The 144,179-nt window shown below is 44.9% G+C and overlaps 1 protein-coding gene across 1 annotated transcript; it reads left to right on the plus strand.

Moving 5' to 3' along the window:
* Positions 1 to 8,707: 8,707 nt before the first annotated feature.
* NEK8 (NIMA related kinase 8) lies at positions 8,708 to 120,749 on the plus strand. The gene is made up of 15 exons (XM_044287123.1): positions 8,708 to 8,837; positions 14,923 to 15,128; positions 28,297 to 28,529; positions 37,801 to 37,932; positions 40,341 to 40,546; positions 68,544 to 68,623; positions 70,522 to 70,709; positions 75,238 to 75,385; positions 76,205 to 76,281; positions 101,286 to 101,403; positions 109,664 to 109,814; positions 112,041 to 112,204; positions 112,443 to 112,601; positions 118,523 to 118,681; positions 120,216 to 120,749. Exons 1-15 carry the CDS (start codon positions 8,791 to 8,793, stop codon positions 120,239 to 120,241), a joined length of 2,094 nt encoding a protein of 697 aa, XP_044143058.1. The 5' UTR covers positions 8,708 to 8,790; the 3' UTR covers positions 120,242 to 120,749.
* Positions 120,750 to 144,179: the final 23,430 nt, after the last annotated feature.

A 144,179-nucleotide genomic window follows, 5' to 3' on the forward strand; every position in this document is an offset into this window, starting at 1 on the left:
CCGGTACGTCACCAGATCTTCAAAAAATGCATTTGCCCTGCGCGATTTAGCGCAGGGCAAAGGAGAGCATTGGAGCATGAACTGCTCCGATGCTCAAGTCAGAAGGCCTGCCTGGGTGAAAATGGAGGTATGTCCGGGTTCAGCTCTGAACCCGAACAACCCCTTTAATTTATACTCAGATATAGTCCTCCTGTAAGTACCTGGCCTTCCCCCTCTGTCCTCCTCTTCCTCACCCCCTTCCCCTTCTGTCCCCCTTGAATGTATGTCAGCAGCAGCACCAGGAGAAGGACTGGAGCTGCAGGCTGCACAGGGACGAGTGAGTGACTGGCAACCCCTTCCTGCTGTCACAGAGTTGCTGGGTTCTCCTGGAAAAGTTGTTGAAGTGCAGCTGCCTGGAGGTGGTGGGCTCCAAGCTTCTCACAGCCACTCTGACCATCATGCATGGAGTTTCAGCTGCCTGGAAGTGACCTCCAGGCTTCTATGTAGGAAGGCACAGTAGACTGCTGGGAGCTGCCTGTGTGGAGGCTGAGCAGCCTGCTGGATGCAGAGAGCTGTGTGATCACTGTCCCCTCCTGTACAGAGAGCAGCAAGGGACTCTCCAGGAGTGGCATCGGCTGGGCAGATCCGCTTCTAGGATGTGGGCTCCATGGGCACTCTGTAACCCTCACATGCTTCTTTATACATCACAGCAAGGAGATTGGGGCAGTTGACAGCAGGGCTCTGGCTGGAGGTAGCACTTTGTGAAAGGTTGTCACACAGGTTGTCAGGGGCTGAGAGTGGAGAACATCTTGGTGTGTAACCTGGTGTCACTGTGCTGTACAAAGGATCTGCTGGGCATGGTGCCTCCACAGAGGGCAGATAATCAGATTGACTGAGGAGGGCTTGTACTTTGGAGAAGAATATGTGGCTTCATGTGACAGAGCAGAGGACTCGCACAGAAGAGTGTGTGGATGAGGATACGTCGTGTCTCCAGGAGCTCTGCCGCTGACATCTCCAAGTGACAGACACTGCTGGACCCCCCTGGCACCCTGCACACAGAGCCTTCCTGTATGCATGGCTGGTGCCAACTTGTGATCAGATCTGACAGTCTGAAGCCAGGAAGCACTGCCACCCTGTCCCCAGGTCTGCTCTGTGCATGCACCCAGAGCCCTCTGTGCCCACGCCGGTGATGCCATGTCCCGCAACCATAGTGGAGGTGATGTGGGAGGCTCTGGGCTCTGGATAAAAAACAGCTCTGGAGGTAAAGGCAGGGGCAGGGAACGTTACTACGGCACGAAAGTAGTGGAGTCGGGGCAACAGGGTGCTGTTGAACTCCAGTAGAGGGGATGGGCTGCTTCTCCTGGGCACCGGTGACACTGGCAGGGGCAGCGGTGTGGGACCAGGAGGGGACTTGCAGGAGAGCCGCCGGGGGAAGCAGGGAGCTCGCATGAGCTTATTGGGGAAGCCGCTGTCGTACAACAGCAGCCAGAGCTGCCGGAGGAACGTGAAGTACCGGAGGCTGCATAACTACCTGTGCAACGTGCTGGAGAGACCCCAGGGCTGGTCATTTGTCTACCACGTCTTTGTGTGAGTACCGGACACCGTGCTGCTGTGTATAATGCACCGCCACTCGCCACATGTGGGCATGGCCCTGACATCAAATACATATCAGGGAAAGCTATACTGTGCATTTGTAATGTGTGCAGGGTGCCAGGGGGTCCAGCAGTGTCTGTCACTTGGAGATGTCAGCGGCAGAGCTCCTGGAGACACGACGTATCCTCATCCACACACTCTTCTGTGCGATTCCTCTGCTCTGTCACATGAAGCCACATATTCTTCTCCAAAGTACAAGCCCTCCTCAGTCAATCTGATTCCCTGCCCTCTGTGGAGGCACCATGCCCAGCAGGTCCTTTGTACAGCACAGTGACACCAGGTTACACACCAAGATGTTCTCCACTCCCAGCCCCTGACAACCTGTGTGACAACCTTTCACAAAGTGCTACCTCCAGCCAGAGCCCTGCTGTCAATGCCCCAATCTCCTTGCTGTGATGCATAAAGAAGCATGTGAGGGTACAGAGTGCCCATGGAGCCCACATCCTAGAAGCTGATTTGCCCAGCCGATGCCACTCCTGGAGATTACTGTAAACTGGAGACTGTATGTAAACTAATAGTATACACTACATAACCCTGGCAGCCTGCACAGTCACATGTGGGCACAGCCCTGGCATCCAATACATATCACAGAGAGCTATACTGTGCATTATAAGCTACACTGCACAGTATAGCTCTCTGTGATATATATTGGATGCCAGGGATGTGCCCACATGTGACTGTGCAGGCTGCCAGGGTTATGTAGTGTATATTAGTGTACATACAGTCTTATAATTTATAGGACTGTATGTAAATAATATACACTACATAACCCTGACAGCCTGCACAGTCACATGTAGGCACAGCCTGGCCCCTTCTTACCCCCAGTATTTGCGGCTCCTCAAGTCCTCTCAGGGCTGTTTGCATCAGTCATGACGGCGGGCGGCAGACACAGGGGTCGGGCTCTGCTTCCGGTCTGCGGCCTGGGCCCGGCATATTGAATCTGGAGGTGAGGCCACTTGCAGGAAGAGAGGGGCAGCCACACACAGGACAGCCAGCCAGGAGGATCACGGGCTGCTGCTCACAGAGACACCAGGTGGTCGGAGGGAGCAGTGCCGCTCCCACGGAGGCCGGCTGCCGGCCTGCTCAGCTCCACCCACCAGCCACCACTACAGAGCTTTCAGATTCGGCCTGCCGGCCGCCGAAAAGGTGCAGACACATCTTAAAGCGGCCCCAGGGCCGGCGGCCTACCGGGGAATTTCCCGGTATCCCGGTGGGCCAGTCTGGCCCTGCTGCCATAGACCCTACCAGTGGGCTGACGTTCTCCTCATGGCCATCAGCCAGTTACATCACTGCTTGTTGCTCCTTGCCTTAATCAACTCTGCTTCTAGGGAGGTATTTTGTACTGCTCTGTGGTATTTTGTTCTGCTGGAGCAGTATATTGTGCTGCTCTGTGGTATTTTGTTCTGCTGGAGCAGTATATTGTGCTGCACTGTGGTATTTGGTTCTGCTGAGGCAGTATATTGTGTTACACTGTGGTATTTGGTTCTGCTGAGGCAGTATATTGTGCTGCACTGTGGTATTTGGTTCTGCTAAGGCAGTATATTGTGTTACACTGTGGTATTTGGTTCTGCTGAGGCAGTATATTGTGCTGCACTGTGGTATTTGGTTCTGCTGAGGCAGTATATTGTGCTTCACTGTGGTATTTGGTTCTGCTGAGGCAGTATATTGTGCTGATCTGGTTCTGCTGGAGCAGTATATTGTGCTGCACTGTGGTATTTGGTTCTGCTGAGGCAGTATATTGTGCTGCACTGTGGTATTTGGTTCTGCTGAGGCAGTATAATGTGCTGTACTGTGGTATTTGGTTCTGCTGAGGCAGTATATTGTGCTGCACTGTGGTATTTGGTTCTGCTGAGGCAGTATATTGTGCTTCACTGTGGTATTTGGTTCTGCTGGGGCAGTATATTGTGCTGATCTGGTTCTGCTGGAGCAGTATATTGTGCTGCACTGTGGTATTTGGTTCTGCTGAGGCAGTATATTGTGCTGATCTGGTTCTGCTGGAGCAGTATATTGTGCTGCACTGTGGTATTTGGTTCTGCTGAGGCAGTATATTGTGCTGATCTGGTTCTGCTGGAGCAGTATATTGTGCTGCACTGTGGTATTTGGTTCTGCTGAGGCAGTATATTGTGCTGATCTGGTTCTGCTGGGGCAGTATTTTGTGCTGCACTGTGGTATTTGGTTCTGCTGGTAAAGTATTTTGTACTGCTCTGTGGTATAATAAGATGACTCTGCTGACTCTGCCCCAGTCTAAACAGTGAAAAGTGAGCTCCAGAAAAGAGACAATATCAGCCTATTGTCTCTGCCGCAGTGACCTGTGTGAAAACTGGAATATTTCAGTAATTTTATATAAAAACACAAAGAATTTAATGTTATATCTCTAAGGGACATTATATATATATATATTTTATATTAGCCAATGAAAATTACTGCAGAAGAGTATGAAGATAAAACCGGTCCATCTTAAAGGGGTTGTTTGGCAGTGTACATTTTTAAAATTTTTAAAAAAACGTAAAGAATGGATTAAAGCGGGGGATTACACTCTTTTCTTTAGGACTTATGCACATGATCATTGGTGTTTTGAGGTCCACAAATTGTGCATCTGCAAAACACGGATACGGGCCATGGTCATTCCGCATTTTGTGGAACAGAACGGCCGGCCCCTAAAAGAACAGTTCTATCCTTGTCCATAATGCAGACAATAATAGGACATAATTTTTTTGCAGAATGGCCATGCGGACATACGGACACGGAGTCATTTCCATTTTTTCTTTGCGGCCTCATTAAAGTGAATGGTTCCGCGTATAGGCTGCAAAAAAAAATAAAAAATCGTAACGGACACAGGCAAAAAATACTTTTGTGTACATAAGCCCTTCAACTATTCTGCCCCTTTTCTTTTATCCCACCAGACAACATGAGATCAAGAAAAGATTGCAGAAGTCTGTTGTATAATTACATAAGTTCAATGGATTTGCTATCATGGATTTTGGTGCAGCTCCGTAATGAATCCACATAAACTGACCTGTGGATTTGAAATCTTCAGCATGTCTATGTCAGCTAAGGATCTCCACCGTGGATTTTACCCTTTGCAATGCAGATGAAATCCACAGCCATTTCAGCAAAAATGCATGTAAAGCCCCATTCAGACGAACATATGGCCGCCATGTCCGTGCTGGGGACCACACACAGTTCACCGGCTGTGTGAACTCCGTGCTGCGGTGCGGACCCATTGACTTGAATGGCTTGAATGGGTTTTGCGGTGCAGAAGCACGGACCCGCAAGCTCACGGAAGGGCTTCCGAGTGTTTCCATGGGTTTCCAATCCGTGCATCCACACATGTCCGATCTTTTGTCATATCTTGCAGATCGCGGTCCCAATCCAGTCAACATGGGCACAGCGGCCATATAGTCGTGTGAATGAAGCCTAATTCATGAATTTTTATGCATTTTTATTTTTTTTGCTGATCTGCTGCAAAATCTACAGCTGACTTCTTCCGACCATTTTATGTCCCATCTGGACATACCCTAAGCTGTTCCTGGAGGACCTATTCCCGGCCCTACGTTGATTTTAGGACACGTGACGTGTTCTATTAGGCCTGCTTCACATAGTTCTGACAAGCTATTCGACAGAATCCCGTCACATATACCAGGTAAGTGACGGATCTCCGCCGGACCCCACTATAGTAAATAATGATAGCTCTGCCGGAACAGCGTCGCTGAACTATGCCGGCAGTGTGAAACAAGCCTTAAATGATAGCAGGACTCCGTTCAATTAACCTTTTGTGTTCACATCTGAGTATTGTATGCACGAAGAGACCGCAGTCTTCCTCTACCTGGGAGGTGTTATTGTAATAACAGACTTGGTTTCTGCCAAGCCAAATATTTTATGTTATAAGTCGTTCAGGTGTAATATGACAGATACAAAGCTGCGCAGACTATTGTGAGGTTAAAGGGATTCTGTCACCAGGTTTTGTGCTATAGAGCTGCAGACATGCACGGCTAGATCGCCGCTAGCATGTCCGCAATATATCTGTCCTATAGGGCTGTGTGGTTTTAATTTCTTTAAAAAAGGATTTTATAGATATGTAAATGAGTCTTGTATCTGTCCAAGGGGCTGTACTAACCTTCCTGGAGCCCAGCCGTGCCCAGCCACGTCCGCCTGTGAAGGAGCCCAACACCGCCTATGTCCTCCGAATTTCCTCCTTTCATCAACGATAGATAGCCGTAATCTCGCGATGTGCGAGCTCGCGCATGCGCAGTGTCGGTATAGTGTTCCTTCCCTGTGCTGGCATCAGCCTCAGGGAAAGAACGGCGCATACGCGAGCTCGTGCATCGCGAGATTACGGCAATCTATAGTTGATGAAAGGAGGAGATTCGGAGGACATAGGCGGTGCTGGGCTCCTTCACAGGCGGACTTGGCTGGGCACGGCTGGGCTCCAGGAAGGTTAGTACAGCCCCTTGGACACATACAAGACTCATTTACATATCTATAAAATCCTGTTTTAAAGAAATTAAAACCACACAGCCCTATAGGACAGATATATTGCGGACATGCTAGCGGCGATCTAGCCGTGCATGTCCGCAGCTCTGTAGCCCAAAACCTGGTGACAGAATCCCTTTAACTAAGGCTACCATATAATGATTCACTGGATGTGGAATTTACCTCCTGTAATACTATTATAAATACCATTATGCTGGGGGTAAGCACTGTCATTGGGCACTGTCCATTCTATGTCATCTGGGAGGACAGGTCAAAGTGGCAGTGATCTTGTTACTGCTTTGATGATGTGCTGGAATGAAGGGTGACCACTTCTGCCCGCTGGCCAGCGTCTCCTGTTTGATGTATCAGGGTCTCCAGCAGGCTAACTGGCTCTACATACAGGATCAGGCATCAAGCAGCGCCTGTTAAAAAAGTACAAAGAGAGACTATTTGCATTGTGTAAGACTCAGGGCTGCCCCTCCGGGGCATACATGTATTGTGAATGTCTGTAAACACCCTTGTGGCAGAAGCTAATTACTAAAAACTAGTCAAGGCAATTAAAAGGTAGCCACATGTCGTCACACTGTGCAGCCTTTCACGGGTAATAAAATTGGTATTTAACAAGTTTAGGAATGAATAGATAAGGAATCCGCATTGTGCTCTGGCTTGCTCAACTTACCCCCTGCATGGCAATATTTGGGGAAATCCTGCCTTTCACAATCACTGGTTCATAATGGCGGGTGCCCGCAGTTCAGCTTAACCCCAAATCCTTTTAGCACTTACTGATAAACTGCCATGAAAGGACTAGTATTATGGTAGCCCTGTCAGATGAGACACGTCTTGTTAGGACTAATTAAGGTGGATTTACACGGCCTGATTTTCAGGCAGATTATCGGGAATGAACGTTCCTACGAAGCGCTCGTTTCCGATAATCTGGCCAACTATGTGCCACTGATCACCCAATGAAGGAGCAAAATCCCGTCGTTCGTGCAGGCACATCAATCATCGTTTCTGGGTAGCAGATCGTGTGGTCGAAAAAAGAGCAATCTGCTGCTCAGAAACCACGATTCTGTATGAGGACGAGGGATTGATATTGCGATCCCTCGTTCTCATACTGTGGAGATGATCGCTACATGTAAATGCAATGGTCTCCTTCACTGAACGAGCAGCCGACTGTCGGGAAGGAATGCTGTACAATCGCTTGAACAATCGACTGTTGGATCGGAGCGTCTAAACCCGCCTTTAAGGCCCCTTTACACGAGCCAATGATTGTGGCACTTATCAGGACCAGCTTTCCTAGCAATGCTCCTTCCCCCTAATTGCCCTGTGTAAAGGTGCCAATGATCACATGACGAACTCATGCAGACATCTAAATCATCATCTATGGGCATCAGATTAAACTGTGTAAGCAGTGATCTGCTGCGCAAAAGTAATGATTCTCCATGGGGATGAGCGATCTCAGTGGTGATCACTCGTCCCCATACAGAGGAGATGATTGTGGCATGTAAATGCCACTCTCACCTCCTCTATTGAGCAGGCAATGGTCAGGAGTGAAGGGTTAGTTCCAATAATTGCCTGATGTGTCTGTAAAAGGGCATTTAGTGACAAGCTTATTTTGGGTCTATATTCTCCTTAAGATTATTTTACCACAAATGGATTCCATTTCCACCTGGTATCGGTTCCGGAGGATTGTAAATGTAGTCCTTCTGACTACCTAGGAATATAAGGAGAATTATCAACTACTATGGCACATTTCACACATGCACTAAAACATCCGTCAGAGGAACAACCTGCCAGAATTATCCGGTCCCAGCCTAGCTAGATATGGCTGTTCACCGCACAAGCCCATTGACTATAATAGGAAGTGGCAGGGATCCGGCCTCTCCTCAGCATTTATGCCAGGATTCGGCAGGACAAAAACTGTTCCTCCGTATCCTTTCCCTGCACTTATAAATCGTTTTTTCCATTTTTTTTCTCACAATGAGGTTTTTTCCTATTACTGTCCCTAGTGCCTTCTCACGTCTGTCCCTGCACTCAGAACGCTGGAAAATGCCTGAATCTAAGATGGCCGCCGTATTTATAGGGCTGTAACATCACAGGGCTGGCTGCTGATTGGCTGCATCATGCCTTCCCATACTTACTTTCTCCATGTCCTAACACATGCAGCAGCCATTTTAGGAAAAATGTGATTCGTTACCGCGAAGAGCGAGTAAATTCGCCTTCGGTGCGAATCAAATTTTTCCTGAAATTCGTATCGAATTTTACTTCGGCCGCTTTGATTCGCTCATCTCTAGTTGGGAGGTATGCCCTGTATTAACTTTCTCTACATTTTAAATGCCACCTGCTGAAGTGAGCAAAAAATGTTGGAGATTGAACAAAGAATAAATTTGGAGTGAGCTGGAGGGGCCGATAAGTTTGAATAGTGAGAGGGGGGCAGTTCATGTACAGGGTGAATTCCTCTCTTAATATTCCCTAAGCATTCTGTGCATTCAGGACCACGACTGTGGACATCAGGCTCTTCCCTCACACAGCACTGCGCAGCCGCACAACTTCTCCTCAACATTCCATTCACTACTAGACAATCGCGTTGCCGCTTCTAAACTTTGTCCCCCCCAAGCTACCGTACGGTATTCCCGGAAGTGTTACCATGGAGACGGTGGGGCGTTTGTGCCGGGGGGCTTCAAGATGGAGAAATACCAGAAAATCCGGGTGGTCGGCCGAGGAGCCTTCGGGTGAGATTTATGGGATGCAGAAGGGATTAGGATTATCTGTGCTTGTAATACTGGCGTGGTGCTGCGGCTCATATGACAAGCGCTGCCTGCTGGGGTGTGACCCGTTATCCTGGAGACCCGAAGTGGAGGGGTGTCCATTCTATGCTCATGTCACACCACGACCTCCATATTCAGAGGCAGGTCACTAGTCTGTGGTCTCAGAGCCTTCCACTCCATCTAGCACACAGAAGAGATGAACCTCTGAGCTTCCAGGGTCTCCTCTCCAGCACCAAGTAGGGGACAGATAGAGGTCTGTAGGCCTTCACCAAATTGGTTTGTCATTTGTTACCATGGAGACACATCCCAGTACCTGACCACCACCAGCAGCAGTACAGGACTGTTTTGCTCTTTAGGTGTCCAGAACTGTCCTTTACTGTCCAAACAGATACCTCATTTTGCCAAAAATCACAGCTCGCGCCATCTGCAGATGACTTGAGGTCAAGGAGGTGGAGACGTTGAGAAGTCAAGTTTGCTGCACCCAAATCCTGTCCCCTCCGTCTTGAGAGGCAGGGGCGAACTGGAAATTTAACCACCTCAGGACCGCCGTACGCAGGATTGCGTCCTGGCGGCGGCCCTGCTCTTCTGGGTGGACGCATATACGCGTCCTCCCGCGAGAGCCGAGATTTCCTGTGAACGCGCGCACACAGGCGCGCACGCTCACAGGAACGGAAGGTAAGCGAGTGGATCTCCAGCCTGCCAGCGGCGATCGCTCGCTGGCAGGCTGGAGATGTGATTTTTTTAACCCCTAACAGGTATATTAGATGCTGTTTTGATAACAGCGTCTAATATACCTGCTACCTGGTCCTCTGGTGGTCCCTTTTGTTTGGATCGACCACCAGAGGACTCAGGCAGCTCAGTAAAGTAGCACCAAACACCACTACACTACACTACACCCCCCCCTGTCACTTATTAACCCTTTATGAACCACTGATCACCCCTGATCACCCCATACAGACTCCCTGATCACCCCCCTGTCATTGATCACCCCCCTGTAAGGCTCCATTCAGACGTCCGTATGATTTTTACGGATCCACGGATCGGATCCGCAAAACACATGCGGACGTCTGAATGGAGCCTTACAGGGGGGTGATCAATGACAAGGGGGTGATCACGCATATAGACTTCCTGATCACTTCCCTGTCATTGATCACTCCCCTGTCATTGATCACCCCCCTGTAAGGCTCCATTCAGACGTCCGTATGATTTTTACGGATCCATGGATACATGGATCGGATCCGCAAAACACATGCGGACGTCTGAATGGAGCCTTACAGGGGGTGATCAATGACAGAGGGGTGATCACCCATATACACTCCCTGATCACCCCCCTGTCATTGATCACCCCCCTGTCATTGATCACCCCCCTGTAAGGCTCTATTCAGACGTCCGTATGATTTTTACAGATCCATGGATACATGGATCCGATCCGCAAAACACATGCGGACGTCTGAATGGAGCCTTACAGGGGGGTGATCAATGACCGGGGGTGATCAGGGAGTGTATATGGGTGATCACCCCTCTGTCATTGATCACGCCCCCTGTAAGGCTCCATTCAGACGTCCGCATGTGTTTTGCGGATCCGATCCATGTATCCATGGATCCGTAAAAATCATACGGACGTCTGAATGGAGCCTTACAGGGGGGTGATCAATGACAGGGGGGTGATCAATGACAGGGAAGTGATCAGGAAGTCTATATGCGTGATCACCCCCCTGTCATTGATCACCCCCCTGTCATTGATCACCCCCCTGTAAGGCTCTATTCAGACGTCCGTATGATTTTTACAGATCCATGGATACATGGATCCGATCCGCAAAACACATGCGGACGTCTGAATGGAGCCTTACAGGGGGGTGATCAGGGAGTGTATATGGGTGATCACCCCTCTGTCATTGATCACGCCCCCTGTAAGGCTCCATTCAGACGTCCGCATGTGTTTTGCGGATCCGATCCATGTATCCATGGATCCGTAAAAATCATACGGACGTCTGAATGGAGCCTTACAGGGGGGTGATCAATGACAGGGGGGTGATCAATGACAGGGGGGTGATCAATGACAGGGAAGTGATCAGGAAGTCTATATGCGTGATCACCCCCTTGTCATTGATCACCCCCCTGTAAGGCTCCATTCAGACATTTTTTTGGCCCAAGTTAGCGGAAATATTTTATTTTTATTTTTTTATTACAAAGTCTCATATTCCACTAACTTGTGTCAAAAAATAAAATCTCACATGAACTCACCATAACCCTCACGGAATCCAAATGCGTAATTTTTTTTTGACATTTATATTCCAGACTTCTTCTCACGCTTTAGGGCCCCTAAAAAGCCAGGGCAGTATAAATACCCCACATGTGACCCCATTTCGGAAAGAAGACACCCCAAGGTATTCCGTGAGGGGCATATTGAGTCCATGAAAGATTGACATTTTTGTCCCAAGTTAACGGAATGTGAGACTTTGTGAGAAAAAAAAACAAAAACAATTTCCGCTAACTTATGCAAAAAAAAAAAATTCTATGAACTCGCCATGCCCCTCATTGAATACCTTGGGGTGTCTTCTTTCCAAAATGGGGTCACGTGGGGTATTTATACTGCCCTGGCTTTTTAGGGGCCCTAAAGCGTGAGAAGAAGTCTGGGATCCAAATGTCTAAAAATGCCCTCCTAAAAGGAATTTGGGCCGCTTTGCGCATCTAGTCTGCAAAAAAGTGTCACACATCTGGTATCGCCGTACTCAGGAGAAGTTGGGGAATATGTTTTGGGGTGTCATTTTACATATACCCATGCTGGGTGAGATAAATATCTTGGTCAAATGCCAACTTTGTATAAAAAAATTGGAAAAGTTGTCTTTTGCCGAGATTTTTATCTCACCCAGCATGGGTATATGTAAAATGACACCCCAAAACACATTCCCCAACTTCTCCTGAGTATGGAGATACCCCATGTGTGACACTTTTTTGCAGCCAAGGTGGGCAAAGGGGCACATATTCCAAAGTGCACCTTTCGGATTTCGCAGGCCATTTTTTACACATTTTGATTGCAAGGTACTTCTCACGCATTTGGGCCCCTAGAATGCCAGGGCAGTATAACTACCCCACAAGTGACCCCATTTTGGAAAGAAGACACCCCAAGGTATTTTGTGATGGGCATAGTGAGTTCATGGAAGTTTTTATTTTTTGTCACAAGTTAGTGGAATATGAGACTTTGTAAGAAAAAAAAAAAAAAATCATCATTTTCTGCTAACTTGTGACAAAAAATAAAAAATTCTAGGAACTCGCCATGCCCCTCATGGAATACCTTGGGGTGTCTTCTTTCCAAAATGGGGTCACTTGTGGCGTAGTTATACTGCCCTGGCATTCTAGGGGCCCAAATGCGTGAGAAGTACCTTGCAATCAAAATGTGTAAAAAATGGCCTGCGAAATCCGAAAGGTGCACTTTGGAATATGTGCCCCTTTGCCCACCTTGGCTGCAAAAAAGTGTCACACATCTGGTATCGCCGTACTCAGGAGAAGTTGGGGAATGTGTTTTGGGGTGTCATTTTACATATACCCATGCTGGGTGAGAGAAATATCTCGGCAAAAGACAACTTTTCCCATTTTTTTATACAAAGTTGGCATTTGACCAAGATATTTATCTCACCCAGCATGGGTATATGTAAAATGACACCCCAAAACACATTCCCCAACTTCTCCTGAGTACGGCGATACCAGATGTGTGACACTTTTTTGCAGCCTAGGTGGGCAAAGGGGCACACATTCCAAAGTGCACCTTTCGGATTTCACCGGTCATTTTTTACAGATTTTGATTGCAAACTTCTTTTCACACATCTGGGCCCCTAGAATGCCAGGACAGTATAACTACCCCACAAGTGACCCCATTTTGGAAAGAAGACACCCCAAGGTATTTTGTGATGGGCATAGTGATTTCATGGAAGTTTTTATTTTTTGTCACAAGTTAGTGGAATATGAGACTTTGTAAGAAAAAAATAAAATAAAAAAATCATCATTTTCCGCTAACTTGTGACAAAAAATAAAAAGTTCTATGAACTCACTATGCCCATCAGCGAATACCTTAGGGTGTCTACTTTCCGAAATGGGGTCATTTGTGGGGTTTTCTTCTGTCTGGGCATTGTAGAACCTCAGGAAACATGACAGGTGCTCAGAAACAGAGCTGCTTCAAAAAGCGGAAATTCACATTTTTGTACCATAGTTTGTAAATGCTATAACTTTTACCCAAACCATTTTTTTTTTTTTTACCCAAACATATTTTTTTTTATCAAAGACATGTAGAACAATAAATTTAGCGAAAAATTTATATATGGATGTAGTTTTTTTTTGCAAAATTTTACAACCGAAAGTGAAAAATGTCATTTTTTTGCAAAAAATCGTTAAATTTTGATTAATAACAAAAAAAGTAAAAATGTCAGCAGCAATGAAATACCACAAAATGAAAGCTCTATTAGTGAGAAGAAAAGGAGGTAAAATTCATTTGGGTGGCAAGTTGCATGACCGAGCAATAAACGGTGAAAGTAGTGTAGTGCAGAAGTGTAAAAAGTGCTCTGGTCATGAAGGGGGTTTTAGCTAGCGGGGTTGAAGTGGTTAAAGTGGCCCTGGAAAAAATACTAAAAGTGGCCCTGTTTTGTAGTGGGGTCCAAACTGATGGAAGGCAGGACCTGGAATACCATATTGTGGGACATTATACCGCCCCAACAGAGCCAAATACCACAGTCCATCACAAAATACAACTCCAAAAACTTCTACTGGCTGACCGTGAGGAGGGCACAGGCAGCCCCCTGGGCATCGGCCCAACGGGAAATTTCCCTGTAAGGTTTATGGCCAGTCCACCCCTGTTGACAGGAAATGTTAGCAGCAGCTTTCCCGAGATCTCACTCATGCGCCGTTGTGTTGTAATCTCGGCGCATACGCAGTGCAGCAGTGAGTGTTTGCTCTGACGGGATGCTCTCGGTGCACGCACAGAGCACCACTGAAGCCGGGGACACTTGAAACACATGGCATGTTTAGATCCATTTTGAAAGGCAGGCAGCACACATACCCTTCATTCTCAGGATCAGCAGGAATCCCAGGGGTTGGGTTTGAGCCGCCACCCAACATATACTAGCTCTGTGTCATCAGAGCTAGTATATGTCATCACTTTAAAGGGCATGTGTCAGCAGTTTTGGGCCTATGACACTGGCTGACCTGTTACATGTGCGCTTGGCAGCTGAAGGCACCTGTGTTGGTCCCATGTTCATATGAAATCAGATTAATATGACCCCTAATAGCCTGTGGATAGGCATTCTGTGGCTCATATTTTATTTACATATAGTCCTGCTAGTAGAATTAAAACGTAACTTTTATTATTTTCTATCTTAATATATCTTCTTGATGAGGAGATATTTAAAAGTATCAGTAGGAGGCAGATTCCACCTTTCATTTTCAAAAGGACCTTTGAAAAACGGAAGGTGGGATCTGATTGGGCAACTAAGCCAATTTTGATAAATGTCTTTGTAACTGTTCAGGTGGATGCTTTCATTTTCCACAGAGCTTCTGGAAAATGATTGATGAAATAGCACTGGTTGTTATGGACAACTACTCCACTAATCCGTTACATTAGATGCGATAAATCTCCCGGAATACGTTTATCATTATTTTCACTCAATTGCCCAGATTTATTAATGTGTCTGCACCTAGAATCTGCCTAAAAAGTGGCCTAAATTGGTGCATCTAGAGTTCTTGTAATTTTTCTTGCTTAAAAAAGGGGGTGGGTCTTTGTTGAAATGGGCGGGGCCTAAGATTTTTCTGCCACAATTCTGTCGTAAAAAAATTTCTGAAAAAAAACCACCCAATAGTTGGTGTACAGTCAGACGAGAGTCTCTAGCTATGGGCCAGATTTATTATCCAGCCTGCGCCCCCCGTGATAAATCTGGCGCAGGTGTAGGCAGCCTAAAATGACGCCATCTTCGGTTTATGCCATTCCTGTTGAATCAGGCCAGCCCCCCTATATTATGTGTGAATGAGCATTTGTACGTGACGTGTTCTTGTCTGTCCACAGCATCGTTCACCTGTGCTGGAGAAAGGCAGACCAAAAATTAGTGATCATCAAGCAAGTCCCCGTGGAGCAGATGACTAAAGATGAGCGCCTTGCAGCACAAAATGAATGTCAAGTACTAAAACTGTTGAATCACCCGAACATCATTGAATACTATGAGAATTTTCTGGAAGACAAGGCCCTTATGATTGCCATGGAGTATGCTCCAGGTGAGTACCACAGGACCTCAGTAGTAACAGTAGTACTGTTCTACAGGTATTGCTGAACAACCCCTAGCGATGGAGCCAGTTGTGTGGCATGTCAGAGTTTGCAGTATTGAGGAATGGGCAGAGGACATTTCCTATACCTGCTGTAGTCTATCATGTTTGTACCACGGATGGAGAACCAAGGCAGCAGATGCCATTCAGAAGCCTTGAAATGGTGCAAAAAAATGATTCTACAAGTGCTTTGTAGTAGTGATAAGGAGGGATGAGCGAACTTGTGTTTCAATTCCGTTATGGATTCCGCTACAACGGACCTATAAGGCAGTGTTTCCCAACCAGTGTGCCTCCAGCTGTTGCAAAACTATAACTCCCAGCATGCCCGGACAGCATTTGGCTGTGCTGGCATGCTGGGAGTTGTAGTTTTGTAACAGCTGGAGGCACACTGGTTGGGAAACACTGCTATAAGGAACTCTTAAATAATTCTTAGATAACCCGAACCTTGTACGCCGAACTTGAAACAAAAGTTCGCTTGACACTAGTGTTAAGTGAATCAATTTGTGCAAATTGAATTACTCGTCAAAAAGAGTTCTTCTCCTGCGGGTGGCTTTCCCCTCTGCTGACAGAGCTCCCCCACCACTTGATTGACAGGGTTAGACATCTCGCCCCAGCTCTGAAAATCTCACGACTGCGCTGCTGCCCTAACTAGATCCCCCAGCGCACTGTGCATGTGCTGCTATACTTCCAGCTAGGGTAGTGATGGCTAACCTCCGGCACCCCAGCTGTGGTGAAACTATGACTCCCAGCATGCTCTATTCATTTCTATGGAGTGTTGAGAACAGCCAAGCAAGTGTGCATCTTGGGAGTTGTAGTTTTAGCACAGCTGGGGTGCCGTAGCTTAGCCATCACAGAGTATATAAACAGTTGCTGATCTGGACATAGAGCCAGGGGAGATTTCTGTCCCTGTCAGACAAGTGGCAAGGGGGAGCTTCGGGAATCACCCATTGCAGGTAAACCCCCCCCCCCCTATTGATGAATAAATCAATTCATATGAATCAATTCTCATCTCTACTATGTAGACCAGGAATCTAAAACCTTCGGTACTCTAGTTGCCGTGAAACTACAGCTTCCATTGTGCACACTTACTCCATAGCAGTGAAAGGAGGATTCTGGGAGTTGTAGTTTTAGAACAGCTGGAGTGCCGGAGGTTGCTGATCCCTGCTGTAGACCTTAGTATTCGTGAGCTGCAGGCCCCATCCTCCCACTCTCCTCAGAGTGACCTAGCCTATCAGAATTACTGACTGGCTTCCCCGATCGCTGAACGGGTTATCAGGTTTTTCACCCTTTAGATCCCGTGATCACACTTGATCACAGCATCACAGTTTCTCCCTGTACTGTGTATAGGGAGTAAGATGTCAGCCAGCTACAGGTGGGCTAAAGGGAGCGAGCATCTCATGAACGTCATGGACTACAAAGCATGCACATAGCATTGTGAGGACTACAGCCTCAGACTGTACTGCATCAGATGAACACGATTCTAAGAAAAGTACGGCATATACTCAGATAGGGCCGCATAAACCTGGTGAATAGTTCCTTTTATGTCTATGTGGGAAATTTTGAGCTCGGACTAAACTAAAATTATATTAAGAAATTAACACTCAAGGTGGACCCAAAAATGACAAGGTTAAAAGAGGAACATTTTCTTTAATGGTCTAGACATTAGGGGTGCAGAGGATGCAGCTGCACCCGAGTCCTGGTGTCCTCTGTTATAGACGGGTGTATTCACACATGGTAGATTTGTTTCAAAAGTTTAGAACTAATTTCCTGTTGTAGACATTTCTGCAACAAATCCACCATGTGTGAATACGTTATAATGGGAAAGCAAATGAAATGGCTCATGGGAAATCGCCGATCCGCATAATGGATGACGGCCGAGTGCATGCCGCCAATGTTTTTTTTTTTTTTACTCCAGCAGAAATTAAATGAATGGATCTGCATCCCATCCGCTAAAAATGCGGAACGGGTGCGGACTGAAACGACGGCGGTGTGCATGAGCCCTAAAGGAGGGGGACTAGTCGTATTTTGTATCCTGGCTCCTTTAGGTTCCACGAAAGCGGTTTTAATGCTTCATTTAACCCTTTCACGAGTTTTCTGCAAGCAGACGGCATCATGCTTCTTTCTATTTTGTCTGGTTATTACATTGCAATCTGATAAAAGGACCGAAACTAGTGGCTTATGTAACTCCAGGTCAGAAACCAGAATGACTCAGATTGTTGACATAAGGAAGGTCATTGTATCGGAGGAGAGATGCCGCAGTAATTACTGGAATGTGGCTTCATCTTTTCTCATAATGACAGCTCTGTGTAAGTGATGTCCTTCCTGTAACCAGTAAAAGCCTAGTATCTTATATAAACTGGGTTATAATTACCATGTCCTCCAGTAATAATACATATGAGAGTTTCTGAATTTTATTGTGAAATGTTTAGCAGGTTTTTGACATGGGGAACACATAGGGGGGTGTTGAGATTTGTCAAAGCTGGTGTAAAAGAAAACTGACTTAATTGCTCATAGCAACCAATCAGATTCCACCTTTTTATTTTTCAAAGCTCCTTTGAAAAATGAAAGGTGGAATCTGATTGAATTCTATGGGAAACTAAGCCCATTTTCCTTTACACTAGTTTGATAAATCTGCCTCATAGTGATGGTTATTACTACTTTTCCATGCGTTGCCAGTGCACAAGTTAATGAAAATTATTGCAATGAAGCTGGTGTCCCGTGCCTGCGAGCGGGGACAGAAGAGCAGGCACAGAGCATTTGGCTATTACCAGTCAAGCATGCACATTTATGGGAGACTATGTAGAGATACAGTGAGGAACAGAAGTATTTGAACACCCTGCAATTTTGCAAGTTCTCCCACTTAGAAATCATGGAGGGGTCTGAAATTCACATTGTAGGTGCATTCCCACTCTGACAGACAGAATAAAAAAATGAAATTCAGGAAATCTCATTGTATGATTTTTAAAGAATGTATTTGTATTGCACTGCTGACTTAAAAAGTCCTGACACTGACTTAAAAAGTCCACCTCTACTCCACTCATTAATCTAACTTAGTAACACCTGTCTGAGCTCCTTAAAGACCCCTGTCCACTCCACAGTCAGTCAGACACCAACTACTACCATGGGCAAGACCAAAGAGCTGTCAAAAGACACCAGAGACAAAATTGTGGACCTCCACAAGACTGGAAAGGGCTACAGGGCAATTGCCAAGCAGCTTGGTGAAAATAGATCAACTGTTGGAGCAATTGTTAGAAAATGAATGAGGCTAAAGACGACTGTCAGTCTCCCTCGGACTAGGTCTCCATGCAAGATCTCACCTCGTGGGGTATCACTGATGATAAGAAAGGTGAGGAATCAGCCTTGAACTACAAGGGAGGAGCTGGTCAATGACATGAAGAGAGCTGGGACCACAGTTTCAAAGGTCATGGTTTCAAATCATGCATTGCCCGGAAGGTTCCCCTGCTCAGGTCATCACATGTCCAGGTCTGTCTGAAGTTTTCCAATGACCACCTGTATGATCCAGAGGAGGCATGGGAGAAAATCATGTGGTCAGATGAGCTTTTTGGTCTAAACTTCACTCGTCATGTTTGGAGGAAAAAGAAGGATGAGTTGCATGCCAAGAACACCATCCCTACTGTGAAGCATGTGGGTGGTAACATGATACTTTGGGGGTTCTTTTCTGCGAAGAGGACAGGACGACTGCGCTGTATTAAGGAGAGGATGAATGGGGCCATTTATTGTGAGATTTTGAGCAACAACCTTCTTCCCTCAGAGCATTGAAGATGGGTCGTGGCTGGGTCTTCCAACATGACAACGACCCACAGCCAGGATAACCAAGGAGTGGCTCCGTAAGAAGCATATCAAGGTTCTTGAGTGGCCTAGCCAGTCTCCAGACCTAAATCCAATAGAACATCTTTGGAGGGAGCTGAAACTCTGTGTTGCTCAGCGACAGCCCCGAAACCTGACAGATCTAGAGGAGATCTGTGTGGAGGAGTTGGCCAAAATCCCTGTTGCAGTGTGTGCAAACCTGGTCAAGAACTACAGGAAACGTTTCACCTCTGTAATTGCAAACAAAGGCTTCTGTGCCAAATATTAACACTGATTTTCTCAGGTGTTCAAATACGTATGTTCAGCAGTGCAAGACAAATAAATTCTTTAAAAATCATACAATGTAATTTCTTGATTTATTTTTTTTATTCTGTCTCTCAGAGTGGGAATGCATCTACAATGTGAATTTCAGATCCCTCCATGATTTCTAAGTGGGAGAACTTGCAAAATCGCAGGGTGTTCAAATACTTCTGTTCCTCGCTGTAGCTGTCTTGTATGAATTTTGCATGATGTCCTGAGCATTGCTGACTAGGAGCATTTAATGCTGAAGGCGAGAGAAGGGCGGCTATGCCATTGATTTGTTCAAAATGTTGCCAGCTATAGCTAGAAATGATAGAACTATAGGAACATAAAAAAGTACTTTATGCAATATAAATGGTGCAAAATAAAAAAGAAAGTACAGGAAAGGAGTGTTTTAGGTTATGGCTACAGAAGGTTGTGTTGTGACATGTTTTCTATATGCAAAGTGAATGAACCACGATCATGGAAAATAAAAATGTGCTAAATTTTTGGTCGGAATTCATAAGGGACTTACTTGTAATAGGTCAGTGTTTTATTTTTGTGTATACAGTTGCCTAGGTTGAAAAAAAGACACAGATCCATCAAGTCCAGCCTTTCTCAGATGAATCATATGACATTAATTATTAGCTTAATTATAACCCTCAATGCTGTTTGCTATTACATAAGCGTCTCGCCCTTTTCTAATTGCTGACATAGTATCTGCCATGACTTCCTCTTGCGGTAGGACATTCCATAGTCTGACTGCTCTAACTGTAAAAAATCCTTTCCTGCATTGATGTCAAATTCATCTTTCCGACACACGTAATGAATAGGTCCTGGTCCTTTGTAAAGTCTTTGGAATGAATAAATCACATGCCAGTTCTTTTGTATTGGTCACACATGTTTGCACTATATACCAGTGCTCCAGACAAAAAAAAATGACCAGGAGCCATTGGCTCCTAAACAAAAACATTTAGGAGCCAAATTACATTTTTTAGTCGCCAAATTTAAAATGCATATAATAAAAAAAAAAAGGACTTTGAGAAGATGAGACGCAGGTCACAGTAGTGAGCCAGCACTACATATAGGAGAAAACCACAGAGCTCTCACATCCAGGGACATCTTCTGGGGGACAAGGTGACTAAAAATGGCGGATTGCGTGGTTTAGAGTTTTTTTGTTTTTTTTTCTATTACGGCCTTCACCGAGCGGAAATATTTTTTTATATTTAAATAGCTCACACTTTTTGGGACGTGGCGATATGTAATATGTTTATTCTTTATTGTTTCTAAATTTTATATGTAAAACTGGGTAGGGGGCCATTTAAACTTTTAGTATTTTGGTGTTTTTTTTTTTAAATTTTTTAAACTTTTTATTAAATAACAATTTCTTCCCTTAGGGACTAGAACCTGGATCTTTTCATCCCTTGTGCTATTCACCCTGATAGAGATCTATCAGGGTGAATAGGATCTCACACATCTCCCTGCTGCCCTGTGCTTTGTGCACACATCAGCAGGGAGCTGAACATGGCAGCCAGGGCTTCAGTAGCGTCCTGGCTGCCATGGTAACGATCTGAGCCCCAGCAGTGTAATCTGCCACTGCCACCAATGGAGGGGATGGGACCCTGTGGCCACCATAATACAATGGGGGGGGGGGGGTAGGGGGGCACGGGACTTGTGGCCAGTGATAATGGGGGGTGATGAGGCTTTGGGAGGGGCGCACTGCATCAGCAATTAATGTAATTAAAGAGGACCTTTCGTGGGTCCAAAGAATATGAACTTAGTAGCAGGCTACATAGAGCGGCACCCAGGGATCTAAGTACACTTACTATTAGTCCTGGGCGCCGCTCCGTTCGCCCGCTGTGGCCCCTGGTATTTTCAACATTCAGAGCAAGGAGGAGGAGACGCTCAGAGCCAGGGAGAAAAAAAAAACTCCCTCGCTCTGCGCTGTGATTGGTCAGCGCTGCTGTCAGGGAGAAGGAGAGACACTGGCGTCTCCTCCTCCTTGCTCTGAATGTCGAAAATACCGGGGGCCACAGCGGGCGAACGGAGCGGTGCCCAGGACTAATAGTAAGTGCACTTAGATCCCTGGGCGCCGCTCTATGCAGCCTACTACTAAGTTCATATTCTTTGGACCCATGAAAGGTCCTCTTTAACTCCTTTATACAATTGTCTGCAGCGGTATCACAGACCCGGCCTCAATAACAGGGCATGCGATCTGTGGCACCTGAGGGGTTAATTGCCGCGGATTGCATGCCCTGTTATTGAGGCCGGGTGCCGGGTCTGTAATACCGCTGCCTATACCTATGTTTTACATTCATTGGTGGCGCAGTGGCGACAGCTCCTCCCCTCCTCCTCCCCTGCTATCTCCCCATTGGTGGTAGTGACGGCCGCGTCACAGTGGAGAGGGAGCACTCCTTCCTTCTCCACTGTGCTACTGAAGAGAACTTAGGCTGCGCAGGATCGCGGCGGTACAGTCGCAAATGGCGACAAGACTAAAAAGTCTTGTCGCCATCTGCAAATTTTAAGGCGCATTGGCGACCAAAACTGTATACGTGTAAGTAAGATCACCTCTTACGCTGGGTTCACACCTGAGCGTACTCTGTATGTGCTCTGTATGCGCGATTTTATCGGGCGTTTACATACGCGGCTCCGGAAACAAGAAAATGCCCATTGTTGCGCGTTCCCGGAAGTCTATGTGCGGGAACACGTGACATTGCGCCCCAAAGAAGCTCCTGTACTTCTTGGGGCGTCTGGCAGTTTACAGCGCGATTGTACGCGATGTAAAACGCTCAGGTGAGAACCATGCCGATAGGGAAGCATTGGTTGTAAATTTTTGTTTTATTGAGAAATATAACAAAGGCATTACAAGCTTTAAACAGTGCAAATTAGGGTATCAATCACCATTATAATTGCATGAGTACATAAGCGATGTCAATCAATGATAAAATAACATGAATATGATGTATTTCCTAAAAAGATATGATTGGTATGTCTAATGTTATTATACTGATTGGTTTTTGCTTGTTGAGCGTTTTACAGCGAGTAGGAACCCGCTGTAAAACACTCAGGTGTGAACCCAGCCTTAGGGTACTTTCACACTTGCAGCAGAGTGATCCGGCAAGCAGTTCCGTCGCCGGAACTGCCTGACGAATCAGGCAATCTGCATGCAAACGGACAGCATTTGTAGACTGATCTGGATGCGGATCCGTCTCACAAATGCATTGCAAGAACAGATCCGTGTGTCCGTTTGTCATACATAGAAACATAGAATGTGTCGGCAGATAAGAACCATTTGGCCCATCTAGTCTGCCCAATATACTGAATCCTATGAATAGCCCCGGCCCTATCTTATATGAAGGATGGCCTTATGCCTATCCCATGCATGCTTAAACTCCTTCACTGTATTTGCCGCTACCACTTCTGCAGGAAGGCTATTCCATGCATCCACTACTCTCTCAGTAAAGTAATACTTCCTGATATTACTTTTAAACCTTTGTCCTCTAATTGAAAACTATGTCCTCTTGTAGCAGTTTTTCTTCTTTTAAAAATTCTCTCCTCTTTTACCTTGTTGATTCCCTTTATGTATTTAAAAGATTCTATCATATCCCCTCTGTCTCTTCTTTCTTCCAAGCTATACATGTTGAGGTCCTTTAATCTTTCCTGGTAAGTTTTATCCTGCAATCCATGTACCAGTTTAGTAGCTCTTCTCTGAACTCTCTCCAAAGTATCAATATCCTTCTGGAGATATGGTCTCCAGTACTGCGCACAATACTCCAAATGAGGTCTCACTAGTGCTCTGTAGAGCGGCATGAGCACCTCCCTCTTTCTACTGGTAATGCCTCTCCCTATACACCCAAGCATTCTGCTAGCATCTGATCGGCGGGGGTCCGACACCCGGGACCCCTGCCGATCAGCTGTTTGAGAAGGTAGTGGCGCTCCAGCAGCACCGCGTCCTTCTCACTGTTTACGGCCGTCCCAGTGACGTCACGACAAGTATCAACTGGCCTGGGTGGCGCTAAGCTCCATTCAAGTGAACAGAGCTTAGCCGCGCCCAGGCAAGTTGTGGAGCTCCAAACTTAGAGGTTTTCCGCTATCCCATTCCCTGTCACCGCCTCTCCTCAATATGCCTACAGAATCGATCACGCGGAATCTCAACTGATTAATCAAATGTCCACTCTCCACAAAATGTTTGGCAACTGATTTATCCAACATCCTCTTTCTGATGGTACATTTATGTTTATTTATTCTCTCTCGCTCATTTCTCGCATGATACAAGGACATTGGATCATGTATACCACATCACGTGATCTGCATGTGTAGTGGCCTCTGATCTTATAAACTTGTCCCGTATAGGGATGTACAAACGTATCACCTTTAATCATATTACCACAGTTGCAGCATCCAAGACATGGAAAATTACCCAATTTACGTGGAGCTAAATACCGCTGTCTACCCACTTGTGTGCTACCTACATCTGTTTTAACCAGTCTGTCACGTAGATTAATTTGTCTTTTATATGCCATAATAGGCTGTACTGGAAATTCTTTCACTTAGGGTAAACCTTTTTGTAAAATGTGCCACTCCTTCTTTAAGATTCGTGATATTTGACCACTATGTCTACCGTAGGTGGAAACAAATGGAATCCTCCGTGTCTCACTCATTTTGGAATTCACTTGTAGGGTCGTTTCCCTCTCTGTTATAAGTATCTTATCCAAAGATCTCTGTAGCAATCTACGGGGGTACCCTTTATTCTTAAATTCATTGCACATTTCTCCCACCGTCAAAGTAAATCTCTGCTCATCCGATACTATCTTCTCACCCTAAGTAATTGGCTCCATGGGAGTGATTCAATCATACGCCGAGGATGACTGCTGTCATACCTCAATAATAAAGTTGTTTCTATCCGTGGGTTTCGGATATAAATCAGTTCCAATGCAGCCATCCTCCACATATACCCTGACATCCAAAAACGGCAATTCTTTTTCTGACGTAATCTTTATAAATTGCAGACCCGGGACTCCTTCATTCAGATGTTGATGAAAATTTTCTAACTCATCAAGTGTGCCACACCAAATCAGGAAGATGTCATTGGTTTCTCTTCAAGAATGGCGATCGTTACACTAGTTTGTCCTCCACCTCCGCCATGTAGATGTTAGCGTAAGTTGGGGCCACATTGGACCCCATACCTGTACCCCGCTTCTGTTGGTAAAAGGTGTCCCCAAAGAGGAAATAATTCCTCCAGAGGACAACCTCCAAGAGCTGGAGGACAAACAGTGCACCACTCGGAGAGAATCCTGCGTCGGCTAGCGCCACACCGACAGCCCTCAGACCTCTACCAGGGAGGTCGATCAAACTCTTATGAATTTTAGGAAGTATATATAGTAGGGGCGTAATGGGGTACTCTACCTTCAAATATTCCCCTAACTCCTTATCTATAATGCCATCATCGATAGCCTTATTGATAATTACACTAATACAATTCATTATATTACTCTTTGGATCTCGATTCAGCACTTCATAGACATCTCCATCAGCCAACTGCCTACGTATTTCACCAACATATTTTTGGGTATGCATTATAACTACCGCATCCCCCTTATCAGCGGGTTTCACTGTTATTTCTTTATTTTGTTCAAGTGCTTTTAGTTGGTTCACACCTGAGCGTTTTACAGCGCGTTCCTACGTGCTGTAAAACGCTCAACAGGCGAAAACCCATGTTTCCCTATGGGGATGGTTCTCACCTGCGCGTTTTACAGCGTGTACGAATGCGCTGTAAAACACCCTATGCCCAAAGAAGTACAGGAACTTCTTTGGGGCGTATTGTCGCGCGTTCGCGCCCACAGACTTCATTGGACGCCTCTGTGGTCAATCGCAAGAACGCGCGTACGACGCGCGTTTACCATTTCCAAAAACGCGCTGTAATACGCCCTGAAAACGTCTGACAAAAAAGCGCGTAAAACGCACATATCAAATACGCTCAAGTGTGAACCAGGCCTTAAAGCCATTGTCTCGTGTTTAGACATACGGTATTCTGTGTACAATAATCTGATGGGCATCAATATATAACTAAGCTGAGCAAGTTTTATGCAAATCAAATATATATATATTTCCTCATTTCCCTGGTTCTTTTCCGGCCCTTTGTTTACATGCAATAAAAACAACCTCTGCCCCTCCCCCTGCTCTGCTAAGGGAGTGAATACAAGAGCTGCCCTGAGTGACATGTCTGCCTGCTGGGAGACTCAGCAGCATGTTGTATGTGTAGGACTACAAGTCCCAGCTGTATAATGACACTGCTAAGGGAGTGGATACAAGAGCTGCCCTGAGTGCTGGGAGAATCAACAGCAACTTGTAAGTGTAGAACTACAAGTCCCAGCTGTATAATGACACTGCTAATACACACAGGACCTTCCCCCTACCTTCTTGTGCAATGCTCTCTCTAGTCTGTCAGCTCCTGTGCCCAGAATTGTCACTGCTGCAGCTACCCAGTCTGTGCAGCTGAAGGGGTTAAGAATCCTAGGAGAGAGTAGACGGTAGTGAAGGGGGCGTGGCCAGCACAGTGACATCTCGTTTAGTTTACAGGCTTGTAAACAAACTTTATCAGAGCAGGGAGAGAAGCTGACATCACAGGTCATGTGACCCTCAGTGAAATCTGAGAAACCAGCCACTGGAGATAAAGTGAGTGAATTGGAAAGCTGTTACATTTGCCTAGTTAGGAACATAGAACAAAAAAATAACTCGGACAACCCCTTTAATTGTAACATTACTCATTGTATCTGTAGCAAAAAAAACTTTTAATCTTCTAAAAAAATCGCTGCAAATCAAGTTCAATGTCAAACCATTTGCCTGTTGCTTTAGGGAAAAATGTAAGTCTACTGGTGAATATATAGAAGTAGGTGTTTTATATGTTTTAATTATGTATTTTATTGGCATATTGGTATTAAGGGAGGTGCTAAATACACTTTATATACTCCTGAATACCACTTCATATTTAGCTTGAGAAACGCTACCATGTAGCCGAAACGTCGCACCATTTTTTGTACTGTCTCATTGACCCAATGTGATTATACTGTTCTGGATCGGAGATGCTGCCACCATCCTTTTTTTCTTCACTGTTGTGGTGACCACCGTGGATCCGGGGTCGTGGATTGGCTGATACATTCCTAAAGAATCCGTGAGGTACTATTGTGCTGCTCCATCTATACACTTTATCCTCAGGATTGGTCATCAATATCAGATCGTCGGAGGGCCGACTGTAGACACCCCTGCCGATCAGCTGTATGGAGAGAACGCGGCTCTTGTACAAGCGCTGTTTTCTCTTCATTGTTTAACTGCTCACCATTAACATTGCAACGGTAAGCAGTATAAATACAGGGCCACCGTCCCATTCACTTCTATGGGATGATCCCATCTTATTCACTTGAATAGGACAGAGCCTTACTTTAAAGTAAACAGTGAAGAGAACACAATGCTTGAAAGAGCGCTGCGTTCTCGTAAACAACCGATCGGCGATCTGATAGAGGATCTAATATTGATGACCCATCCTGAGACTAAATCATCAATATAGGATAAGAGGATAACCCCTTCAATCCCATGTTCAAGATATCTAATGGTGCAAATACTAAATTGCTTGTGGCTCGCAGTCACATATGCACCTAACTAGGGCTGAAACGATTACTCGATTGAATCGAGTAATTCGACACAAAAAAATCATCGATGCAAATTTCTTGCATCGAGGATTCATTTGTGTCATGTGACCATGGAGCGGGAGTGAAGCGCTTGCTATTACTTACCGCTCCGTGGTCACCCGCCAGACCGCACTGCGCTGCACTGGATCCTGACACATCGTCAGGTCATAGTGCACGTAAGCGTGCACTATGACCCGACGCTGTGTGACGTCAGGATCCAGTGCAGTGCGCGGAGAAGAAGAGGAAGTAGCCGTGGAGCGGAGCCCCTACAGGAAAGGTAAGTATTTTATTTCACTGGTGCTGGGGACATGGCACTGAAGGGGGACAGCCAGCAATGGATGACATGGAGGGGCTGACTGATGGCAGTGGGGGGACATGAAGGGGCTAATCTGATGGCACTGGGGGACATGGAGGGGCTAATCTGATGGCACTGGGGGACATGGAGGGGCTGATCTGATGGCACTGGGGGACATGGAGAGGCTGATCTGATGGCACTGGGTGACATGGAGAGGCTGATCTGATGGCACTGGGTGACATGAAGGGGCTAATCTGATGGCACTGGGTGACATGAAGGGGCTGATCTGATGGCACTGGGGGACATGGAGGGGCTGATCTGATGGCACTGGGGGACATGGAGGGGCTAATGTGATGGCACTGGGTGACATGAAGGGGCTGATCTGATGGCACTGGGGGACATGGAGGGGCTGATCTGATGGCACTGGGGGACATGGAGGGGCTGATCTGATGGCACTGGGGGACATGGAGGGGCTGATCTGATGGCACTGGGGGACATGGAGGGGTTGATCTGATGGCACTGGGTGATATGGAGGGGCTGATCTGATGGCACTGGGGGACATGGAAATGGATGGCATGGAGGGGCTGATGGCACTGGGGCAGTGTAGCTGAAGGCACTGGGGGAACTGATGCACTTGGGCTGATCGCACAGGGGGGAACAAAGGGTCCTGGGGACTGATGGCAGGGGTTCTGATGAGTTTTTATAAAGGAAAACAGTCTATTCATTCATTTTTTCTTATTAGATTACTCGATTAATCTTAAAAAATAATCAATAGAATACTCGATTACTGAAATAATCGTTTACTGCAGCCCTACACTTAACATAGTTGTGCAACAGCAAGGCATAGACAAATCGCATACATTGTTTGGCATCTTGTATGCAACCTAAGCTGCTTCGTAGCTCTAGTTTACAATGTGACTATATAAGTATCTGGTCCACTTTTGTAGGACAGTGTAGTCATGATCTGGTCCTGATGGTTCTAAGGTCTATTTCCGGCATATTTTTTATGTATGGTTCTTCTTGTTCCCGGTAGGTGGCACATTAGCTGAATACATCCAGAAGCGCTGTAATTCTCTGTTGGATGAAGATACCATCCTACACTTCTTTGTCCAAATCCTCCTGGCTCTGCATCATGTGCATAACAAACTCATCCTCCACCGAGACTTGAAAACACAGAACATCCTGCTGGACAAACACCAGATGATTGTAAAGGTTGGCGACTTTGGAATCTCAAAAATTCTCAGTAGTAAGAGTAAAGCCTACACGGTGAGTGTGACAAACATAGCACTTTATAAGAAGAGGAAGACTAGCAATGCAGATATTCAGTATAGTAGACGAAGTCCATCATGCCTAAAGGAATTGTACAACTTTAAGAGGGTTTGGCAACCGCCCTCTTCTTGGGCAAAGATGGGAAGGGAAGCATACTTACCTGCTTCCCAGTGCTGGATCCCTGCTCCTTCTTTCCCTGGCCTCAGCTGCTTTGCTGCTCTCTCAGGATGTAAACTTCCATTTTGACGCCACTGCAGCCAATTGCTAGCTGCAGCAGTGACTTGCTCCTCTTGCATCATGTCAAATGGTCACGTGATGCAAGGAGGGAAAGTCACCGCTTAAGCAGAAATAGTGCTTAGGTGAATATACAGTTCCTTTTGGTTTTACAACCTGGATTTTAAATTGATTTTTGGGGGGTTTGTACCATTTTAGGTACACAACATGCTGAGCACTTTGAAGGTGCAAAATATTTTTTACTGGGACACATACAACAAATAAGCCAAAAACTAAGAAATGTAAAGATTTAAATTTTAAATTTAAATCTTTAGGATACGTCATCAGTATCAGATCGGCGTGGGTCCGATTCTAGACTTTTCTACTGCGAGTTCTGCTTCCTCTTCCAAATTACCTTTGTGCTGTCATTTGCAGCAGCTGTGTAATTACTATTTTTCATCCCGTTCACACCATTAAGCAGAAAAGATCCTTGGCAATCACAGTCCAGTGTACTGCTTAATCTGTATGTTACTGAAGCATAATTACCCAGGCAGTGAGGAGTATGTAGTATTAGTACAGCCACTTTGTTAGCACCAGATATATGGTCCACTTGGACCTTTCTCAGTGGTAGTTTGTGTGGCAGAATCAATACCAGTCTTTCCATTCATATGTAATGCTTCCGCTAGACATAATTGCCATCAAGGGTAGTTTCAGACAAGTGTGTTCGCTGAGCGAAACATGCTCCGTGCGGGAGCTATATTTTCCACTATGGACACTGCTCATATGGAGTGGATTCACATAGGGGGTCATTTCCGATCAGAAATACGCCTATATTAGGCGTATTTCTGTGGCAGAATCTTCGACTTTTCCCCGCTCACGCCAGATCTAAAAAATTGGGTGTGGCGGGGAAGCAAACAGGCCAGAAGGCCCGTCTCATTCATCCTTTACTACGCCTGTTTTAGGCGTAGTAAATGGTCTAAAAGCAAGGAAGCTGGCTTAAATTTAGACCGGTGCTGGATGTTATGTAGAGGCAGAACCAGCGCAGGGGCTTATTAAGACATCTAAAACGCTGGTCTTAATAAATGATCCCCATAATGCCTTGACTACAGTTTAGTAGACTCACGGTCAGGGAAGAATTCACAACTTCATAAATCATTATGATGCTACAAATCCACCCCAATAACCAGTGTCCATAATGGGAAATACAGCTCCCACATGGCGCGTCTTTCCCACAGTGAACACACTCGTCTTAAACGACCCTAAGAAAGGTACAAGTGGATCGAAACTGCTAGCACTAATCAAGTGGCTATGCTAATACTACTTACTTTTCATTACCTGTATAACTGTGTTTCTGTAAAGATGGATCTCTTACCCTGGGAGATATTTATTTGCATATGATTTTGCCATGGAGCATTGCCACAAAGTCTCCATACACAGCTAATCTCTTTAAAGGGGTTTTCCAGACCTCTAAGACTAGTGAGACCCGCGTTGATGATCATACTTACCCGATCCCCGGTGCTGGGTCCTGGCTCGTTTGCTCCCTGGCCTCCGCTGCTTGTCTCGGTTCTAGCCATGTAAGCCTCCTGGTCAATCACTGGCAGCTGCTCCCCTTTTGTTATGTCAAATGGTCACATGACGCAAGGGGAGAAGATCACCACTGCGGCCAGTGATTGGCTGCATTGGCGTCAAACAAGAAATTTCCATGAAGGGACCCATGACTATCAGCAGTGGCCGGGGAGTGAATGAGCCAGGTCCCAGCGCCGGGGATCAGGTAAGTATGATCGCTAACGCAGCTCCAGCCAGTCTGAGAGGTCTGGAAATTAGTGCACAACCCCTTTAAAGAGAGACAGTACCCTGCCTAAGCTATTTTTCAATAACATATAGATTAAAGGAGCTTTCTATATGTGACAAGTTATCCTCTAAGAATAGGGGATAACTGTGCAAAGGGTTGTCTGGGTCCAGAGCTGAACCTGGACATATCCTCCTCTTCACCCCTCCAGCCCCACTGAAGGGGCGCAGGGCAAAGGCAATTTTTGGAGATCAAGTGACTTCCTGGGCTCTCCATGGGGAAAGCTAGGCAGAGGCTTCCATCTAGTGATGAGCCTGGTGACATCACTGGCACTAATGGGCAGGCTTTAGCACTACCCTAGCACTGTAATAATATAAACAAAATAGCCATAGCCCGATGCTCAAATCAGGGGGGCCGGAGGGATGATGGGGTATGTCCGCGTTCAGCTCTGAACCCTGACAACCGCTTGTCCCCCATCGATCCCAAGAACAGGGATCCAATAACCCGTGAGACCCTCTGAAATGAACAGAGAGACAGGTCTGGCATGCGCTCGGCTACCTTTGCCACTCGGTTCCCCTTTATACTCGATAAAGGAAAAGCACTGGATTTGCTGGCGGTGCTGCTAGAGATGACAGCCAAGGAATCAAGGAACGCTTTATTGGTGAAAGCGAAGGGTTCAGTATCACCCGAAACACGTTGTTTTATTCACCAATAAAACTTTTCTTGAACACAATCCATCTCTAGAAGCGCCTCCAGCAAGTCCTGTGCTTTTCCTCTTTTCAGTATCCAGTGTGTATTCCGGAGGGACGGCGAGCAGCAGCACAGATAACCTTACCTACGCGCACTACAGGCTGCTGTGTCCTGTGAGCGGCCAGTCACTTTTCTTTGCTGTACTATTTCGCGAAGCGGCCCTACGTATGATGATGATGGGAGTTCTGAAGACAGCACTCTGTTTCTGGAACTCTCATAGAGCGGAGTGGCAGCCGCTGTGTTCATTTCGGGGGACCCTGAGGGGTACAGGCTCCCTATTCACATAATTGATGGAGGGCCCAGTGTTAGGACCCCCACTGATCTAGTCATTGTCCCCTGTCCTGTGGATAGAGGATAACATGTCACAACTGCAATACCCCTTTAAGCATTACAATTTACTGTGATTGCAAAGGTTCTTTTCTTCTCTATGTCTCTATGCATGTCCAACATTTACCCACTCCGACTGAAAGTACCTATGCTGGACACATCGTGGGCACCATGTCTCTTACTCAGGTCAGCGCCAAGTGAATTATATTCACCTCAGCAAATGCCTTCAGAGTAACATGGCTTTCATGCGCTTCTTTTACACTATATAATGCATTTATACGACCTGATGGCTTAAAGGGGTATTCTATTTTTGTGAAATTGATGACCTATCCTCAGAATAGGTCCTCACTATCTGTTGGGCGTCTGACTCCTGACATCTCTGCTAATCAGCTATTTGAAGGTGCCACGGCACTCGTGCGATTGCTGCATTCTCTTTAAAAGGGTATTGCCATCTTAGATAGTGGGGCATATTACTGGGATATGCCCCAATGTGTGATAGGTGCGAGTACACACCTATACTTAGAATGGAGCCTGCAAAGTTCCAGATAGGAGCACCGCATGCGCGGCCTCCCCCTATTCATTCCTATGGGAGCGCAGAAAATAGTTGAGCGCTGGCTCAGCAATTTCCAGAAGCTCCATAGATGTGACTGGAGTGGTGGCTGCTCTTGCCATTGATTTTCAGTGCTCCTATAGGAATGAATGGAGGGTGGCTGCGTGTGCATGGTGTGCCAATGAAAATGACAGCGTCCTCTGCCAGTCACTTTCATGAGAAGAATTACACCACACTATCACTACAGTGTAGACAGCCAGCAGGTAAGGCTGGGTTCACATCACATTTTTGCCATCCCCTTGAAATAGCTAATCTGTAGGGGACCCCCACCAATCTGAAATTGATGACCTATTCTGAGCATAGATCATCAATTTCATGAAGCCGGAATACCCTTTTAAGTTTGATAGAATTTTTGTTTGTGTCTTTTTAGAGTTTGCAGGTAGACTAATGGGGTCATTTATCAAACTGGTGTAAAGTAGAACTGGCTTAGTTGCCCCTAGCAACCAATCCGATTCCACCTTTCATTTTTGACAGCTCCTTTGGAAAATGAAAGGTGGAATCTAATTGGTTGCTATGGGCAACTAAGCCTGTTCTACTTTACATCAGTTTGATAAATGTCCCCATAAGTGCTATAAATGGGGATTTTGATTCCTAAAAAATATCCTCCATCAGCTTCCAAACAGGTTAACAAATAGTAATATTCTTCTTGTCTTGATTCTGGTTCACATTGACATCCTGAGCACAGTGATGTGCCATGCACACCATATGACGGTGCAATGACGTTTCGTATAAAACATGTCTGCAGCAGTTGCCGGCCGCAGTTGTGAAGTGCCGTCCATAACAAAGGCCAGCAATGACCCATCATCAGGCAGAGGGGGACCATTCTACCTGGAACCGGGCGGGATCGAATAATAAATATATTTTTGTTGGAGCCTGTAAAGGGTTGCAGCGTATTTTATCTTCTTGAATAACGCCACTGCCAGAATCCAGTTCCTGATAACAGGGAACAATATATTAAGCCCTGGTCACATCTCGGTGAAGGGGTTGTGTCACTTCAGCAAATGGCATTTATCATGTAGAGAAAGTTAATACAAGGCACTTACTAATGTATTATGATTGTCCATATTGCCTCCTTTGCTGGCTGGATTCATTTTTCCATCACATTATACACTGCTCGTATCTATGGTTACGTCCACCCTGCACACTATACTTGCACACTATAGGAAAAAGTGCCGGCCTCTCTGGTTTCCGGGACCAATGGGAGCGCACATAGGCTGGTACTTTTTCCTATAGTGTGCAAGTACGACCACCACTGATGGATGCAGGTGGTCGTAACCATAGAAATAAGCAGTGTATAATGTGATGGAGAAACAAATCAAGCCAGCAAAGGAGGCAAGGTGGACAATCACAATACATTGGTAAGTGCCTCTTATTAAGGCCCCATTCACACGTCTGCAATTTCGTTCCGTATTTTGGGGAACGGAATTGTGGACCCATTCATTTCTATGGAATGCTCCGGAAATGCGGACCTGAACTTCCGGGTCCGCATTTCCGTTCCCCCCAAAAATAGAACATGTCCTATTCTTGTCCGCAATTGCGGACAAGAATAGGCATATTCTATTAGTGCCGGCAATGTGCGGTCCGCAAAATGCGGAACGCACATTGCCTCTGTCCATGTTTTGCGGATCCGCTAAACCCATTACGGACGTGTGAATGGAGCCTAACGTGTATTGATGATGATAAATGCCATTTGCTGAACCCCTTCAAGCCCTGTTTCTAGTGTTGCTCCTGAAATATAGTGTAAACCTATCCACAGAGGCCATGAGTGATGAGTGTGTGCTTTTGGCCCCTGTTTGGCTGGTTTATCTTTTTTTATTTTTTGCTGTATGGAGTATACTGTAGTTGTGCCTTTCTATGCAAAGACCTCTCACAAGCAGAAGGTGGGACAGCACCGTATACTGTTCTTTTCCATCAGAGTCTATGGGCGATGTCTGCCAGTGTTTGCCTGTACATTATCATACAGTGACGCTTCCTGTTGGAGGTATTTTACTCCCTAATGTGATGGAAACAAGCTGAACTCATACATCACAATGCATCATTTTTAGATGAAATAGGCCTGTCCCTTTTTTTGCAGGCTTTGGTAAATCTTATAGATCACTTACTGCCAGTAGTCCATGGCCGATCACAAGGAATTTAGCTTTTAGCGACCTTTTCTTTCTGCCTGCCTGGCACATGCCCCCGTGCCCACATACAGAATGAATAGAAGTCAGGGCCGCACACCCAGTTGGGAAGGTAAAGACATTGCCTACGACTCCAGTCTCCTCGTCTAAATGCAGAGTTTGATTTTTCCACTGGTGCTGAGCTGGATGTTGGAGCTATATTAGGCCGACCAGTCACCAGTAACCGTCACAGTGGGCTGTCCGCATCCCTATGTCCGTTCCGTAGCCCAACAAAAAATATAGAGCATGTCCTATTTTTGTCCGTTTTGCGTACAAGGATAGGCATGTTTATGATGGATCTACAAAAAAAAAAAAAAAAAACTGATGCAATATGGATGCCTAAAGGAGGTCATCCGTATTTTTTGCGGATCAGTGTTTTGTGGTCCTCTAACACACTTATAGTATATGTGAAGAACATGGCTGCTTCCTTCCAGAAGTAGTGTCGCCCTCTCCATGGGCTCTGACTGCTATTTCAGTTCTCACGTGAATGGGCTGAGTCCATTGAGAGCCGCTGTTTATGGGGAAAAAAGGGGGAACATTTACTAAGACCAGTTTTTAGGCGCCTGTCTTAATAAAGGCCCATAGCTAGCGGTGGATCCGCTGCAGTTATGAAGAGGCTCCGGCCTGTCCATAACTTCGGCGCATCCAGAGCCAGTTCTAAGTATAAGACAGCTTCCGAATTGTCTTATATTTAGACCTTCTTCTACGCCTAAACCAGGCATAGAAAATAATGATTGAGACAGCCTGCCGTCCCCTCCCCTTCCATCCCCAGGGCACACCCACTTTTTTACACCTGCCGTGAGTGGGGAAGAAGTCGCAGATTGCGTACACCGTCTGTGCCTGAAATATGCCTAATTTCAGATTAGTAAATGACCCCCAAAGTCTTTTGTTCTAGTCTGATACAATCATATTGACCCCAAATCACAAGCATCATTGTGCTCCCCCTCATAACCGCATCTGTCCTTAGAATGGGGAACCCCATCTGCATTCCCAGCACCTGGTGAGGCCGATGCTACATACCGGAGGGGAATGAATAGAGAGATGGCGGAGAATGTGCAGCTCTTTCCTTTCATACCTAGGGGAGTTATGAAATGATGATCATCGTAAATGATGGGAATACACCTTTTAAGCTAATTGGGGGTGATTGTTTGCAAATGTTTATCTGACTGTATGTCTCAGTGCCACATCTCTAATAATTTGATCCTGAATTTTTAACAGGTTAAGGGTGCATTCACACGACCGTATAAATGGATCCGCATCCATTCCGAAGCCCCGCAAAAAATATGGAGCATGTCCTATTCTTGTCCGCAGACAAGAATAGGCATTCTCTATATAGCGCCGGCCATGTGCGGTCCGCAAAATGCGGAACGCACACGGCCGTTATCTGTGTTTTGCAGAACCGCAATTTGCATGTGAATGCACCCTAAAGGGGTTATTCAGGAATTTGATATTGATGGCTTATTTTCAGGATAGGTCCTCAATATCAGATCAGCGGAGCTCCCACTCCTGTCACCTGCGCTGAACAGCTGTTTGACGAGAGCACTGCACTCACCGGAGCTCTGGTAAGCACTGCGGTCTCTTTACAGCGCCGTACATTGTATAGTGGCTGTGAGTGGTATTGCAGCTTAGCCCTATTCACTAGAATGGGGCTGAGCTGCGCCTAGGCCATATGACTGATGAATGTGATGTCACTGGCCTGTGCAATCGGGCAGCTCCGTGGCCTCTTCAAACAGCTGGTCGGCGGGGGTCTCAGGAGTTGGACTTCTGCTCACCTGATATTGATGACCTGAGGATAAGCCAGCAATATCAAAATGCTTATATTCCTCAAGAAGTTACAATTCCAGAGGTAGTTTTTTTTAGAATTCTGCATTATCCCATTCCTCTGTTATTCCTCCTAGAAATGTATGAATAAACTGACAGCTGGGTGTTCCTATTTGGAAGCTTGTCCCTGCACACCATGGCTCTGTCCAATCAGTCTTGCTAAAGTCCTAATATGTAGGGAGCTGCCTCTTTCAGTAGTAGAATAGTAACATCCAGATGTCAATGTATTCATACATTTCCAAGAGGAATAGCAGAGGATTAGGACTATGCAAACATGTCTTTTTAAGTAAACACTGTAATTGTATTCCTTATGCCATAACCATTCTGTGGAATCCATTCTAAGAGAATTCTTGTTATTTCTCCTAGAAATGTATGTGCTCCGTTCCTCTATCGTTGCTCCTGAAAATTTGTATGAATGAATTGACAACTGTGTGTTACCGGGTTTGTGTGGATGCGGGTGTCACTGCACGCTCTCACGCCATCCAATCAGCGCTACCAGTGTCAGACTGTGTAGGAAAGGGAAATGGTAACACCCAGTTGCCATTTATTCATCATTTTTTTTAGGAGGAACAACAGAGGAATCGCACAAAAGAGAATTTTAAGAAAATATGTTATTTTATGGAGAATATAAATTTTTAGTAGGACAGACATGTCAGGGGACGCGCTCTACGTGGTCTGTCATTATAGAGGTATTCATATGAATTTCGGTCTCCATCTTTGAATAGTGCAGGAGGACAGGCTTCCTGGCTCGGTGTACAGTATAGCGTGAGGGATATACCCGCACCATGTCTCAATGTCACGTCAGACGGTAGACGGCAGTATACTGTATGCTGGTAACTTGATCTGCAGCTTCTGTCTGACAGCTTCCTTTTATGCATTTAGCGTCTTATGCTACATAGTTTTCATATGATTTGTCTCTCTACATTTCTTAAATTTCGATTCCTGGAATTTCTCGTGGTTTCACCCAATACTGAGGAAACCTAACACTGCCGAGATACATGACATGTCATCTGCAAACCGAGAAGGTCATAATGATTTCCTTATAGTCACTGTATGTGAGCAGTAAATGCAGTTAATACCTCTCATAATACGCGGTCGAAAAAACCATTAGTTAGTTCACATCGCAGTTTCCGCAGAATATGGGTTACAAAATAGTGGAGCATGCTGGGCTACCTTGTCCGATAAAACGTCTGGCTGCATAACGGAAACCTGCCGGGCACCATCTTGTGGGCATCCTTCACGCCCGTCAGGTGACAGGTCCGTCGCTTCCTTTATTTAACATAAGGTTCTTAGATATAGATATACTCTAAGTGCCCAGGAGGCGGAGCTTCGCTGTGGAGTACTCTCTGCATTGAGCTGTGTCACAGCCCCTCCCCTTTGCTCTGAGTGACATCTGTAGCATCCAACCAGGAGACCAGTTCCGCTGTCACTCCGAGCAGAGAGGTGAACACTGCTGGCAGATTGCTTTTCATTCTTGCACTTTTTTAACCGTCCGTTGAGTATTATTTGATGAGCATGCACAGAATCCGCCATTGTGGCCTGTGGTCGTCAGTGGTTATGTAGGGGGAACTAATCCTATTTATCTTGTGTATTTCCCAGGTTGTGGGAACCCCCTGTTACATCTCTCCAGAACTGTGTGAGGGGAAGCCCTATAACCAGAAGAGTGACATATGGGCGCTGGGCTGTGTCCTCTACGAACTTGCAAGCCTTAAGAGGGCATTTGAAGCTGCGGTAAGAATCCTCTTTATTAACCCTTGACATTAGTGGAAATGCTTGGAAACGCCAGCACCGCTGAAATCTTGCACATGAGTGCTATACGCAATTTCCCACTCATGCCCACACGAGATTTCGCTAGAAGGATGTCAATCAAAGTAAGATGGGTGGGTTTGCAGTGGTCTGTTTTCTTTGAATCCCCTCATCAGACAGCTCATGTGTAGCTCCTATCGCTAATCTCCTGACCTCATAAACACTTATTATAGCTCAATCCTTATCAAACTGATAAGAATAAGGCCTAATTAAGTCAGGAGATCAGAAATAAGAGCGACACATGAGCCGTCCAATGACTGGATTCAAAGAAAACAGAACATTTTTAATAAAGACCAATTGGAATTTTTTTTTGTTTTGGTCTAAAATTAGTAAAATGCCCCAAGGGTGTCCATAGCCTTTAAACTCAGAGTAGTTGATGATTTGACATCTATCCCGTTGATGACGAATTAAAGAAATTCTATGATATTGGGGAAACTCCTTTCAAAGTTATATCCTCATTCATAATATCCTAATTTGCATTGGCCGCTATGTTCCATGTACCCGTATGAGCCAGTAGCTGCAATATTCTGAAATTTCCAGGACTGCCGATCCACATAGACCTCAGCTTCCCAACCTGTCATACATGTGCTCCTTGCCATCTTTTACGGGGTATTTGCACTCTATAAGGACTATAGACTCCTATGCATTTTGCAGCCTCCCCTCTGAGCGCCATTAGCTGAAGGGGACACTGGGAGGGGGTGCTGTCGTCAGTTGGTCAGTTTTCCCATCATAGTAACCTATAACACATCACTATCCCTGGTCCCTCAGGCCAGGGATATGTAAGAGGCACAGCTCAGTCAGCTCGTATTTAGCTGAATGGGGCTGTTCACGTGAGCAGAGCCTGACACCACGCTGCGGCCTTCATCGCTTTGTCGCTATTCCTGACCTGGAATTCAACTTTTTTTTTTTTTTTTGCATGTGACATGAAACCAAAAACATGTTTGTGGACTGTGTGATAGTTTCATGTCAATACAGCCAAACAGCCCCGTGGCTTACACAGGGAATACCTCACCTGGAAAGAACCACATACCTGATGTCTGAGCCTTTTTCCCCTTAAGAAATGTTTTTTTTCTGTAAGAGATGCTATCTGCCATGAAACCGTCTCAGGAGTAGGAGATCATAAATCTACACTGTGAATCAGCGCTGCCATCATGGATACATGCCAGTTAAGCCATTTTTGCTGTACATGCATATTGTAGCGTGCCTGCCTATTGTCGATGACTGGTTCATGCAGCGGTCTTCTATTATGTAGAGCTCTTGAATCCATTCACAAGTGCTCATGCAGAGCAAGGCTGTACGTTGGCCTGTAGGACCCTCAGCAAGCTGGTAAGGTCTAGGTCACAGCGATGGCGAACCTCCAGCACTCCAGCTGCGGTAAAACTACGACTCCCAGCATTTCTAAGAAAATTCTGCTGGTGAGACAGAAGTCCCCGCTAGATCCTTCACCCAACTCATTCCAAAACTGCACCGTAAAAATTATATGGAAAAATTAAAGGGATTACAGACATCACATAGTCCATGACAATCTCTTTCTAACAAAGCTAGAACCAGCCCTGTACCTCACATGGATCCAGAGATCTCCCCATTAATTACTCCAGTTGTTCTGCTATTTTAATTTTAGACTGGCAGCTCAGGGACGTGTCCTTTCTGCTGCAGCTGTCTTTCTGTAACTGCCACAGCTTCTAACAGAAGATATGGCTGGTGAAATGGGTTACATGAGGAATAATACTATTTCTGGCCATTATATGACATATCCAGCATTTTTAGCAATCTGTCAGTAATTCCGTTTTTTTAGCTGGTGGGCAGAGACTAGCTGGAATCATGTCTGCCCATACACTACACATGGACAAACATTAACTATCTGTAGCACAACATTAGAGGCATAAGCAGTAATGGACATTATACAGTACAACTAAGCAGTAAATCACTTATAAACCAGCTGCAGTCTCTCTGTGTCTCATTCTGTCTGCATCTTCCTGTCTGCACATGCCTCTCCTCTTCTCCTCTCCGTAGACTTCTATGTAATCTGATCCTTCAGTGAGCAGGCAGATCATCTTAACTGAAGATGGATGTGAGCAGTGAATTGAGAGTTAGTGAAGAGGAGGAGTGAGCACGAGAGGAGCCTGATAAGATGAGAACCAAGCAGCTTTCACTGATTAAATATATTACAAAGTTTTTTATATTTACCTGTAATATTCATTTATGAAAAAATAAAAAGACAGTTACTCTTTTAGTCACCATTGAATGTTTTGGCCTTCAGTTAGTTGTGACCACAGTTTTCTGTGTCCGTGTTCTCCAATGTCTATTATAATGCATCAAATACTCTGTCACAGAATCTACCTGCTTTGGTGCTGAAGATCATGAGTGGAACGTTTGCTCCAATATCAGACCAGTATAGTCCTGAACTTCGACAACTTATTCTTAGCATGCTCAACTTGGACCCTTCCAAAAGACCGCAGCTGAATGAGATCATGGCTCATCCTATCTGTATACCCTCCCTTCTAAACTTGTACACTGACATCGGCAGTGTAAAAATGAGGTAGGTACATTACACTGCAATTCAGATGGGCACTTCAAGTTTTATTAACAGTATAGCAAAATATAGGAAATTCAGATTTCAAATCATTTGAACTTATGGACTATACGGCAGCCTGGGAGAATTTATTGTATGCCATTTTTCTGGCATAGAAAAGTCACAGATCTTTGCATCACACTGCAACTTACAGGACTTCTAGATTACTTAGCAGAAGGACCCGGCTTCGCACAGGTATATTGCATCTATTTCATTTCATGTTTCTGTGTGTCGTAAAAAGATATCAACAGTTTGTCCCATAACAGTGAATTCTATAGTTTCCGCCCCTTTAACATTGACCTCCACAGTGCCTGACCCTTTAACATTGACCTCCACATTGCCCTCCCCTTTAACAATGACTTTCACAGTGCCCGCCCCTTTAACAGTGACCTCCACAGTGACTGCCCCTTTAGCATTGACCACCCCTTTAACAGTGACCTTCATAGTGGCCGCCCCTTTAACCCCTTAAGGACCAGGCTCATTTTCACCTTAAGGACCAGGCCATTTTTTGCAAATCTGACCAGTGTCACTTTAAGTGGTGATAACTTTAAAACGCTTTGACTTACCCAGGCCGTTCTGAGATTGTTTTTTCGTCACATATTGTACTTCATGACACTGCTAAAATTGGGTCCAAAAAGTAAACTTTTTTGCATAAACAAAATAAAATTTTTACCAAAAATTTTGAAAAATTAGCAAATTTCAAAGTTTCTGTTCCTCTACTTCTGTAATACATAGTAATACCCCCAACAATTGTGATGACTTTACATTCCCCATATGTCTACTTCATGTTTGTAGCATTTTGGGAATGATATTTTATTTTTTGGGGATGTTACAAGGCTTAGAAGTTTAGAAGCAAATTTTGAAATTTTTCAGAAATCTTCAAAATCCCACTTTTTATGGACCAGTTCAGGTTTGAAGTCATATTGTGAGGCTTAGATAATAGAAACCTCCCAAAAAACCTCCCAAAAAACACCCCTCAAGGTATTCAAAACAGTTTTTTCAAACTTTATTAACCCTTTAGGTGTTCCACAAGAGTTAATGGCAGATGGAGAAACAATTTAGAAATTTCTATTTTTTGGAAAATTTTCCAATATAATCAATTTTTTCCAGGAGTAAAACAAGGGTTAACTGCCAAACAACACTTAAAATGGGTTGCCCTGATTCTGTAGTTTGCAGAAACACCCCATATGTGGTCGTAAACTACTGTTTGGCTGAACGGCAGGACATAGAAGGAGGGGAACACCATATGGGTTTTGGAAGGCAGATTTTGCAGGACTGGTTTTGTTTATACCATGTCCCATTTGAAGCCCCCTGTTGCACCCCTAGAATAGAAATTTCAAAAAAGGGACTCCATCTAAGAAAGTACACCCCTCAAGGTATTCAAAACGGGGTTTGCAAACTTTGTTAACCCTTTAGGTGTTCCACAAGAGTTAATGGCAGATGGAGAAACAATTTTGAAATTTCTATTTTTGGGAAAATTTTCCAATATAATCAATTTTTTCCAGGAGTAAAACAAGAGTTAACTGCCAAACAACACTCAAAATGGGTTGCCCTGATTCTGTAGTTTGCAGAAACACCCCATATGTGGTCGTAAACTACTATTTGGCTAAACGGCAGGACATAGAAGAAGGGGAACGTCATATGGTTTTTGGAAGGCAGATTTTGCTGGATTGGTTTATTTACACCATGTACCCTTTCAAGCCCCCTGATGCACCCCTAGAGTAGAAACTCCATAAAAGTGACCCCATCTAGGAAACTACGGGATAAGGTGGTTGTTGTTTTGGGACTATTTTTGGGGTAAATTAGATTTTTGGTTGCTCTATATTACTCTTTTTTGAGGCAATGTAACAAAAAAATGTAATTCTAAAATTGTTTCTACATTCACTATTTAGTTTTGTGGAACACCTAAAGGGTTAACATAGTTTGTAAAGTAACTTTTGAATACCTTGAAGGGTGTAGTTTCTTAGATGGGGTCACTTTTTTGGAGTTTCTAGTCTAGGCTACATCAGGGGGGGCTTCTATATAGCAATTTACGACCACATATGGGGTGTTTCTGCAAACTACAGAATCGGGGCAATAAATATTTAGTTTTGTTTGGCTGTTAACCCTTGCTTTATTACCGGCAAAATTGATTCAAATTGAAATTTTGCCCAAAAATGGGTGTTTTGGCACAGTTTTTATTTTATATTTTTAACACCGTTCATCCGAGGCGTTTGGTGAAAAGTTATTTTTATAGTGACGACTTTTACGCACGCGACGATGCCCAATATGTATGGCTCTCAGACTTTGGAGACACTAAGCAGGCATCCTAAAACTGCGGCCCTCCAGATGTTGTAAAACTACAATTCCCACCATGCCCTGCTGATGGCTGTAGGTTGTCTGGGCATGCTGGGAGTTATAGTTTTACAACATCTGGAGGGCCGCAGTTTGAGGATGCCTGCACTAAAACTAATATTTTTGGGGGAAAGAAAAATTGTTTCCGTGTCTCAAGTCTGAGAGCCATAGTGTTTTATGTTCTCTAGTGGACTGTTGGGGATTATAAAAATTTAGTACTCCATGGAAGTGTGATACTCCCTGAAGCAATCGATAATGCAGAGGCCCGGATGATCGGGGCACGTGCCACATTGAGTAGTGGTGTCCTTCCGTATCCCCCTCTTGTGACACACTCTGCGCTTTTTTTGGGTTCATCCCTTCTTTCCAGTATGGGGGACCACACCTGGAAAGTGTTGGCCAGGGACGATCCGGGCGCCTCCAGTTCCCGAGGTACTCCGGCCTGCTCTTTCCCGGTCCGAAAAGATCAGGTCCTTGAGGACTGCCTCATAGAATTGGAGGAATGTCCCTGTGCTGCCAGCGCTTCGGGATAGTACAAAAGAGTTGTACATGGCAACCTGCACCAAGTAGACCGCAACTTTTTTGTACCATGCCCGGGTTTTGCGCATGGCGTGAGGACTTGATCAGAGAGATCAACTCCTCCCATATACCGATTGCAGTCGACGATACAATCGGGCTTGAGGACCATTGCCGTGGTTCCTCGCACAGAGACTGGGGTGGTGCTGTTACCGTGGATTGTGGACAGCATAAGGACATCCCTCTTGTCCTTATACCTGACCAGCAACAGGTTTCCACTTAAGTGCACGGGTCTCACCTGGGGATAGGTACCTGGAGGGGGTAGGCAGGGAGGCCGCGTTTATTTTTCCGCACGGTCCCACAAGCGAACGTGGATCTGGCGGCAAGGGACCTGAACAAGAGAATGCTGGTATAAAAGTTATCCACGTACAAGTGGTAACCATTATCCAGCAGTGGGTACATAAGGTCCCACACGAGTTTCCCGCTAACACCCAGAGTGGGGGGACATTCTGGGGGTTGGTGGGGGGGGGGGGCAAGTGGCAGGGGGAGGTCTGGGGTAGGGTTAGATGGAAGTTTGGAATAAAAGTACTTTTTCTTTTTTTTTTCCTAACTTACTTTTCCCTTCTTTCCCTGCCTAACGGTGCCTCTCCCTCACTGACCCTAACCTACCTGGGTGGCGATTAGGGGGACACAGGAGCTGGTGCTGGACGATGCTGCACGGTCAGGGTGCTGGACAGGAAGAGGAGGGGAGAGAGGAGCGCAGGAAGTTTGAATCTCGCGCCTCTCTCCCCTGCACCAATCAGCACCCTGAACAGCAGGCATCAGCACCAGGGCCAGCACCGCCTCTCCAAATCCTCGGACTGCGATTGGTGGTGTATAATTACGCCACCGATCGCAGTCTTTTTCCGGTTCATCGGGTCACAGGACACCCGAATGGACCGGAAACGCAGAAAACCGCAGGTCTGAATTGACCTGCGGTTTTCTGCGATCGCCGTTACGGGGGGGTCAAATGACCCCCCCCTGCCTTGTTACGGGATGCCGGCTGAATGATTTCAGCCGGCGTCCCGTTCCGATTAACCCCCGTGGCGCCGGAATACCGATTTTAAGTCAGGACGTACCGGTACGTCCTGTGTCCTTAAGGACTCGGGAAATAGGGCGTACCGGTACGTCCTGTGTCCTTAAGGGGTTAACAGAGACCTCCACAGTGCCCACCCCTTTAAAAGTGACTTTCACAGTGACCTGCCCTTTAACAGTGACTTTCACAGTGACTTTCACAGTGACCGGCCCTTTAACAGTGACTTTCACAGTGACCGGCCCTTTAACAGTGACTTTCACAGTGACCGGCCCTTTAACAGTGACTTTCACAGTGACCGGCCCTTTAACAGTGACTTTCACAGTGACCGGCCCTTTAACAGTGACTTTCACAGTGACCGGCCCTTTAACAGTGACTTTCACAGTGGCCGCCCCATTAACAGTGACTTTCACAGTGACAGCCCCATTAACAGTGACTTTCACAGTGGCCGCCCCATTAACAGTGACTTTCACAGTGACCGCCCCTTTAACAGTGACTTTCAAAGTGACCGTCCCCTTAACAGTGACTTTCAAAGTGACCGCCCCCTTAACAGTGACTTTCACAATGACCGCCCCTTTAACAGTGACTTTCCCAATGACTGCCCCTTTAACAGTAACTTTCACAGTGACTTTCACAGTGACCGCCCCTTTAACAGTGACTTTCACAGTGACCGCCCCTTTAACAGTGACTTTCACAGTGACCGCCCCTTTAACAGTGACTTTCACAGTGACCGCCCCTTTAACAGTGACTGCCCCTTTATCAGTGACTTTCACAGTGACCGCCCCTTTATCAGTGACAATCACAGTGACCGTCCCTTTAACAGTGACTTTCAGAGTGACTGCCCCTTTAACAGTAACTTTCACAGTGACCGCCCCTTTAACAGTGACTTTCACAGTGACCGGCCCTTTAACAGTAACTTTCACAGTGACCGCCCCTTTAACAGTGACTTTCACAGTGACCGCCCCTTTAACAGTGACTTTCACAGTGACCGCCCCTTTAACAGTGACTTTCACAATGACCGCCCCTTTAACAGTGACTTTCCCAATGACTGCCCCTTTAACAGTAACTTTCACAGTGACTTTCACAGTGACCGCCCCTTTAACAGTGACTTTCACAGTGACCGCCCCTTTAACAGTGACTTTCACAGTGACCGCCCCTTTAACAGTGACTTTCACAGTGACCGCCCCTTTAACAGTGACTTTCACAGTGACTGCCCCTTTATCAGTGACTTTCACAGTGACCGCCCCTTTATCAGTGACAATCACAGTGACCGTCCCTTTAACAGTGACTTTCAGAGTGACTGCCCCTTTAACAGTAACTTTCACAGTGACCGCCCCTTTAACAGTGACTTTCACAGTGACCGGCCCTTTAACAGTAACTTTCACAGTGACCGCCCCTTTAACAGTGACTTTCACAGTGACCGCCCCTTTAACAGTGACTTTCACAGTGACCGCCCCTTTAACAGTGACTTTCACAGTGACCGCCCCTTTAACAGTGACTTTCACAGTGACTGCCCCTTTATCAGTGACTTTCACAGTGACCGCCCCTTTATCAGTGACAATCACAGTGACCGTCCCTTTAACAGTGACTTTCAGAGTGACTGCCCCTTTAACAGTAACTTTCACAGTGACTGCCCCTTTAACAGTAACTTTCACAGTGACCGCCCCTTTAACAGTGACTTTCACAATTAGTGCCCTTTTAACTGTGACTTTCACAGTCACCGCCCCTTTAAAAGTGACTTTCAGTGACCGCCCCTTAAACAGTGACTTTCACAGTGACCGCCCCTTTAACAGTGACTTTCACAGTGACCACCCCTTTAACAGTGACTTTCACAGTGACCGCCCCTTTAACAGGGACCTTAATAGCGCCCAGGCCCTTTAATAACAGTGACCTCCACAGTGCCCACCCATTTAATAACAGTGACCACCACAGTGCCCCACAATTTAATAACAGTGACCTTCACAGTGCCCGCTCCTTTAATAACTGACCTCCACTGTGCAGTAAAGAAAAATGGCTGGGTTCTTATGGAAACCTGGAGTAAAACTGTGTTTATAGCAGTTGGGATTTGAAGAGAAAGACTTGCAGGCTTGTATTTGGGGGGGGCTCATTTTTTGGGAATATCTCAAGAACGGTACGTCCTAGAGAGCTGAGACTAAAACAGTCTAAAACATTCCTGGACACCTGATGTACCTGTGTGCCAAATTTGGTGAAGATCGGTTTAGTCGTTTGGTCGCGCATAAAGAACGTCTAGACAGACAGACAGAAACTCATTTTTATATATATAAGAGACTAGCAGAAGGACTCGGCTTCGCACGGGTATATTTAATCTATTTCATTTTATGTATACGTGTGTTGTAAAAAGATATTCACAGTTTCCCCATAACTCTACAGTACCCGCCCCTTTAACAATGACCTCCACAGTGGCTGCCCCTTTAACATTGACCGCCCCTTTAACATTGACCTTCAGAGTGTCCGCCCCTTTAACAGTGCCTGCCCCTTTAGCATTGACCACTCCTTTAACAGTGACCTTCATAGTTGCTGCCTCTTTAACAGCGACCTTCACAGTGCCCGCCCCTTTAAAAGTGACTTTCCCAGTGACTGCCCCCTTTAACAGTGACTTTCACAGTGACCGCCCCTTTAACAGTGACTTTCACAGTGACCGCCCCTTTAACAGTGACTTTCACAGTGACCGCCCCTTTAACAGCGACCTTCACAGTGCCCGCCCCTTTAACAGTGACTTTCACAGTGTCGTCCCTTTAACAAAGACCTCCACAGTGCCCGCCCCTTTAAAAGTGACTTTCCCAGTGACTGCCCCTTTAACAGTGACTTTCACATTGACCTCCCCTTTAACTCCTTAAGGACCAGGCCATTTTTTGCAAATCTGACCAGTGTCACTTTAAGTGGTGATAACTTTAAAACGCTTTGATTTATCCAGGCCATTCTGAGATAGTTTTTTCGTCACATATTGTACTTCATGACACTGGTAAAATGGAGTAAAAAAAAATCATTTTTATTTATAAAAAAATACCAAATTTGCCAAAAATTTTGAAAAAGTAGCAAATTTCCAAGTTTCAGTTTCTCTACTTCTATAATACATAGTAATACCTACAAAAATGGTTATTACTTTACATTCCCCATATGTCTACTTCATGTTAGGATCATTTTGGGAATGACATTTTATTTTTGGGGGACGTTACAAGGCTTAAAAGTTTAGAAGTAAATCTTTAAATTTCTCAGAAATTTTCAAAAACCAACTTTTTTAACCACTTAAGGACCACAGGCTTATACCCCCCTAGTGACCAGGCCCTTTTTTACAAATCGGCACTCCACAACTTTAGCGGTTTATTGCTCGGTCATGCAACTTACCACCCAAATTAATTTTACCTCCTTTTCTTCTCACTAATAGAGCTTTCATTTGGTGGTATTTCATTGCTGCTGACATTTTTACTTTTTTTGTTATTAATCGAAATTTAATGATTTTTTTGCACAAAAATGACATTTTTCACTTTCAGTTGTAAAATTTAGCAAAAAAAAACGACATCCATATATAAATTTTGCGCTAAATTTATTGTTCTACATGTCTTTGATTAAAAAAAAAATGTTTGGGTAAAAAAAAAATGGTTTGGGTAAAAGTTATAGCGTTTACAAACTATGGTACAAAAATGTGAATTTCCGCTTTTTGAAGCAGCTCTGACTTTCTGAGCACCTGTCATGTTTCCTGAGGTTCTACAATGCCCAAACAGTAGAAAAACCCCACAAATGACCCCATTTCGGAAAGTAGACACCCTAAGGTATTCGCTGATGGGCATAGTGAGTTCATAGAACTTTTTATTTTTTGTCAAAAGTTAGCGGAAAATGATGATTTATTATTATTATTTTTTTTTTCTTACAAAGTCTCATATTCCACTAACTTGTGACAAAAAATAAAAACTTCCATGAACTCACTATGCCCATCACGAAATACCTTGGGGTGTCTTCTTTCCAAAATGGGGTCACTTGTGGGGTAGTTATACTGCCCTGGCATTCTAGGGGCCCTAATGTGTGGTTAGTAGTTTGAAATCAAAATGTGTAAAAAATGGCCTGTGAAATCCGAAAGGTCCTCTTTGGAATGTGTGCCTCTTTGCCCACCTAGGCGGCAAAAAAGTGACACACATCTGGTATCGCCGTACTCAGGAGAAGTTGGGGAATGTGTTTTGGGGTGTCATTTTACATATACCCATGCTGGGTGAGAGAAATATCTTGGCAAAAGACAACTTTTCCCATTTTTTTATACACAGTTGGCATTTGACCAAGATATTTCTCTCACCCAGCATGGGTATATGTAAAATGACACCCCAAAACACATTGCCCAACTTCTCCTGAGTACGGCGATACCAGATGTGTGACACTTTTTTGCAGCCAAGGTGGGCAAAGGGGCCCACATTCCAAAGAGCACCTTTAGGATTTCACCGGCCATTTTTTACAGATTTTGATTTCAAACTACTAACCACACATTAGGGCCGCTAAATTGCCAGGGCAGTATAACTACCCCACAAGTGACCCCATTTTGGAAAGAAGACACCCCAAGGTATTCCGTGAGGGGCATGGCGAGTTCCTGGAATTTTTTATTTTTTGTCACAAGTTAGTGGAATATGAGACTTTGTAAGGAAAAAAATAAAATAAAAAAAATCATCATTTTCCGCTAACTTGTGACAAAAAATAAAAAATTCTAGGAACTCGCCGTGCCCCTCACGGAATACCTTGGGGTGTCTTCTTTCCAAAATGGGGTCACTTGTGGGGTAGTTATACTGCCCTGGCATTCTAGGGGCCCTAATGTGTGGTAAGTAGTTTGAAATCAAAATGTGTAAAAAAGGACCTGTGAAATCCGAAAGGTGCACTTTGGAATGTGTGCCCCTTTGCCCACCTAGGCGGCAAAAAAGTGACACACATCTGGTATCGCCGTACTCAGGAGAAGTTGGGGAATGTGTTTTGGGGTGTCATTTTACATATACCCATGCTGGGTGAGAGAAATATCTCTGCAAAAGACAATTTTTCCCATTTTTTTATACAAAGTTGGCATTTGACCAAGATATTTCTCTCACCCAGCATGGGTATATGTAAAATGACACCCCAAAACACATTCCCCAACTTCTCCTGAGTACGGCGATACCACATGTGTGACACTTTTTTGCAGCCTAGATGCGCAAAGCGGCCCAAATTCCTTTTAGGAGGGCATTTTTAGACATTTGGATCCCAGACTTCTTCTCACGCTTTCGGGCCCCTAACATGCCAGGGCAGTATAAATACCCCACATGTGACCCCACTTTGGAAAGAAGACACCCTAAGGTATTCAATGAGGGGCCTGGCGAGTTCATCGAATTTTTTTTTTTTTTGGCACAAGTTAGCGGAAATTGATTTTTTTTGTATTTTCTCACAAAGTCTCCCTTTCCGCTAACTTGGGACAAAAATTTCAATCTTTCATGGACTCAATATGCCCCTCAGCGAATACCTTGGGGTGTCTTCTTTCCGGAATGGGGTCACATGTGGGGTACTTATACTGCCCTGGCATTTTAGCGGCCCTACAGCGTCAGAAGAAGTCTGGAATATAAATGTCTAAAAAAATTTACGCATTTGGATTCCGTGAGGGGTATGGTGAGTTCATGTGAGATTTTATTTTTTGACACAAGTTAGTGGAATATGAGACTTAGTAAGAAAAAACAAAAACAAACAAAAACTTTCCGCTAACTTGGGCCCAAAAAAATGTCTAAATGGTGCCTTACAGGGGGTGATCAATGACAGGGGGGTGATCAGGGAATCTATATGGGGTGATCACCCCCCTGTCATTGATCACACCCCTGTCATTGATCACCCCCCTGTAAGGCTCCATTCAGACGTCCGTATGATTTTTTACGGATCCACGGATACATGGATCGGATCCGCAAAACACATGCGGACGTCTGAATGGAGCCTTACAGGGGGGTGATCAATGACAGAGGGGTGATCACCCATATAGACTCCCTGATCACCTTCGTCATTGATCACCCCCCTGTAAGGCTCCATTCAGACGTCCGTATGATTTTTTACGGATCCACGGATACATGGATCGGATCCGCAAAACACATGCGGACGTCTGAATGGAGCCTTACAGAGGGGTGATCAATGACAGAGGGGTAATCATCCATATAGACTCCCTGATCACCTCCGTCATTGATCACCCCCCTGTAAGGCTCCATTCAGACGTCCGTATGATTTTTTACGGATCCACGGATACATGGATCGGATCCGCAAAACACATGCGGACGTCTGAATGGAGCCTTACAGGGGGGTGATCAATGACAGAGGGGTGATCACCCATATAGACTCCCTGATCACCTCCGTCATTGATCACCCCCCTGTAAGGTTCCATTCAGACGTCCGTATGATTTTTTACGGATCCACGGATACATGGATCGGATCCGCAAAACACATGCGGACGTCTGAATGGAGCCTTACAGGGGGGTGATCAATGACGGAGGTGATCAGGGAGTCTATATGGGTGATCACCCCTCTGTCATTGATCACCCCCCTGTAAGGCTCCATTCAGACGTCCGCATGTGTTTTGCGGATCCGATCCAAGTATCCGTGGATCCGTAAAAAATCATACGGACGTCTGAATGGAGCCTTACAGGGGGGTGATCAATGACAGGGGGGTGATCAATGACAGGGGGTGATCAGGGAGTGTATATGGGGTGATCACCCCCCTGTCACTGATCACCCCCCTGTAAGGCTCCATTCAGACGTCTGTATGCGTTTTGCGGATCCGATCCATGTATCCGTGGATCCGTAAAAATCATACGGACGTCTGAATGGAGCCTTACAGGGGGGTGATCAATGACGGAGGTGATCAGGGAGTCTATATGGGTGATCACTCCTCTGTCATTGATCACCCCCCTGTAAGGCTCCATTCAGACGTCCGCATGTGTTTTGCGGATCCGATCCATGTATCAGTGGATCCGTAAAAATCATACGGACGTCTGAATGGAGCCTTACAGGGGGGTGATCAATGACAGGGGGGTGATCAATGACAGGGAAGTGATCAGGAAGTCTATATGCGTGATCACCCCCTTGTCATTGATCACCCCCCTGTAAGGCTCCATTCAGACGTCCGTATGCGTTTTGCGGATCCGATCCATGTATCCGTGGATCCGTAAAAATCATACGGACCTCTGAATGGAGCCTTACAGGGGGGTGATCAATGACAGGGGGGTGATCAATGACAGGGGGGTGATCAGGGAGTCTATATGGGCTGATCAGTGGTTTATAAAGGGTTAATAAGTGACAGGGGGGGTGTAGTGTAGTGTAGTGGTGTTTGGTGCTACTTTAGTGAGCTGCCTGAGTCCTCTGGTGGTCGATCCTAACAAAAGGGACCACCAGAGGACCAGGTAGCAGGTATATTAGACGCTGTTATCAAAACAGCGTCTAATATACCTGTTAGGGGTTAAAAAAATCACATCTCCAGCCTGCCAGCGAGCGATCGCTGCTGGCAGGCTGGAGATCCACTCGCTTACCTTCCGTTCCTGTGAGCGCGCGCGCCTGCGTGCGCGCGTTCACAGGAAATCTCGGCTCACGCGAGATGACGCCTATTGGCGTTAGTGTGACCTGGGAGAGCCGCCGCGATGACGCCTTTCGGCGTTAGCGTGGCGGCAAGCGGTTAAGGACCAGTTCAGGTCTGAAGTCACTATGTGAGGCTTACATAATAGAAACCACCCAAAAAATGACCCCATTCTAGAAACTACACCCCTCAAGGTATTCAAAACTGATTTTACAAACGTTGTTTACCCCTGATTCTGTAGTTTACAGAAACACCCCATATGTGGTCGTAAACTGCTGTACGGGCACACGGCAGGGCGCAGAAGGAAAGGAATGCCATACGGTTTTTGGAAGGCAGATTTTGCTGGACTGTTTTTTGACACCATGTCCCATTTGAAGCCCCCCTGATGCACCCCTAGAGTAGAAACTCCAAAAAAGTTATCCCATTTTAGAAACTACGGGATAGGGTTGAAGTTTTGTTTGTACTAGTTTAGGGTACATATGATTTTTGGTTGCTCTATATTACACTTTTTGTGAGGCAAGGTAACAAGAAATAGCTGTTTTGGCACAGTTTTTTTTTGTTATTTACAACATTCATCTGACAGGTTAAATGTGGTATTTTTATAGAGCAGGTTGTCACGGATGCGGCGATACCTAATATGTATACATTTTTTTTATTTATGTAAGTTTTACACAATGATTTCATTTTTGAAACAAAAAAAATCATGTTTTAGTGTTTCCATAATCTGAGATCCATAGTTTTTTCATTTTTTGGGCGATTATCTTGGGTAGGGTATGATTTTTGCGGGATGAGATGACGGTTTGATTGGCACTATTTTGGGGTGCATATGACTTTTTGATTGCTTGCTATTACACTTTTTGTGATGTAAGGTGACAAAAAATTGTTTATTTAGCACAGTTTTTATTTTAAATTTTTTACAGTGTTCATCTGAGGGGTTAGGTCATTTGATATTTTTATAGAGCCGGTCGATACGGATGCGGCGATACCTAATATGTCTATTTTTTATTTGTCCCTTATTTTTATCAAATTTTTTTATCTTTATTTGGGGAATATTAAGTTTTTGTTTATTTTTACTTGAAACTTTTAATTTTTTGGGGGAAAACTTTATTTTTTAAACTTTAATTTTTGTAACTTTTTTTTTCTTTTTTACTTTTTTTTGTCCCACTTTGGGACTTCAACTTTTGGGGGTTTAATCCTTTACTACAATGCATTCCAATACTTCTGTATTGGAATGCATTGGCTGTATGAGTAATACTGTGTGTACTGAGTCGAATGCCTTTTCATTATCAAGGGATGTGATCACTTGAGATCCTGCATTATCGTGTGAGACCTGTAAGTTGGTAAACAATCTCCTAAGAATAATATCAGTTGTCTTACCCGGCATATAACCCGATTGGTCGGGATCGATCACAGACAAGATTACATCCCTGAGTCGTCTAGCGAGATGTTTAGCTAGGATTTTCGCATCCACATTCAAAAGGGAAATTGGTCTATAGGAGCTGCACTGGTCAGGAGGTTTCCAAGGTTTGTGAATAACCACAATGGTCACCTTCATGAATGACAGGGGCAGTCTGTTACACTTAGACGCATAGTTGAAGAGTTTCAACAATCGCTTGCTTTGCCTATCCACATCCGCCTTGTACTATTCTAACGGGAAACCATCCGGACTAGGAGACTTCCCAACCATCATACTATCTATTGCTGCCCTAACTTCCCCCTCCTCAATGGGCGCGTCCAGAAAGGATCTGTCCGAGTGGGAAAGAGGCGTAAGCTGGACGCTCTTCAGAAACCCCTTAATGTCACTAGCTGTATACGGTGTTTTAGAGGTATATAGGTCAGAGTAGTAACCGGCGAATAGAGCACAAATATCCTCCGGCTGGGAAAACTGGACACCCTCCGTGTTAGTAATAAGGGAGACCACTGTCTGAGGATTTTCTGTTTTTGGTAAATACGCCAGAGCCATATATTCCAATAAATGAAGGTGATATCTCCTCTAGGCCTCCTCCCACATCTCACAAGATTCTGGGCCAGGGTTCCGAATATATTCACCCTCCTTATTGGCTACCGTACTTCTTCTTCTAATTTAGTCCTAGTACTCACTAATTCTTTCCTATGCGATGCAATGGCATGTATAAGAGTACCGTGTTGCACCGCTTTAAAAGCCTCCCATTCAATAGCAGGATTAGCTGACCCCTCATTTGAAGCCCACTAATTCGCTGCCCCCTCCAAAGCTGCACAAGCCACAGGTAAGACCTCCAAGCATCTAGCATTGAGACGCCACCGCCTATCCGGGGGTGCCAGCGGCATTGTTAAATACACAAGTAACGGGGCATGATCCGAGATACCCCTTGGGAGGTATTCCACCCTAGACAGCTACGGCAATAGCTCCCTATTAACAAACACTAAATCTATACGGGACAAGGCATCAAAAGAAGCCGAGTGACAGGAGTATTGACGGTCATGTGGGTGAAGAAATCTCTAGCCTTCAGTCAGGTCATGCGCATCAGCCCAATTTACAAGTGACCTATTATGCGAGACCTGAGGACAAAGTCTATCTGCAATTGGATCCAGCACTGCATTATAATCTCCCATCATAATTAGTGGGTCAGTCGGTAAAGTTGATACCTTCCCCATTATGTCTTCTAGTACTCCTCTTTGAAAGGGGGGGGATGTATATGTCTACCACTATGTAGTCCCTTCCCCGTATAGCAGCGTGTACAATTACATAACGCCCAGACAAGTCTGTCTGCACAGAGTGCAACTGAAAAGGGATTGATTTGGACACCAGCACAGAGACCCCCCTAGCGTAGTTACTATATACAGCGTGAAATGATGATCCTACCCAAGGACACTTCAACGCCAGCAACTTTTGGCCTTTCAAGTAGGTCTCCTGCAGTAGAACCACATCCGGGGAGAATTTCTTCAAGTAATTAAATACAAGAGATCTTTTCACTTTGTCATTAAGCCCCCTGACGTTCCAGGAGATAAAATTACAGGTTGCCCTCATGTTACAAAGCCGACCACATAAGTAGCAAAAATCCCAGGACATCCAGGCCAGACACACCCACACTCACACCACAAGACAAGACACCAACACATAAAACAAATATGAAACAGGTGAAACATATCCCGTAGATACCTCCCCCCTCCCTGCCCAGACCACCCAACCTATCTGAGCCCAGTAACCCGAACTAAGACTAATAGCTATCCAGCCAGATAAGGGATCAGGAAAAGTTAACGGTTCCCAACTTTAACACGTTGGTCATAGCAATGCAGGGATAGTGAAGAAGTTCAGTGCAACTTCAGCCCCCGCAGATACAACGGACATCCGTGGAATATGAAGAGGTCCTGTGACCTAGGGACCCACATAGACTCAGCCTCTCCTGTCGAGCCAGTCCGCAGCCTCCTACGGAGTGGAAAAGAACCTAGCAGTCTCTCCATCTTAAACCCGAAGACGTGCAGGGTACAACATTGCATAACGGAGGACCTTCTCGCGTAGGCGGGCCCTCACAGCTGTAAACTGGTGTCTTTGCTTTTGAACCTCCGAAGAGAAATCCGGATAAAATGAGATCTTTGAGTTCCCAAACTTAATCTCCTGTATCTGCCGAGCTGCCGCCAGAATAGTATCACGGTCCCGGTAATTCAGGACTTTCAGTATAAATGGGCGTGCAGGTGCCCCCGGCGGTAGGGGTTTAGTAAGTATCCTGTGCGCTCTCTCAACAACAAAGGTAGTGGAAAGGCTAATGGGATCCAAACATTCTTTGATAAGCTGTTCTGCAAAAACTTCCTCAGGAAGGCCCATGATACGTATATTATTCCGCCTGTTACGGTTTTCAGCATCATCAACTTTCGCCTGCAGGAGTTTTACTTGTTGCTGTAGAGCCCTTACCTGGTTTCCCCCCTGAGTGGGCTACATCCTCCACCTCTCCCAGTCTTCTCTCCACTTCAGTGGTCCTCTCACAAATTTTATCAATGTCATGCCTGAGACAGGTGAGGTCAGACTGCAGGTGGTCTATTTTGACTGTAAGCGCAGATTGGCATTTTGTAATTGCTGACATTATTTTACTCAAATCTACCCCTTCCGGATCAGAGGGGTCACCAACCTCCTTATCTTCAGTTTGACTCATGGCGTTGACAACCAATTTGGAGGGAACTGGGCCACCGGAACCTACTGTTTTGCGGCCCATGTATATAGGAGCAGCATCTGGACACCAGAGCAGACAGATAGTCCAGGGGAAACCACTGAGGACCAGTAACTCTTACCCCAGCGGAGGAGATGGCTGCAGCAGACACCAAATTTGTAGGGAGGCGCTACAAGCACCTGAAGAGGAGCTGCACCCTGATCCAGGCACGTGGATCTTCAGGGGAAGAGACAGAAGACCATCAAGAGCGGGTCCAGTCCAGCAGGTGGCCAGATATCAGGGCAAACTGTCACTCTGCCGCACCGCCCTAGCGCCGGCAGGACGTCAGGTCAGGGAGCCGCAATGAAGAAGCGCCGGCCTCCCCACAGAAGAAGGCCCAAGTGATGACGCCTCCTCCCTCCGCGGTGTGTGTGCAGCCGCACACTACAGATGAGCGCTGCCGGCCCGAGACACAGGAGGGCCGCGAGGAGAAAGCAGGAGGAATCGGCTCTCACCAGACAGCTCCCAGGCCGAACCCCGCACACACCGTGGACCAGGTGGAGGTGAGTAGAGTCGGGCGCCAAGATGGCGACCGGCGGCTCAGGCACCAGGTATGTAGTAGGCCGCACTGGAACACAATTGCCGATACTGAGGATGAGGGTCCCAAAAGGAGCCAGACCAGTGTAGACGGTCCCACAGCCTGCACCCTCTGTTCTGGAGCGAGAAATCCCGCAGATGTCCAGGATAAGGACAGGATAGTAGAGGAGCTGCAGCAGAGAGCGTCCTCACTCCATGATAGCCCATGACTGCCCTTTTAACAGTGACTGCCCCTTTAACAGTAACTTTCACAGTGACCGCCCCTTTAACATTGACTTTCACAGTGACTGCCCATTTAACAGTGGCCGCCCCTTTAATAATTACTTTCACAGTGACCGCCTCTTTAACAGTGACTTTCACAGTGACTGCCCCTTTCATAGTGACTGCCCCTTTAACAGTGACTTTCACAGTGACTGCCCCTTTAACAGTGACTTTCACAGTGACTGCCCCTTTAACAGTAACTTTCACAGTAACCACCCCTTAAGGACTTTTGACATACCGGTACGGCATGTTTCCCGAGTCCTTAAGGACCCATGATGTACCAGTATGTCATGTGTATTTGCGATCACCGCCGCAAATAAAATCTGCCAAAAAAGTGAAATTTTGAAATTGTATCTCTATTTTCTATTAATTCTTGTGGAACACCTAAAGGGTTAACAATGTTTGTAAAATCAGATTTGAATATCTTGAGGGGTGTAGTTTCTTAGATGGGGTCACTTTTATGGAGTTTCTACTCTAGGGGTGCATCAGGGGGGCTTCAAATGGGACATGGTGTCAAAAAAAACAGTCCAGCAAAATCTGAGTCCAAAAACCGTATGGCATTCCTTTCCTTCTACGCCCTGCCGTGTGCCTATACAGCGGTTTACGACCACATATGGGGTGTTTCTGTAAACTACAGAATCAGGGCCATAAATATTGAGTTTGGTTTGGCTGTTAACCCTTGCTTTGTAACTGGAAAAAAATTATTAAAATGGAAAATCTGCCCAAAAAGTGAAATTTTGAAATGGTATCTCTATTTTTCATTAATTTTGGTGGAACACTTAAAGGGTTAAAGACGTTTGTAAAATCAGTTTTGAATACCTTGAGGGGTGTAGTTTCTTAGATGGGGTCACTTTTACGGAGTTTCTACTCTAGGGGTGCATCAAGGGGGGCTTCAAATGGGACATGGTGTAAAAAAAACAGTCCAGCAAAACCTGCCTTCCAAAAACCGTATGGCATTCCTTTCCTTCTGCACCCTGCCGTGTGCCTGTACAGCGGTTTACGACCACATATGGGGTGTTTCTGTAAACTACAGAATCAGGGCCATAAATAGAGTTTGGTTTGGCTGTTAACCCTTGCTTTGTAACTATTTTCCATTAATTCTAGTGGAACAAATAATGATTTTTTTTACTTCATTTTACCAGTGTCATGAAGTACAATATGTGACGAAAAAACAATCTCAGAATGGCCTGCATAAGTCAAAGCGTTTTAAAGTTATCAGCACTTAAAGTGACACTGGTCAGATTTGCAAAAAATCCTTAAAGGGAACCTGTCACCGGGATTTTGTGTATAGAGCTGAGGACATGGGTTGCTAGATGGCCGCTAGTACATCCGCAATACCCAGTCCCCATAGCTCTGTGTGCTTTTATTGTGTAAAAAAACAACGATTTGATATATATGCAAATTAGCCTGAGATGAGTCCTGTCCCTGACTCATCTCACGTACAGGACTCGTCTCAGACTAATTTGCATATGTATCAAATCGTGTTTTTTACACAATAAAAGCCCACAGAGCTATGGGGACAGGGTATTGCGGAAGTGCTAGCACCCATCTAGCAAGCCATTTCCTCAGCTCCATACACAAAATCCCAGTGACAGGTTCCCTTTAAGGTGAAATAGGGCTGAGTCCTTAAGGGGCTAAACATTGACTTTCACAGTGATCTTCCCTTTAACATTGACTTTCACAGTGACCGCCCCTTTAACAGTGACTTTCACAGTGACCGCCTATTTAACAGTGACTGCCCCTTTAACAGTGACCGCCCCTTTAACAGTGACTTTCATAGTGACCACCCCTTTAACAGTGACTTTCACAGTGCCAACCCTTTAACAGTGACCGCCCCTTTAACAGTGATATTTTACAGTGGCCGTCCCTTTAACAGTGACTTTTACAATGACCGCCCCTTTAACAGTGACTTTTACATTGGCCGCCCCTTTAACAGTGACTTTCACAGTGGCCACCCCTTTAACAGTGACTTTCACAGTGGCCACCCCTTTAACAGTGACTTTCACAGTGACTACCCCTTTAACAGTGACTTTCACAGTGACCGCCCCTTTAACAGTGGCGCCCCTTTAACAGTGACTTTTACAGTGACCGCCCCTTTAACATTGACTATTATAGTGACCGCCCCTTTAACAGTGACTATTACAGTGACCGCCCCTTTAACAGTGACTATTACAGTGACAGCCTCTTTAACAGTGACTTTCACAGTGACCGCCCCTTTAACAGTGACTTTCACAGTGGCTGCCCCTTTAACAGTGACTGCCTCTTTAACAGTGACTTTCAAAGTGACCGCCCCTTTAACAGGGACCTTCATAGCGCCCGCCCCTTTAAAAGTGACTTTCACAGTGGCCGCCCTTTTAACAGTGACCGCCCCTTTAACAGTGACCTACACATTGCCCGCCCCTTTAATCAGTAAAGAAAAATAGCTGGGTTGTTATGGGAAAACTGTGTTTATAGCAGTTGGTATTTGAAGAGAAAGACTTGCAGGCTTGTATTGGGGGGCTCATTTTTTTGGGAATATCTCAGGAACGGTACGTGACAGTGACCGCCCCTCTAACAGTGACTTTCATAGTGACCACCCCTTTAACAGTGACTTTTACAGTGCCACCCCTTTAACAGTGACCGCCCCTTTAACAGTGATATTTTACAGTGGCCGTCCCTTTAACAGTGACTTTTACAGTGACCGCCCCTTTAACAGTGACTTTTACATTGGCCGCCCCTTTAACAGTGACTTTTACAGTGACTTTCACAGTGGCCACCCCTTTAACAGTGACCACCCCTTTAACAGTGACTTTCACAGTGGCCACCCCTTTAACAGTGACTTTCACAGTGGCCACCCCTTTAACAGTGACTTTCACAGTGGCCACCCCTTTAACAGTGACTTTCACAGTGGCCACCCCTTTAACAGTGACTTTCACAGTGACTACCCCTTTAACAGTGACTTTCACAGTGGCCGCCCCTTTAACAGTGACTTTTACAGTGACCGCCCCTTTAACATTGACTATTATAGTGACCGCCCCTTTAACATTGACTATTATAGTGACCGCCCCTTTAACAGTGACTATTACAGTGACCGCCCCTTTAACAGTGACTATTACAGTGCCCGCCTCTTTAACAGTGACTTTCACAGTGACCGCCCCTTTAACAGTGACTTTCACAGTGGCTGCCCCTTTAACAGTGACTGCCTCTTTAACAGTGACTTTCAAAGTGACCGCCCCTTTAACAGGGACCTTCATAGCGCCCGTCCCTTTAAAAGTGACTTTCACAGTGGCCGCCCTTTTAACAGTGACCGCTCCTTTAACAGTGACCTACACATTGCCCGCCCCTTTAATCAGTAAAGAAAAATAGCTGGGTTGTTATGGGAAAACTGTGTTTATAGCAGTTGGTATTTGAAGAGAAAGACTTGCAGGCTTGTATTGGAGGGGCTCATTTTTTGGGGAATATCTCAGGAACGGTACGTCCTAGAGAGTTGAGACCCGGTCTAAAACCTTCCCGGACACCTGATGTACCTGTGTGCCAAATTTGGTGAAGATCAGTCCAGTCGTTTGGTCGCGCATAAAGAACGTCTAGACAGACAGACAGAAACTCATTTTTATATATATGAGATGATGACCTTTGGGGAATTTTTTATTAATACATTCTACTTAGCTTGGGCTTAAAGTTTTTGTAATTGGTCTTTATTAAAAATTGTCAATAGTTTGTCTTCTGAAGCTTTCAGTCTCACAGCATCTGCAAACTGTTCCATTACCTTCTCAATGAAACCCATCAGAGACTGTTTAATGTGTAGCCCTTAGTTCGAGTGCCCTGACAGCTCATAATGTAGTTCAGCATTTATAGAAGTGAAAAAGTTTCCATAAAATTCCGATCTGACTGAGACTCTAATTGCATTCTCCCACCATTTAGTGTGTGGGGAGTGAGTTGTGTGGGCGCTGATTCACAACTTCTGATGCCAAGGCTATTAGAGCTGTCGTGCTGATTTTTCCTAGTAAGAAATCCTCCACCTGGTTACATAACATTACGTTTTTCTGACTGATGTGACATGACATTTACTTAAACAGCCTGCATTTATTATATGATGGACATTATTATCTAAAGTGAGGCTTCAGAATTTATGACCACAGATCCTCCTACCCTAAGGTAATCTCAGTTCTAGTCACAGAGATTATTTAAAGGAATTCCCCACGATTGAACAACTTCCTAAAATTTTGTTCAGTTCTACAGATATCTTACGAACTACACTTTTTATACCTGATGTTTTGGTAGAATTTTCAGAATAAGCCAACATGAGGAATAAGACTGTTTAACCAGTACATGACTGCATATGAATGCATATTATGCAGTATCAGGTTCCAGTTGTTAGTTTTCCCTGGAGACTAGCCGCTATGATGTCTCCCATACACAGCACATGTAGAGGAGCGGAGGTCCTGCTCCTCTGTCTTTCTCTTACACACACAGAAGCATGTGCAACACGCCAAACCTGCAGGGTATGACGAAGTGAGGTCACGGTTATGGGCAATCGAGGGTTACTCACTATATTGGAGAACCCTGGGCAGGCGCGTGGCAGTGAAGGAGAGGTAGACACAGTTCCTCTGGGGCACACTCTGTATATAGGGACCAGGCCTGATGGTGGATGAGGTGCCCTGGATGTTACGGGTATTTTGAGTGCCTGGGGCAAGGTCCCTGTTGTATTCGTGACGCCAGTGCCTTTGGACGGTGGCACGCCGGTTGGTAGTTGGAATGATGGAGGTACACAAGTAGAATAGTGAACCAAACGTAACTTTACTGAACAATCCAACTTTGTACAGCAGGTAGTAGTACAGTCTTTCAATCACAGTTCCACAAGTAGGCTTATTCACAAAATGGCAGGCAATATTTATGCAAGATACGCAGAGGGTAACTTCACAAGCACTCAGCAGCAGGTTGTACCTTTCCTCAGAATCAATGTACACTGTCCTTTCTAGAACTCCTGCTCTGGCTTTATCTCCCAAGGCCCGGATGCCTAAAGGGTGGCTTAAATCCTTGGTTACTATCTTCCTCAGGTATTAGATTCTTGCTGCACTTTCTAGTTTCATCTGCCCATCAGGGTCACTTAGCTTACCCTGGATCGCCCTCTCTTGTAAAGTGGATGACTGTGGGTTTCTCCCAGGAGGTTGGGTCCTGCAACTGGGGTGTCTTCAGAGCTAACTAAGGCTCTCTTGTTCTCAGGCAGGCTGGAGCTTCTCACTAGCCTCCTGGACATCACTAGCAGCCAGGGCTATCCAGCTGCATGTCAGGAGCAGGCTTCTTAACCTCTGTCTTCTCAGACTCCTGACTCTGCACTTCCACTCCCTGTCTAGGCCTGGACATTTATACTAGGGGCTCCCTATCTCCCTCTAGTGTCTGGGATGTCCAACTACACCCAACTAGGCCTGCTGTTGCATCATACAGGGGTACATTGCATATAAACACATTAAACATACATTAAATGCACAATTAAATATGACATTTCTGTTCCTTGTGAGTAGGAGTAACGCGCACACCAATTGACCCTTGTGTAGTGCCCACCCCTACCTAGTGGGACACTACATACCCCCACGCTATAACGTTGCCCGTCCTCGGCGCAACATGGAGGGTCCCTGCACAGCTGGATACTGCACCTGTAATAGGGAAGATAAAGCAAAGCAGGAAAACACATCTACATTTGCAAGAATACATTATATGTATACATCAGGCAGTTCCACTGGATTAGGAGCAAGTAATGGTGAAAAGGGGCGTCGTTCTCTTCTCTCAGGATAACACAATGGGAACAGGGGCGCTGACCTGGCACAGCGTAACAATAAATACCAGGATAGTCCATAATAATACTTTTAAGTGCAAATTGTCCATGATAGAACAGTTGTAGTCCATGGAAAATGTAAAACATTAAATAACAATTCTTGGAGGCTCAAAGCATATAAAATGAGTCCGTACCCAGGTTCTTCTTTTTTTGTTCAATCCACAGCCAAGTAAGGATATCGCAGATGCAAATAGAGAGGAAGATAGAATCACAGAGGCTCGCACAAGGTGGAGTCCATCTCTGGGCACATTTCTTTAAAATAATAGCAAAATCTCAGAGGCTCATGTGCATTTGAGTCTATCCCTGGGCCCAATTCTTGAAATTCAAGTTGCATAATAAAATAGCAGCACATAAAATAGTCCACATTATTCAAATGGCATATATAAAAACAAGTGCTGTAATACCCTTAATCAACCTGAAAAGGGGGTTAAAAGGTGCAACATGAAAACAGGCACAACTGGGTTTTCACTCTGAGAAAAAGCAGGCAGGAGGTCCTGTAAACAAGATGGCCTTGCCGCACGTGGTATTTCAGTGGCTTGCCGCCTCCACTGAGCCGTGGGTAACTGGCAGCAGCAACAGAGGGCCAAAACAACGAAGGACTCCTGTCCTGGAAGGGTTAAGTCTTCTTTAGGATCCCTTGGTAAATAAAGCAAACATCAAGGGCCTAGCAGGCCAATTCACAGGGGCAAGTCATATCCACTTTGCATTTCAGTGGTGCTCCCTGGCTCCATTTGTATATCGGGCCTGTACTGAGGTTCAATAGACGGATGTGCCCACAACACTGTATTGGGGGGCAACTGCAACATAAACGGACCCCTAATAGGTATAGGCCCCATAGGCCTAGGGGTGATCAAAGTCGCTGACCGCACCGGAGCAGGCATAACAATCGTGGGCTGCTGCACTGGCCTGGGTACCGCTGCTGCAAGCGGTCCGGTGGGTTCTTGGACGACTGGCTCTGTGTGCCGGTGCACATCGTAAGAGGATCCCACCGCAGGTGCCAGTACTAAGGAGGGACGACTGGCAGGGACAGGTACTCTCACCTTAGACCCGGAGACGTCCGAGTCCTTACGTCCTCTTTCTTGTAGGTCAGGTGGAGTCCGGATCCTGGCGGAGGCAATCTGGCGTAGCTCCCATAGCTTTAACTCCAGCCGCACAATCTGGTCGTCCAGGCTTTCGGAGTCGGGATCGCTGGTCTCCGCTGTCGCCGTCGGCACTTGGAAGGTGGGTGGTTCGTCCTGCGCAGCCGCTGCAGGCTCAGGTGAGGCGTCCGCTTTCCTCCCTCTGCGGATATTTTCCAGGGTAGCTCGGAATCTCTCGGCATCCTGAAGCTCACGGACAGTTTTCTCCCTGCGAGGCAACTCAGGTGAGGGCCATGGGCTAACCCTCTTCTCCACCACTGTCGGCTGCCAAAATACATTCGGGCCAATGAAGGAGCCCCTTTCTTGAAAGGCATGATGGGCCGGTTCTGGAGAGCACACAGGTTCGCGCTCGCAGCCAGGGTGGTCCTCATCAAGGTCCCAGTCCTCCGATTTCTTTTTAGGACGGGACACGGCAGTGGCGTAGGGGCCTCGCAGGCCCTCAGCAGGGGTGAATTCAACCTCCTCTCCCTCGCGGAGGTTATGTAAATGTTCTGGGAGGTAGCTCCGCTTGACGGACCTCCGATTGACATACAAGTCTCTTCCAGTCAGGTAGTCTTTTATGAAACCGAAGCCTCGGTCCTTGTCAAAGGCCACAACCAACCCCATTCTCCTTTCCAGGCGGGGTTGTGTGTCGTGTGGCACTCGTGAACGGTCTTTGCCAGTTCTTCATAGTATATTTTGGTTTTAGTTGTCTTCTTTATTGCGGCCTCCCGAATCTCTGCCATCAACGCTGACCACTTAAACGAGGGCTGGAAGAAGTCTCTCCAGGAGCCATAGTAGATCTCCGGTTGCGTCCTCGGTGGCGGGCAGGCGGGTCTCTCCGGTCCCGGAGAGTAGGCCGGTGGAGCGTCCTCTTGCTCTACACCAGTCACATTCATGGTTAACAAATCAGGCGCGACATCTCAGCAGAACAGTCCTCACTCCTCAACATGCTCGATCCTTCTCTGGAGAGCGACAGGGTGGCGCCAACAAGTTCAGACAGATCCTCCCATTGCACTGGGAGGCCGCCCCCCAGGTACTCCAGTATGGGGAGGCGGAGTCCATTACAGCAGACATGCAAATGTCCAGACAGGGCGGTGGCGCCAGCATACAGCCTTCCCGCACTTTTCAGCAGAAGGCGCCAATTTTTACCGCCAATTCAGGATGAAGATGACGCAGCAAACAATTTCAATCAAGCTAAGCGGCCATCTTTGAGCAAAATAGCTGTCTATTCATTGACAGCAAGCGGTGGCTTAAATAAGTAGAAAACAGTCCACACAATGCTATTTTCACACCGCAATTATTACAGTTCACTTTGGCCCAGCAATTTTCAATAAAACAATTGGGGCATGTCACTTTAAGACAATTTACAGCACACAGTTTTTAAATCCGCAATGGCGCAGGAATATTCGGATCCTGTTCGTGACGCCAATTTATGCAACACGCCAGACCTGCAGGGTATGACGAAGTGAGGTCACGGTTATGGGCAATCGAGGGTTACTCACTATATTGGAGAACCCTGGGCAGGCGCGTGGCAGTGAAGGAGAGGTAGACACGGTTCCTCTGGGGCACACTCTGTATATAGGGACCAGGCCTGATGGTGGATGAGGTGCCCTGGATGTTACGGGTATTTTGAGTGCCTGGGGCAAGGTCCCTGTTGTATTCGTGACGCCAGTGCCTTTGGACGGTGGCACGCCGGTTGGTAGTTGGAATGATGGAGGTACACAAGTAGAATAGTGAACCAAACGTAACTTTACTGAACAATCCAACTTTGTACAGCAGGTAGTAGTACAGTCTTTCAATCACAGTTCCACAAGTAGGCTTATTCACAAAATGGCAGGCAATATTATGCAAGATACGCAGAGGGTAACTTCACAAGCACTCAGCAGCAGGTTGTACCTTTCCTCAGAATCAATGTACACTGTCCTTTCTAGAACTCCTGCTCTGGCTTTATCTCCCAAGGCCCGGATGCCTAAAGGGTGGCTTAAATCCTTGGTTACTATCTTCCTCAGGTATTAGATTCTTGCTGCACTTTCTAGTTTCATCTGCCCATCAGGGTCACTTAGCTTACCCTGGATCGCCCTCTCTTGTAAAGTGGATGACTGTGGGTTTCTCCCAGGAGGTTGGGTCCTGCAACTGGGGTGTCTTCAGAGCTAACTAAGGCTCTCTTGTTCTCAGGCAGGCTGGAGCTTCTCACTAGCCTCCTGGACATCACTAGCAGCCAGGGCTATCCAGCTGCATGTCAGGAGCAGGCTTTCTAACCTCTGTCTTCTCAGACTCCTGACTCTGCACTCCCACTCCCTGTCTAAGCCTGGACATTTATACTAGGGGCTCCCTATCTCCCTCTAGTGTCTGGGATGTCTAACTACACCCAACTAGGCCTGCTGTTGCATCATACAGGGGTACATTGCATATAACAACACATTAAAACATACATTAAATGCACAATTAAACATGACATTTCTGTTCCTTGTGAGTAGGAGTAACGCGCACACCAATTGACCCTTGTGTAGTGCCCACCCCTACCTAGTGGGACACTACACATGGAGGACTCAACACGGCAGTACAGAGCTTAAGCTGTATGAAGCTGATGTTCCAGCATCGGGGCGAGGTAAAAAAGTACTAGAAGCATAAACACCAGCTGTCTCCTCCCTTTCACCTATCCATAGAATAATATGGGCAGTAACTGTAGCCTGATGTCTGAGTAAGGGCTCATGCACACAAAAGTATTTTTTGTCTGTGTCCGTTCCGTGTTTTCTTTTTGCCGCCCGTATGCGGAGCCATTTATTTCAAGGGGGCCGCAAAAAACTGAAACAACCTATTATTGTCCACATTACGTACAAGGATAGGACTTTTCTATTAGGGGCCAAATGTTCCGTTTCACGAAATGCACACAGTCAGTATCCGTGTTTTGCGGATCCATGATTTGCGGACCGCAAAACACAGTACGGCCGTGTACATGAGCCCCAAAGCTGAAATTCCATTTTCCTCTTTGCCTTTCTGAGGACACATTTTACCAATGATTTGAGGGTGAGTGATTAGTGCAGGAGGAGGGAGTCTGGTGGAGAAAGAGGCATTATATTACAGAGCTTCATATCTTTGCTTGTACTACTACTGATTGGGGAGAAAATTGATACAGTAGTTAGACTTTAATGAGTGCTGCCCTAGAACAGTTCACAAGTGCAGCAATTTTGCTTATGCTCCATGAATATCCCACCCACAGTCATCCTACATGCACAGTATGTGAGAGCATATGTGTCGTATTCATGTTTCTTATATAGCACTAACTTATTATGCAGCACTGTACAGAAATTGTCATTATGCACATCATGTCTTGCGCAGAACATTCTGGCAGTTGCATACCTTCCAGTGATCTGATGTCACCGATATATGTGTAATAACTTCTTTGCATAAAAAAAAGTCCTAAAAATCTGAAAAGCATAAACATTAGAGGGGTTGTCTATAACGTTATTTTAAATCACTTACTAAGGTATATTAGTTTCCTATAATGCTTGTGGTACCCATCGCCTCCTATTTTCCTGCTTTTATACACTGCCCGTCTCTAGGGGTCACGGCCAGCACTGCAATGCAGCAACGGTGGCCACGCTTGCATACTACAAGTAAAACGGCTGGCCTTTCTGGTGGCCGGGAATCACGGGAGCGAGTGCACATATGGTTCGGTGTTCTATCAAAAAACCTTACCTCGTTAAAAAACCTAGCGCTCCCTGTAATTTTACCTTACCCGTGCCATGGAAGTGCGCTTGCGCTGAGGCGGACACCCCCGGAAGTTGAGGCGCACACCCCCGGAAGTCAAGAGGGGTAAGGTTTTTTAACGAGGTAAGGTTTTTTGATAGAACACCGGCCTCAGTGGTGACGTGTACAAGAACATCACGTCACTGCAGGGGCTCAGTGATCATGGAGTGGAAGTGCTGGTGTGTACACTGCCATCAATCTGTACAACAGAGCAGAGATCTGGATCGGTGGCCCATGTTGGGCTACTTTCACACTGGCGTTTTGGTTTCCGTTAGTGAGATCCGTTCAGAGCTCTCACAAGCGGTCCAAAACGGATCAGTTTTGCCCTAATGCATCCTGAATGGTAAAGGATCCGGTCAGAATGCATCAGTTTGCCTCCGTTCAGTCTCCATTCCGCTCTGGAGGCGGACACCAAAACGCTGCCTGCAGCGTTTTGGTGTCCGCCTGACAAAGTGGAGCCAAACGGATCCGTCCTGGCACACAATGTAAGTCAATGGGGACTGATCCGTTTCCTCTGGCACAATAGAAAACTGATCCGTCCCCCATTGACTTTCAGTGGTGTTCAAGACGTCATGGTTATAGGAGACATAATACAACCGGATCCGTTCAAGACGGATGCATGCAGTTGTATTATTGTAACGGAAGCGTTTTTGCAGATCCATGACGGATCCGCAAAAAACATTAGTGTGAAAGTAGCCTTACCTGACTACTACCCTTACATTCAGTTTCTACAGGGCCAACTGATTATTCATTGCACAGTCGCTCTTTCTAAAGTCTTGCAATCTTAATGAATGACCTTTTTTTGCTCTGTAGAGTGGAGAAGCCTCTGGCAGCAATGCCTGCAGTAACTCGTGGACGGCCAGCTGGCCGGATCCCCAGCGCCAGATCCCGCGGTGAGGATTTCCAAGCTTGATCTTCATTATATTACATTGCTTATTTCATAATTATGTAGATGGGTTTGTTATCTTGTTAAAGAATCAGCTGGCGAGATCTGATGTACTTCAGATGCTTGGTGGAGGGAACACAATGGCTGAGAGTTGAGCCGGAGTTACATGAGCAAATTGTCGAGCTGATTATTGGGAATAATCGTTAGTACAAATGCTCATTTCTGATGATCATCTTGACGCCGATCACTCGATGAACAAGCGTGTTTATTGGGTGAAATAATCATATATGTGGACACCTGAATTATTCAGATTGCCCTGTGTAAACAGCGATCTGTTGCCCAGAAACATTGAATCTGTATGAGGATGAGCAGGGGAAAAGCTATAGGGGGTGCAGAGGTAGCAGTCACTTCTGGGCCCTGGAGCCTGAGGGGCCCAAAGACAACAGTATTATAGAAAGGGCATGCTGGGAGGGACCTGTTATAGATTTTGCACTGGGGTTCAGAATCTTCAAGTTAATCTCCTCCGGCTGGAGGGAATTGGTCGTTTAAATTTTTGCCTCAGGCAGCAGAAAGGCTAGGCGCACCCCTGCCACAAAGCACTGACGGAAAGGCGGCCCAGGCTGAACTCTTGCACCAGGGCCCATGTGCCTTTTAGCTACACCCCTGAGGATGAGCAATTGCTGTAAAGACCAATCGCCCTCATACAGTGGAGGTGATCACTTCATGTACATGCAGCTCTTCACCTCCACTGACAGGCAGGCAACTATCAGGAAGGAATGGTCCTTTCCCAATAATTGTCTGCTCAGTCGGCGCCTGTAACTGTTCGTACCGCAAAGTTATCGATTTGATGACATCTGTATTTTAGCATCATGTGTAGTTAGTGTAGAAGACCACATAAATGTAGACCACAAGTTGTCATCTGCCAACCACATGAACCAGCGTGGTACTAGTTAAAAGCCCAGGGCCCTGTTCATTTTATCTGCTGATCCTGCACTGAATTACAATGAAGCTGTTCTGTGTGCAGATCTTTGGCAGGTGCGGATTTTCTGAAACCGGGCCTAAAAAGATTTCTGACATGTTGCCAAAATGTGTTGTAAATGTATTAAGAAAATAATTGATAGCTATTTAAAAAAAAAAATTGTTTTGAACACAATGTCTCCAGAATGGCAAAGAAACTGCCACCACTCTGATGGCATGAGGTTACTGAAGGTATCGGTGGTTCTCGGGACTTGAACAGAGTTACGCTCATGCACACGGCCGTTGATTTGGCCATTCCATGCATTGGGGACCACAGTTTGCGGTCCCCAATGCGCGGGCAACATCCATCAACTTGAATGGGTCCGCATGCATTACTTTTTTGCGGTGCGGAGGCACGGACAGAAACCCCACAGAAGCACTCCGTGGTGCTTCTGTGGGGCTCTGTGCCTCCATTCCGCACCAGTCCTTCCGGATTGCGGACCCATTCAAGCTGTTTGCGGGCCGCAATACGGGCACGGCCGGGCTACGGCTGTGTGCAAGAGGCCTTAGAGTTTTACATGTTCTAGACGGTCTCAGCCAGGGAATATAACTATGTGGGTGCCCATAATTTAGTTATGTACCCGCCTGTACTTGTTTCCTTCTTGTATTCTTCTAAAGAAAATGCTCAGAATTTATGTAACGTTTCCTTGAAGCTGCTTAGATATAATTTATCATTCCTATGAACATGCTATCGGTTGTCTCTGCCGCTACACATTGGCCACTCATTTATTTAACCTGACAGGTGCCTATTACTGAGCCAAATGCAGATCTGTGCAGCACATTCAATTCTTTCTTGTTATCACTAGGTTTTGCCAAGACATGTTGCGCTGGAGCAGAATATTCGGAAGTTCAGTTCATTGACATGTTTGTGTTCATTGTTCTGATCAGGTGGCCGCATGGGGTATTCTCCTGCAAAGCCAGGTATTCCTCCCCCTCTGTCCTCTGTGTACACTTGGGGGAGTGGGATCACCACACCTCTCCGTCTGCCAATGCTGAATACAGAGGTGGTCCAGGTGTCAGCTGGCAGAACCCAGAAAGCAGGAGTCACCAAGTCTGGGAGGATTATCATGTGGGAGGTGAGCACCAGTGAACTCTGACCCATGTTACATACCGGAGACCTGTACTTGTATTATAGTTATAGCAAGGCACGTGAAGGCTACAGAGCTAAGTGGAAAGGTAAAGTAAGGCAAAAAAAGTTTAGATGGGAAGATGGACCGAATGAAATGGTTAAGAAAGTGACCTACTACCAGGATCTACAGAAGAGTATGATTTCTTTACCCCATGTGAATTTAGTGCACTTTTTCAGATATTCCCTTTTTTTTTGCTCCAGTGTATCTAAAAGTTTCAAGTACTAGCAACTCACCTTGGTTAAAAATATCCTACCGTTTTGTGTATACAGCTCCTATGCAGCCCCATTTTTTTTGTTGCTAACATATAGATAGCACGTTAGCCAGAAGAGGGGGTGGATGGAAGAGATTAAAGTTGCCAAAACACATTAGATGAATGTCGGCCTAACCCACCAACCATCTAATGATTTTGGGGGTGTCACGACTCTCTCTCAGTGGGTAATGCTGTTTGTAAGTTGTATTGGGCATGTTGGATTTTAGTAGCCCAATTCTTTGTTTTCACGGCATATAAACCGCCATAAGAGCTGTCTGTTAGTGATCTATTTCCCTCTTCTTAGGCCCCTTTCACACGAGCGAGTTTTCCGCGCGGGTGCAATGCGTGACGTGAACGCATAGCACCCGCACTGAATCCTGACCCATTCATTTCAATGGGTCTGTGTACATGAGCATTGTTTTTCACGCATCAGTTCTGCGTTGCGTGAAAATCGCAGCATGTTCTATATTCTGCGTTTTTCACGCAGCCCTGGCCCAATAGAAGTGAATGGGGCTGCGTGAAAAACGCATTGCATCCGCAAGCAAGTGCAAGTGCGATGCGTTTTTCACTGATGGTTGCTAGGAGATGTTGTTTGTAAACCTTCAGTTTTTTATCACGCGCGTAAAAAACGCATTGCACCCGCGCGGAAAAAACGGAACAACTGAATGCAATCGCAGACAAAACTGACTGAACTTGCTTGCAAAATAGTGCGAGTTTCACTGAACGCACCCTGAACGCATCCGGACCTAATCCGTCACGCTCGTGTGAAAGGGGCCTTAATGAGAACATATGCATGCTCGGCTGAGCCGAGCATGCATGTATATGAAGGGATCAGGGTGAATAGCTGATTTGAAATGCTTGTTCAGTTTTCAAAATGATGGCCACCTGAAAGGAATATTCCGATTTTTATGATATTGATAACTTCTCCCCCGGATAGGTCCTCAATAGGGATGAACGAACCTGTGGAGGTTCGGGTTCGCCCGAACTTCAGGTCAAAGTTCGGTTTCGGGACCCGAACTTGACCCCGAACCTCATTGAAGTCAATGGAGACCTGAACTTCACCTTATTATTTTCCGTTATATCATGGTTATATCGGAAAATAATAGCATTCTTAAGACAGAATGCAAAACAATATGGCCATTTAGGGGTTAAAAAAACACCTTACCCGAATCACTTGATCGCGCTGCTGCAGCTTCTTGTATCTTCACTGAACAGGATCTGCCAAAGGACCCGCGATATGCGTGCTGACATCACCACGTGGGAGAGCGCGGTGATGTCATGCACATCGCAGGTCCTGTACAGTGAAGATAGAAGAAGCTGCTGCAGCGCGATCAGGTGGATGAGGCAAGTTGTTTTTGTTTTGTTTTTTACCCCTAAATGGCCATATTTTTTTGCATTCTGTCTTAAGGATGCTATTATTTTCCGATATAACCATGTTATAACGGAAAATAATAAAATCACCCGAATCCGGACTTCAGTGAAAAAGTCCGGGTTCGGGTACCTGAACTCGCAAAGTTCGGTACGAACCCCAACTGTGCAGTTCAGGTTCGCTCATCCTTAGGCCTCATGCACACGACCGTTTTTTTTGCGGTCCGCAAAAACGGGTTCCGTGATCCGTGTTCGTTTTTCCTTCCGTGGGTCTTTCTTGATTTTTGGAGGATCCACAGACATGAAGTAAAAAGTCGTTTTGGTGTCCGCCTGGCCGTGCGGAGCCAAACGGATCCGTCCTGACTTACAATGCAAGTCAATGGGGACGGATCTGTTTGACGTTGACACAATATGGTGCAATTGCAAACGGATCCGTCCCCCATTGACTTTCAATGTAAAGTCAGGAGTCCCTATTATACCATCGGATCAGAGTTTTCTCCAATCCGATGGTATATTTTAACTTGAAGCGTCCCCATCACCATGGGAACGCCTCTATGTTAGAATATACCATCGGATTTGAGTTACATCATGAAAACTCATATCCGACAGTATATTCTAACACAGAGGCGTCCCCATGGTGATGGGGGCGCTTCAAGTTAGAATATACTACAAACTGTGTACATGACTGCCCCCTGCTGCCTGGCAGCACCCGATCTCTTACAGGGGGCTGTGATCAGCACAATTAACCCCTCAGGTGCCGCACCTGAATGGGTTAATTGTGCGTATCATAGCCCCCTGTAAGAGATCAGAGGCTGCCAGGCAGCAGGGGGCAGACCCCCCTCCCTCTCCAGTTTGAAGATCATTGGTGGCCAGTGTGCGCCCCCCCCCCCCGGCCCCCCCCTCCCTCCCTCTATTGTATTATCATTAGTGGCCAGTGTGCGGCCCCCCCTCCCTCCCTCTATTGTATTATCATTGGTGGCCAGTGTGCGGCCCCCCCCCTCCCTTTATTGTATTATCATTGGTGGCCAGTGTGCGGCCTCCCCTCTCCCCCCCCAATCATTGGTGGCAGGAGAGAGTTCCGATCGGAGTCCCAGTTTAATCGCTGGGGCTCCGATCGGTAACCTTGCCAACCAGGACGCTACCGCAGTCCTGGTTGCCATGGTTACTTAGCAATATTAGAAGCATCATACTTACCTGCTGCGCTGTCTGTGACCGGCCGGGAGCTCCTCCTACTGGTAAGTGACAGGTCTGTGCGGCGCATTGCTTAATGATCTGTCACTTACTAGTAGGAAGAGCTCCCGGCCGGTCACAGACAGCGCAGCAGGTAAGTATGATGCTTCTAATATTGCTAAGTAACCATGGCAACCAGGACCGCAGTAGCGTCCTGGTTGCCATGGTTACCGATCGGAGCCCCAGCGATTAAACTGGGACTCCGATCGGAACTCACCGCTGCCACCAATGATCGGGGGGGGAGGGAGGCCGCACACTGGCCACCAATGATATTAATACAATAGAGGGAGGGAGGGGGGGCCGCACACTGGCCACCAATGATAATACAATAGAGGGAGGGAGGGGGGGCCGCACCTTGGCCACCAATGATAATACAATAAAGGGAGGGAGGGGGGGCTGGGGGGGGCCGCATTGGCCACCAATGATATTAATACAATAGAGGGAGGGGGGGCCCAGGGTGGGCCGCACTGGCCACCAATGAAATTAAAACTGGGGAGGGAGGGGGGTCTGCCCCCTGCTGCCTGGCAGCCCCTGATCTCTTACAGGGGGCTATGATACGCACAATTAACCCCTTCAGGTGCGGCACCTGAGGGGTTAATTGTGCGGATCACAGCCCCCTGTAAGAGATCGGGTGCTGCCAGGCAGCAGGGGGCAGTCATGTACACAGTTCGTAGTATATTCTAACTTGAAGCGTCCCCATCACTATGGGAACGCCTCTGTGTTAGAATATACTGTCAGATCTGAGTTTTCACGAAGTGAAAACTCAGCTCTGAAAAAGCTTTTATGCAGATGGATCTTCGGATCCGTCTGTATGAAAGTATCCTACGGACACGGATCACGGACACGGATGCCAATCTTGTGTGCATCTGTGTTTTTTCACGGACCCATTGACTTGAATGGGTCCGTGAACCGTTGTCTGTCAAAAAAATAGGACAGGTCATATTTTTTTGACAGACAGGATACACGGATCACGGAGGCGGATGACAAATAGTGCATTTTCCGAGTTTTCAACTGACCCATTGAAAGTCAATGGGTCCGCAGAAAATCACGGAAAATGGAACAACGGCCACGGGTGCACACAACGGTCGTGTGCATGAGGCCTTAGTCTTTAATACCAGATCAGTGGGCATCCGATACCTGGTACCCCCAGCAATCCACTGTTTTTGGCAGCCGCCAGCGCTGAACTAAACAGTGGACATAGCTGGAAGCAGAAGGCGCCATCCATAGTGGTCTGCCGGCATACTGCAGCTTAGCTCCCACTCACCTGAATTCCATTATAATGTATTATTGTATCTCTGTGTGATATTAGTAATGTGTAATTATCCAGGGATTGATGCTGTGGAGGAGTGTTAATAAGTGCAGCATTTAACATGTTGTTTTAGTAATACACATTACATAACTAATGCCGTCATATGACTGTTGTGAGATTCATCATAGTAACGTAGACCTTTGAGACTCCTTGGCAGCAGTGTCTTTCTTTTCTAAACGCCTTTATGATCCAGCTTATTGAAACGCAGTTGTCTTTGCATCAGGATAAGTCAATGTAATCTGATTAATTGCTTTTGCATTTATATCTCCCTATGTCTTTTACGTCATACATTTGACTTTTATTCATCGTTCTTTTAGGCCCCCCCATTAGGCGCTGGAGCTCCTTCTCTTCCAGGATCTGTAGAGCATGCACAGCCTCAATTCATTTCCCGTTTTTTGGAAGGCCAGTCCGGAGTTACCATAAAGCATGTCTCCTGCGGCGACCTGTTTACTGCTTGTTTGACAGGTGTGGATAGAGCAAATCTATAAGGGTTAGCTTGTGAAGCCATTTAGAGACATGGGGCCACATTTATCATTTGCATACTCCAATTTTATGGCATGAAAAAGTTGCAAACTGCACCTTTGTGACTTTTTCAAAGTTTTTGCGCTAGTGCCGTCTCTCCGTCGGCCTCTGCACTTTTCTGAAAAGGGGGTGTGACGAGGGAGGGGGAGGGTCGGTGACCCTGCCACTTTTATCATCTTCTACGGCAGATATCTGTTCATGTGTACGGACTGCCGGCTGCTGCGTGTAGTTTATGACGAGGCGTACATCTCGTCATAAATTGGGCTCAGCTTTCGGCAGCATGCCTGGTTATTACAGCCCGGCGTACACTGCCAGGCTATGATAAACCTACCCTATAGAGCAGTGGTGGCGAACCTATGGCACGGGTACCAGAGGCGGCACTCAGAGCCCTCTCTGTGGGCACCCGCACCCTGAAAAAAGTCTATGGTGTACCAATATGCCTTAGACTTTCCTGCCATTCATCAGCGCAGGGCGCACTATGAACGACACAGGCAGCGCACTGAATGCAGGCCGGCTATTATAGCTACATGATAAAGTACATGGAAGACATACTATATTGGACTGTATTATTACTATGTTGGCACTTTGCGATAAATAAGTGGGTTTTGGGTTGCAGTTTGGGCACTCTGTTTGTTAAAGGTTCACCATCACTGCTATAGAATATCTTTCTAATGGTCTTCATAGATATAATCCAATGGTTGTCAATCATTTGTGAATATAGAAACAAGAAAATGAAATGGAAATGCTTTCATCTCTTTCCAGACAGGGGGATCATCATGACATTTGGCAGTGGGAGCAATGGTTGCTTAGGGCATACCAATTTTAATGATGCCACTCAGGTAAGGTTTATTAACTTTATTAGACTGTTGATTTAGTTAAATACACGAAAGGTCACTTGCCGAGCAGTTCCTATCATTCTCCTAAAAAAAAAAATTTAAAAAAAAAGACACTGGCTTGTAGAAATATTATTATGTGCTATAGGAAAAACTCCATCTTTGGTACACACTAAGGCTTCTTTCACACGCTCAATGCGTGAGGTGAACGCATTGCACCCGCACTGAATCTGGACCCATTTACTTCAATGGGGCTGTGCAGATGAGCGGTGATTTTCACGCATCACTTGTGTGATGCGTGAAAATCGCAGCATGTTCTATATTCTGTGTTTTTCACGCAACGAAGGCCCCATAGAAATTAATGGGGCTGTGTGAAAATCACACAAGTGCGGATGCGGTGCGATTTTCATGCATGGTTGCTAGGAGATGATAGGGATGAGCAACCCCGGACCCTATTAAAATATATTCACTGTATTATTTTCACTTATAACATGGTTATAAGGGACAATAATAGCATTCTTGTAACGGATCTCCTGGCACCCTGACCAGGTACCTCCGTCGATGGATGCTCCTAGTGCTTCCCGAAGACTCCAAGCACTCCACTTGACACCGTAAGCACTGCAGACCCCCACAAACCGCCGAAGCTTGGTTGAGGTCTCGCCGTCTCCTACCCACCCTGGACCTACGACAAGACTCCAGGCTCCAGTGGGTGAACCTCTCCTAAATCCAGAGAGCAGGAACAGCTCTTACAAGAGCTAATAGTATAGCCAGGGGAGTATAGCAAATCTTCAGTGTATAGCAATCCCCAGTGTCGATCAGTTACCCAAACACCAGCCTCAACATGATGAAGGGTAAAACAGGAACTCTTTACTGAACACACAAGCATTGACTTATACACATTTTCCAACAAGGTTACCACCCACAGGGTTTTGTAAAAACAACCAATAACCACGTACAATACACTCAGACACTCCCACACAAAATCCTCCCCTCTGCCTGTGATACAATTACCCCACACAATGGGTTGATGCAATTGTATCACAGGCAGGAGAATACACAGTGTCTTCTGTCCTGGAGACAACCAAGGAGTAAGTCAATTCTCTCTCAGGACAAAGGGAAATCGCCAAAACACACGTGGGGACAATAGGACAGACATCACTACTCAAATATACAATGTCCCACCCTTTACAGTACACATAGACATTTAACATATCCCAAAATAGCACGAATTAGACCAGGGGTTCAATTGTTAGTAAAATTCCTTTGTGAACAAAGGAAGCCTGGCTGATGAGAGGGCCCATAATCCTGGGGCAAGAGGCTGGTAGCCAGGCCTCTCCACCACCCAGTGGCGAGGTTGGTTTTCATCACAATTCTTAATACAGAACTCTTACTAAAATGTTGATTGAGGGGTTAAAAAAAAAAAAGAACTCTCCTTATCCACTTGATCGCGCAGCCGGCATCGTCTTCTTTCAGGACCTGCAAAAGGACCTTTGATGACGTAATAGCGCTCACCACGTGGTTAGCGTGGTGACGTCAGCGCAGGTCCTGCTGAATGAAGATAGAAGGATCTTCTATCTTCATTCAGCAGGACCTGCGCTGACGTCACCACGCTAACCACGTGGTGAGCGCTATTACGTCATCCAAGGTCCTTTTGCAGGTCCTGAAAGAAGAAGAAAGAAGATAATGTCGGCTGCGCGATCAAGTGGATAAGGAGAGTTCTTCTTCTTCTTTTTTTTAACCCCTCAATCGACATTTTAGTAAGCGTTCTGTATTAAGAATGCTATTATTTTCCCTTATAACCATGTTATAAAGGAAAATAATAAAATCTACAGAACACCGAACCCAAACCCGAACTTAAGTGAAGAAGTCCGGGTTCGGGTCTGGGTACCACATTCAGTTTTTTATCACGTGTGTGCAAAACGCATTGCACCCGCACGATAAAAACTGAACAACGCAACGCAATCACAGTCTAAACTGACAGAAATTGCGCACGCACTCGCGCGGGTTTCTCGCAATGCTCACACGATGCATCCGTAGCAAATCCGGGACGCCCGTGTGAAAGGCCTAAGGCCCCTTTCACATAAGCATGACTGATTAGATCCGGATGCGTTCAGGGTGCGTTCAGTGAAACTCGCACCATTTTGCAAGCCAATTCATTCAGTTTTGTCTGCGATTGCGTTCAGTTTTTCCGCGCTTAATGCGTTTTTCACGCACGTGATAAAAAACGGAAAGTTTACAAACAACTTCTCTTAGCAACCTTCAATGAAAAACGCATCCGCACTTGCTTGCGGATGCAATGCGTTTTTCACGCAGCCCCATTCACTTCTATGGGGCCAGGGCTGCGTGAAAAACGCAGAATATAGAACATGTTGCGATTTTCACGCAACGTAGAAATGATGCGTGAAAAACAACGCTCATGTACACAGACCCATTGAAATGAATGGGTCAGGATTCAGTGCGGGTGCTATGCGTTCACATCACGCATTGCACCCTCGCGGAAAACTCGCTCGTGTGAAAGGGGCCTAAGTGAACTCTGTCAAAACTAGTGCAAGGAAAAACTGGAACAAGTGCCCATAGGAACCGAATAGATTTCACGTCTCATTTTTCAGACACCTTGGAGAATGAAAGCTGCAACTAATCCACTTTTCCTTGTTTTTTTTATAAATTTCTCACCATATCCCCTGCCAGTTCCCCCTTCCAAACCCACTTCTGTTTGGTACCGATTAAAAACTAGATAGATACTAGAAGATAGATTATAATTGAATTCCACGTCTGACCGCCATCTTCTTCTCCTTGGACTTTGTGTATACTCATCACCAGCAAGTCTCTGTTATGTGAGTAACAACAACTGGTGCCGTCACCCAAAGGGTATGTTCACACAACGAATTTTGCAAACCTGCCTACAAAATTGAGCATGGTTTTTCTCGTGTTTTTATGCGTTTTTTTTTTTTTCCATACAAAACTGCATTTTCAGCTTGTGGTTATCGGTGCTGATTTACACTAAAAACCATACAAAAAAAACGCATGGACACACATGGAGCTGTTTTTTATGCTTCCTATTCATTTCAAAGGGAGACTGTTTGTTTTTTCCACATGGATAAAAAGCTAGTTTTGGTTCTTATTATTGAAATGAATGGGAGGCGTTTTTTGAGCCGATTTTGAGGTGGAAACGCTCTGCGCCAAACAAACAGTGTAAACTGGCCCAAAGTCTTTTTTATTTGAAATTTTTCTTTTGGAGCTCCAAAATGGACAGAGGGTAGCTGGCCCATAGTCTTTTGATGGCACAGATAGTACTGCCTCCCTGTCCGTTTGCGATGGATCTTTCTGCATCCACTCTCATGCTAATTGCAACGCACAGAGCAAAGAAGTCTAGCTGGACCATCCTGATAAAGACAAAGGAAACAGGAAATTGACAGATAACTATAGGTGGATTTTACCAGTAAGTCTTGGGCTACTTTCACATCAGTGTTTTCCTTTTCCTATGATGGATCTCAATACCGGAGGAAAACGCTTCAGTTTTGTCCTTATTCATTGACAATGGGGACAAAACTGAACGGAGTGCACCAGAATGTATTCCGTTCCATTTGGTTGGGTACTGATACTGATCAAGACGGATCTGGCATGAAACACAATGTAAGTCAGTGGTGCTGGATCTGTTTTCTCGGACACAAAAGAAAACGGATCCGACGCCTATTGACAATGGTTTTAGTGCCGAATCCGTCTTGGTCACCTTAGAGAAAATACAACCGGATCCATTCAGAACGGATGCAGCCGGATGTATTATCAAAACAGAAGCGTTTTTGCTGATCCCCTGCCTGATCCAGCAAAAACACTGATGTGAAAGTAGCCTTAGCCTCAGTAACATTAGGACCACTTACCGCTGTACGGTTCCTCCATACAGCATCATATTACAGAGCGTTTATCCCCTCTACTTCTGAGCTCTCAACAGGACCACACCTTCCTATATCTCTTCACTCATTTCTGCCTAACCCCTACCTGTGCTCTTCATTCTGAAAGCAAAGACTAACATCCTTCATATTCTAAATCCCACTCTGGTCTATAAGACTTTTCTCTCGCTGCACCAGTTCTCTGGAATGCTCTACCCTGGATAATCAGATTCATTTCCAACATCCACAGTTTTAAGTAGGCTCTAAAAATGCATCTTTTCAGGCAGTCAGAAGTTAAAAAATACTTTTTATTATAAAACACAAACACAGATTAAAAATTATCCAATCAGGACAAATAGGTTGGCATCACTGGGTCATAAGGTATCTAATATAGTCAATATTTAACCCACTATCCCCCACTTTGTACTAGCTGTGGGGATTCGCTCAGGTAGTTAGGATAAGCGGGCGCAGTACAGAGGCAAAATGCAAGTTCGTAATTCAAACTTCAGTGTTTATTCACACAAATCTTTAAAAAAAATCTTTAAATCTGGTCCGGTATTTGACCTCACCTGGCAGCACATGCAAATACCTGTTTTCCCAGACCAAACCTCTCACTGTGTCACATACCCCCCCCCCCCCTTTGTTCAACCCTGAGGGGGTTAACACATGCCAGACAGTGTACCTGGGACAGGACATCCATGTTTCCCTGTAACCGGCCTGCCCTGTGTTCCACCGAAAACTTAAAGTTTTGTAGGGAGAGAAACCATCGGGTGACCCGGGCATCTCTGTCCTTGGCCTGGCTCATCCACTTGAGAGGGGAGTGGTCGGTCACCAGGCGGAATTTTCTCCCCAATAAATAATAGCGGAGAGACTCGAGTGCCCACTTGATAGCCAGGAACTCTCTCTCCACCATACTATACCGGGTCTCGGCTGGGGTGAGCTTACAGCTGAGGAAGACAACAGGATGCTCCTCACCGTTGACTTCCTGAGACAGTACAGCACCGAGGCCTACTTCAGAGGCATCGGTCTGTACTATAAACTCCCTTTTGAAGTCAGGCGTCACCAAAACCGGGGACCCACACAGGGCCGACTTCAAAGCGGAGAAAGCCTCTTCCGCCCAATCATCCCAGCGAATCATCATTGACTTGTGTCCGTTCAAGAGTCCTGTCAATTGCGCGGCCACCGTAGCAAAGTGGGGGACAAACCTCATGTAATAGCTTGTTACTTGCCTAGTGTAAAATTGTGTTTGAGAGCAGCACCAATGACCTTGAAGGATGTTCTCGGAACTGCCTGCTCCCGGTGACCGCGGGTGTTTCAGAGCGGCTGGCGGCGCAGGCACAGGTAAGGACTTGCCTCTGCATCGGCGGGCTTGGGAATAAAAATGGCAGATCGCATGTGTTCGTCGCCGAACACTGCGAACTGGCCATCACTGTTCAGGAATGCATCAGTTCGTCCTTGACCTCAGATCCATTCGGTCATTAGAATAGCATACAAAATCCAGACTGACGGCAGCATCTCCATACAAAAAGGTTCTTTATTCACAGTGGGTCCATGATAAGCATGTGTACGAACGCACCAGTAAAAAATGCTACGTTTCGGCTACATGGCAGCCTTTCTTAAGCATAACATGAAGTGAAATACAGGGGTTTAAATAGTGCTCATACTCCTCCCCTCAACTAATTATTCCAACTAATTGTGTTGTTATATAAAAAAAACTGCCTCCAAACAGACCTAGACCAATGCCAGTGTCTCTTATCCTATCCACTTACCAATAGTGACTCATTTGGGGGCATTTAAAACAGGTCTCGTGGGACACAGTCATAGGTTTCACATCATGATGTACATCCCAGCGTTCCCCCGACGCCAATGCGCATGCTCAAGTGCTTTCTCCAACTCTTTCGGACATGTGACAAGCTCTGATTACGTGACGCATCACGTGAACATAATTCTGTCAAGTGAGCGCCCGTACACATCATTCCTAACCTGACACAGATGACTTTTTTTTATATTACCTTATCCCGGGCATATTTCCATATAGCTTCTTTATTCATGATGTAAAACACCTATGGCAGTATCCCACCTGTCATAAAAAAATATATAACTCAATATTAAAAACAACTTCATCATACTGACACTAGATTAGACATATAGACATTATTCAGTTCCATTTACAATAAAATCAATGTTCAATCCATGGGGTTGTAATGATCTCAAATTATAAATCCATCTGAATTCTTTCTTCCTCAATATCATATCTATGTCCCCTCTCTTCTCAGTGAACCCACAGAGCCAATCACCCTATACCTTAACTGATTAATCGAATGGCCTTTCTCAATAAAAGGTTTAGCAACCGGTTTATCCAACATGTTTTTTCTGATCGTACTCTTATGTTTATTTATTCTTTCTCTAACTTCCATAGTGGTCTCGCCCACATATATCAGGCTACATGGGCACTGTATCATGTAGATGACATCACGTGACCTGCATGTACAATAGTTCTTAATTTTAAATACATACCCTGTATAAGGATGATTAAAAGAGTCACCTTTGATCATATTGCTGCATTTACAACAATTCAAACAGGGGAAATTCCCCATCTTCCTCGGGGGCCAAGTATTTTTGTCTCCCTAGCTGTTTACCCCCAAAATCCGCTTTAACCAGCCATCATGTAAATTGGTATTCCTCCTGTAAGCCATCAATGGAGGTATTCCAAACTATCCTATTGAGGGCAAACCCTTCTGTAGGATACTCCAATCTCTCTTCAAAATATCGGATATGTGGGCGCTATGTTTACCAAACATGAATACAAATGGAATCCTCCGTACATCTTGTTTTAGTTTGCAGTATGGTTTCTCTTTCAACATCCTTAACCTTTTCGCTCGATCTCTGCAACAACCTCCGAGGATAACCTCTAACAATAAATTTGTGACACATTTCATCAACTCGAGCATCAAAAATCCGATCATCTGAAACCACTCTTCTAAGGGTCCATTCACACGTCCGTAAGTGTTTTGTGGATCCGCAAATTGCAGATCCTCAAAACACAGACACCTGCAATGTGCTTTCCGCAATTTGCGGACCGCACATTTCTATAATGGAAAATTACTTTTCTGGTCCGCAATTGCGGACTAGAATAGGACATATTCTATTTTTTTTCAGGAACGAAATTGCGGATCCCGAAAAAACGGATGCGGTTCCCGAAAATATGGATGTGGATCCCGGAAATGCAGATTCGCATCCGTTCCAGCCCCATTGAAAGTGAATAGGTCCGTAAATTGCGGAACGAATGCGGACCCAAATTGCGGACGTGTGAATGCACCCTAACTCTAAGGAGTTGGATCCAGGGGAGTGATTCTAACATTCGTCGTGGATGTGCACTATAGTACCTTAACAGATTATTCCTATCTGTGGGCTTTTGAAACAAATCAGTTTTAATTCCACCATTAGCCACAAAAATCCTCACATCCAAAAACTGTAATTCATTAGTGGATGTTGTCATAGTAAATTGCAAGCCTGGAATGGCACTATTCAGGTGTTGATTAAATAGCTCCAACTCGATATTTGTATCCGCCCAAATCAGAAAAATGTCATCGATATAGCGCCACCAGCACAGGATCCCCTCCATAAATAAGCACACAAACTTGTTCCAGCTCACCTCTTTGGTCGATACATGTAGTCCCGGTTCCAAGAGCCTAGGGGTGTGACGGCTCTGGATTTGTATAGAGATCCTCAAAAATGTCTCCTTTATTCGTAAATGATATTAACAGCAGACATATCCACCAGTACACAGGTTCAGTTGACACGTTTCGGAACTACGTCCTTAGTCGTAACAACATAACAAAATGTAGCACCATATTTAAATACATTTTTAATCCTCCTTCCCACATTTTCAGGGAGGGGAGGCTGACATCATTGGTTGCTCCATTATGTTAACACCCCTCACACCTAGCACATCTAATCAAAGTAGAAAATGACTATCACATTGTGCAGAGACCTGAAACCCTTTAACCCCTTATAATCTATGGTCCCGATTTATTGAGATCCATGTAAAGGGCAAAATAATAAAAGGCGCAGGAAAAACGCACAATGTGAACGACGTGAAAACTAAAAACGGATAACATTCATTAAAAATAGATAAATAAGGCCTTCCCTTTCTTGCTATTCCTATTTCACAGTAAGGAAATATTGCATCAGCTGTGTCTTTAAGGAAACCCGGTGTGCGCCTGACCGACCTGCTCATGATATGGGCGGACGATGTGTCTGCCGTCCCAGACCTACAGACCTATTTAAATAATAATGATTATAATTTACGTTTTACATGTATAGTCAATGAATCCAGGATTGACTTTTTGGATTTGACACTCCACGGATGTCCTGGGGAGAACATTTAGGAAAAATATAGCAGGTAATTCCATACTGAATGCCAGAAGTCATCACCCCTTACATGTAATAAGGGCGATCCCTGTGGGGGAATACATATGGTCTGCAAGGAATTGCAGCTTACGTATGCCTTTGGAGGAGGAATTTTGTGCGGTGGACAAGAGGTTAAAAGCTAGGAACTATGCAGACTGGATGCTGCAAAGAGGTAGAAATATAGCCCCCCAAAAAATAGGTATAATATGCTTTTTGGACCCAAGGAACATAAATTTGATAAGATGAGTCAGGTGCTGGATGTGAGCCGACATGGAGAGGAGAGGCGGAGAAATACTCCGATTTTATCTATAGCATATAGCAAAGAATTCAATAAAATATGTTCAATCGTTAAGGGGTGTCTCCCTATTCTATATGACGACGAAATCCTATATAATGCATTGAAATTGGGCTGTCAAATAGTGCCAAGGAGAGCCCCCTACTTTGTCCAACTCATTGTCTCCATCTCTGTTCACATCCAGCACCGGATCCAAACACGATAAAAAGGGATCCAACTGGCTTAGTTACAGAGGGTTCACAAGATGTGGGAGCAATCCATGCAAATGCTGCAGATATGTGACCCCCATACAATCTTTTGATTCTTCAGACCACTCCTATTGTTTTTCTATTAAAAATTATATTAATTGCAACTCAATGGGAGTTGTGTATATTATCCGTTGTTCTGAGTGTGATTTAATTTATATAGGTAGTACCATGCGAAAATTTAAAAACAGACTCTTGGAACATCTAAACTACATCAGTAACCCCAATGCCTTGGGTGTCTCAAATGCAGCAAAACATTTTATACAGGTCCATGCTCGCAAGGTCAGCAATTTTACTGCATTTGCGATTGAAAAGGTATCTGCGCCCGCAAGAGGAGGTGACCATCGCAAAAAACTCCTCTTGCGAGAGGCATTTTGGATCTTTAGATTGAGCAGTAGGGTCCCCACAGGGTTAAACTTAAAAAAGGAGCTTATGTATATCTACCAATAAATCTGAATGTACTTTTGTTTATTTGTGTATCATATATTCCATATGTATAATTAGGTTTTTTTTGTTTTCTGTCTTCATTTACATGCAGTATGCTCTGTCTTATGGTCATATGGATCCATGGAATATAATGTGATATAATATAATACAATACAATATTTCCTTACTGTGAAATAGGAATAGCAAGAAAGGGAAGGCCTTATTTATCTATTTTTAATGAATGTTATCTGTTTTTAGTTTTCATGTTGTTCACATTGTGTGTTTTTCCTGCGCCTTTTATTATTTTGCCCTTTACATGGATCTCAATAAATCGGGACCATAGATTATAAGGGGTTAAAGGGTTTCAGGTCTCTGCACAATGGGAAAGTCATTTTCTACTTTGATTAGATGTGCTAGGTGTGAGGGGTGTTAACATAATGGAGCAACCAATGATGTCAGCCTCCCCTCCCTGAAAATGTGGGAAGGAGGATTAAAAATGTATTTAAATATGGTGCTACATTTTGTTATGTTGTTACGACTAAGGACGTAGTTCTGAAACGCGTCAACTAAACCTGTGTACTGGTGGATATGTCTGCTGTTAATATCATTTACGAATAAAGGAGACATTTTTGAGGATCTCTATACAAATCCAGAGCCGTCTTTTCACATTTTGTCCTCTCCATAAACTCTGACCGGTACACCAACCTGTCCTCCACTCCCGTCATATAGATGTTCGCATAAATTGGGGCCACATGTGACCCCCATCGCGGTTCCGCGCTTCTGTTTGTAAAAGGAATGCCCAAAAAGGAAATAATTCCTCCTGAGGACCACTTCTAGGAGCTGGAGGACAAACCGTGCACCAGTCGGAAAGAACCCCGTACCCTCTAGATGTACATCATGATGTGAAACCTATGACTCTGTCCCACGAGACCTGTTTTTAATGCACTGAGTCACTATTGGTAAGTGGATAGGATAAGATACACTGGCTTTAGTCTATGTCTGTTTGGAGGCAGTGATTTTATGTATATTTGCATAATTAATTGGAATAATTAGTTGAGTATGAGCACTATTTAAACCCCTGTATTACACTTCATGTTATGCTTGAGACAGGCTGCCATGTAGCCGAAACGTTGCATTTTTTACTTTGTACACATGCTTATCATAGACCCACTGTGAATAAAGAACCTTTTTGTATGGAGATGCTGCCGTCAATCTGGATTTTGTATGCTATTCTAATGACCGAATGGATCTGAGGTCAAGGACGAGCTGATGCATTCCTGAATACCTCTTCAAGGTCATTGGTGCTGCTCTCCAACACAATTTTACCCTATTTCTGGATCTGGTGAGCGTGCACGGGGGATATTCCAGCACTTTGGTCATGAATATGTGTTTGTACACTGAGGAAGACATACATAGACTCATCAATGAGGAGAAAAGTGATGTATCTTTTTTAAGTACACCCTCTATTGATCTCCTAAAAAAGAAATATGAACAAGAGTCTAAGAGACTAACCACTATTGAATTACATTTACGGGAATACTTTAAAATGCAGAGGATCCCACGGGGATTGAGATCTCACTTACCTCCTAAATGTTTCCTAATAATAGTGATTTTTGCAAGAAGTTTGAGTTGGTCAGCAATAAATATTTGTTTGAAATTATTTTGCTTAACATTAAATATCTACAGAAGGAGGTAGAGAATATAAAAAAGACCCTCCTAACTCTGACAACCCAGATACAGCATCTATTAGGGGTTGATTAGTTCACGACCCATAAAGAGAAGCTTGCACAATATGTTCGACGCCACAGAGTAGAGGTGGAGAGAGCAAAAAGAGATAAATGGCACCGTGACCTAAAGGACTATTAATCTGGGAAGGTGTACAATTGGCAGAGCAATCAAACTGATGGGAAACCTAGGAGAAGAAAAGGTAGAAAATTTGAGCTTTGGATTTACCACCTGTGATTCCAAATCGGCCCAATCAGTTTTTTTAGACAAGCAAAGAAAAGGAGGAAATATAGGAGGGGCGGAAGGAAACAACGCAGTCCCCAGAAGAAATATACCTCCACAAGGACAGCAATCACGGATCAAGGGGACACAAGGGCTTACAACGAGACGGAATACACAGAAATAAATAATTTGGTAGTGAATATATCCTCGGTGGAGTTAACATCTGATGAGATTAAGGTTTTGAGCCGTGGACTCTCTTACAGTCCAGTTACTAATAGCAACTGGTTTGAAATAGAACTTGACCTTCAGAGATTCTTTAGACGATTACGTCTGAAGGGGTATTTTGCTCATGTTTGAAGGATCTAGATTTGAGGAATAAGAGTTATTTTTCTCCTCCTCATAATAACCACATTATAAAGACTTACATTGAAATTGTCACTAAACAAATTAAAACATTAAATGATAATGAATTGAGAAGTAGTTCATATAATATGTCCAGGCGAGAGAATGAGGCCCTTAGGAATTTAGAGAACAGCAAGGCTATAACTATAAAACCTGCCAAAAAAGGTGGAGCGGTGGTGGTTTTAGACACTATAAAGTACAAAAATGAAGTGTTTAGACAGTTGGAGGATGTTGAGGTGTATGAGCGGCTGAGGACTGATCCCAAGCCCAAAATTCTGGATCTTATAGCAGATATTGTGGAGAAAGACTTGGATGAAAAGATTATTTATAAGGAATTGGTTGAATATTTGAAGGTACAATACCCTATAACCCCTTTGTCTTCAACACCATAGCAATATTCCTTGATAGGATACTCAGAAAATATGCTATTGAAGCCCCTTTATTAGGGATACAAGTCATTTTTTGTTGAAAATGAGAGATGTAGTGTTACCGGAACAATTTTATTTAGTTTCTTTTGATGTTGTTTCTTTATATACATATATTGAACATGAAGACGGATTGAGGGCAGTCAGTATGGCGCTAGACGGCACGGGGTTCTCTCCGACTGGTGCACAGTTAATCCTCCAGCTCCTCGAAGTGGTCCTCAGGAGGAATTATTTCCTTTTTGTGGATTCCTTTTACCAACAGAAGCCCGGAACCGCGATGGGGTCACATGTGGCCCCAACTTTTGCTCAGGCTACTTTCACACTTGCGGCAGTGTGATCCGGCGGGCAGTTCCGTCGTCGGAACTGGCCGCCGGATCCGCCGATCTGCTGCTGACTGAAAGCATTTGTGAGACGGATCCGGATGCGGATCCGTCTCACAAATGCATTGCAAGGACGGATCCATCTCTCCGCTTGTCATGCGGACCGACGGATCCGTCCTGTACATTTTTCTCATTTTTACCGATCTGCGCATGCGCATGCCGGAACGACGGATCCGGCATTCCGGTATTCTGAATGCCGGATCCGGCGCTAATACATTCCTATGGGAAAAAATGCCGGATCCGGCGTTCAGGCATGTCTTCAGTTTTTTTCGCCGGAGAGAAAACCGTAGCATGCTACGATTTTCTCTTTTGCCTGATCAGTCAAAACGACTGAACTGAAGACATCCTGATGCAAACTGAACGGATTACTCTCCATTCAGAATGCATGGGGATATGCCTGATCAGTTCTTTTCCGGTATAGAGCCCCTGTGACGGAACTCTATGCCGGAAAAGAAAAACGCTAGTGTGAAAGTACCCTAACATCTATATGGTGGGAGTGGAGGACAGGCTGGTGTACCAGTCAGAGTTTATGGAGAGGATCCTGTGCTGGTGGCGCTATATCAATGACATTTTTATTTATTTGGGCGGATACTAATATCGAGTTGGAGCTAAAATAAATTGAAATATTTAGTTGAGGGGAGGAGTATGAGCACTATTTAAACCCCTGTATTTCACTTCATGTTATGATTAAGAAAGGCTGCCATGTGGCCAAAACGTAGCATTTTTTACTGGTGCGTTTGTACGCATGCTTATCATGGACCCACTGTGAAAAAAGAACCTTTTTGTATGGAGATGCTGCCGTCAATCTGGATTTTATTCACTTGGGGTTTGAAGACTCTGCGCCCAATGACATACCCCAGGTACTTAGTCTCCTCTAACCCTATTGCACATATTTTTGGGTTAGCGGTTAGTCCCGCCTTCCGAAGGGAGTCCACTACAGCCTGTACTTTGGGTAGGTGATTTTTCCAGTCGGTACTGTGGATGACAATATCGTCCAGGTAAGCCGAAACGTACAGACGATGTGGACGCAGCACAATGTCCATAAGCCGTTGAAAAGTGGCACCATGAAGACCAAAGGGTAGCACCTTGTACTAATACAGCCCCTCTGGTGTGATGAAGGCAGTTTTCTCTTTGGCAGCCTCCGTTAAGGGCACCTGCCAGTACCCTTTTGTGAGGTCCAAAACAGAAAAATACCGGGCTTGTCCTAATCTCTCGATGAGCTCATCAGTTTACTAAAATCGTTACAGAACCTTAACTGTTCAATATGCTTACCCCATAGTTGGTTTACCCGATACAGCATACCCTGATTAACCACAAAACGGGGAAACACTGACTCGGCCCCAGGTTGTTGTGGTTCACCATCTACTATTAACACATTCTCCCAGGCTCGGGATAGGGTTGGGTCCCGTTGTTGTGCGGTACCAAAATTATTCCCGGAGACATTGAGGTCTGCCAATTCAGGACCCGGCAGCAAGTCCTCCACGTCTCCCACCATCACAGTTAGCGGGGTTGTCTCCCCCTCTTCCACCGAAGTGGTGGTCATCTCTACCGCTGGCCCTTCGGCCTCAGGTTCCCAGGCTTGTGGTCTCCCCCCTGAGCAAGGCCACTCTGCTGGGGTTACCCCTGTCTCATGGGTATCAGTAATTCTCGTAGCAGGCAACAGTGCCAGAAGCTCGGGAAGTCTCTCTCTATTATGAGTTCATAATGTAGATTTGTGGCGACAGCGACCTTGTGGGTCCATCTACCGGCCATCGTGGTTAGAGACATCCGCGCGGTGGGGTAGTCTTTTAAGTCTCTGTGGATGCACATCACCCTGACTTTCCAGCCAGCATACTCAGTGGACTGCACCAGGGTAACCCTTACTAGGGTCACCAGACTCCCTGAGTCCAGCAGAACCTCCGCCGGATTGTCTCCAATTTCCACCTGGCACAAGTGATCTAGAGACTCTGGGGTACCTGTTGCTCTCAGCCTCCTTGCATATAGCGACTGACGGTAGCCATAGTTGGTGTCCATGGGCTCAACACGATGGGGACAGTCAGCCCTTACATGGCCAGGCTCCTGACACCGCTAGCAGACTATCAGAGCCAGGTCCGCCTTGGGTACATCCCGGGTGGGTTTTATCGTCTGAAATCCCCAGGCCTGGGGTGGAGATTTCCCGGGTATGCCAACCCCCTCCCGACAGAACCCTCCTTTAGATTCCTGATAGCTTCATAGCGTTCCACCAGGTCCACCATCTCAAGGGCATTGCCAGGAGACACCTGACCGATCCAGTGCTGGAGATGGTATGGCAAAGCCCTCAGAACATATCGGCTAACATACGGTCCAGCATAGCCATGGGACTCAGCACGTCAGGCTGTAGCCATTTTTGCAAGAGGTGAAGTAAGTTATAATACAGGGGTCTTGCATGCTCAGCCGGGTTTAACCCCCACTGATGCACCTGCTGGGCCCGGACCAACACATTCACCCCCACTCTTGCCAGAATCTCACCCTTGACTTTCTGGTAGTCGGCCGCTTGATCGTCCAGCAAGTCGAAATAGACCCGCTGGTATTCAGATGCCAGGAACGGAGTGACAACCTCAGCCCACAGGTCTCGGGGTAGCTTCTCCCTTGTGGCCACCTTCTCGTACATCGCCAGGTAGGTTTCGACGTCATCTGCGGGTGTCATCTTGTGGATCGCTTCACGGACCACTTTCCAGGCATCGTGGACGCTGGGGGTTTGCTCCTGCTGTCTGCAAAGCCATCACGTGTTGTAGCAGCAGCCGGTTTGTTTCTTGCTGCTGCCTGTTAGCCTCCCGCTGTTGCAGTTTTGTTTCTTGCTGCTGTTTGTTAGCATCAACGAGTGCCTTCATTACCGCCTCCATTTTGTCAAGGGTCATGGGTTGAAATTTAACGGCTTTAATGCAAGACATACAACCGTCCCCGGCGGAAAACAAAAACAAAACAACAACACTATTTTGGCGCTTACGTCTGCCTCTTTGCGCTTGCCCATATCCTCCACCAATTGTGGGGATGCACTCTGGTAGTTAGGATAAGCGGGCGCAGTACAGAAGCAAAATACAAGTTCGTAATTCAAACTCATTCACACATGGTGCCAAAAACAAAACGTCACTTTTGAAGTGTTGGTGTTACTTCACACCCAGAGGCGCTACCCTCAATAAATACTACAAGAAAATTTAGAATAGCACATTCTTATTCATAGTCATAGGTGCATATCCATAAAGCAAACATAGTTGATAAAAAAATAATGGCTGCACACATAAGCAGTAAAGCTGAGAAATGAGGATCATTCTAAATTCAAGTGGTATTATACCTACTATAAATGGATCAATAGAAGCTCTTAGTGCACATTTTGATCAAACTTGTCTTGGGCCCATCTACCAAGCGTCAAGGTGGCTTCTGCAGACGGGTTTAATGCAAAAGATACAACTGTGCCCGGTGAAGAAAAACAAAAACAACAATATTTCGGTGCTTACGCCTGCCTCTCTGCGCTTGCCCGCATCCTAAACCAATTGTGGGGATTCGCTCTGGTAGTTAGGATAAGCGGGCGCAGTACAGAAGCAAAATACAAGTACGTAATTCAAACTTCAGTGTTTATTTACACATGGTGCCAAAAACAAAACGTCACTTTTGCAGTGTTGGTGTTACTTCACACCCAATGGCAAGTTATTATAACAAAAAGTCATCTTGGTGGCAGAAAGTCCAAATACAGGCTTTAGGCGGCCTGTTCCCCTGACACATGGGTCTCAGCTCTCCAGCTCTCAAGTGCTGCCAAAACCCAGACCGGAACTTAAAATCCGATCCGGTATTTGATCTCACCCGGCTGTAAATCAGCCCAGCAGCACATGCTGGGAGGAAAATACCTGTTTTCTCAGACCAAACCTCTCACTGTGTCAAATAGCAAAAACCATTAATTCCAGTTACTGTCCATTCACACGTCCACGAAATCGGTCCGCATCCGTTGTGCAATTTTGCGGAACGGGTGCAAACCCATTTATTTTCAATGGGGCCGCAAAAGATGCGGACAGCACACTGTGTGCTGTCCGCATCCGCACTTCCGTTTCGCGGACCCGCAAAAAAAATAGAACATGTCTTATTCTTGTCTGCAGCCACGGACAAATAAAGGCATTTCCATCATAGTACCAGCCATGTGCGGTCCACAAAATGCGTAACGCACATAGCCGGTGTCCGTGTTTTGTGGATCCGCAATTTGCGGACGGCAAAACAGTTATGGAGGTGTGAATAGACCCTTAGAAAGTGCTTATAAACCAGGGGGATTACAGAATAGTATATTAATTAACCCATATTAGGATGACATCTCAGAAGGTGTCCACACCGACATGTGCTTTGGCAGAAATTGCTTTGTCTGATATAGCACTGTATATCAGAGCTCTATTTAAGAAGCTCTGTCACCCGGATCACCCCTATTAAACCAGGCACATAGCCTGATAGGGGTGATCCTGCAGTTTAAAAAGATACCTTCCTCCTCACAGTCGGCGCCATGGTTGTTGATAAAATCATATTTTATTCCTTTGCTGGCAGGCAATATCGAGCACCAGGAGGTGGGTGTTTTCAGTACGCGCATCTCTATGTGACCTCTTATTAAATGATGGCCTATCCTTAGGGGTAGGCCATCACTAGCTGAGGGGATCCAGCGCAGTCCGGGATCCTCATCCGACGGTCCGCACCGCAAAAAATAGTGCATACACTACTTTTTTGAGGTCCAGAGGCATGGACAGAAAACCCACAGAAGCACTCCGTAGTGCTTCCGCGGGCTTCTGATCCGTTCCGACTCCACACTGCACCGTACCTTCCGGATTTCTGACCCATTCAGTTTGAAAGAGTCCGCATCAGTGATACCATGCGGAATACGGGCACGGCTGGTCGTGTGCATGAGGCCTGAGGCTCTATAGTCAGAGGTTGTATTGAGCAGATATACGGTGCAGTGCATGAGGGCAATAACTATATACGTTACGAGTCATATATTTAGTCACAGACTAAAATCTGTCATTGTGTGTATTCGGCAAGCGCCATATTGCTAAAAGAAAAGCATATGCTACAGATTGCAAAACAAGAACAGGAATGTTTGCAAAGCAGTACCATCTAATTAATAAGAAATGCTTCTCTTGGAGCGGATTTACAATGCCAGCTTGTTTAGGCGAATGATAACGGCACAGTCACATACTGCTACATTTACATGCAATAGCTTGCCAAGGGTTTTTTTGGCTGGAATTCTTCAGATGAGTGTTATATAAGCTATTTAACATTGAAACTGCTTTTATTTTCCCCTGAACGATATTGTTATTCTCACTCTATTCTTATGGACAGTACACACCAGTCATAAATCTTAGATCACAAAGCGTCGTGTAGATGAAAACATCCGGGAAGGGGGGGGCCACGACGGGAATGAGCCTCCCTAGTATCACCCACGATGCTAGGGAGGCTCGTTCCCGTCGCGGTCTGCTATTGGCTGACCACCCGACGCCGGATGCAGCGGCGGGCATCAGAAGCCACTCGGGTGCCGGGGAGCGAGGTAAGTACTATCTGTGTGAGGGGCCCGAGCGCGTAGGCATGCATTTTAGGGGTTGGATAACCCCCTTTATTGCTCAAAAAAGTTTTTGACATTTTGCACTTTTACATCACTCACTCAAGTTTTTTGTAAGATCTCAAGAAAAAAAAGTGTTGGACTAAAAGAATTGTACAACAGTAGATAATGTTGGGCTGCAACTAACAAATTTTCCCCTCAAGATAATTAACCCCCAAAGACTATATAGTTAGTGACTTGGAGAAAGCAATTGCAGGTTGTGTGACTGAAGTAAGACAGAAAACTAGTATAGAGCCATAATAACACTGCATGTGTCCTCAGAACAACCTCAATCCCAGTAGCAATCTGTATTTTGAAGCCAAAATTAGAAGTAGATGTATACATTTTTCTATTATATTTCCCCAATGTTTAGGGTACACTGCTGGTGTTGGCTTGCAAATAAAGATGACTGACAAAATCTGCAATATGTGCATGAGGCTTAAAGAGAAAATAACATTAGTGCAAATCTGTGACCTCATGTAAATGGTGTGCAGGTTGGATAGTTACAGCTTCACTCCGTTCACTTGAATGGCACCAAGCTGTAATTACCCTGCCCCACCGCTGCTATGTAGAAGGCGTGAAGACTAGTGCCATGGCTTCTTCAGGCAGCGGTGCCGAGAGTTGTATCCCCACTAATCTGATATTGATGTCCTATTCTGGGGATGGGGTAAAAATATTTTGAAGTCAGAATACCCCTTAAGGCCTCATTCAGACGACCGTATGGCCTCCCTGCACGTGTTGTGGACCGCAAACAGTAGGTCCACAAAACACGGGCACCAGCTGTCTGAACGCTATTCTGCGGTGCGGACCTGTCGACTCGAATGGGTCCACGATTGGCAATATACGGCAAAAGATGGGCTTCTGGGTCCACGACACCGCACCGCACAAGGAAGAACATGTCCTATTCTGCAGTACTTTTTTTCCATCTAAAAAGACAGATCTCACACGGAAATGGCTTAAAGGGATGCCAAATGTGCACGCTAAACTGCGATGCCCCAGCCCGACAGTGCACATTCAATGCGCACGCGCCGATATCGCGTTCATCGGCTCATGCGAGGGATTACGGACAGGAGGAGGGAGGTTAGAACAGAGACTAAGGGCGGGCAGACGCGGCGGAGGGGGAGTGCCTTCGTATGAAAATGACCCAGGGGCCTGGGCACTGGCCGTTGCAACGCCGCCCCTGGGCACCTTCACAGACTCATTTGCATGCGGATTAGAAGTGTTTTTCTCCACAACGATGCTAGCAAGGAACAAACGGTAAGAACCGTTTTAATAGGGGGGGATGCTGTGGACATAACACTGTTATTAGGTTAATAGGGTGAATCTGCGTGAAAGACTCCCTTTAAACTCCTTCACTGTATTTGCAGCTACCACTTCTGCAGGAAGGCTATTCCATGCATCCACTACTCTCTCAGTAAAGTAATACTTCCTGTTATTACTTTTAAACCTTTGCCCCTCTAATTTAAAACGATGTCCTCTTGTAGCAGTTTTTCTTCTTTTAAATATTCTCTCCTCTTTACCTTGTTGATTCCCTTTATGTATTTAAAAGTTTCTATCATATCCCCTCTGTTTCGTCTTTCTTCCAAGCTATACATGTTAAGGTCCTTTAACCTTTCCTGGTAAGTTTTATCCTGCAATCCATGTACCAGTTTAGTAGCTCTTCTCTGAACTCTCTCCAAAGTATCAATATCCTTCTGGAGATATGGTCTCCAGTACTGCGCACAATACTCCAAATGAGGTCTCACTAGTGCTCTGTAGAGCGGCATGAGCACCTCCCTCTTTCTACTGGTAATGCCTCTCCCTATACACCCAAGCATTCTGCTAGCATTTCCTGCTGCTCTATGACATTGTCTGCCTACCTTTAAGTCTTCTGAAATAATGACCCCTAAATCCCTTTCCTCAGATACTGAGGTTAGGACTGTATCACTGATTTTATATTCTGCTCTTGGGTTTTTACGTCCCAGGTGCATTATCTTGCACTTTTCAACATTACATTTTAGTTGCCAGATTTTTGACCATTCCTCTAGTTTTCCTATGTCCTTTTCCATTTGGTGTATCCCTCCTGGAACATCAACCCTTTTACAAATCTTTGTGTCATCAGCAAAAAGACACACCTTACCATTGAGGCCTTCTGCAATTTCGCTGAATTTAAACAATATGGGTCCCAGAACAGATCCCTGAGGTACCCCACTGGTAACAAGACATTGGTCTGAATATACTCCATTGACTACAACCCTCTGTTGTCTGTCCCTCAGCCACTGCCTAATCCATTCAACAATATGGGAGTTCAAGCCCAAAGACTGCAGTTTATTGATAAGCCTTCTATGTGGGACAGTATCAAAAGCCTTACTAAGGTCCAAATAAGCGATGTCTACTGCACCTCCGCCATCTATTATTTTAGTCACCCATTCCAAAAAAATCAACGAGATTCGTTTGACATGATCTCCCTGAAGTAAACCCATGCTGTTTTTCATCTTTAAATTGGTCTCGCTAACTTGTATTAGATTAGATTTTATGCTATCTTTCACATACAGGGCCACCCCTCCTCCTTTCTGGCTAAATAGTGTTTGCTAAATGGATGGTAGGCAGTAAAGACAGGAATGGAGACAAGCAGAAAGCCACAGTCTGAGTGAATCAGCAAGTCAAATGTGAACAGTTACAGTCACTGAAATGGACATTTTATGCCAGCGTATCATTTTGTGGTCAACAGAAGACCATTAAAATGCATCCTAATCCACAACAAATAGACTTGTCACCGGTTCATCTATCATCTACAGCTCAATGAGTCTTGCATCATGTAATAAGCAAAAGCAAAGGCGTTCCTCCTGACACAGACAAGGCCTTCTAAACTGTAGCCGAGCTGGCTTCTTGTAGCTCTTGGGGTGCGACCACACAGTCAGGTTTCTTGATGCAATTTTGGAAGTCAAAACCAGAAGTGAATTTAAAAAAGACATATCCGTCCTTTATATTCTCTCTCCTTTTATGGTCCACACCTAATTTTGGCATAAAAAACTAGATCAGGAATCTGACCGTGTGGCCTTACCCTTAGAACATTGCTGTTGGTAAAGGGTTGGGCGTATTTTGTTTCTCCTTTTATTCTTAGAAACAAACAGATTACTTCCACAGTCTTTTCAGCACAATACTAGCCCATCTGAACATCTGAGATATGTCTGGCCTAACAACCACAGTCTATTCAAGGGGATTTGTAAACCCCCCTTTTTACATGGGGTGACAATCGGGGCAATTGTGGGGAAGGAGGGTTCAGAGAAATGCTCATTCCCAATAATTGCCCTGTGTAAAGGTGCTGACAATCACCCAGTAAATGAGAAAATGCTTGCTCATCAGATGAAGCCATCAATGATGTGGGTGGACACCAAAATCATTGTTTCCTGGCAGGAGATCATCCTGTCTAAAGAGCGATCTGCTGCCCAGAAACAGTGAATCTATATGTGTACAAGCGATTGCAGTAGTGATCGCTCATTCCCATACAACGGAGGTGATTGCTGCATGTAAATGCAGCTCTCACCTCCGGTCACAATCAGGCAATTATTGGGAACAAATGATTCATTCCGATAATTGCCTGCACGGTCTACCTGTTTAAAGGTGCCTTTAAGGCAGTAGATCCCTAATAAACCAGTCTGTCTTAGACTCATATATTCATGCTTCACCCCAAGGACCTAAACATAAACTGTAAAATAGTGTCTTGAAGTGGACACATGCTGTCACTGCAGTTTTACTTCTGTTGGCACCAAGGCAATAACAGAGTGCTTGGTTTTGGCATAGGAGGCCACCAGATCGATCAGCTTTGGCTAGCTGAGCAGAACTGCAGGAAGAGTTGTCCAGATTTCTGATACTTAAAGGGGTTATCCCATGACTAATGTAAAAAAGGAAAATCAGAAATCATATTGTACATGACAGTCTCTTTCTAACAAAGCTAGAACCAGTCCTGTATCCCACATGGATCCAGAGATCTCCCCATCCATTACTCTGTTAGATTTACAGTATATCTTACAAGCTGACCCCTCAAGGGGAGTGTCTTTTCTGCTGCAGCTCAGGAGGCGTGTCTCAGCTCTCCCTATCACAGCTCAGGAGGCGTGTCCATGCTCTCCCTATCACATATCAGGAGGCGTGTCTCAGCTCTCCCTATCACAGCTCAGGAGGCAGTTGAAGGATGAAACTGAGCATGTGCGGCCATTAAAATAAGCAGGACAAAGAAAAAAGAAAAAAAAAACAGCAGGAGGCGCCATACAGATGCATTGTATTGAATAACTCAGTGGCTATGCAAAATTTTTAATTACATGCAAATACAAAAGTATTTAGATCCAGGTGCCGGTTTGAAAACTGTAGAATATTTTTCGTAGGACAACCCCTTTAATGAGTAAAACCACTACTACTTATTGGACAGCAAAGGGGCTCAGTGGTTAGCACGGGGGTTCTGAATTTGAATCTCGCCAAGGAGAACATCACTTTGTGTTCTCCCTGTGTTTGTGTGCCTCTCCTCTGATTTACCCCCACATTCCAAAAACTAGATAATGGGTTACCTAGCTGCTACTGACATTGTCCCTAGGGCAGTGATGGCGAACCTATGGCACGGGTGCCAGAGGCGGCACTCAGAGCCCTCTCTGTGGGCACTCGCACTCTGGAAAAAGTCTATGGTCTACCAATATGCCTTAGACTTTTCCTGCCATTCATCAGCGCAGGCGCACTATGAACAGCACAGGCAGTGCACTGAATGTAGGCAGCTATTATAGCTAAATGATAAAGTACACAGAGGATATACTATACTGGACTGTAGTATTCAGGGTAAATTGCCGTGCTGGCGCTTTACTATAAATAAGTGGGTTTTGGGTTGCAGTTTGGGCACTCGGCCTCTAAAAGGTTCGCCATCACTGCCCTAGGGCATGTTTGATTGTGAGCCCCATTGGGGACAGTGGGTAATATAAGTGATGACAATCTTTGTACGGCGCTGTGGAATATGTAAGTGCTATATAAGCAACAGAAATAAATAATAGTAACATTAACAACGCGCCTAAGCATTTCTACTAGTCTTTCTAAACTTCTTGCCTAAATGCTTCAGTTGTCTTCTTCTCTTTTTTCCCCTCAAAGCTTCAAAATGTAATCTTCTTGGGTATCGCATGGTAAGCTTGTTTCTTGACATTCTACTAGATATGGACAGTTTGTGGACCTTTTTATTACTACTTGTTTTGCACTAATTATGAATAGAAACCATGTTACTATTAGTTTAAATCAACCAGTTACAAACTCTGACCAAAACATAGTGGAACTTTTTTTAATTTTTTTTTTATTTCATTCACATCATTCTTTCGCCATTACATTGCCACAATTCAAAGGTTATTGTTGATAATCCAACCTTCTATTCAATGATCCTTTACGTTTTACTGCATTTGAACGTGTTATTTCATCCTAATTGCAGTTTTCTAACTGCAGTAGGCCATAATGGTACAATATGTCCATGTGATCACACTGGCTGGACTACCACTGCAACTCCGAGAATCAGAGAAACATCTGGTAGTGGACACCTTAGATGTTGTGATTAGTAGCGGCCACAACATCTAAGAAGTTTGCCAGTGAGAGAAGAGCACCCCCTGTCAGTCCATTGGTGCTCCCCTGAGATTCACTTGATGGGTGACAGTTGCTTAATGTGGCAGCCAGTGGCCTAACAACTGCATTTGCAAAAACATGTGGAATACATCACAATGATTGAAAACGTTTATTAGTGTATGCATCTTTAACGGTCCCTTATGAGGTGGCAGACACACTGATTTCAGCATGCAGCAGGAAGTCCATACATGACATTGGGGCTCCCCCTGCCCTCCAGCCGCTGATTGACATTTTTTTTCCATATGCAGTTATACAGAGAAACATCTTAATCAGCGGGGACTCCTCCTTCACAGTGGACCCCTCACCAGCCACAAACTATGATGGTCATTTATCAAAGACTGACATTTTAAAGACCCTGTGCTCATGGGAATGCTCTTCATTATGACTAGGCGCATGCCTGGTCATAAATTAAGCGCATCCTCCGGCAGTCCATGCTTCTAGATTGAACTCTACTCCAGCTCGTAGCATAAATTATAGTGACTCTCCCACCCACACCATGCTCCCACCCTGACCCTACCACTCCCCCCTTTTTATAAAGTGGCAAGGGCAGTATACAAACTAAGTTTAGGCACAATGGCCTTTAAAAAGTCGCACACCCCCTGGTTTGTGGCATAGGGTGTCATGGTAAATGAACTTTAAAGAGGTTTTACAGGTGCTTAATACTGATGACTTATCCGCAGGATAGGTCATTAATATCCAATTGACGGGGGTCAAACACCCCGCACCGTTGCCGATCAGATCTTCCCTGCAGCCTCTGGGGCTAGAACGAGCACTGTGAATCGAACGGGAAGCACAGCTCCATTCATAGTGTAGTGGTCATGCTGGGGTACTGCAGCTCATTTTCCATAGAAGTGAATAGGAGCAGAGCTGCAGTACCCCAGCACGGCCACTACACTATGAAAGGAGCTGTGCTTCCTGTTCCATTCAAGAGCTAGTAACCTGAGGCCACAGGGAACAGCTGATCGGTGGGTGTGCGGGGTGTCAGAACCTCGCCGATCAGATATTAATGACTTATCCTGAGGATAAGCCATCAATATCAGGAGCTTGGAAAACCCCTTTAACTTGTGATTTCTCAAAATACGACTTCACATTAACTCCTAAGTGACTGCTGATATCAGCGTGTCTGTCACTACAGTGTGCTTCCCTCAAAGAGGTCAGCATGAGGGACTTGCAGGTCCCCTTTACAGACCAATGATTCAAATATATGTCTATGTCCAGTAGAAAAGTGATATTAGATACATTAATGTAAGTGAATCAGAGATGAAGCTCTCAGGACTGGGCATGAGCAGACTGGCTATTGCTGTGAATTTCTAATAAGACGTGTATAGTAGTCCTAATGCAAGTTATAAATTGTATCATATTTGACTTCCTCTGCTTTCTCCCACAGCCCAAGATCGTAGAAGCTCTCCTGGGTTATGAGATAGTTCACGTGTCCTGCGGGGCTTCACATGTTCTTGCAGTTTCAAACGAGAAAGAAGTGTTTTCCTGGGGCCGTGGGGACAATGGTAGGGCTTGTCCTGACCTCTCTGCACATAAGTCTGTGTAAATGGCTTAATGGACTGTCAGCCAGTGTTATTGCACACAGGTCTTGTACTAAGCTGTACAGTACACCACCATACACAGTGCCGAAACTGTAACCTCTGTACAGGTAGAACAAGATCTTCTTGGTTTGGTTCACACAAGGAACCATACGTTTTTTGTCACAGGGTCATAACGATGCTAATTGGTTCTTAATGAAGACATTACAGCTCATTTAGAGTATTTTCCCTTGTAATATGTCATATTTTATATTTGCTAATTTAAAGGGCATCTGTCAGCAGATTTGTACATATTAAACTGAATTACCTGTTACATGTGCGCTTGGCAGCTGAAGGCATCTGTGTTGGTCCCATGTTCATATGTGCCCGCATTGCCGAGAAAAATACAGATTTAATATATGCAAATAAGCCTTTAGGAGCAATGGGGGCGTTGCTATTGCAGGGAGAGCTGCATTTGCATATATTAAAACGTCATTTTTCTCAGCAATGCGGGCACATATGTACATGGGACCAACACAGATGTCTTCAACAGCCAAGTGCACGTGTAACAGGTCAGCCAGTGTCATAGGTACAAATCTGCTGACAGATGACCTTTAATAATCATTGTTGCAGCAATACCTGAGCAGAATCACTGTACGCTGCTGTTTTGTGTCTGTTGGAAAATAGTTCTGGAACCACTGTGCCAACCAACCAGTGTGGCTGGCTGCTGACCCTTGGGGGTTGTAGACACCAGTGCGAGGCAAAACACAAAGACAGAACCAGGCGGAGGTCCGGCAGGCAGAATACATGCAAATCTGAAAAAGAGTCCCAGCGATAGGGCTGACTCCGCAGATTCAGAATCCAGGAAACAGATGAACAGATCAGGGTAGCAGGCACAGGTCAGATTGCAGACAGACAAATGGATTATAGCTCCTTCACAGGATCCAGCAGACTAAAATGGCCAGATAGAACCTGTTGCTTGGACCAGAGGTGGGACAAACAGAATATAAAGCAGGGCTGATTAGCCCACTAGTCAAGCAGGTGTACACAGAAACCAAGGAGCATTAACCCTTGCAGTGCAGAAACAAAGGAGGTATAAACCCTAGCAATGCTGCAGAAGGAGAAGCACAGGGTAGCATTGGGCATAGACCGCCAGTGTAAGAATGGTGATGTGCTCCGACATGCCAGGAGTATGTATTGCAGCAATCATTTTTCCGATTAATAATTCAGTCTTCAGAATTGAGTCTATAATTTTTTCTAGAAATACAAACCCTGTCCTATTTGAGCATTTGCCCATCATAGGGGGTCCCAATCTGCTATACTCCTCTTTGGAAGCCCAACCTGCAATCATCACCTGATCTCATCTGCTGTAAATAGGTTTTCTTCACCTTTAATTAGCTTGTCTTATTAAAGGGGTTATCCAGGACTTTGAAATGATGCCCCATCCTTAGGTTAGGCCATCGGTGGGGATGTTTCTCGGCATCCCCACCGATAAGCTATTTGAAGGGACTTGGGAAAGGCCACATCCCTGTCACTCTTTACCATGTACTTAGTAGAGATGATCTTAAAATCCACTACAATACGAACACCAGGCACTGTCACTACTTAAAAGTACACAGTTGCAGTGCTCCAGACAAAAAAAAATGACCAGGAGCCATTGGCTCCTAAACTAAAAAGTTTAGGAGCCACATTACATTTTTTAGTCGCCAAATTTAAAATGCATATAATAAAAAAAAAAAAAGGACTTTGAGAAGATGAGACGCAGGTCACAGTAGTGAGCCAGCACTACATATAGGAGAAAACCACAGAGCTCTCACATCCAGGGACATCTTCTAGGGGACAAGGTGACTAAAAATGGCGAATTGCGTGGTTTAGAGTTTTTTTTTTTTCTGTTACGGCCTTCACCGAGCGGAAATATTTTTTTATATTTTAATAGCTCACACTTTTTGGGACGTGGCGATATGTAATATGTTTATTCTTTATTGTTTGTAAATTTTATATGTAAAACTGGGAAGGGGGCCATTTAAACTTTTAGTATTTTGGTATTTTTTTAGTTTTTTTTTAACTTTGTATTTAATAACCATTTCTACCCTTAGGGACTAGAACCTGGATCTTTTCATCCCTTATGCTATTTACCCTGATAGAGATCTATCAGGATGAATAGGATCTCACATCTCCCTGTGCTTTGTGCACACAGCAGCAAGGAGGTTACCATGGCAGCCAGGGATTCAGTAGTGTCCTGGCTGCCATGGTAACGATCTGAGCCCCAGCAGTGTAATCTGCCACTGCCACCAATGGAGGGGATGGGACCCTGTGGCCACCATAATACAATGGGGGGGGGAGGCACGGGACTTGTGGCCAGTGATAATGGGGGGTGATGAGGCTTTGGGAGGGCGCACTGCATCAGCAATTAATGTATTTAAAGAGGAACTTTCGTGGGTCCAAAGAATATGAACTTAGTAGTAGGCTGCATAGAGCGGCGCCCAGGGATCTAAGTGCACTTACTATTAGTCCTGGGCGCCGCTCCGTTCGTCCGCTGTGGCCCCCGGTATTTTCAACATTCAGAGCAAGGAGGAGGAGACGCCAGTGTCTCTCCTTCTCCCTGACAGCAGCGCTGACCAATCACAGCGCAGAGCTCAGAGCGAGGGAGTTTTTTTTCTCCCTGGCTCTGAGCCCTGCGCTGTAATTGGTTAGCGCTGCTGTCAGGGAGAAGGAGAGACACTGGCGTCTCCTCCTCCTTGCTCTGAATTTTGAAAATACCGGGGGCCACAGCAGACGAACGGAGCGGCGCCCAGGACTAATAGTAAGTGCACTTGGATCCCTGGGCGCCGCTCTATGCAGCCTACTACTAAGTTCATATTCTTTGGACCCATGAAAGGTCCTCTTTAACTCCTTTATACAATTGTCTGCAGCGGTATCACAGACCCGGCACCTGGCCTCAATAACAGGGCATGCGATGTGGCACCTGAGGGGTTAATTGCCGCGTCATGCCCTGTTATTGAGGCCGGGTGCCGGGTCTGTGATACCGCTGCCTATACTTATGTTTTACATTCATTGGTGGCGCAGTGGCGACAGCTCCTCCCCTGCTATCTCCCCATTGGTGGTAGTGGCGGCCGCGTCACAGTGGAGAGGGAGGGACTCCTGTGCTACTGAAGAAAACTTGGGCTGCGCAGGATCGCGGCGGTACAGTCGCAAATGGCGACAAGACTAAAAAGTCTTGTCGCCATCTGCAAATTTTAAGGCGCATTGGCGACCATTTTGGTCGCCATCTGGAGCCCTGAGTTGTGCCTTGGGAAAAAGGAAGGGACACAGAGTTTGGATATGTCCTCAAGATAACTCCTTTAAATGTAAATGTCTGGTGTATGTCTGTGTATCCTATCTGTCCGGTGAATGTCTGTGTATCCTATATGTCCGGTGTATGTCTGCATATTCTATATGTCCTGTGTATTGTAAGAAGGTAAAAGGAATCATCGTGGATGATAGGGTACGTGTCACCGAGATTCCTGGCCTCGGTGGAGTAAAAGCCGTTTTTTGTGTCAGCAGCAGTTGCTGTTTGACACCTATTACTTAGTATGGCTGTATAGCTGATCCAGGACGGCTCTTACTGGGAGTAGTCAAAGTGCTGGGTGGGTGACTACTCCTCATGTTCCAGGCCGGGTTTTGCCAGCATGCCAGGTGAGGGGGATTACCTCAGTCTGACAGTGGAGCTCAGGAGGTGTGTGTGCTGGGATCTGAGGCTTGTGCCGTGCTAGAGGGCTGAGACCTGTCTGTAAGGGAAACGGGCCTGCCAACAAGGTGATTTTTTTTATGTGGACTTTCCATTATGTGTGAACTAATGATTGCAAAGTGATGTTTTCTTTTTTCTTTATGTGTGAATAAACACGGAAGTGATTTAAGAACTGGTAATTTGCCTCTGTACTGCGTCCGCACACCCTGTCTACCAGAGCGAATCCCCACAGAATCCTATATGTCTGTGTATCCTATATATCCGGTGTATGTCTGTGTATCCTATATATCCTGTGTATGTCTGCGTATCCTATATGTCCTGTGTATGTCTGTGTATCCTATATGTCCGGTATTTGTCTGTGTATCCTATATGTCCTGTCTATCCTATGTGTCCGGTGTATGTCTGTATCATATATGTCCAGTGTATGTCTGTGTATCCTATATGTGCTATTTATGTCTGCGTATCCTATATGTCCGGGGTATGTCTGTTTATCCCATATGTCCTGTGTATCCTATATGTCCTGTGTTTGTCTGTGTATCCTATATGTCCTGTGTATCCTATATATCCTATGTATGCCTGTGTATCATATATATCCTGTGTATCCGATATCTCCGATGTATGTCTGCTTATCATATATATCCGGTGTATGTATGTGTGTCCTATATGTCTGCCGTATGCCTGTGTATCCTATATGTCCGGTGTATGTCTGTGTATCCTATATGTCCGATGTATCCTATATGTCCTATGCATGTCTGCGTATCCTATATAGTCAGGTCCATAAATATTGGGACATCGACACAATTCTAACATTTTTGGCTTTATACACCACCACAATGGATTTGAAATGAAACAAACATAATGTGCTTTAACTGCAGACTGTCAGCTTTAATTTGAGAGTATTTACATCCAAATCAGATGAACGGTGTAGGAATTACAGCAGTTTGCATATGTGCCTTCCACTTGTTAAGGGACCAAAAGTAATTGGACATCATAATAATCATAAATCAAACTTTCACTTTTTAATACTTGCTTGCAAATCCTTTGCAGTCAATTACAGCCTGAAGTCTGGAACGCACAGACATCACCAGACGCTGGGTTTCATCCCTGGTGATGTTCTGCCAGGCCTCTACTCTGTCTTTAGTTCCTGCTTGTTCTTGGGGCATTTTCCCTTCAGTTTTGTCTTCAGCAAGTGAAATGCATGCTCAATCGGATTCAGGTCAGGTGATTGACTTGGCCATTGCATAACATTCCACTTCTTTCCCTTAAAAATCTCTTTGGATGCTTTTGCAGTATGCTTTGGGTCATTGTCCATCTGCACTGTGAAGCGCCGTCCAATGAGTTCTGAAGCCTTTGGCTGAATATGAGCAGATAATATTGCTCGAAACACTTCAGAATTCACCCTGCTGCTTTTGTCAGCAGTCACATCATCAATAAATACAAGAGCACCAGTTCCATAGGCAGCCATACATGCCCACGCCATGACACTACCACCACCATGCTTCACTGATGAGGTGGTATGCTTAGGATCATGAGCAGTTCCTTCCTTTCTATATAATCTTCTCTTCCCATCACTCTGGTACAAGTTGATCTTGGTCTCAGTTGTCCATAGGATGTTGTTCCAGCCTGTGAAGGCTTTTTTAGATGTCGTTTGGCAAACTCTAATCTGGCCTTCCTGTTTTTGAGGCTCACGAATGGTTTACATCTTGTGGTGATCCCTCTGTATTCACTCTGGTGAAGTCTTCTCTTGATTGTTGACTTTGACACACATACACCTACCTCCTGGAGAGTGTTCTTGATCTGGCCAACTGTTGTGAATGGTGTTTTCTTCACCAGGGAAAGAATTCTTCGGTCATCCACCACACTTGTTTTCTGTGGTCTTCCGGGTCTTTTGGTGTTGCTGAGCTCACCGATGCGTTCCTTCTTTTTAATAATGTTCCAAACAGTAGTTTTGGCCACGCCTAATGTTTTTGCTATCTCTCTGGTGGGTTTGTTTTTTCAGCCTAACGATGGCTTGCTTCACTGATAGTGACAGCTCTTTGGATCTCATCTTGAGAGTTGACAGCAACGGATTCCAAATGCAAAAAGCACACTTGAAATGAACACTGGACCTTTTATCTGCTCATTGTAATTGGGATAATGAGGAAATAACACACACCTGGCCATGGAACAGCTGAGAAGCCAATTGTCCCATTACTTTTGGTCCCTTAACAAGTGGGAGGCACATATGCAAACTGTTATAATTCCTACACCGTTTGCCTGATTTGATACCCTCAAATTAAAGCTTACAGTCTGCAGTTAAAGCACATCTTGTTCGTTTTATTTCAAATCCATTGTGGTGGTGTATAGAGACCAAAAATTTTGAATTGTGTCGATGTCCCAATATTTATGGACCTGACTGTATGTCCTATGTATGCCTGTGTATCTATATGTCCTATGTATCCTATATGTCCTATGTATGCCCGTGTATCCTATATGTCCACTGTATGCCTGTGTATCCTATATGCTCTGTGTATGGTCAGATTTGGTTTTGTATTCAAAGAAACCCAATTTATCTAAGCTTGCCTCTCAACCTATTTGGGTATTGTGGGGATTCGCTCTGGTAGACAGGACAAGCGGACGCAGTATAGAGGCAAAGACCAGTTTGTAACTCAAAAACTTCAGTGTCGCCAAAAAAACGAACGTGACTTTCACAATTATGAAAATCAAAAAGCTTTATTATTGATGTACAATACATACATACATAATGATAAAAGGCAGCACAAAGGTGGGACACACAGATAAGGAACAGGACCCAAGGAGGGGCCGGGAGGTCAGCACACCAGAGACCAGGGAAAAAGTATGAGAGATGGAAAAACACCAAGACGCCTCAAAATAACAAAACCCCAAACAACCTACAATGGAGGCAAGTGTGAGGACAATAAGGCTTGGTGAAAGAACAACCCCAACGCCGTTTCGCCGGTGACCTGGCTTCTTCCGGGGATACGGGTTTTATTCACACTTATGGCAAAAAAACAGTATGACAGTCCATTTGCAGTTTTGGTGTTTGTTCACACCTAGACAGTTCATACAGCAAAAGAGTCACGTGTTATCCTAGGTGTTAGTTCACACCCGATCGGCATTGCTCAGGACAAAGCAGACCTCCCAAAACTCAGGCCTCCAGCCTAGCACAGATCCCAATCCGGTGATTGCCAGAGCTCCTGTGTCAGAGAGAGAGGTAGTTACCACCAGCTGACACTGCTGGCTGGGTTTTTTTATATAGGCCAGTCAAGACCTGGCCTGGAACGTGGGGAGTAGTCACCCACCCATCACTTTGACTACTCCCAGTAAGAGCCATCCCGCATCAGTTATTACAGCTATACTAAATAGCAAGGTGTCAAATAGCAACTGCTGCTGACACATGAAAACTGACTCTTACTCCACCGAGGCCAGGAACCTCGGTGACACATACCTTCCATCAACGACGGTTCCTTGCGCCTTCCTACAGTATGTTCAAACTTTATAGATACGCTGCAGATTTTATGTCCAAATTTGCAGGCAGGAAATCCGCAATTTGTTACAGTAGCAGAAAATTGGTTGAGATTTTATGGAATCTCATCCACATGCTGCAGGTTGAAATCCACTTGGAAGTTTGCATGTGGTGCAGATTTAAATTCAGGGCAGGGCAATACTTTCCACAGATTTTTAGCACGGATTTCAGCCTTTGTCATGTCTGGGGTGAAATCTGCAACTAAGTCTGCATTTCATCTATTTAGATTTTGACTTTGTTTCTGTGGTGGATCCGCGATGCTACGTGTGGGCATAGGCTTTTGATTTGACACCTGTTGACATTGGTAGTCTCAAGCTGATTCCTGTTTGTAGGAGAAAGGAAATAAAGTGACTTGACATCATGGCATCTGTTCTGTAGGATTTCAGGTACCACAATGCACCATGTGCATACAGCTGGCATTTCACACAGGCAGCACACAGAATTTCATTATGTCATCACTCAGAAGAACCAATTGGGTGTAATTTTTTCATAACATTTTCCTTCTGATTGTTACCTGTTAATCTGCCCCTGACATCAGATCTCAGATCCTCCTTCCTTTGCTACGCTGACCTCCCAATTTAAGAATATTTTCTCAGTCCTTCGCTTACTTGGCCATTCAAGAGGATAACTCCCTGTGTCCCACAAGATCAGCTCCTCAAATCCTTTAAGTAGCTTTTAGTATTTCAGCCGTCTGATTACCTGGAAGTTATTCGATCGCCTCTAAACATAAAAGTGATGATTGAAAACAGTACTTGGTGCTTTGTATAATTGGCAGAATACAACCAGATCTTTTTGTTCTAGACATCCAAAGGTAGTAAGTTAGGTTTTCTTGGAAATTGACTCCAGCGTGTGTCAGAGGGAAATCTGACTACGAACCAAACTAGGGACAGAGACAGATGTTGGTACGTTTTGCATAGAGCGCTCGGAAATATGTAAAGATAACAAATAATTGCAATAAAAGAGGGATTTGATACATGTTTTTCTCCCTACCACAGGACGTCTTGGCCTTGGAAACCAGGAATCTCACAATTCTCCTCAGAAGGTAGCAATCCCACAGGAGTATGAACCACAGAAAGTAATGTGTGGCATTGACAGTTCCATGGTTCTAACAGTGGGCAACCAGATCCTGGCCTGTGGCAGTAACAGGTTAGTTGGCCATAGATCAGTAACAGATGTGGTTTCTGTCATCTGACCCTTCCTATCATTGCCATGAGTATCTGGCTGTTCATGTTATTGCTCTAACAAGGTATGGACCAGACTGCAAAGGATCACCAGATTGCATTTTGCAGAATAGTCTTCAATAGAAACCTTGTGGACTGGCTAGAATATCATAGATCAGGCAGATGGACGAAGCAAAAGGTTCAAGTGGATAGCGTTCCTTCACATATGGTGTTCAGTGATGGGTATCAGGCAGGAGACATCAAGGTCAGGAGTAACAATGTCAGAAATTATACATGAACCAACAAATTGTTCAGGAAACCAAGTTTCACCCAGTATATATTGGATAAGGCACATGAAACAATCAGGATTACATATACAGACGTGGACAAAATTGTTGGTACCCTTTGGTCAATGAAAGAAAAAGTCACAATGGTCACAGAAATAACTTTAATCTGACAAAAGTAATAATAAATTAAAATTCTATAAATGTTAACCAATGAAAGTCAGACATTGTTTTTCAACCATGCTTCAACAGAATTATGTAAAAAAATAAACTCATGAAACAGGCATGGACAAAAATGATGGTACCCCTAGAAAACACAGAACATAATGTGACCAAAGGGACATGTTAATTCAAGGTGTGTCCACTAATTAGCATCACAGGTGTCTACAACCTTGTAATCAGCCATTGGGCCTATATATATGGCTCCAGGTAATCACTGTGTTGTTTGGTGATATGGTGTGTACCACACTCGACATGGACCAGAGGAAGCAAAGGAAAGAGCTGTCTCAAGAGATCAGAAAGAAAATTATAGACAAGCATGTTAAAGGTAAAGGCTATAAGACCATCTCCAAGCAACTAGATGTTCCTGTGAGTACAGTTGCACATATTATTCATAAGTTTAAGATCCATGGGACTGTAGCCAACCTCCCTGGACGTGGCCGCAGGAGGAAAATTGATGACAAATCTAAGAGACGGATAATCCGAATGGTAACAAAAGAGCCTAGAAAGACTTCTAAAGAGATTCAAGGTGAACTTCATGCTCAAGGAACATCAGTGTCAGATCGCACCATCCGTCGTTGTTTGAGCCAAAGTGGACTACATGGGAGACGACCAAGGAGGACACCATTGTTGAAAACGAATCATAAAAAAGCAAGACTGGAATATGCCAAACTACATGTTGACAAGCCACAAAGCTTCTGGGAGAATGTCCTGTGGACAGATGAGACAAAAATCGAAGTTTTTGCCAAGGCACATCAGCTGTATGTTCACAGACGAAAAAATGAAGCATATCAAGAAAAGAACACTGTCCCTACTGTGAAACATGGAGGAGGCTCTGTTATGTTCTGGGGCTGCTTTGCTGCGTCTGGCACAGGGTGTCTTGAATCTGTGCAGGGTACAATGAAATCTCAAGACTATCAAGGAATTCTAGAGAGAAATGTACTAGCCAGTGTCAGAAAGCTTGGTCTCAGTCGCAGGTCATGGGTCTTGCAACAGGACAATGACCCAAAACACACCGCTAAAAACACCCAAGAATGGCTAAGAGGAAAAAATTGGACTATTCTAAAGTGGCCTTCTATGAGCCCTGACCTCAATCCTATTGAGCATCTTTGGAAGGAGCTGAAACATGCAGTCTGGAAAAGGCACCCTTCAAACCGGACACAACTGGAGCAGTTTGCTCATGAGGAGTGGGCCAAAATACCTGCTGAGAGGTGCAGATGTCTCATTGACAGTTACAGGAAGCGTTTGATTGCAGTGATTGCCTCAAAAGGTTGCGCAACAAAATATTAAGTTAGGGGTACCATCATTTTTGTCCATGCCTGTTTCATGAGTTTATTTTTTTACATAATTCTGTTGAAGCATGGTTGAAAAACAATGTCTGACTTTCATTGGTTAACATTTATAGAATTTTAATTTATTATTACTTTTGTCAGATTAAAGTTATTTCTGTGACCATTGTGACTTTTTCTTTCATTGACCAAAGGGTACCAACAATTTTGTCCACGTCTGTATGTTGGCCCTTCAGATGTACAGTAGATGTATGTGCGTGCCAAGTAATCAGTCCTCACCCCCAGCCATGGTTAGAGGAGACATTCTGCCAGACAGAGGTTGGCAGATAGATAGGGACAGGGAACCAATAAGTTGGACACTGCAACCGATGGGTTGTAATGAAATGTTTCATATACCGTAAAATGCTTGCTTTTCGGCAGATTTAACAAGCTGGGCTTAGATCAGATCTCGTCTGTTAATGAGCCCCCTCCAGAGGATCAAGTGGAAGAGGCCTTCATCTTCACTCCTGTACAGTCGGCACCTCTGAACCAAGAAGCCATCCTGTATGCTGATGTGAGCACTTCCCACTCTGCTGTAGTAACTGGTGAGTGTGTAGGAAAAGTGAGAGTGAACCTTGTTTGCAATGGGATTTAGTGTTTGTATTCACTCAAATGACCAACACTCGCCTTTTGTGAATGGCAAGGAAAGTTTCTTCAGTGTGACTTTCTAAAGCTAACATTAGTGTTGACTTACTATTGTACGTGCAAGCACACAGACATATGAGATGAATGGGGGCTTTGTGAACATCCCGCTGCTTTACTGCTTTTTTTTCTGTCTTTCAGCCTTGGGTCAGTGTTATACCTTTGGTAGCAATCAACACGGACAACTAGGCACTAGCACCTACAGACATAGCAGAGTGCCCTGTCTTGTGAGTGCACCACAGGGATTGAAGGTCACAATGGTGGCATGTGGTGATGCCTTCACTGTAGCAGTTTGTACAGGTGAGCCTATCAGTTCATGCAGTATGCTCTGGTCATTAAGTTTACAGCAGTCATATTCCAGTATCAATTGCCTTGTTTTTTTAGGGAACCACACATGTGAAGAGTCAACACTTGCTTTAAAAGTAATTTCTTAACGTCTCCTATCTTAATTGTGTTTTCCGTCAGTTAATATTTATTGCATATCAGTTTAATATGCCATAAATGTCTAATAAGATTTGCTGACCAGCCACCCACCTGCCTTTCCTACAAACAAGTTGTGAGAGATACAGAAAAACCATACATGGTTGTTTCTGTAGGCCCCGACAGTTCAGTGGAGAATAGCTAGTCATGGACATTGGTCAGACCATAAATGTTTATTGTCAGAAAATCTAATGAAACAATGTCCATGCCTAACCTCCACTCATTTTTCCAGTTACTTTTATTGGTGGGCCAGGATCGCTGTCGGTGATGTCCATCTCCACAGCTCTTATACATTGTCATGCTCCACCCTCAAGCAGAGTACACAATATGGTATCGCAAGAGATAGCACAACCACAGTATGAGAGTGAGGAGATCATCTCCATGTTACATTGCACCTTCTAAAGGGTTCTCTATGTGGCATGACTTATAGCAGTTGTGAGGTCTTTCATTTTCAGTACATTATTTACTTGAAAATACCTTTGCCAGTTGAGATGGGTTCCAGGTTTGACCTCACAGTTGGACTTAAACGGGTTGTCCACTTTAGAACACCCTTATATAGAACTCTGAGTTAAAAAAGTTGAGGGTCCTCTGTTCAGCATCCTCATCTCTTGGCCAGAGTGAAGAGCGGTTACAAAGAGCATTTCTCTCTCTCTGGAGGACCTGTCCTGTCCTGCACTACACAGAGAGGCCATGAATTGAATGGACACTGTGTAATGCTTCATTTCCTCTCTGGTGGCGCTGTAGGGAAATTGAACACTTAAGGTTCCTTTACACGGGACAATTTTGCAGGCAATGGCTGAGAAAGAAGCGTTCCATCATGGAAGTCGTCTTATCGTTAGTGAAGGAGATGGCTGTATTTACATGCAGCACTCTCCTCCACAGAATGAGGAGAAGCGATCGCTAATACCATCGCTCGTCTCCATACAGACTTGTTGTTTTCCAACAGCATGATGCCTGCTGCCCAGCAAACGACAATTTAGGTGTCTGCACAATGATCCAATTACCCGATGAACGAGAGTTTTGCTCGTCCATCAGGTAATCGCCAGCACCTTTACACCTCTAGATAATTGCTAACGAGCATTCCTATGAACGCTAGTTAGCGCTTATCTGGCGGATTCTCGGTCTGTGTAAAGCGCCCTTTAGTTGCCAGGTTTCCCCACAAATTACATCTGATCTCTTAATGTTTAGACTGACAGGGCTACACAAACAAAATTGTTGTTAAGTCTGCAGCCACACAGCATTGTATGAACAGATTTTGATTGGAAAACAGCAAGGGTCTTGTGATGGGAACTAACAGGTCAACCGAAAATCAATGTCCTGACACTCCACCAACATCAAGCTAATATTAGAACTGTATCTAAATCTTCTAGATCTGTGATGGCTGTCCTCCAGCACTCCAGCTGTGGTAAAACTACGACTCCCAAGATGTACACTTGCTTAACTGTTCTCAGAACTCCACAGAAATTAATGGTGCATGCTGGGAGTCGTAGTTTCACCACAGCTGGAGTGCCGGAGGTTAGCCATTACTGTTCTAGATTCTATTAATCTGGATCATAAATTTAATAAAAGTTGGAATACAGAGATTGTAAAAGATTGTAAATCACATGACGTGAAATCCTGTGGAAATGTTATTATGTAGTCAGAGCTTTTCCATTCTGTTACTCACCTGAGTAAATAAACATAATTATTCCACTTCAAACACAGGCATTTAGAATTGACATTTCATGTTGTATGTAGCGAATGACGTGCACCACTGTGTACCAACATACTCGTATTACTCAATGTGGGAAGTTCTGCACACTAGAATAACATATCTCCCTACCTGCTTGTTGACTATCCTTCCATCAGGAAATCACGGTAGAATGTGCAATATACTATCACAGGCATGCTCAACCTGTGGCCCTCCAGCGGTTGCAAAACTACAACTCCCAGCATGCCTGAACAGCCTACAGCTCTCAGCCTTCAGCAGGGCATGGTGGGAGTTGTAGTTTTACAACAGCTGGAGGGCCGCAGGTTGAGCATCCCTGTACTATTACTTTGTGGCCGCGGTTTGCTGCTGTTTGGTAGTGTCAAAGCGGACTTGGTCCTTAGTTTTGAGGATCTGCAGGGGTTCTGGTCATATTCCGTAACTTTCTAAGATGGAAATACCCCTTTACTAGATGAGGGTCTTACTCTTAGGACCCTCATCTGTTGTCCAGAGTGAAGAATGTCTACAAAGAATATCTCTCACTCCTGAAGGACCTGGCATATTCCAGTGGTGTTCAACGCAGTGTGGCAAGTTTATTTTTTTCTAATCCCACCCATTCCCCTTAGGGCTCCAACACAACAAGAATGTCCCCTTAGTGCCACATCACAATAATGATGCCCCTAAGTGCCCCCCTAGACAGTAATGATGTCCCTTAGTGCCTCTCAAACAATATGATACGACTTTAGAGCCCCGACAGAGTATAATGCCTCCTTAGTGCTTTCCTTTACAGTATGATGCCCCCTTAGTGCCCCCTATGCAGTATGATGCTACCTTAAGTGCACCTAAACTGAATAATGCTTCGTAAAAGGCCCCCACACAAAGTAATGTCCTATAAGTACCCGCCACACATTATGATGTTGCCTTATGTGTCCCCCACACATAGTGATGCCCCCTTCATACAGTGATGCCTCCTCAGGTGCCCCCCCTCACAGAGTGGTGCCCTCTTAACTGGCACCATCACAGTGATGCACTCTTAAGTGCTCCCACACTGCTGTCCCCTTAAGTGGCTCCTTGATGTCCCTTGAGTGCTCCTGTCACAGAATGATGCTCTCAAGTGCTCCCTCACAGGGATGCCATCTTTAAGTGTGTCCCCTCCCCAATGACTGCAGAGTGATGCTTCCTTGTGCCCACCATGGGATGATGCCCCACATCGGTGGGTCAGCACTGGCATTCGCTGTGCAGTGACCCACACTGTGCTCTGTGGCTCAGCGCAGCAAACATGATGACATCACTGCATTGCGCCTGCCAACGCTGCACCACCGCATGACCAAGGATCACTGTGTTGCGGGGCAGCCGTTGAACTGAATTGGGTTGCAGCTTAACTCGCAAATTGCTGCGACCATGACATCATAAAAAAAATAAAATCCAGCAGCATTGGATTTTTTATATTTTTTTGCTATTTAATCTAATTGTGTGGATGCAGAGGAAGAGAAACTAGAAACAGCGTTTTGGATTATTTGCAGTTTGTTCTCATAGCACAAGGAAAAGGTTCCTCCATGACTCTATAGATGAATCTGAAGAAATTCCTGAATAGGTTGCTGCTATAATGAGATCTAAGTAATCTGGAAGAAGTAGCATGAAACTATATGACTAGCTTAGAGATGGGTAGTTCAAGTAGTGGGTACCTTGTAATTATGTGGATATTTCTGGAAATTGGTATCCAAATTGAAATACCAATTTCCAGAAATATCCACAAGAAGTAGCATGAACCTAATATTAGAAGCTGCGCACATGTATTATAACACTGAGCTGAACCCACAGGGCCAATATCATTATCATATTATTTCATAGGAAAAGTCTCAGATCTGCCAGGTTCATTAACCATTCCCATAGTTATTTTAATCGCTTAATATATAGTCTGCTTTTTTAACTTCTCATCTCCTCCCTCCACTGGCTAGTCAACGGATTTGTACTTACTGGGGATTAAATATGCACATTGATGATAAACAGTTGTCCTTAAATCCTATTAGGGTGTAAGGATTTTAAAGAGAGACTCCCTGAGAGCAGAGTGTCGCCCAGGAATCGTTAGATTTGGTTGACATTCATCTAATATACTGTATATGGCCAGCATAATGCGCAGACTATCACTTCCTGGCCTAAACTAGAGCAGGAATCATTCTGGTCATGTACAAGAAGATCTGCGTGGTGTGATTGATACACTGAGCATGTGTGACCATCGGCACTGGACTCCTTAAGTGGTCGTTATGAGATAAAAGCATAAGAACACCAGGGGGCACCATTACAAGTATGGAACAGCAATATCTAGACATACAAATGATTCCAATTGAACAATTGTATGTCTTGCATGATCTAACAGAGTAAATTAATATAAATATATATATATATATGGGAAAATCTTTTAACTAATATACCATATCAGGGTAGAGTCAACCTTGTACTAAATTTAATCTTTTTGTCACTGGAATCAGAGAATGCAACCGTAAAGGGCTGAGAACTGTAATATTCAGAGATTGCCAGTTCCATGAGGACTATGCAGATGTACCAATAAAACATAGACATGTCTCTTATTTAAAGTATGACTTGCAATTCCTGACTTTAAGGAAAATGTGTAAACAGAAAATGACCTATTAAATCAAATATATTTTTAAGAAAATGTGGTGTTTTGTAAAATTTTCCATGTTTGTATCTAGAGTGAAATAAAAAAATTCTGAATTCTTGCAAGTTTCGCTATGGCCTTTGATCGTTAGAGTAGGTTCTGTAGGGATGAGTTTTCAGCAAGCATCTCATTATCATCACAGACAGGATTAAAATAAAAGCTCTCACAGATAACACTGCACCAGATCATTCACAATAGATCATGTCGCAGCTCGCCTCCTCCCCCTCACCTCAACACATCACAGACCATGACCACTACACTGGTACGTAGAAGTGAATCTCCAGCCTGTAGGTTCCTGTGATCCATTTGGCTGTTGTAAACCTAAAGATGGCTGCCTTCATAATCATGTTCAGGAAATAGAATTAAAAAAAAAACTACAATCTGAAAAGCACAGATATGAATTAGTAGACAAAAATATAAGGGATAAACCCCTTTGAAGGGGTTCTCCAGGCTTTTTATATTGATGACCTGTCCTGTGGATAGATTATCAATATATGAGAGCCAGGAGCACTCCTTTAATCTATAATATTTCTATGACGCCCTATCAGTAGTAAACTAGCAGGCACAATTAAATTCCATGCATGACCCTAAGGAGCTAAGTCCTTAAAAGGTGGATATTTCCTTTCTGAAGGAAAGTTCTTTAGTCTGTGCTTCTGGAGAGGATGTCAAGTGATCCATGAGTATGTCTATGTAGCACAGTAGCTTTATAGATGGCTGTTAGATACAATAGTGCTCAGTAGTTCAGGATCGATAAGGCACTCATTTTAAAGGGGTATTCCTATCTGGACATGTATGCCATAAACACAGGATATGCCACGAACGGGGCCCCGGCATTTACTGTCGGAAATGGAGAGGTGACCATATATTCGCTGCTCTCTCCATTCACCTCTATGGGACTTCTGAAAATAGCCAGCCTCCTCTCCATGCAACAGCGCCTCGTGAGGTGTGACCTGAAATTACCAAACATTTATGGCATATCCTGTCAGAAATTTCCAGATGGGAATAGCCCTTTGAGGATAAATGTCCTGCTGTTGCAGGCCTTTTAGGGATACCCTCAGCTTTTATGTGATTTCATAAGTATCCAAACCATTAGATAACCCAAAACGTTTGTTCATTGTGTTCCTCTGTGTCCGCCATGGACCACCGATGTGAATACCGATAATGTCCTCCTAACGGCTACGACAGAATACTGAATACTTATGCAATAAGTCGTTTTCAGCTGTGAGACTGATGCGGACCGTCCTTGGAAGAAATAAAATACATGTATTATGGTGTCCTGTACACTCCTAGCCATGGGGACAGAGGTTGCAGAGTCGGTGTACATTGCCTGGCTGGACCGTAATCCCTTAAAAACTAAAACAGATGTTTACTTTACAGATGGCCAAGTCTTGACCTGGGGAAAAGGAGCCAGAGGACGATTAGGACGCAGAGATGAGGGAATTGGGGTCCCCAAAATGGTACAACTTGAAGAGAGCCACCCTTATACTGTGACATCGGTGGCCTGTTGCCATGGCAACACTCTTTTAGCCGTGAAGCGTAAGTATGCCACAAGTGCTTAAGCTCATATCAGTATGCACGAGCTAGGTCCTGCAGGGACATCTCCGCAATGCCAAGCTTCCCGTCAGTGACGAACATTGCAATAAGCCCTGGAAACTATTATACATGGCTTCCTCCTGAAATCCTATAATCATAATCCAGTGCCATTCTCTCTGTAACAAGCCGACAGTGAGTAGAACTGCTGGCAGAAGCCCAAGATAGGATGTCAAAAACTATGTGAAGAATGGGGGGCTTTTACACTGACATTTCAGATATTTGAGCTCTCAGCCCTGGTGGAAGCGTACACTTTTGGCTATTTTAAAGTCTGTGAGAGACCTGGACCCGGCTCTCCACACAAGGAACAGGGTTGTGTTCTCATTGCCCCCCCCCCTAACAAGACCTGTTTTTCATCAAAATTTATTGACAGGTCTATAAGCTTGTTGAATAATGATCCATGGGTGGCCACTTCCAATAGGTGGCGCTGGTGAGATGGTTCTGTTTCCTGGGAGACACTTCTTTGCATATTTGTTTCCCATAGAGCATTGCCAATAAGTCTCCATACAGGACTGGTCTCTTTAAGGAGATCCAGAGCAGTCCTGTCTAAACCATGGTTTCTCATGAAATCCCTGCCATCTCTGTGACTGTAAAATGTCCTAAAACTGCAATATGGCTCCTTACTTGTGGTATGCACGTAGACGGTAGGAGTATTTTCCAACTGTAATCTGATAATCTGGCAGGTCCATGGTGTCAAATTAGACGGCCTACAAGATAGATGATCCTCAAAGTATTTTTTAGGTCAATGTGCTGCTAGTCTCATCCCTTGCAGACCCAGCATTCTACTATCTCTATTTTTCCACTGATTTGCCTCCATCCTGCAACAGATTTACCTTCAACCTGCCAGATTATCAATATATTTTCTGCTAATCTGGCACAGCAGTATTTTTGCTGTATAGTGCATGCTGCTTTAGCAAGCTTTCTGGACCAAGACTCTGCACTTAGTCTTGGATTTCCTGATGTATACAGAGAAAGGGCCAAAAAGGTATAAAGTGGCAGAAGTCACCCATAGGGTCCCATTATAAAAACTCTTGTTTAGCATTTCTTCCCTCCAGCATATAGAGGGTGGTCCTAAGTGGGGAATCCCCTTCTATGATCTCCATATGCCCGAATAAGAGATTGTTTTGATAAGCCAACCCCATTGATGAGATGTCAGAAATTACATTTTTTCACCCCCCCCCTCCCCCGTGGGGATATATATATACATATATATACAGTATACATATATATATACAGTATGTACACACATATGAGTCGTGTCCTCCTTTTGCTCTGCTTTGAAGCTGAGACTTTAAATAATCTGTTTTAAAAAAGAATCAGTGCTGGTTTTTCAGTCCCGGAGACACAGAGTCGATACAAGGGATGATCAACCTTTCAGTCTACTTGTTAGAGATATCAGTATCCATTACTGAAGTCACAGTGGGAAATACCTCCTCCAAGTTACTAACCAAGTAACCGCTTGTTTCTATTCCACTTCTAGCCGGCATTGAAGATGTTTCTGTGTGAGAGAAGAACGTCAAAAGAGCCATGAGTCCGGGTGGACCACCGCAATAAGCATCCTGCCTGTGGTACTTTATATTCTCTTCCTGACGATATATTCAGGGTGTACACAGTAACCAGCTTGTTACTACAGGATTCAGCCAAACCCTATGGTAGGGACAATAAGCTAGCGTAAGGTACAGACATTTCTGTAGATCTCTATAAAATAACCGGCGCTTATGAGCCTGATTGCTCTTTTACCAATTTTTACAACACAAACATGGGAAGGCAGTACATATATATGTATACACATACACTCACACATATATATATATATATATATATATATATATTTATATACAGTGTGTGTATATATAGCAAAAAAAAGGGGATACCGAGGCACTTCCAGTAAAGTGACATGCTTTATTCACCAATTAGGCGCAGTATGTATATATACAGTCAGGTCCATAAATATTGGGACATCGACACAATTCTAAAATTTTTGGCTATATACACCACCACAATGGATTTGAAATGAAACGAACAAGATGTCCTTTAACTGCAGACTGTCCGCTTTAATTTGAGGGTATTTACATCCAAATCAGGTGAACGGTGTAGGAATTACAACAGTTTGCATATGTGCCTCCCACTTGTTAGGGGACCAAAAGTAATGGGACAGAATACTAATCATAAATAAAACTTTCACTTTTTAATACTTGGTTGCAAATCCTTTGCAGTCAATTACAGCCTTAAGTCTGGAACGCATAGACATCACCAGACGCTGGGTTTCATCCCTGGTGATGCTCTGCCAGGCCTCTACTGCAACTGTCTTCAGTTCCTGCTTGTTCTTGGGGAATTTTCCCTTCAGTTTTGTCTTCAGCAAGTGAAATGCATGCTCAATCGGATTCAGGTCAGGTGATTGACTCGGCCATTGCATAACATTCCACTTCTTTCCCTTAAAAAAACTCTTTGGTTGCTTTTGCGTATGTTTGTCCATCTGCGCTGTTAAGCGCCGTCCAATGAGTTCTGAAGCATTTGGCTGAATATGAGCAGATAATATTGCCCGAAACACTTCAGAATTCATCCTGCTGCTTTTGTTAGCAGTCACATCATCAATAAATACAAGAGAACCAGTTCCATAGGCAGCCATACATGCCCACACCATGACACTACCACCACCATGCTTCACTGATGAGGTAGTATGCTTAGGATCATGAGCTTTTCCTTTCCTTCTCTATACTCTTCTCTTCCCATCACTCTGGTACAAGTTGATCTTGGTCTCATCTGTCCACAGGATGTTGTTCCAGAACTGTGAAGGCTTTTTTAGATGTCGTTTGGCAAACTCTAATCTGGCCTTCCTGTTTTTGAGGCTCACCAATGGTTTACATCTCGCGGTGAACCCTCTGTAATCACTCTGGTGAAGTCTTCTCTTGATTGTTGACTTTGACACACATACACCTACCTCCTGGTGAGTGTTCTTGATCTGGCCAACTGTTGTAAAGGGTGTTTTCTTCACCAGGGAAATTATTCTTCAGTCATCCACCACAGTTGTTTTCCGTGGTCTTCCGGGTCTTTTGGTGCTGCTGAGCACCGGTGCGTTCCTTCTTTTTAAGAATGTTCCAAACAGTTGTTTTGGCCATGCCTAATGTTTTTGCTATCTCTCTGATGGGTTTGTTGTGTTTTTTCAGCCTAATGATGGCACATATGCAAACTGTTCACCTGATTTGGATGTAAATACCCTCAAATTAAAGCCGACAGTCTGCAGTTAAAGCAGTTATATTTATGGACCTGACTGTGTGTATATATATATATATATATATATACTTTTGTGGCGTATATCTGGCGCAGACTCTGTCACACACCATGGTGCGGCAGAATCTGTAACTTATTTCCCTCTCACGCCAGGTCTAGAAAAGTTGGCGTGGTGTGGGAAGGGGCCGGGCTGGTAGGCCCATTTTATTCATCATTTTCTACAACTGTTTTAGGTGTAGAAAATTGTCTAAATGTAAGCCAGCAAGGAAAGATGTCTTACATTTAGAATCGGTGGTGGATACGCTGAAGTTATGTAGAGGCCGTTGCCTCTTCATAACTCCAGCGATCCACCGCCAGCTATAGGGCTTATTAAGACCTAATACAGACATACAGGTTGAGGCAGAAGTCTTGACACAGCCTTTTAACTGGTGCAATTTTTAGTAAATTGACTTTTAATGTTTGAAATAATTTTTGGGGAGGGAGGCTGCAAGCACAACCACTGCTGCTGGATTACAAGGTGGTCGAGACCCCTGGATACAAGCAGTGTATAATGTGATGGAAAAATGAAACAAGCCAGCAAAGGAGACAATATGGACAATCACAAGACATTAGTAAATGCCTTGTATTAACTTGCTATTTGCTGAAGTGAGACCCTTTTAAGTTCTTAGGCATTGCTAACTTGCTTGAACACTCATGTCACTCATGTTTTGGGTCAAGGTCAGATCAGAACTGTTTAGCGTTTGCCTAAAATCTACTGTCTATGGGGAAACAAAGATTCTAAGGGATTATTTTTATACGCCCGATGGAGCAGCCGATTATTGGGAAGGAAGACTTACTTCCAGATAAACGCCTGCTCCTCAGTGGAGGTGAAGCACTGCAATTACATCACCATACAGAATCATTGTTCACAGAGCACGATTTTTGAGGTTTTCTCATGACCGGCTGTTTCACCCAATGAACGAGCGTTTCGGGTGATTGGCGGTACCTTTACACCGGCAGATTATCTGGAACGAACGTTTGTACAAATGTTTGTTCTCGATGATCTGTCTAACGATCAGTAAGTGTAAACCCAGCAAATTCTGTTGTTGCCTCCAAGATAAATGGTGCTGATAGCTGCTTATCTACCTCAATACCTTAAAAATGTTTGGGGGTTTGGACTAGTAGCTTTCAATTGAATGGCTTACCGCTATTTTACCACATGGTTTATTAGGTGATTGCACAACCTTTTTGTAATAATCTGTGCTGGAACCCTGCCATACACTGTAATGGGAGGCAAGTAAGGCCATGTCAATGGCCTCCATTTGACATATATGCTGAGGAAAGGTGCCTACATACACCTTCTATGGTGGTCTGTTATATATTCCACTTTATAGTCAGAAAGTGGAATATATCGCTAATCAGTTCCCACTGTTAAGGGGTTTCTCTGGCCTAAGAGCAGACCAACCCAATCCTTGTTGCAACCTGTGTCCAATAAATAAATAAAAAACACCTGTCTACCACGGCCCCGTTCTCTGCTACATTAGGTCAGACCTTAAAGGGGTTGTCCAGGTTCAGAGCTGAACCTGGACAGCCCTCCATTTTCACCCCGGCAGCCCCCCTGACATGAGCATCGGAGCAGTTCATGCTCCGATGCTCTCCTTTGCCCTGCGCTAAATTGCACAGGGCAAAGGCATTTTTCTGAGTTCCGGTGACGTACCGGGCTCTCTATGGGGCTGACAGGAACCCCGGTGACGTCACCGGCACTGATGGGCGGGATTTGGCTCTGCCCTAGCCAGTAAAACGGCTAGGGCAGAGCTAAAGCCCGCCCCTCAGAGCCGGTGACGTCACCGAACACACTGCTGGGCGGAAGTTACCGCCCGGCAGTGTGTTATTGAAAACACAAGGGCCTGTGCCCTGCGCGATCTAGCGCAGGGCACGGGAGCGCATCGGAGCATCAGATGCTCCGATGCTAGGCTCAGGGGGGCTGCCGGGGTGAAAATAAGGGTATGTCCGGGTTCAGCTCTGAACCTGGACAACCCCTTTAAGTGGCATGGTCCTGTGTCCAGTCACGTGCTAAAATAGCACATGACTACACGTCACTAGCAGTGACATGCCGTTCTAGCATATGTGACCTTTGAGGCCAGTGTTTGGCCGCAGCCATCACTCCTCCAAGCCACTTAAGATCCAGTGAAAGCAGCCAGGGATGAGGACTGGTAAGTGTTTTCTCTTAAAAAAAAATAAAAATTGTTGCATGGAATAGCACAGTCCACTACACTATTCCATATACCCCCCTTCACTTTTTTTGTGGTATACTAGCACATAGTATCTCCATTGGGTTAATCAACCCTATAGACACAATTACGTCAGGGGCTTTTGCCAGCAGATATGCTTAGTGGAGGCCAGACGCAAACAGGGCCTAAGAGATGCTACATCATGTTTTTTTATGTAACCTTCATCACACAGATTAAAGAATATTAACAAGGGAAGGTCATTTTTATGAAGTGATATAAATTAATTTTCCGCAATACATTTCCATTTCTTTGTAATATTTATCAACTTGTATCTTGTCCTTTTATTGTATGTAAATACTGGTATTTATTCTATGAAGAAAATAAATATTCATATGCATGATCATGGTTGGTTGGTGATTATTTGCTGCCTCAGTTGACCTTCCTCTTGCTTAGCCTCCTGAGATGTTGCTCATTTGCTTCCCGAAACCATTCCATAAGAATAGAACAAGTGGAAAAGCAGTGAACTGCAGAAAATGAGTCGTGTGTTCATAATGTTGAGTGTAAAATCTGTTCACATCACAGCTGAGATCTCACAAGGTTCCATGTTTCTGGCCCATGTTCATATTAAATCCAGCATTTATTAGAGAATTGTTGGTTCACTGCACATTATAACGTGGTCTCAAAAAGTAGGAAATGCTCAACCCCGTGAGGCCTGCATCATATCAGTCAGCCTTGGGTGGGACTCACAGCCTCCTCCCTCCTCCCATTGTATGTGTGGTTTCACACTGGAGGTAATGGGGGAGCTGTTTGCTATGAGTCGGACCTTACCCTCCTGTAATTCGCCCACTGGCCCCTGGTACTGCCCATACGGCACAGGTAGGTTAGCGTTAGGTCCCGTGCCACCTGAGATCAGTGGCGTCTCTAGCTTTCAAATTTTGGGGGGGCACACTGGGGGCCAGGACAAAAGTAGGGGGGGCAGCTATAACAACGATACATTTACACAAGTACGCTTAGAAGCCTGAACCAAAAGAAATAAGAAATAAAGTAAGAAAACCTGCTTGAATCCAAAAGCTGGAAGAGTAATCCAAAAGCTGGAAGAGCAGTCGCCAAACAGTGACGTCATTAAAGCGTCTACTCGGTCCCCCGGACAACCAGGTTACGTGGGACGCCACGTACGGCCAGCACATCATGTAGCACGCTGTGAGTGCACGGCCGCCTGGATACAACGCTGCGGAGAGCAGTGAAGAGGGGTAAGACCGCGCTCGTTTGCAAGCATTACAGAATCTATGCAGCAATCATAAGTTATATATAATCAATTACACTGTGGAGTGAACACTTTGGATTTAGCTGACACTTGGTACCAGTTGTGTCTCTTACACGCTACGGAATCCAGCGCAGCATAAACATTGTGCACTGTGGTTTCGGTATACGAGTAGTATCCACGTTTATCCACGTATATTTATAGGACATTGCTGGCACGCTGTTGTATACACAGAATTTTGGGACTTCAATACACCCATAAGAATTCCTCCCTATTGTAGTTTGACATCATTTGCATAGGTATATGTGTGTCTACATGTATGTTTTTAGATATTTTTTAGGGGTTTGTTTTTAGACTAATAAAGTCCATTATTCGTTACTATCTTGTGTTTCCCTTCTGAGTGTGCCCCTTCATATTGCTTACACCTCCTCTTGTTTCCTGAGGTCCTGAGGGTGAGCACCTTATCCATACGGTGATGGGGTGAGCCGCTGTATTCTTGCAGGAGTGTACATTTGACATTTCTAAACTGTAATCCATATCCTGCAGTAACTTTAACTTTAAATCAGGATTAAGCTGACCCTCATCTCTACTAGTACCTTAACCTTACACCACTCGACTAGCTTCGGTAACAGGGCCAGGCTACAGTCTACAGGCACTGCACGTTAGTTGTTACCAAGCGAGTGCTGATTTCTGCAGGTCAGAAGATACGGATTACAGTTTAGAAGAAATGTACACTCCTGTGAGCGGTCCAGACCAGTGGCGGATCCAGAGCCTGGTCTCGGGAGGGGCACTTCCTGAATTTTTTCTGTCCGCCGCCACAGAACAAGGGTGCTTATAGAACAGACTCCACAGTGTAGAGGTATACTGTACATCAGGGATGTCAAACTCGTGGCCCTCCAGCTGTTGCAAAACTACAACTCCCATCATGCCTGGGCATACTACAGCTATCAGGGAATGATGGGAGTTGTAGTTTTGCAACATCTGGAGGGCCATGAGTTTGACATCCATGCTGTACATTGTGTGGCACAGTTTAGACGTATACTGTATATTGTGTCACTTAAACACTATTGCCGACTCGGCTAACTAACTAGTCTGCCCGATACCCCTGATGAAGCCAGATTAGCTGGCGAAACATGTTGGGGGGCGGAACTTAGGTTTTTAACTTGCTGACCCTACTGAGCCCTTACAGTGTTTTGTGTGCCTGATACCACAATATATGGTACCTTTAAAGGGAGTCTTTCACCGAATATGACCATTACAGACCACTCAGATCAGGTTCTCCATTACTTTCCCCAGATTACTATGGTACCCTTCATATTGGAGTCCTCTGCCGATTTGCTCCAAAAAACACTTTTATACCATATGGTAATTAGGTTCTGAATGTGCCCAGGGGTGGCGTTCATGCGGCTGGTGCCCAGACCCCTCGGCGCTTTGCTTACCAAACCCCTCCTCTTTCACCCCTCTGGCCCGCCCTTGTTTAATCTGATTACCTCCTCCTCTCTGTCTGAAATCCCACATCCCCGACGCGCCACACATTCCTGGCACGTGCGCACTGCATTGCCCATTATGGGCAAACCAACAGGGACTTTGAATGTGCAGGTGCCAGCAACCCAATCCAGCCGGCGGAGACACGGGATTTCCAACGGGGAGGAGGAGGTAATCAGATTCAACCAGGGCGGGTGAAAGGAGGAGGAGGAGTTTGGTAAGCAAAGCGCCGAGGGACCTGGGCACCAGCCGCATTAACGCCGCCCCTGGGCACCTTCAGAACCTAATTAACATATGGTATAAAAGTGTTTTTTGGAGCAAATTGGTGAAGGACTCCAATATGAAAGGTACCATAGTAATCTGGGGAAAGTAATGGAGAACCTGATCTGAGTGGTCTCTAATGGTCATATTCGGTGAAAGACTCCCTTTAAGCCTATTTAACCTTGGTGTGTATTCCCCAGACATGGGGGCCAAGTAGTTATCAGGCACTTTCTTGAATCTGTCTATACAATTGGGATTATGATGTATGACTGAGTGGTGTTAGTGCACTCCCGCCAACTCATACACCGAAGTGACCCTTTATATACAGTAAGCCTCATGGGGTACAGTGTTTTTAACCCTATAGGTAGCTCACAATAGATTTTTTTCTTTTTGATTTTTTTCTTTTTTAACATGAATAAGTAAAAGTTATGTTTTATTAGTCTGGGAGAAGAGTGGTTAGTTAGCCGAATAGGCAATAGTGTTTAAGTGATAAATAAACCCTTCCCAGATAGGATCCTTTATAGTAAGCTATATATTGTGTGGCACAGTGTAGAGGAATACTGTATATTGTGGGGCACAGTGTAGAGGTATACTGTATATTGTGGGGCACAGTGTAGAGGTATACTTTAAATTGTGTGGCACAGTGTATGCTATATGTGTATAACATAAACATATTTCACATGACAACTTACAATTACTTGGCTTGGCCCTTGGGGATCTCGGACGCCACTTCAACACTTTGGCCGGGGGCTCGGCAGAGCTGATGTTGTGTTTTATCCTAATGAGAAAGATTTCATAATAAGGATTTGGAGAAGGGGCAGTGGGGTCACAGAGCAGGGAGAAGCTGGGGCTGCTACTAGGGGGTCATACCATGGGGAAGTAATAAAGCCCACCATAATGCCCCCCCAGTAGAAATAATTCTCCTTATAATGTGACAATGCAAAAAATACCCCCTTGTAATGCCCCCAGTTGAGCTAATGTCCCACATAATGTGCCAGTATAAAATGCCCCATATATCGTGCCCCAGTAGATGCCCTCAGTGTCCCCCATAATTTGCAAGTATAAAATACCCCTTCTTAGTGCCCCCCATAGATGACTCCATAGTACTCCTCTCCCCCTTCCCCATAGTACCCACCATGTGTCCCAGTATAAAATGCTACTGTACAGAGCCTCTATATAAAATACCCCTTCTTTGTGGCCTCAGTAGATGCCCCTATAGTGCCCACCAATAATGTGCCAGTGATAAGTGCCCCCAATAATGTGCCAGTGATAAGTGCCCCCAATAACGTGCCAGTAATAAGTGCCCCATCAAGTGCCAGTAATAAGTGCCCCATCACGTGCGAGTACCAAGAGCCCCCCAATGTGCCAGTAATAAGAGCCCAGCCCCCATCATGTGCCAGTAATAAGAGCCCCCCAATGTTCCAGTAACAAGAGCCCCCCATTATGTGCCAGTAATAAGCCCCCCATCATGTGCCAGTAATAAGCCCCCCATCATGTGCCAGTATTGTAATAAGCCCCCCCAATGTGCCAGTAATAAGCCCCCCAATGTGCCAGTAATAAGCCCCCCAATGTGCCAGTAATAAGCCCCCCCCCAATGTGCCAGTAATAAGCCCCCCCAATGTGCCAGTAATAAGCCCCCCCAATGTCCCAGTAATAAGCCCCCCAATGTGCCAGTAATAAGCCCCCCCAATGTCCCAGTAATAAGCCCCCCAATGTGCCAGTAATAAGCCCCCCCAATGTGCCAGTAATAAGCCCCCCAATCTGCCAGTAACAAGAGCCCCCCTAATGTGCCTGTAAAACTATTGTAAAAAAAACAAAACAAAAAAAAAAACACTTATACTTACCTCCATGTCAGCAATGCGATGCAGGCCTCTTCCGGCCTGTGTCCCGCGATGATGTCATTGCGCCGCCTGCGCCAGCCTAGTGCCTGCAGCCTATCAGAGGAAGGGGAAGGGACACGCCTCTCCCTCCCCTGCACCGCCGCAGCACAGGCAGATTACTATGGAGATGAGCACAATGGAAGCGCTCATCTCCCTGTGTCCGACTGCGGCGGCTCACTTGGGGGGGCATTATAGTTGGGGGCACATGTGGGGGCACAGAATGATGTAGGGGGGGCCGTGGCCCCCTCTGGCCCTCCCTGGCAACGCCACTGCCTGAGATACCTTGATGTGATGTGCGGGCTCCAGTATGTCCTTCATATAAGGATATATTGGCTAAAGTCTCATTTTAACATCAGTGTGAGGGTTTAGTCCGATTTTGTTGATTGCATCCACCACAGTAGTGCACCTATTCGTGTAAAAGTTTATTTCATATAGTTAATTACATCCACACACTTTTTTATCTGGTGTAGGATGTTTTTGCGGCACTTGTGGTCCGCTGCGGGCATCCTCCATTGCATGCATTTTTTGCTGGGGATCGCCATTAGCAACAGACCACATGTGCAGGATTTGCTCTCCCGGGTATAGATGCATAACTGCATATGGGGTTGAGCATTTCCTGCTTTTTAAATCATTCAACCAACAAACATGTAGGTTCCTCAGGAGGTTGCGACGCTATATCTAATATATTGTGAGGTTCAAAGGTCTCTAGGACCTAAGCGTAGCATTTGCATACCTCTCTGACTAATGATATATAAAACATTATTCTTTATTGTACACGCTTAAAACCACATAGAACTCTTGGGAGCTGATTTAAAATTCCTCAGGAAGGACAGGAGGGAATTTGTATCTTTATATATTATTGTTGTATCATGTGTTCAGATGAACCGTATCTAGGTGGAATACCTGATCATTTCTCTGGTCTCTCACCCCTGCTATTTTATTCTATCTATCGCCGTCTAGATAGACTTTCCCACTATGGGGTCCCTACCTCTCTATCCTGAACTAAAAATCTTTGCCTGCATCCCTACATGTTTCGCCGTGTAATTTGGCGTCTTCAGGGGATGACGTGCAGGTTTAGCATGTGGGGGTGGTCCCTGGGCTTTAAACCCTCGGTTTTTGCGGGCGGGATCATTCCATCCAATCGCCAAGTGCTATATGTCTGAAGGACATTTTTCAGACCAATCATTTGCAGGTGTCGGCGCCCTCTAGAGACGTCATTTGTTCTGCGCTGATGAGGTAATGTATCATGCCTACGACGTGTCTCATCTGCGTCTTTCGACTCCCATTGATGACATCACCTCAATGGTATATCGCGCCTGCGCTGGGACTTAGAACACGGCGAGCGCCATCTCCAGGTACTGCGCCTGCGCTTGTTCTTACCTTCTACCTGACACTCAATACCTTTCAGTGCGCATGCGTCCCCACTTTGAGGATTACTATTAATCTCCTGCGCTTGTTCCGAGTATGTCCGAGTGCGCATGTATCCATACTTAGAGACTTTTTTCTCTACTAATTGCAGATACCTAGACTTACCCTTCTGACTGTCAGCACCTGATAAAACCCCTGTGCTTTCATTCTCACTTGAATTTATCCATGATAACATCATACATAGTTATCCTCATCAATGCTATTGTACCTTATTGGTCTTAGTGCTCCATACAGGGTACTCTATGGATGATTCTTGGATCTTTTATTCCTTCAATTCTTGTTGTCATTGTCATTCAATTTCTATCTATTTTCATTTTTTCTTTTCTATTTCTTTATTTTTTATTTCTCTTTTTTTTATCTTTTATTGAATGTTTTCCTTTTCTCTTTTGGTTATTTTGCTTATACTTGGTGTAGGATGCCCTATAGATTTCTCTTTTTCTTTTATTTCTCCAGCTTTTGTTGTTCTTGGCCATTTTATCATTGGCCTTAACCTTTTCCTCTTTTTCTTATTATTTTTTTTATTATTTTGCAGGTACCTCATCTCAGTCAGCCTTAGGTAGGACTCACAGCCTCCTCCCTCCTCCCATTGTATGTGTGGTTTCACACTGGAGGTAACGGGGAGCTCTTTGCTGTGAGTCTGACCTTACCCTCCTGTAATTCGCCCACTGGCCCCTGGTACTGCCCATACGGCACAGGTAGGTTAGCGTTAGGTCCCGTGCCACCTGTGATACCTTGACGTGGTGTGCGGGCTCCGGTATGTCCTTCATGTAAGGATATATTGGCTAAAGTCTCATTTTAACATCAGTGTGAGGGTTTAGTCAGATTTTTTTGATTGCATCCACCACAGTAGTGCACCTACTCGTGTAAAAGTTTATTTTACTGCACATTAGCAGACTTTGGTTTCCCATTCTCCAACCACAAACCCTTGACAGAAGTGTGGACTCTCACAGATCCGCAGGTTGCAGCCTCTAGGGTAGTCACCAACTGGTGGCAGGTGCTGTGCTGAAGATGGCAGACACAACGACATGAAATTATACAGAAAAGCAGTCACAATAAGCGATATAAAGTAGGCGGTCAGAAGGAACAGGGAAAATCTGAGATGGAACAAGGTCAAGACAAGGCATAAAACCCAAAGGAGCAAGGCAGGAGCTAAAGTAAGGCCATAGTGAACGTTCAGAACGAAGATCGGGAAATACATTACGGTCAATTCAGCAGTGAGGTCTGGAGGACCATGTGCATTCAGACAGTTTGCCTGTGATGACATCATCAGGTCAAATGGAGAGATACCAGAAGGGGAGCAAGACAGTGGGACAGAACCATGGTAAGTAACAAAATGTTTCAAGGTGATTTAAAAGGAACGTCTCATGTTGTAGTGCAGCATTGTATAGCTCAGGAGGAGCAGAGCAGATTGATATATAGTTTTGTGGGAAAAGATGCAGTATAGCTTGTATTTTATTTATCAAATCCATTCATCCATTTGATGCGTAGGAGTCCAGAAGGCGGTCCTACATAGTGGTTGATAGCTATCTTTTTATGTACACTTACAGACGTGGACAAAATTGTTGGTACCCTTTGGTCAATGAAAGAAAAAGTCACAATGGTCACAGAAATAACTTTAATCTGACAAAAGTAATAATAAATTAAAATTCTATAAATGTTAACCAATGAAAGTCAGACATTGTTTTTCAACCATGCTTCAACAGAATTATGTAAAAAAATAAACTCATGAAACAGGCATGGGCAAAAATGATGGTACCCCTAGAAAACACAGAACATAATGTGACCAAAGGGACATGTTAATTCAAGGTGTGTCCACTAATTAGCATCACAGGTGTCTACAACCTTGTAATCAGCCATTGGGCCTATATATATGGCTCCAGGTAATCACTGTGTTGTTTGGTGATATGGTGTGTACCACACTCGACATGGACCAGAGGAAGCAAAGGAAAGAGCTGTCTCAAGAGATCAGAAAGAAAATTATAGACAAGCATGTTAAAGGTAAAGGCTATAAGACCATCTCCAAGCAACTAGATGTTCCTGTGAGTACAGTTGCACATATTATTCATAAGTTTAAGATCCATGGGACTGTAGCCAACCTCCCTGGACGTGGCCGCAGGAGGAAAATTGATGACAAATCTAAGAGACGGATAATCCGAATGGTAACAAAAGAGCCTAGAAAGACTTCTAAAGAGATTCAAGGTGAACTTCATGCTCAAGGAACATCAGTGTCAGATCGCACCATCCGTCGTTGTTTGAGCCAAAGTGGACTACATGGGAGACGACCAAGGAGGACACCATTGTTGAAAACGAATCATAAAAAAGCAAGACTGGAATATGCCAAACTACATGTTGACAAGCCACAAAGCTTCTGGGAGAATGTCCTGTGGACAGATGAGACAAAAATCGAAGTTTTTGCCAAGGCACATCAGCTGTATGTTCACAGACGAAAAAATGAAGCATATCAAGAAAAGAACACTGTCCCTACTGTGAAACATGGAGGAGGCTCTGTTATGTTCTGGGGCTGCTTTGCTGCGTCTGGCACAGGGTGTCTTGAATCTGTGCAGGGTACAATGAAATCTCAAGACTATCAAGGAATTCTAGAGAGAAATGTACTAGCCAGTGTCAGAAAGCTTGGTCTCAGTCGCAGGTCATGGGTCTTGCAACAGGACAATGACCCAAAACACACCGCTAAAAACACCCAAGAATGGCTAAGAGGAAAAAATTGGACTATTCTAAAGTGGCCTTCTATGAGCCCTGACCTCAATCCTATTGAGCATCTTTGGAAGGAGCTGAAACATGCAGTCTGGAAAAGGCACCCTTCAAACCGGACACAACTGGAGCAGTTTGCTCATGAGGAGTGGGCCAAAATACCTGCTGAGAGGTGCAGATGTCTCATTGACAGTTACAGGAAGCGTTTGATTGCAGTGATTGCCTCAAAAGGTTGCGCAACAAAATATTAAGTTAGGGGTACCATCATTTTTGTCCATGCCTGTTTCATGAGTTTATTTTTTTACATAATTCTGTTGAAGCATGGTTGAAAAACAATGTCTGACTTTCATTGGTTAACATTTATAGAATTTTAATTTATTATTACTTTTGTCAGATTAAAGTTATTTCTGTGACCATTGTGACTTTTTCTTTCATTGACCAAAGGGTACCAACAATTTTGTCCACGTCTGTATATACGGAAGGCAGTCATCAGTCACTGAAACTGGACTCCTAATTGTAGAAAGAGCATGGATTTAAATAAATAATCCGCAAAACATGGATGCCGGCCGCTTACGTTCCGCATTTTGCGAAACAGAACGTCCAGCCCTCAATACAGCTATCCCATCCTTGTCTGTGATATGGACAAAAATAGGACATGTTCTATTTTTTTTTGCAATTCCACGGAACGGACGTGCAGATGCGGATAATAACACACATTGTGCTGTCCGCATCTTTTGCGGCCCCATTGAAGTGAATGGGTCCGCATCCGACCTGAAAAAAATGCGTCACTGGGGGCACTGTGGATGGCACTTGGTGGGCATTGTGAATGGCAATGTTGTCACTGTGGATGAGGGGCACTGGATGGCATTTTAGGAGACTGCGTTACATTTTAGGTGACTGTGTGGCTTTGGGGGCACTGTGGGTGGGATTTGGGGCACTGTGAATGGCAATGGGAACACTGTGGAATGCAGCATCCTTAAGGCCCAAACTAGACATTGTCCTTAAGGGGTAAGGGTGATTTCCAGGATTACTATGGTTCTAACAGATATGGTCATGGAGCTTCTTACCTCGTGTACATCTTGCTTATTTGGACCCTCCTGACCTGTTTTCACCATGTAACAAATCACTCTAGTTGGTTTCCCTCCTCTATGTAGCACTTCTGTTGATGTATCTAACCAAACCCATGATGCATTTCTCCTTTCTCTGCCCCTAACGCCCAGCTAGTTACATAGACACACCCCTATCACTGAAATGCCCATGGACATAACATGACAGGAAGTAAGAAAGATCTGCCTGGACATGGTCATGTGACCACAGACCAGAAGATAGGAGCAATGAAGATAAAATAAATACATTACATGATTACAGCTACCTTCATAAACAATTATTTTAAGGGATGTTGTTGCAAACCGGAAGACCCCTTTAAGGGGTTGTATACAATATATCGATCGGCACAGCAGGAAATAGAGTGGCAGTGCGCGTGTCCCAGGGCAGGCGTCCCCTGTAGATAAAAGGAAAAAAGGACCGGCACTCGCTGTTAGTATATAAATCACAAGATTATATACTAACAGGGAGTGCCGGTCCTTTGTTCCTTTTTAAGGGGTTGTTTGGGTTTAGAGCTGAACCCGGACAAAATCTCTTCTTCACTCATTTGGCATGTCATTTAGCAAGGAATGCTCTGATGCTCTCCTTGCCCTGCGCTGCATCGTGTAGGGCAAGGTCCGTTTTCTTTACTCCCTGTTATTTACCAGGCTTTACATGAGTATGCTAGGTGGAGACTTTGGCCTAGCAGTGATCCCAGTGATGTCACCGTCACAAATGGGCGGTCTATAGCGCTGCCCTAGGCTGTTTTAGAGCTATAGACCTGCTTGGTTGCTACCTTTGCACCAGCTTTGATAAATCTCCCCCAATGTGTACATACATTACATTTACTGATCCGGAGGTAGAATTCTGTATTTTTGTTCAGAGCTGCATTCAAAATAATTCCAACTTCAGAGATAAAATCTCAATATTATTTAAGATCTGCACTTTCTCTGGTGATTTGCCTTCTGGTAATTTTTTATCTTTATACCAAGCACCGTACAGTCATCAGATGTAGGAAAAACAAAATGTCACACTGCATTATAGGACCTTAACATCCTAGATAGCCATCAGCCAAATGCTAGTTTGTTCACCTGCTATTGCTCTCAACATCCCCCCAACATCTGCCGTCAGGGTAGAACTGGGACACTTCCATGCACATTAGATGGTTTGCTGGTGCTGGGTTCAGCTGACATTCATCCAGTATGTATGGCCAGAATGTCGGGATCCATGAATGATGAATAATCAAATGCATTTACAAATGTATTCGTTTATGTAGAATGATTTTTTTATTTTAAAATCTCATGCATAGTTGTATGGGCCCTTTTATTTTGGCAGATTATGGGGACAATTATTTGTTCCCGATAACTACCCCCACATAAATGTGCCACCAACAAACTAACAAAACGCTCATTTGTCTGGTAACCCATTATTAGGGTCCATTCACACATCCGTTTTTTCTTTCCTGATCTGTTCCGTTTTTTGCAGAACAGATCTGGACCAGTTGCGTACCCATTCATTTTCAATAGGTCCTGAAAAAAATCGGACAGCACAGTTTCCGTTGTTCCGTTCCGCATGTCCGAAAAAATATAAAACTTGTCCTATTATTATCCGCAAAATCGGATCCTGGTACAATACAAAGTCAATGGATCCGCAAAAAACGGATGACATACGGAAACATTTTCAGGAACAACGGATCCGCAAAAATCGGACCGAAATTCGGGATATAGAAAAATACTGACGTGTGAATGTAGCCTTAATGTGAGTCTGTATGCGATAGCAGTGGGGATCATTCATTCCTATACAGAGGGGATGATTGCTGCACGTACATGTATTTTTAAGGGGCTGTCCAACTTTTTTATCAAACCCTTTCAGAGTAGCTGGACCTGTGGTGGGGTTCATAATTACCTGGTCCCCTCTGCTAGGTTCCAGCTCCATCTCTGTACGGCCAACTCCGCAGGTCCCGACTCTGGGAATCAACATCCTGTAAACTGGGCTGCACATGACCGCAACAGCCAATCCATGGCCGCAACGGTGACCTGTCACTTATTCAGCACGTGACCCAGTGATGTACCACATGGGTGACATGTCACCGCCGTGGCCAGTGATTGGCTGCAGCGGTCACATGTGACCCCTTTAACAGGATGTTTATTCCCAGAGACCCGGGACCTGCGGAGGCGGCCGTTGAGCAATGGATCCGGAATTCAGTGGCGGGGACCAGGTAAGTGTGAACCCCCACCTTGGGTCCAGACACTCTGAAGGGGTCTGTTAAAAAAGTTTAAAGTTGGATAACCCCCTTTACCGAGCTGGCAATGATCAGGTATGAACAGTTTGTTCCTGGTCGTTGTCCTAGGTATTGGGCTATTTAAATGGGCCTTAACAAGCTGAATCTAGTCCAGTGCTGGACCCCCTTGAGTTTTGTGAACTCACTCTGTTGCTATAGGAAGTTCAAATTCTAAAGTAGTAATGATAACCTCAGCCCGCTCTTTTGTCATAGCGTCTTCTGACTAGCAAATGTCCCTGGCATGTGACCAAATGCTTCTGCTGCTGGAGGATGGAAGTATTTGGTGATTGGCCTTTCACTGCTAATTCTTACTTATATAGGCTCTTCAGTTCTTGCTTCCTTTCCATGCCCAAGGTTATATAAGCTGCCTTCCCACCAGTTACCATACATCAGTATAAGTGCACATGACATGTCTCCAGATGAGACAGCAGAGGATGGAGGGAGAGGTGACTCACTGTGCCAACACTCCAAGATGCAGCCCAGAGGAACTACGGATGGGAGAAATGTTGAAAGGGCTTTTACTTTATAGAAGGTCATCACAACCGTAGCATAAGAAAATTGAATTGTTTCATAATCCCAAGATGAAAGAAGCAAATAATAGAAGAAGTAGGGCAGCGAGTTTTGGCAGCTGAGCACAATGTTCAGTTGAAAGATCTGCCCTCGAGGAAAGGGTGGGTTCAGCACTAACAGAGGGTTAACCCTCCACCTCGTCTTGGGGGATGTCTACTTAACTGCACACAAACTTTTGACATAAATGTTGATTAAAAAAATGTCTTCACAATGTGTAGAATAGTCTTCCCTGATATTTGTATTCACTTGCATATAGTATGAGGGATGTATAAAATGCAATATTCACTGTAGATGCCACATACAGGAAAACACTATACATGCCGGGGTTTTTTCATACAGCATCTGTAGTCTACTTTAACCGTGTATGATGGGAAATCTTCCAGCACATACTCTTCTCAACATTCAGACTGCAACACCAAGAAGGAAAAGTCGTAGGTTTATACAAATCAAGGAAGTAGCAGGTGTCACTATGATCCTGCAGATGGTCACATTTTCAAGCACCTAGCTCCGATCTGGGAAGAGCATAAAAGGCAGATTGGAAGCAAAGTTTTTCAGCCACATTAAACCTAAAAAATCGGATAAAGTCCTGTGGGATGATTGTGCAATGTCTCCTGTTCATTGACATGTCAGTTATCACCACTTGTAAACTGAGCGGCACAGAATCCATGAATTGGGAGATCTTAGTTTATCACTCCAGCAGATCGCTACACGCCTAGCCTGAGTGTCCCAGTGGTTAGGAGAATGACAGCAAGTGGTGCACAGAGGTGAACATCTGCACAAAAGGATCATCTGATTTGAAAAATGGAGCATAGTGATCCATACTGCATGTTAAATTAGACGTCATATCCCAAGCCTAAGGTGGCAAACAGTATCTACACAAACTATCAGAATGCATTTGCACGACATTGGGCTACAAGCCAAACGTCCAGCTACAGGTGTTCCAGTGACCTCATGCCACTGCTCTTAAAGAGTTTCTGTCATGAGAAATAACGTTATGTAGCTGACTGACATTAGCTTTATAACTCCCTGCCTGCCGCCGTTCTCTTAAAATAAAGATTTTTAAAATATGCTATTGAGCCTCTAGGTGCTATTAGGGCATTGCTTCAGCACCTAGAGGCTCGGTCTACGCACCCTTTGGCACGCCCAGGTCCAGTGGATTGACTTTCGAGTTCTCCTCAGTGTCCCGTAAATCCCGGGCCTGCACCATCCCGATTAGTATTCGGCGCAGGCGCAGTGAGTGAAGGATGCGCTCCTGCTGCCGGCTTCCTTCCTTCGCTAATGTCAGTCAGCTACATAATGTTATTTCTCATGACAGAAACCCTTTAAAGGCTATCATAGTAAGACTGGAATGGAGGTCTATCCTCTTCAATCAGTTGAATCACTGTCCTCAGGATGGTAATAGAATTGAATAATGGGGAAAAATGGTAGCCCATGGATTCCTGCTCTGCTGTTCACCCTCATAGGCCACAGGCCACTATATAAAGCAATATATAAATGGCGCAGGAACACAGGCGTCTCAGGCCACTGGATGGAAAAGGCCACTTGGGGAGCATACTACTGGGGGCACTACAGGGGTCATTACTAGGGGGAGTCCAGGCAGCATGCTGAAGGTAGAGCTGGTTCGGTGCTGTGGCCGGCATCTCACCTCCTAAGCCCCCTGCTCTATATGTTAATTAGAGACAATTGGAGGAGGAGGACAGAACATGGCAGCTATTGATGGCCATCACAGAGGGACTGTGTTTGGAGTAGTATTTTATGCTGCAGGACCACTTCCCAGTTCCCAGTCTTCCCCTGTCTGCATCAATACTTCTACATCACTTAATTTACTCAGCTGCGCCCCAACCTTAATTCCACTACTCCTGTTCAACTCTACCGAATCAGGCCTTCAGTCTGCCACAACTACTCTTCAACGCTGCTACATCTGTCTCCATCCTGCTGCACCAGTGCCGCCTTCCCGCAAGGCTTAAGGCCAGCTATTCTGAAGAAGCAGCTTAGAGTTTTCACCTCACCAGGTGAGGCATAACAAATAATTGCCTTACCTGGTGCGACTTACTTGAGAAGTCCCTCATTCAAAAATGTTTTATTTGCATGGCACCAATTGTGCAGAGCACTGATCTCTGTACGCAATATAAAATTGCTAGGGCTCAAATTCATTAAAAGTCAATTACTGACTGTGTAAATATGGAAGTCTATCACACACAGATTCTCTACAACCTGTCCACCTCATATTACCCTATGTATAGTGCGATTGGGCTTTTTTTTAGGGCCTTCATGAAGGAGGATCTGACTGGGGCAATACTTTTTCTGAAGACATATTCATAGATTTCTTAAAAATTTGAAGCGTACAACAGAGTTTTCCAGTTATTAAATGCAGCGTGCATTACATATTTACTTACAGGAACTTAGAAAAGTTATTTGTTCAGAAACTGTATTCCAATAAATATGGTCTAAGATCTAAGTCGCCTGATTACTTACATGACGGTGAGAAAAAGCCAGATCTTATCATTTTACTACCGTAATTAATTATTGGCCATTTATGAAGGATTCGGAGGAGTCCAAGTTGGAGTCAGGACTTTGACTTAGTGACACCACAGCTCTGCTTATAAGCCGGTGTGGACCCACTGTGCCACGTGTCCTACCTCCTCTAAGGGAGTTGTCTAAGTGAACCCCTCAATCTTCACAGTACCCCTGATGCTCACTACCTCTTGATGAGGATAGGCACACGAGGCAGCTGGTCCAGGAGGACCAGGAGGTACCTGAGAAAGGTACCTGACAAAGGTGTTAGGCGTTGTCAGCAGGCTGAGTCGTTACCAGGGGCAACAGTGCAGGACTGAAGGATGAGGCAGAGGCGAAGTCAGACAGACAGGCAATAGTTGAGGGCAGGCAGCAAAGGTACAGGTCAGGCAATCCGGATCGGCAACAGGAGAGTCAAGGCAAGCAGACAGGGATCAAACAGGTAGCAGAGTCCAGGAACACAAGTATGAGTCAGGAACGCAAGCGGATATCAGGAACCTTAGCAGGACATGAGTCATCGTCACATAAATGTTCTAATTAGGCTACTTTCACATATACAGTACATTTTGGCATTCCGGTTTTGAGACCTGGCAGAGGATCTCAAAACCGGGCCAAAACGGTTCAGTTTAGTCCTCATGCATTCTGAATGGAAAGAGATCCGTTCAGGATGCATCAGGATGTCTTCCGTTACGGCAGCATTCCGTTTTGTGATCGGACATTAAACCACTGCAACCTGCAGTTTTGATCCGGTCATCGAAACAGAACAAATGAGATCCGTCACCAAAAACAATGTAAGTCAATGGTGACTAATTCATTTTTATAAGATCCTAAAAAAACGGATGTGTCACCCATTGACTTTCAATGTTTTTAGTGTCACCCACAGATCCCCTTTAACAGTGTCACCCACAGATCCCCCATAACAGTGTCACCCACAGATCCCCTATAACAGTGTCCTCAACAGATCCCCCATAATAGTGTCATCCACAGACCACCATTAGTTCAAAAGCACACCTTTCCTCCTCAAAAACCTAGGTGCGTTTTATGGCAGGTGCGTCTTATAGGGCGAAAATACGGTACCCTACTGCATTAGATGACACTTTATATTAGCCTATAGGAAGTGGTAGCAAGGTGCCAAGGAGTGGTAATGGCACTCCGGGACATTACACCTTTAATATCCATTCTCAGGGAATAATTTCTTAATATGCTGAGCACTCTTACTTGTTGTGTCAGGAAGAAGCTGATGGTCTTCAGCTCAGTCTGAATTTTCATTTCCTCATCAGATATTTTTATTTTCATCGCTGTGGAACTACAGCAATGTTATGTTTTGTCTATGGACCCACATTAGTTTACACCAGAACAGGCAGGTTCAGACTCTACAAATGTTCATATATTGACTCCGAAGAAACATTTATCACAATGCAGTTTCCTCCCAACTGTACTCGAGAGAGATAAGCTCTAGTAATTTTTCTTACTTAAATGTAAATGTGAATTATGTGACATGGCAGCTGCGACATTTAAAAGGGAAGCACGTAAAGGAGGCTGCTATTGTTAGACTGGATTGCTTTGAAAGTTTTGCGCGACATCCTCCTGGTCTAGGTTCCTAGTCTGTTCCATATCAAAATAAGGGCTCATGCACACAAACATATTTTCTTTCGGTGTCCATTCCTGTTTTTTTGCGGACCGTATGCAAAACCATTGACTACAATGGGTCCGCAAAAAAAAACAGAAGTTACTCCGTGTGCATTATGTTTCCGTATGTCCGTATTTCCGTTCTGCAAAAAAATAGAACATGTCCTATTATTGTCCACATTTCAGACAAGGATAGGACTGTTCTATTAGGGGCCAGCTGTTCTGTTCCACAAAATACGGAATGCACACGGATGTCATTCATATTTTTTGTGGATCCGTTTTTTTGCAGACCGCAAAATACATACGTTCTTGTGCATGAGCCCTAAATAGGGCTAAACATTTGGTTTAGTTTCTTTCTGTATCTTTGCTGTTTTGTCCATGATTGGCAAGGAGCTTTCTGCTGATGAAACCCTCCACCGCCACAATGTAGGACATGCAGTTAGGTCCCATACCCTTATGACTTCATAGCCGCAATTCTGCAATTGAGGCTTTTTTTATTTCTGGTGGCAGGACTTTTATTAGGGTGGTGTCACACACGGCTTTATGTGGCAGTTTGAGATGCAGTTAAAGCGAAAAGTAGATCCAGCCATAAGGAGAAGTATGATTTCTTTATTTATATTTCTCATTCAATTTCAACCTCATTATGGATTTGGCAAAAAAAAAAAAAAACTGCATTCAAAATCTGCCTCAAAAATCTATGTGTGATACCACCATACAGGTGTATTTACACTCTTGCGAGTTAGATAAAGTCATGGACTGTATCAAGAGCAGGTCTTGCCAAGGCTGGAGGTCTGTAACTTCAAATGGGCAGTCACATCTATTATACTGTGTTTATATTCAATACCCCTTAATGCTACATGCACATGAACGTTGTTTATTTCGTGTCCGTTTCTTTTTTTTGTGGATAGGATGCGGACCCATTCATTTCAATGGGTCCGCAAAAAATGAAGACAGCACACCGTGTGCTGCCCGCATCAGTATGTCCATTTCGTAGCCCCACAAAAAAAATAGAACATGTTCTATTCTTGTCCATTTTAGGGCTCGTTCACACGAACGTGTGATGCCCGTTGCCGTATTGTGGACCGCATTTGCAGATCTGCAATACACGGGCACTGTTCCGTGGCCATTCTGCGTTACGGATGCGGACCCATTCATCCGCAAATATGCAAATTAGCTGTTAGGTGCACCAAGGGCAGGCCCTAGCCTTTCGGTGCACCTTAGCTCTGTTGCTGTACAAAGGAAGTCCCTCCATTCCTTGTTTCTTTAGCAATTCTGCTCTCACCTGACCGTATAATCTCATGTCTGTGCTGTGCACCACAAAATCAGCGCATATACAGTACTTTCCTCTAGCTGGAAAGCAGCTGTGGTACTGTGCATGTGCCGAATTTGTGGCATAGGTGCAAGATTACAGTGCCAGGAGAGAACAGAATTTAGACACCTGGCCATGTCGATCAAACAAGGGTACTGCCCGCTCTCAGTGCACCAAACAATTCAGATGCCTATTTGAACAAAGTTGTTTTTCTGGTGGCATCTACATGGATGGATGCCACCTACAAATCTTAGGGCCATGAAGGTTTATGAGGTCCACCGCAAAAATAAAGCTGGTTACATTGTGTGATTTTTGTTGTAAAAACTTGTAAGTTACACAGTTTCATTATTTAGCCAAAATTAGTCCGGTGCTTGACTTCTTCTTAAAGGGATTGATGGCCTATCCTATGTCAGATCCCTCAGCAAACATTGATGTCTTTAGGATATGTCATCAATGTTATAATCCCCTTTAAGATATGTAACTATACTGCTCAGATTGGCAGCCACCAGCCTCTCCTAGCTTCAATCCGTTTTAAAATTGCACAGGGGATAATTCAAGTATTTTCTGGAATGTTTCTGATCGCTGAGGTGAAAACTAGGAAGGATGATCTACACTTGAATGTTCATGGATCTGGCCAATGTCAATACTGCATAAAAAAGGACATTGAGGGTTGAGAACAATGGCACTTTTAGAGGGCACTGAAAAAAAACAAGTTAAGACATGTTCAGGCCACAACTATCCCGGAGCAAAGAAAGGCACAATGCCTGCCTCTGGGCACGCTGGTTTCACTGAGAGAGCGAGACAGCCAGTTTGCTTCTATGGAGAATGTGTGTTACAGAGGAAGACAATAGACATCTTGTGTACTGATCGCCACCCCTACGTCTCAGACAGGCACATAAACAATCAGGACGTGGATGTTTTAAATCTCTTTGAGGCTGCTTATTATTTGTACTGGTTCTCATTTATTTTTCAGTCCACAGCTAGGGCGTAGTGCCGAATTTTTACTGGTATTATCTCACCAGTCACTAGTACTGATGTACCATTCACATAGTGCGTTCAGAAAGTCTTCAGACCATTTCATGTGCAAGGATTTTCTGCCATTCTTCTCTGCAGATGCTCTCAAGCTCTGTCAGGTTGGATGGGGACTGTCAGTGGACAGCCATTTTCAGGTCTCTGCAAGGATGTTTGATTTGGTTCAAGTCAGAGTTCTGGCCGGTCCACTCAAGGACATTCACAGAGTTGTCTCTAAGCTGCTCTTGTGTTGTCCAGGCTGTGTGCTTAGGGTGATTGTCTTGTTGGAAGGTAAACCCCCAGCCGTGTCTGAGGTCCAGAGTAATCTGGATCAGATTTTCTTTAAGAATATCTCTGCATCTTGCTCCATTCAACTTTCCCCAACCCTGACTAGTCTCCCTGTCCCAGCTGCTGAAAAACACCCCCACAGCATAATGCTGCCACCCCCATGAACCACTGTAGTGATGGTATTGGGCAGTGCCTGGTTTCCTATAAAAATGACACTTAGAATTGAAGCCAGAAAGTTCAGTATTGGTTTAATCTGGCCAGAGAATCTTGTTTCTCACAGTCTGAGAGTCCTTT

This window comes from Bufo gargarizans, chromosome 3, assembly GCF_014858855.1.
Source record: "Bufo gargarizans isolate SCDJY-AF-19 chromosome 3, ASM1485885v1, whole genome shotgun sequence".
NCBI lineage: Eukaryota > Metazoa > Chordata > Amphibia > Anura > Bufonidae > Bufo > Bufo gargarizans.

Bases quoted from the DNA above. Each gene is read 5' to 3' on its own strand.
- NEK8 (XM_044287123.1), top strand. From the start codon at position 8,791: ATGGAGAAATACCAGAAAATCCGGGTGGTCGGCCGAGGAGCCTTCGG. The intron at 70,710-75,237 runs GTGAGCACCAGT...TCGTTCTTTTAG, and splicing joins GGAGGATTATCATGTGGGAG to GCCCCCCCATTAGGCGCTGG. The intron at 109,815-112,040 runs GTTAGTTGGCCA...GCTTTTCGGCAG, and splicing joins CTGGCCTGTGGCAGTAACAG to ATTTAACAAGCTGGGCTTAG.